General features: G+C 32.4%; 14 protein-coding genes and 2 non-coding genes across 19 annotated transcripts; 10 read left to right on the top strand and 6 right to left on the bottom strand.

The window, feature by feature from the left end:
* The first annotated feature begins 10,548 nt into the window (after positions 1-10,548).
* LOC7486341 (probable WRKY transcription factor 51) lies at positions 10,549-13,254 on the top strand. Its single transcript, XM_024601099.2, has 3 exons — positions 10,549-10,828; positions 11,003-11,149; positions 12,870-13,254. Exons 1-3 carry the CDS (start codon positions 10,566-10,568, stop codon positions 13,078-13,080), a joined length of 621 nt encoding a protein of 206 aa, XP_024456867.1. The 5' UTR covers positions 10,549-10,565; the 3' UTR covers positions 13,081-13,254.
* A 787-nt stretch (positions 13,255-14,041) lies between these two features.
* Positions 14,042-14,122, top strand: TRNAL-AAG (transfer RNA leucine (anticodon AAG)). The gene has a single exon. It is a non-coding gene; the product is annotated as a tRNA-Leu (tRNA).
* A 2,336-nt stretch (positions 14,123-16,458) lies between these two features.
* LOC7477132 (small GTPase LIP1) lies at positions 16,459-22,169 on the top strand. 2 transcript variants are annotated; one of them, XM_002307097.4, is made up of 7 exons: positions 16,459-17,104; positions 18,324-18,415; positions 18,513-18,654; positions 19,307-19,611; positions 20,693-20,746; positions 20,856-20,986; positions 21,579-22,169. In XM_002307097.4, the coding sequence occupies exons 1-7, from the start codon at positions 17,014-17,016 to the stop codon at positions 21,772-21,774; spliced, it is 1,011 nt and encodes a 336-aa protein (XP_002307133.2). In that variant the 5' UTR covers positions 16,459-17,013; the 3' UTR covers positions 21,775-22,169. The 2 variants fall into 2 exon arrangements, with proteins under 2 accessions (XP_002307133.2, XP_052309358.1); XM_052453398.1 differs by having other exon boundaries at positions 16,528-17,104; positions 20,693-20,728.
* Positions 22,170-23,295: 1,126 nt separating this feature from the next.
* On the bottom strand, positions 23,296-24,193 carry LOC7486340 (uncharacterized). The gene is made up of 2 exons (XM_006382868.3): positions 23,792-24,193; positions 23,296-23,662 (listed from the first exon to the last, which is right to left on the bottom strand). Exons 1-2 carry the CDS (start codon positions 24,034-24,036, stop codon positions 23,437-23,439), a joined length of 471 nt encoding a protein of 156 aa, XP_006382930.3. The 5' UTR covers positions 24,037-24,193; the 3' UTR covers positions 23,296-23,436.
* Positions 24,194-27,760: 3,567 nt separating this feature from the next.
* Positions 27,761-30,386, top strand: LOC7477131 (DNA-directed RNA polymerase II subunit 4). Its single transcript, XM_024600845.2, has 7 exons — positions 27,761-27,915; positions 28,149-28,198; positions 28,284-28,392; positions 29,043-29,120; positions 29,396-29,429; positions 29,515-29,583; positions 30,018-30,386. The coding sequence occupies exons 2-7, from the start codon at positions 28,150-28,152 to the stop codon at positions 30,093-30,095; spliced, it is 417 nt and encodes a 138-aa protein (XP_024456613.1). The 5' UTR covers positions 27,761-27,915; position 28,149; the 3' UTR covers positions 30,096-30,386.
* A 1,573-nt stretch (positions 30,387-31,959) lies between these two features.
* On the bottom strand, positions 31,960-38,105 carry LOC7486339 (ABC transporter F family member 5). The gene is made up of 9 exons (XM_024602255.2): positions 37,048-38,105; positions 36,249-36,590; positions 35,368-35,508; positions 35,084-35,263; positions 34,805-34,960; positions 32,992-33,093; positions 32,768-32,896; positions 32,313-32,417; positions 31,960-32,228 (listed from the first exon to the last, which is right to left on the bottom strand). The coding sequence occupies exons 1-9, from the start codon at positions 37,906-37,908 to the stop codon at positions 32,133-32,135; spliced, it is 2,112 nt and encodes a 703-aa protein (XP_024458023.1). The 5' UTR covers positions 37,909-38,105; the 3' UTR covers positions 31,960-32,132.
* A 7,980-nt stretch (positions 38,106-46,085) lies between these two features.
* LOC7486338 (uncharacterized) lies at positions 46,086-49,243 on the top strand. Its single transcript, XM_002307095.4, has 3 exons — positions 46,086-46,375; positions 47,713-47,955; positions 49,024-49,243. Exons 1-3 carry the CDS (start codon positions 46,355-46,357, stop codon positions 49,069-49,071), a joined length of 312 nt encoding a protein of 103 aa, XP_002307131.1. The 5' UTR covers positions 46,086-46,354; the 3' UTR covers positions 49,072-49,243.
* A 7,752-nt stretch (positions 49,244-56,995) lies between these two features.
* Positions 56,996-60,411, top strand: LOC7486337 (shikimate kinase 1, chloroplastic). The gene is made up of 10 exons (XM_002307094.4): positions 56,996-57,438; positions 57,928-57,989; positions 58,176-58,230; positions 58,319-58,391; positions 58,740-58,827; positions 59,134-59,216; positions 59,333-59,462; positions 59,544-59,622; positions 59,745-59,809; positions 60,006-60,411. Exons 1-10 carry the CDS (start codon positions 57,219-57,221, stop codon positions 60,033-60,035), a joined length of 885 nt encoding a protein of 294 aa, XP_002307130.3. The 5' UTR covers positions 56,996-57,218; the 3' UTR covers positions 60,036-60,411.
* Positions 60,412-65,405: 4,994 nt separating this feature from the next.
* On the top strand, positions 65,406-67,479 carry LOC7486336 (cytochrome P450 78A7). The gene is made up of 2 exons (XM_002307093.3): positions 65,406-66,541; positions 66,638-67,479. The coding sequence occupies exons 1-2, from the start codon at positions 65,552-65,554 to the stop codon at positions 67,247-67,249; spliced, it is 1,602 nt and encodes a 533-aa protein (XP_002307129.1). The 5' UTR covers positions 65,406-65,551; the 3' UTR covers positions 67,250-67,479.
* Positions 67,480-83,855: 16,376 nt separating this feature from the next.
* On the top strand, positions 83,856-83,936 carry TRNAL-AAG (transfer RNA leucine (anticodon AAG)). The gene has a single exon. It is a non-coding gene; the product is annotated as a tRNA-Leu (tRNA).
* A 130-nt stretch (positions 83,937-84,066) lies between these two features.
* Positions 84,067-86,996, top strand: LOC7477130 (uncharacterized). Of its 2 annotated transcripts, none has more exons than XM_002307092.4 (10): positions 84,067-84,285; positions 84,601-84,696; positions 84,866-84,940; positions 85,292-85,360; positions 85,527-85,603; positions 85,777-85,865; positions 85,955-86,084; positions 86,266-86,356; positions 86,448-86,513; positions 86,766-86,996. In XM_002307092.4, the coding sequence occupies exons 1-10, from the start codon at positions 84,133-84,135 to the stop codon at positions 86,883-86,885; spliced, it is 966 nt and encodes a 321-aa protein (XP_002307128.3). In that variant the 5' UTR covers positions 84,067-84,132; the 3' UTR covers positions 86,886-86,996. The 2 variants fall into 2 exon arrangements, with proteins under 2 accessions (XP_002307128.3, XP_024456870.2); XM_024601102.2 differs by having other exon boundaries at positions 84,068-84,285; positions 84,601-84,713.
* A 3,046-nt stretch (positions 86,997-90,042) lies between these two features.
* On the bottom strand, positions 90,043-91,766 carry LOC7477128 (stress enhanced protein 2, chloroplastic). The gene is made up of 2 exons (XM_002306315.4): positions 91,340-91,766; positions 90,043-90,610 (listed from the first exon to the last, which is right to left on the bottom strand). The coding sequence occupies exons 1-2, from the start codon at positions 91,676-91,678 to the stop codon at positions 90,341-90,343; spliced, it is 609 nt and encodes a 202-aa protein (XP_002306351.2). The 5' UTR covers positions 91,679-91,766; the 3' UTR covers positions 90,043-90,340.
* A 917-nt stretch (positions 91,767-92,683) lies between these two features.
* Positions 92,684-93,499, bottom strand: LOC18099067 (uncharacterized). The gene is made up of 3 exons (XM_006382866.3): positions 93,283-93,499; positions 93,149-93,189; positions 92,684-93,033 (listed from the first exon to the last, which is right to left on the bottom strand). The coding sequence occupies exons 1-3, from the start codon at positions 93,476-93,478 to the stop codon at positions 92,941-92,943; spliced, it is 330 nt and encodes a 109-aa protein (XP_006382928.1). The 5' UTR covers positions 93,479-93,499; the 3' UTR covers positions 92,684-92,940.
* A 2,530-nt stretch (positions 93,500-96,029) lies between these two features.
* On the bottom strand, positions 96,030-97,064 carry LOC7486335 (protein MIZU-KUSSEI 1). Its single transcript, XM_002306314.4, has one exon. The coding sequence runs from the start codon at positions 96,979-96,981 to the stop codon at positions 96,220-96,222; it is 762 nt and encodes a 253-aa protein (XP_002306350.2). The 5' UTR covers positions 96,982-97,064; the 3' UTR covers positions 96,030-96,219.
* A 2,796-nt stretch (positions 97,065-99,860) lies between these two features.
* Positions 99,861-102,711, top strand: LOC7477127 (uncharacterized). Its single transcript, XM_002307091.4, has 2 exons — positions 99,861-100,391; positions 102,074-102,711. The coding sequence occupies exons 1-2, from the start codon at positions 100,122-100,124 to the stop codon at positions 102,281-102,283; spliced, it is 480 nt and encodes a 159-aa protein (XP_002307127.3). The 5' UTR covers positions 99,861-100,121; the 3' UTR covers positions 102,284-102,711.
* Positions 102,712-104,701: 1,990 nt separating this feature from the next.
* LOC7486334 (E3 ubiquitin-protein ligase RKP) lies at positions 104,702-116,813 on the bottom strand. 2 transcript variants are annotated; one of them, XM_024600589.2, is made up of 11 exons: positions 116,483-116,813; positions 114,497-116,158; positions 112,904-113,728; positions 111,560-111,720; positions 110,401-110,539; positions 109,701-109,784; positions 107,903-108,187; positions 107,669-107,800; positions 107,101-107,300; positions 106,389-106,593; positions 104,702-105,336 (listed from the first exon to the last, which is right to left on the bottom strand). In XM_024600589.2, the coding sequence occupies exons 2-11, from the start codon at positions 115,997-115,999 to the stop codon at positions 105,034-105,036; spliced, it is 3,837 nt and encodes a 1,278-aa protein (XP_024456357.1). In that variant the 5' UTR covers positions 116,000-116,158; positions 116,483-116,813; the 3' UTR covers positions 104,702-105,033. The 2 variants fall into 2 exon arrangements, with proteins under 2 accessions (XP_024456357.1, XP_024456356.1); XM_024600588.2 differs by having other exon boundaries at positions 114,497-116,152.
* Positions 116,814-120,838: the final 4,025 nt, after the last annotated feature.

The raw sequence follows: 120,838 nt of genomic DNA, 5'->3' as shown, positions 1-120,838 counted from the left end.
CTTTAGAGTCACACATTAGTGTTTTTTATATATTTTTATGATAACAATAAAATGTAAAATTAACTAATAATATACTTGGTTAAAAATTAACTTTAAACATGTTTTATATGAAGAGCACATCAACAAGCATGATAAATTTCATGAAGAAATTAATTAGGAAGTTCAAAGAAGAAAGCAAAGTGAAGACTTATAATAAGTGTTCATTTTAGTGCTTCATTGTAAATCTTTATATCTTACTTAGTAGCACAATTAAAATGAACTCACACACTTCACTTTACATGCATTAAAGGATTGATAAAAACGAAATAAAATCTAAGTTTGACGATTCTAAGAATTCACCTAAGTTAAACTGTTAAATCTAGAATTCTACATGAACCAGTCGACCATTTAGGGTTACCAAATGAACCGGTCGACAACTTATTCATTAATGATAAACACCTGGAAATTTTGCAGGAATTGGTTGACCGATTGGCTTGACCAATCTAAACCAGTTGACCGTTTTAGCTATTAGAGAAGCAATACCCACTTATATCCAATGAGTTTTATCCTTTCAAGTGGATCAATCAAGGTCTATATTTGGTTGGTGTACATGAAATCCATCTTATATTTCATGACCTCAACTCATTTCTTAGAATCAATATCGAATATTAGTTTCATATAATTTACATGCTCATCAAGTATGAGCAACTCATCATTTTTTGCTTTCATGAGAAGTCCATATCTCATTGGTGCGTGACATGTCCTACAAAATCTATGAAGTTCTTATGTTTCTTGAGCTTTATGCTAAAAATCCAATGTTATAACCTTAACCGCATGTTCTATTTGGATATAAATTTGTTGTTCTTGAACCTTTTCAAAAATACCTCATGAGTTGAGTTAGTGGTATATTGATAAAAATACCTCTTTTTGAAGTAGGAGGGACATTCAGAGCTAGATCTTCAGCAGATGGAGCTCATTTGATAGGAGTAGATATGTGCTTGTCACCTTGCTTTATTTATTTATTTATTTATTTATTTATTGTAATGTTAATATGAGTTTTTGTTTATATGTGAAATGAATTTTAGAAAGAAAAAAAAAAGAATTAGTGTTTAAAATGTTTTAAGCTGACTGCATGATCGGACCTATTGATTTAAAAAATTAAGTTGGCTATATGAACAGAACCACATTGAAAAAACAAATAATAATTGTTATGCTTATCAAAAAAAAACTTTTATAAAATGAATATTCATGCAATGGAAGGGTTGCATCATAAATAAAAATAAAAATAAAAATGATTAAAGATGCAATTAAATTTTCGTGCTGTTATACAAAACCTTTTTCATTTTAGAAGTGATTTTATGGTGTTTAAAAAGTAAATAATGATTACTATATAGGACACATTTAAAAAGAAAAAAAAAAGATATGAGTAGGAGAGAGAAATCCTAAGTTATCTATATAAATAAAAATCTTAAATCTCAATTATTGGGAATATCCCTATTGAGAGATCCAACTCTCATTTTTAATAGTAGGAATATTATTTTATTAGCACGTGTAACAAATGTTTGAATTATGCCAGAAAAGCAATTGAAAATAACGAAATGACGTAAGTTGTCTACATGCATGTATCTGCAAGAAATTTTGTCGAAGCCAACTAATTGCTCTCAGAATATGGTCTCCTGGTGACCCTGATCTTGAATTTTATTAATTCATGTAGTCTTATTAAATTAGAAGAAACTAAAAGGGCAGAGAAAACACTGTACCACTAAATGTGATAGTTATAGATTTATCTGCACGGCAGATTAAAACAGTAAAATAATGATTTTGTCATTATTAATCAATACAAATGGTCTGGCTATTGATCGAAATGTATTCTTTATATATATATATATATATATATATATATATATATATATATATATATATATATATTTTGCATGATAATATGACTAACATACTATTAAAAGAAAAAATTATTAAATTGATCTCCAGAGGTTGTTGGACTTTTTATTTTTTAAAGTATAGTAAATTACTATAAAAATCAAAATTTTAACTGATATTCATGGGTTTTTTTTCATATTTTCACCAATCTAGTATTATATGTACATATAGCATATATTGTACCCTTTTAATATGTAAACACGATATAATTTTCTTTTTTTCTATTATTGTTTTTACGGTATTTTGCTTATTAACTCACTTTAAAAAAATATTTGGCCAAATAATATAGGTGCAAAAGTATTGGAGAAATAATATAATTTCATATTTTTCATGGTTCCCATATGCGACATTTGATAGATGTCACGATGAAGAACCACGACATCTACCAAACCCCAAATTACCCTAGTTTCCGTAGTTATTTTTAAAATTCAACGCCAATTATAATTGATCAAAATTCAACTTAATTCATGTTATTTTTATGTTTAATTGCATGAAATCAACACTAATTGCAATAACTAAATTCCCTGAATGTCGGCGGTAATTGTTTTTCAACTTCATGGAACTCTCCGAGGAGCTTAGTCCGTCGGTGATTTCGTCTAAAATATTAGTGGCAAAGCCATAAATTTTTTTCCAATTCTTTGGAACTCTCCGAGGGGCTTAGTCCTTCGGTGATTCCGTTTTAAATGTCGGTGACAGAGCCATGTGTTTTTTTTAACTCCCTCAAACTCTTCAAGGTCTTAGTCAATCAATGATTTTGTCAGTATTTATAGTTCATCGGTAATTTCATCGGTGTAAAATAATTTTTAATTACTAGTGTTTTTATTTTTAACGTGATACAATATGCAGAAGTTTGGACACATGTTTTAGCCAATTATCTGGTTATGACTTAAAAACTACCGACGGGTTCACTGGCAGATAGTAATTAACGATGAGTTAATTTAGTCGGTAATACCTATAACAAAGGGATATAGCAAGGAAATATTTTGTCAGTAAATATCACTGTAATTTACCGACCTTAAAAAATTCTTTCAGTATTTCAGTGTGTGTTCGCTAATTTTCTAACAGTGATACATAAAATTGTACGGTAATAAACTAAACATTAATTTCATGTTAACCGGTAATAATCTTTCAAAAACCCCATGCTTTTGATTTGTAAAACCATTCTTTTATTTTGTTCTAACTAGTGATTTGTTTTTCATGCCAGCTGAATCACAAGCTCTGATGAGAGGAAATTATACCGATCCTGCAGCCACGCATTATTGGGTTTCCAGGAACCTATCCATGCACTGATGAAAATATTGAAATGCCAGGAAAGTGCTTCCTTGGGAGGAGGCGTGATTAAATTCCATCATCTATAGGAGGACCGTCTTTGATTGCAACCTCACACATATAAATGCAGTGATGACCTTCCTTCTGTCTTCCTTCTCCTTTAATTTTAATTGAGTGTCAAGCAAGTCAATTCTATCTAGTCTATATCAATCTCTTCTCTTTAGTATTTCAGAGCTTTCGCTATTCAATGCAACATGGTATTTCATGAAAATTAAATTTTTTTAATTAAATTTTTTTTTTGTTTTTAAATTTTTTTTGCTGTGTTAATCTTAAAAATATTATGCTGATATATTTTTAAATGAAAAAACACTTAAAAAAATAAATAAATATTAATATTATTATAAATGGGAAATAGCCCTACCAAGGCTTTTACCAAATGAAAGACCATACATTCACTAATAGTGAGTCGTAGTAAATGAAAGGTCAAATGATGAGAAAAATTCTTAGTTGGCCATTGCTGTCATATGCAACTTCTTCTTTGTTTCCAGCTCTGATATAATATGAAGACAAATTATCAATGGTTGAAATTAATTTAGTCACGATCAAAGATTTTTTTATTTTTTTGTCAAAAGAAAACAGGTGATAGTTTTGATCGAAGACACATTTCCTTGCAGTTTCTCACATCAGCACTCCAACTTCGAAACAAAAAGTGGTGGATAATTTAAGTCTAGCTTGACATGTTTGGAAACGTGGTGTAAATTATATTTTTAAAAAAATTAATTTTTTTTTGTTAAAATTTAATATGGTTTGTATATTTTGGATCGTTTTGATGTGCTGATGTCAAAAATAATTTTTAAAAAATAAAAAAAAATCATGTGAAAACTATATAGTTAAATACTTTACACTCAGAATACGTTAGCAGTGTCTATTCTTTTTTTTACACTCAGAAAAGACTGATTTGGCCCACAGTAAAGCATGTGAAAACTATATAGTTAAATACTAAAAAAAAAAACTTGTAACGTCACTTTTAAACATGCTAACATCTTAGATGAGAAGAGACTTTTGTTTTCATTTCAAAAAATAGGGAATGATATGAACATTTAATCCAGTTAATATATCGTTGTCAACAATTGAAAAGTAAGTAATTTAATTATTATTTTTCTCCTTTTTTTTATCTTCTCTACTTATTAGTCTAATGATTATATGGGAAACAACCATGAATCCTCTCTTTGGAGGTGTTTGTTTATGTAGTTACTTATGTGTTTGGTAAAATGACAAATATTATTTATTGTGTGTGGGATCCATCACAATTTAAATTTCAAACGCAGGTTAGCCGAAAGCAACATCAATCTGCTTCTCCTTTCCTGCCGCGTCTGTGCAGAGTGAATTAATTCACTCTGTACAGACGCGGCAGGAAATGAACAGTGCCAAGCGAATTAATTCACGTGGCATTGTTCACGTGAACAGTGTCTTCATTGTTCACGTGAACAGTGTCTTCACTGTTTATTGGACCGCATCCGACCTGGTAAAAAAAATCCATTTTTTTATTGTGTTTTACTCGAAAAACTAGTATTTAATATTATTCAATAACACTATATAAATTAGAAGGAGATCGCATGATGACATAACATTTGTAGAAAATATTTGATATAAAGTATTATTTATTTAATGATGCAATAGTGGTAGTTAAATCTACAATATTTAAATTAAAAACCATCAATATTAATATATATCTTTTTTAGTTATTTTATAACATCACTTTGAAAAGCATGTTTAACCAAACATATTAAACTACTTTTTATTCAGCCTCAATTTCAACCACAGTTTTAACCAAACATATATAAATATCAAACCAACCTCAACCAAAAGTACTTTTCATAAAACAATTTTTTTCAAACCACAACCACAAAAGCTACCACAATACCAAACACATTAGAGTGTGAACGACATTTTACAAGTGACCTGAACGCAAGTAAAATGAAAGCTTTTCACCCAAAGAAAAAGGTTCATACATAATGATACAAGATTATCAAACAAAAAAAAAACTAGTCTTTTTAGACAAAATGGACTTAAAATATCATACAATAAGATGGATCTAAATAAAATAAATTCAAAAAAATCTTTCAAAATAGACCCAACAAAAACATCATTTGGGCTCCGCCTTGATACCTTGAGCCCAAAGTACAACAAAGGGCCTATGAAGAGTAGGCTCGGGCGTGATAGCCCAAGCCTAACTCCCTAGAGGGAATGGATTTGGCCAAGAAGCCCAAACTCATGCTAGGTGTGATGTCACACCTAGCGTGGGCATGAAATGCTCAACACCCTTGGTGAAAAGCAAGCACCCTAACACCCCCCGCATGCTCGGGCTCGGGAGTGCGCCCTGAGCCTAACATGTTTGGGTACATGAAGCATGTCTGAACCCATTTATCACCTATAATTGGCCCGAGCCCAAACACTCGCTTGGGATTTTTCTGAGACCTCATGCGAGTCCCTCAATATTTTATACTGGTCTAATACATATTAAGTAGAATACAACTTAAAATATCACAAAGGTAAAATTACACTTCAACCTTTCCTCTCCACAAAAGGATAAGATTCATATACTATAAATACATCATGAATCCTTCAAGTCAAAGGTTCTCAATCTCTTTATTTTCTATTGCATAAATAATTTTAGAGTATCTATCTCTAAAATATTATTTTACTTTCTCTTTCTATAAAATTATTGACTTTACCATCAGAGAGTCCCCACATCTATCAAAGGTCACCTTTTGCAGATACCATCAATTATCAACCCTCTGAGCTTTTCATATCAAGTTACAATATACCTTGACTATAGAGAATTGATCAAATTGCTTGAACTAACAGCCAATTATTCAACACATCAGCCTTATTTTTAAGCATCTTAGATTTTAGGACTCGTCATAACCCTGTCCAAAATGTATGTCTATTTGGGTGGCCTAAACAAACTGATTATATCCACAACGCCCTAACCTTCCAGAAACTACTATTTGAACCTTTGCCCAGTACCGCAACTGAACAACTAATACACGTTACATTCCAAGAAGTTAGAATAGTGTCGCGCACCATCCGCTAGTGCTCCACAACATCACACTAAAAATTTTAAAAACCCTTTTAGAATTATTATTTTTTAATTTTGCCTGTTATTATGTTAGTAAAATAGTAAATAGTCAACAGTCATAAATGCATTAATTACCCGCGCATTGGAGTTTGCACTCCGTCGTTGATTTCGTTGGTAAACCTATGAAAACGTGTTACTCGGTTAGTAAAAGCATTAAGTGTCAGCGTGTTGGAATTCGAATTATGTCGGTGATTTTATTGGCAATATGAAAACTTTAATTGTCATCACTGACATGTGAAGGGGAACAACGCCCTTTGCCTCTGGAATATACCGATGGAATCATACCATCGATATATTCGTTTGTAATGAATAAATCATCAGTATTTTCATTAGTGTGAAACAATGTCTGACGCTAGGTTGTATTTGTATTTCATATCTATCCATCCTGCAAATACTTAAATTAATAGTTGCACGCACAACACAATAACATGAGTTCACATAATAATAATAAAATAAATACTTCTTTTACAGAATTTTATTAATAAATATTACATCATAGTTTATGGCATTACACTTTTGTGTTTTGTAAATTAGTCAGGATTGTCTTCTTCTTCTTCAATTGACTCGTCATCAGCTCCATTGTAATCTTCTACGTTGATTTTATTGTTATCATCATCTCCATCGACTTGTGTTTGTCCGCTGGAGCTCAGAACAACATTCAACACCGTCAACATCAACAAAAATATTCTCAGTGACGTGAAAATTTGAATTTTCTTCTAAGTCAATCGATAGAGGAACTCGATATGGATCAACTAACTCACTGACTTGAAAGACATCATCTCTCATGTTTGATTCATCGTTCTCTTCTTGAACAACCTTAACACAACTCATGGGTTTGGTTTTCAATATAGATAATCAATCAACTCTTGAATAATCTTTTTTAAAGAAAAGGGTGTGTGTGTAATAAATTTGCTGGCATTGTTTAGCGAAAACAAAGACATTGTCAACATTGCAGAGTTTAGCTTTTGAATTAATTTTGGCTAAACCATGATGGGGGTCTACTCTAATGGTGTCATACCAATAACATTTGAATAAAAATATTTTATTCTGCTCGTTATGATATTACAATTCAATTACCTCTTTTAATTTCTCATAATAGTCAACTTTAAACTCATTAAAAGTCGATCTCTTAACACAAACCTCATTATTATATGTCTTTCTACCTTGCTCATATTCTTCAATATGAAACATGTGTTCATTGATGAAATACTCATTATAGCACTTCACCTTTGTTTTAGGACCCAGACTTAGTAAAGACAATGTAATACTTGCATTCCCTTCTAATTTATAAACTTGGTACATAAAGTACAACCATGAACAGTTAACGAGAAATGTGTAATGAAATTAAATATCTCTATAGATAATGATAATTAAACAGTACTTACATGTGTTTTGAATCACATGGAAAACTATTCATCTTGTAATTGAAAGATTTGAGATTCAATCAGTTGTGAGTTTTGAGACAGTAAATATTGACGATGTTGCCTATGAGGTATTCAATAATTTATTAGTTTGTGATATTATAAGAGATAAATATTTTATTAATAACAATTTACCAGCATAGAAATTTTCTTTCAGCCTATTTCCTTTAGGTAAAATGTTTTTCGTCCATTCAACAATTCTGTCATAACTGACCTCACTCAACTCATGATCTGACTTGATGGTGAACACCTGTGCAACGACCGATAATTTACTGTGATTTGTGCAACCATCTTACAATGGTTTGTCTGAATCTTTCAAAAGATCAAAAAATCTAGCCATATTTGTATTAGGTTCTTTATCTACGATGAGACATTGATTGACATGACTCTGATTTATTCTAATTGCTTCCATAACTATAGTCCTATAAGGATTATTATTATCATCTACAACTCCATGCACGTCACTAGCACTAGAAGTTGACCCAACTATCATTTCTACCATGGTCTCATGAGAAATATATGGTTCTTCGTGTGCATACCAACACAAGTATTGCTCCATGAAACCTTTTTGTAGAAAATACATTGTTATAACATCTGAATTGAGAAACTTTTTATTTTTACATCTCTTGCTTGGAAATCTAATACTGCCTCCATTGATATTTTTTGGATTAGATATTGCGTAATTAATAAAACCCTAACCACATTACAATAATTCATCCTCCGCAATCCTTGGGATAAATCTTGATACATCCATGAACGATCATCCATCACTTCTATCGAACCTATATAAAATAATGATGATAACATTTATTAATTAACTATGTTAACTAAATAAATTTGCAAAAATATTGGTTTAGCTCACGATTATTCAACATATTTTAATACTTCTCTTAATTCATTGTCAATTATCTACGTAGATGCAAATTTGTACACAATTATGGAAATTACAACTTGAAAATGAAATTGACAAAATATAAAACGAAACCGTTAAACAAGTCATTATTTATTTCATCACAAAACATCAAGTCAATAATTCAATATAAGTTTTAACAATTTACAAACAAATACAATTTTATAAAATCTAAAACAAATCATAACATGTACAAATCATAAATCCATACACAAAGTTTGTTTGAAAAAAAATAATAAAACAAGTAAACACCCAAACAAAATACATATACTACAAAAATATTTAAAAAAAATAGTATTTTAAAATTGTGTTCAAATTATATATATATATATATATATATATATATATATATATATATATAGATTTGCTTGCTTAAGGTGGAGAATCCTCAATAAATTTTCAATCAGAACACGGATGCTGACAAACCGAGTGTTGTCATGACTGGAAAAGTTATGGGAGGTTGAGTTGTGTTGAGATTGGGGGGGTTGACTATTTTGTTGCAGAGAAAAAATTTACAAGGAAAAAGTAGAAATGGGGGATAGGAAAAGGAGAGTTGAGCGCTAGCTTATATATTAAATATGACTGATGGATTTACCGACGAAATTATTTTAATGGTGACTCCGTCGGCAATTCTATCGGTATCAATATCATGTTACTGTACGATTTGCCTTTTTTAATCCCATTATAATATTTTCTGTAATGTCGTCGATATATATTGATGGATCAATATATTCACAGATGAATTGTACAATGGTGTAATTCTATTGGTAACTGTGTTTGTAAAAACTTACACATCATTGCACTATTTGGCTTTTTTTACTCTTTCTAGTCTGACTACGATTCTCTTTGTATATATCGACGATATATTTCCGTCGGTGTTTACCAATGGAGTTAGCGATAGAAAATTTTGGTTGGTAAAATCACTGCAATATACTGATGGGAAAAATTTATTGGTATTTGCTAAATTTCTAGTAATGAACTAAAGCTCAGTAACAAAAAAAAAAATTAAAAATCAAACATTATGAAGTGCATGTGGCTAGCTAGTCAGAAGTTTTTTTTAATTTTACAGTGTGAAGTATTTCGAGTTAATTTTTATTTTGTGAAATTAAATTCATCATCTAATCCAGTCAAAAAGTTAAAAATTCATGTGAAGTTTGTGCCTTAGGTTTGAACCAAAAAGTTGAGAACACACCCTTAGTTGTAAGAACAACTTTTTACATAGCTATAATACTCAATATGGATATTTTTTTATATTATTTTTAATTTTTAATTTTTTTTTAAGTTGATCTAGTTAAATCAACTTAAATTTAATTTAATTAGATTAATATCTTTTTTTAATTTAAACTAAAAATCGATTTAGATGAAGTTTTAAAATATAGTTTCTCGTATCAACACGTAGGTGTAGCTGCTATTACTCTTTATGACCAATTGTACGAGTGTAACAATAAATAAATAAATAAATACTCATTTGTGCAATATTCCTCGCAATGTAGGAGAGGGTCCCTGTAATTGATAGATGAAATCCCTGAGATGCGTGCCAAACGAAGACTAAATAATATGGCAACATGAGTAACTCCGCTGTGAGTGGCAACACACAAGACCTCCTCCCGACCAATTACCCTCCATGGCCTTCTCAAAAGCAACGACACGAATTATTACAACCCACATAGGACACTGCCAAGCGGTCCCAAATCCCAAGACATTACAATGACGTCATCATGCTGACTTCAACATGTCTAACCAAATGTTGACACGTGGCACCAGTTAGGCACCTTCATTGTATCTCGCCAGGAAGGTGCCTACGAAGGACAGCAGCTCAAAAGAATGAAAGATGACCATACTTTTGGATTAGGTTTTTTACTTTATTATAAATATATTGGAAGCATGCCCCAGGCATAATTTATTTATGTCCCTCCCTCTCAGTACTACTTGTCAACCCCCCCTCTTGTACGCAATGAACTTCCCTGAGATTAACCCTAACCATGATTTCTCTTATTTCAATGAAGGTTTCGACCCGCCGGCGACTGAGTTTCAGGTGTCAGATTACCTCATGCTTGATGATGGATTTGGTGAAGATAATTCATCCTCACAAAGTATGGCATCATCGGAGCAAGTTCCAAGTGGTTCATCAAGCGGATATAGTGGTGCAACATCGAGAAATAATAGCATGCAAGTGATCATGATGCCCACTTTAGATTATTCTACTGCTACTAGTTCTTTAATTTGTTATTTTCTTAAAAAAAAAGAAAAATAAAGTATTCAAGATTAACTTTTTTCTGTTTCTTGGAGATCAAAATGATAATCTTGTCTGCTCATTAATCTTTAATTTGTATATTTTTATAGAAAATGCAAGAATGGAGTGAAGAAAAATAAGATAGAAGGGGGGCATAGAGTTGCGTTTAGAACAAAATCAGAGCTGGAGGTGATGGATGATGGATTTAAATGGAGGAAGTATGGAAAGAAGTCAGTCAAGAACAGCCCACACCCAAGGTAAGTCTGTTAAAGCACGATTATTCGTCGATTTATTTCAGAAGTTAATTAATCTATTGCCTGTGGATAAACGGACCTGACAGTAATCATCTGACAATGAATTTGATTAAATGGCAGAATGATTGTGCTGATTGATACATGCATTATCCATCTTTACACACCCTTTGATCTCATGTACATAGGTCTATATATATGGCTTTGATAAGGCATTTCTTTACTTAATATCTCTGGACTATCCCACAATTGTTATGCAGAACTATTATGTTAGATAAGAAATATTTATTGCTCAAGGACCCATTTCTTTCAAGTTCTGATTGATGGTTTTAGATATATTAGGCATAACTTCTCTCTAGTTAGCTTATACAGAACCCTTTTTTTATAATTTTATATGGATAGCCTTTATAAAACAATACTAGTTGTAGCCTTTGCAATTGGCACCTGGGCTGGCTCAGGCCACTGCATGCCCATACACTCACAGTAGAGAGAGCGATGGTGGCTAAAGGTAGTTGAAGAGCAAGGGCATCAATATTAATCACATCAACCAAAATACAAAGCCGCCCATGGTTTTATAAATGCACTCACATCTAAGCTAGCTAAAAGACATTTGCTTGCAGCACTGAAGGAGGCTGAAAGGCACTTACTACCACCGATTACGTCATCTACCACACGTATACCCACCTAGCTAGAAGACAGTAAAAAATGCAATATATGGCTATCATATGCTACGTCCACTCCAGTGACTCCACTATATATCGGCCGAGTGTGTGTTGTGTTGACTTTTCCATTGATTCGGCGACAGCCATATGTATAGATATGTCCAACCAGTTAAATCAGACATCTTTTGCAGCCACTGTGCTGAGAATGGTGAAGGGATGTGATGCCTCTAAATGTGTCCATGTATCTCTGTGTGTATATGCATGCATGGGGTCCAGGAGCTTGCTGGGCAACTTGGAGAATCATCATATAATTCACCATTATAGAACAGAACTCTGTTTATGTGCTAAACACACACATTATTATTATTTTTTGTCTTTTAATTCGATCAATTTTTAAATTTATATATATAGACTTAAGTGTATGTTAAGTGTTGAAGTCAAGAATTAGGGTTAATCAATGCTTTTCACTTAACAATACTACTAGTGCTTGCTTGAAGAGCGAATGTTATCCGACTTCGTATATATTGCTTAAGGTTCATGTTTTAGATTCATTTGATGCTTTAACCTTTTGCGTCACGTAAAATTTAAGTTTAGAAATCAACTTCCTCGTTTATTTTATGAATTAAGGTTGATGATCATGATACATTCAAAGAGATATATTTCTCTAATATAATTTTATATCTAAGATTAAGCTAATTTTATCTTTGAACTATCATTTTTATAAGATTTTCAGTTCATTCTATTGGAGTTAACCTTGTGATGCTACTTGCAATCAATTCTGACAAGTGACAACTGCGCCTAAACCACACCACTCCAAGAAACTCTTTAATCACCAAGGATATATTTGATTGTGATGAACTATACAACGTATAATTGATTAATCATTATATTCATATAGTATTTGGTTTTATCAATTTGAAAATTGTAATTAAATGAATGATTAGAGACTATAAAGAGTACTCGTCATATTCTAAATCGTAAATAACATGCTATTATATGATTAAGAAAAATAAATAAAAATGTTGCAAATACTATTGACTGAGTTGAATATTGTAATTGTTCAGGAATTACTACAAATGTTCTAGTGGCGGATGCGATGTAAAGAAGAGAGTAGAGAGGGACGGAGAAGACTCGGCTTATGTGATAACTACATACGATGGAGTGCACAACCATGAAAGCCCTTGCATGGTGTATTATAATAACCAGATTCCTCTCGCGGTCCCTAATGCTTGGACCTTCCAGGATTCTTCTCCTCACTCTTCTTCCTCTTCCTAGTTAAGAATATCCACAGCCTTTTAGTACTTCAATTCACTTCACATCCTCGTTTAGATATTGAGGATCAGCATGCATGCTGTGTATTATGCTGGAGAAATTACCATGTAACTCCTTCTCTTTTTTTGATAACTGAGATTGAAAAGTTACTTAATGTATCAAAAGTAATTAGTGATAGTGATTTGTGTGAGTATTTCCAAGAATAAACACCGGACTTTCCAGTTCGTGGGCTTGGTTAAAACATCCAAAAACATATAAGCCAGAGCAAAACTGAACGTATTGATAGATGGTAGTTCGGGCTAGCTGAATTCTGGGCCTATACATGTGTGTGTTTGCTTGTTTTCTTTTTTTTCTTCTGTGTATTCTTGTCTTCAAATCGTGAATGGGATATCTTCTCGGTCACCAGGAATAAACTATTTGTGCGTCTAAGCATATACGAGGTAGTATTTATTTTTATCAAGAAGCTGAAAAATTATGTTTTCAAGTTTCTTTTACTGTGGAATTTTTGTTTCGAGTGATGAAAAAAATCTATTAAACAGATCAAATGAGAGTATTAATTGGTTATTTTACGCTTATATAATAAAAATGATTATTTTACAACACAAAAAGGATCGCATAAAAGCGTTAACTTAAGATGTTTTTACACAATTAAAGATTGAAATTGCCAGTGAAGGAGCTGCAATTGACATGGACCGAGGAGAGAGTCAATCAAAATCCTTAATTATGCTCACATATTTCTCATTTGTATAGTAAACATGAAAAACATTTCAGAACCGAATACATGGAAACATAAGCTCCCTGAATGACCCAATCTTATTCATAGATTCACTTGCTGGAACTAGACACTGTTCGTTGGTAAGAGGAGAAAGTTCGCTAAGAAAAAGGCTATCATTGTCCAAAAACTATTTTCGTATAATCCTCTTGTGATTATGAAATATATATGTAAGTGAACAAAAATCGACAGGTTGAGATGGCCGAGTTGGTCTAAGGCGCCAGATTAAGGTTCTGGTCCGAAAGGGCGTGGGTTCAAATCCCACTCTCAACACGCATCTATTTTGCTTCTTTCTTTAATCCCAAACTGGCCGATGGTCCCTGCTTGCTTCCTTGCTTGCTTGCATAAATAATATTGATGCATGATTTTAAAGTTAAAAGCATATAAAATCAATAACTTCATTCAGCTTTTTTCATTATAAAATCAAAATTAGATATCTCTCCCTCATCCTCCAAATCCTTTGCATTCTATTCTTTTTTTAAATATTTCAAAGATGAAGTTAAAATGATTTGATTTTAAAATAATTTCAAAATGATTTTTTTTATTAAATATTGAAATGATGATATATTGATTCAACTCAAGTTTTACGGCTTAACTCACAAAATTTACGGCCCATATTATAGACTACATTAAGTTTAAAAATTTGTTTTTAAAACTTTTTATGATACGATAATAAAAATAAATATTTGTAAAAATTGAGCATCAATTAAATATCAAGATATTTGTTTAAGACTGTCATAATTTCATAAAAAAAATTAAAATAAATAATGATAATTAATTTTAAATTAATAAAATATTAAATGATGAAAAGAAAAAAAATAGAAGATAAATTTTTTAAAAAAAATGGAAAAAAGAGTTTAAAATTAAAAAAAAAAATTGAGGAAGTACTATGTTTTCCAAGTTTATTTAAGTAGATGCTTCTACTTCGAACAATCTCTTAGTGTTTTAAAAATGATGATTTTCATGAATTGTGAACTATTAACGTATATTAAAAGTGCTTGTTATTTCATTGTAGTAATTAGCTGTGAAATCCTTTTGTCATTTACAATTTGATTCTCAAGATTTTTTTTTTTAATGTATTGAATTTTATAATATATTTTAATTTATTTTTTATGGAGTTACTTTAGTTTTATAATTCAAGTTTAATAAGTTAACTCGAATTGACTTTGGTTATTTTTTTTGTTCTTTTTTTTTAATTGAATATTTTTCTCTCAGTTGTATCTTTCAACATTGAGTTGATTAAGAATTTGGCTTCGTTATTTTTTTATATATATAAGATTATTACGGTCTCATTATCCACGTCACAAGTTTTGTAGATTAGTCAAGTTAGCTCAGATTTTTTTTATTTTTTTTTATTTTTTTTTTAATTTCATTTTTAAATGTTTGGTTGATTGAGAATTTTATTTCATATTTTTTAAAAATTTTCTTTCTATAGAGTTATTATGATTTTGGTTTGACAAGTTAAATCGAGTTGATTTAAGTTGTTTTTATTTTTTTTAATTGATTTTTTTATTTAATCATTTAACACTAGGTTGATCGGAAATTGTACTTTATAATTTTTTAATTTTTTTATGGAGTTATCACGATCTTATGACTCAAGTCATTAGTTAACTCGATTACCTCAAGTTTTTTTATCCTTTATTTTATTTTTATTTTAAATTTTATCTTTCAATAGTAGGTTAATCAAGAATTAAGCTTCATAATTTATTTTGGTTTGCTTTTTATGAAATTATCTCGACTTTATGATTCGGCTCATGAGTTTGGTCGGTTAACTTGGGTTAACTTAGGTGGGTTTTTTTGTGTTCTCTTTTTAATTGATCTTTTTTAAACTTATCCTTCAACGTTGGGTTGATTGAGAATCGAGTTTTATAATTTGTTTCAATTTTTTTTATATATAATCTTATGACTAAGGTTTGACAAGTTAACCGGGATTGACTCGACTCATTTTTTTAATTAAATTTTGTTTTTAATTTTATCTTTCAATATTTTGTTGACTGGGAATTGAGTTTAATAGTTTTTTTTTATATTTGCTTTCTATATGGTTATCAGAGTTTCATGACCTGAGATGAAAATTTGATAAATTAACTTGAGTTGATCAAAGTAAACCCGAGTTGATCCGAGTAAATCCAATATGTTGTTATCACAATATTTTTTAAAATATTATCTTGATTTTCTTTAGTCAAAATATTTTTTATTAGTTATTTGAGTTGTTTTTAAACTAATATATATATATATATATATATATATATATATATATATATATATTTGCTATAAAACGTACTAGCAATACCTTAATATTTTTTTTTTCTTTGAATGAAAATTTGATCCAACCTGCATGCTACTGCAGGCAATTATCAAGTTATACTAGTAAAAAAAACATCATTAATATCCTCAAATAAATAAATGGTTACTTAGTTGAAAGAATTGTAACTATCTATAATTTTGTCCATTTTTTCTTTTCTTTGTATGCGTAGATAAATGCTAGGACTAGCTTGAATTTAACATTTTTATCCCTCAACTATCACTAAAGAAGAATTGGTTCGAAAACAAAAGAAATTCTTATTCAAATTTGTACATTATGGGGATCTAATTCAAAAGTATTTTCATCTGGTGACCCAGCTGAGGATCAATGACAGTTAAGGGGACAAATATGTTCCTTTCCCTTTATTCATTGTTTATTTTTTTGAACAACTTTATTTATTATATTTTCTGATCTGATGATCTCTCTTTCCCAGTTTTTTATACTTTTCTCCACAGCCACACGAAAAGCTTAATTAGATTCAATTCAAACTCAGAAAACCACTTCTTTATTTATTCCATATCGAATCCGAAGAGAAACCCACTTCTTGATTTTGTTTTTCTTGAAAAATTTGTTGCTAGATCTGTTGCTGTCATTGGGTCTTGAGAGGGATTCACTTTTATAACAGCTTTTTTTTTTCCTTTCCTACTCTTTTGGGTAATTTTAATACGAGAACAACATGAGCTTAGATCATTTCTAGACTGCTTGAAATGTACTACTAATATGGATTTGAATTTGGGGATACCCATTTGGAGAATTTGTTGTTCTTTGTTGAGATTGAGTGTGTTTTATGGGACTTATTTTGCTGGTTCGGTTTTGAAGGAGTGATTTACTTTTGTTTTGGAGAACAAAAAACATTACTACTATGTTTTGGAGGGACCGTGAGAGAGAAAACAAGGACCAAAATGGTGGACCACCTTGTGGTCAGGTTCGAGTTCTGATCGTTGGTGACTCAGGTAAATTTCTCTTCTTTATTTTGCACTCTCTCTTGATCAATTTATTGGTTTTGCAATGCTTTTTTTCTTCCTGTGAAATTTTATGTAAGGGGATCCTGGTGGATTGTGCTTGTGATAAAAACCTTGTTTGGATGGCACATAGATAGTATTAGAGAGTTTATTGAAATGGTAGAAGTGAATATATTTAGTGGACTTTAAGTAGTAAGATATGCAATTTCTGCTGAAATCTATTGGAATCGGATGATATAGATTATGGATAATTTGTTGTATACATGTACACTTTCCAATATGACTAATGGATGGTCCAAATACTCCATGTTGGACGAGGAAAAGGTACGCGATGGGCATTGGGTTAATTGCCCTTTTGATGACATGTCATTGATGATGACTCGATAGTTACAATATGTCATTCATGGTGTAAGATTTGAAGAGGTTGAAGGACACATTGATTTTGTTATAGACTTGCACTTCCAGACTGGTTTATGCCTTCAAATCTCCAGGGATTAAACTTCAACTCTGAACATCAAGACGATTCCTTTTGGTATTATCTTAATAGTAAAGTGAAATGTCAGCTTCTATTATCAACATATTCTGCCAATATGATTTGCAAGTTTAATTCTCAGGAATTCTATTTTGTTATGATTTTAATTGTACTGGAAATCCCGAGCAGAATTCGGATTGAGGTTTGAAGAAGGAAAAAAAAAACTGGAACTTGACCAATATTTATAAATTTATGTAGCTACTTCTGTAGCAGTTTTATGCACAGAAAATTAGCCTTTGTGATGTAGGAATAAGCTCTGGATTCTGTTCAAATAAGGGAAAGTCGAACAATTCCCTTTATGATTGTGTTGGTGTCTTAGCATGGCAGGGGGAAGAGTAGACGTGTAGAGCATGTCATGTGGATGGCAAGAACAGTTCAGACTACTCTAGGTTTATGCATGCATGTGGGGCATGCGGGATGGGCGTAATAGTTGTTCTTAGCCGTTAGAAATAGTATATAATAAAAGGTTAAAACAGTTGCCTGCATATTGATTCTCAAAATAAATTTGCCTTCTTGTGCTCAACTCCACATGCATTGTGACATGTTGGAGGTCCTCGGATTTGCTTGCATGATTTCTGGGTAGCTTGTATGAATTGAAAGTTGTTTTCTCCTCAATGTTCCTGACTATATCCCCCGCTTTGGTAGCTGAGTTCAAAATCTTTTTTTTTATCCTTGTAGGTGTGGGTAAAACCTCACTTGTTCATCTTATTATCAAAAGTTCTTCCATCGCTCGCCCTCCACAAACAATTGGATGCACAGTTGGTGTGAAAGTAAGGTTTATCATGAATTTCTTACTTGACAGTAACTTGGTGGTATATTATTAGAGTTCAAAGTCTTAACTACGTTCTTACCTTCACTCCTTTACAGCATATTACTTATGGTAATTCTGGCAGCTCATCAAGCAGCATCAAAGGTGATTCTGAGAGAGATTTCTTCATTGAACTCTGGGATGTGTCAGGTCATGAGCGATACAAAGATTGCCGGTCTCTATTCTATTCTCAGATTAACGGTGAGTTCCATACTTTCTTAATGCTAGCTGTATTTGCTAAACTTCGACAATACATATTTAGTAATAACTGGCATGTATTTATGGCTGTGCGTACATCAGTTAAAAACATTTTCCTCTCTTTTTAGGCATGCATGCCTGTTTAGCTATGATTACATATTAGATTTTTCAATGTGAAAAGATTTTGATAATTGTAGCATCTCTTTCTTGGAAACTTCTAGTAAGCCTCCTTATTCATTTATATCTTTAGCAGAAGGCATTTGATTAGAATCAGGCATTTGCTATTTTGTGCCAGTCTTGTAGGAAGCAAGTTTGTGTTTACTTCCTAATTCAATGATTATTTTTCATTAATGATGTACTTGAAGGTGCAGTGCAGTAGATTTAGAAAATGGTTTAGAGATTTGTTTCTACTCCTTGTCTGATAAATTGGGTTTTTTGGCGCAAATCTGCTAATTACATGTGGAAATGATATTCCATAAAGCTTGTTAAGATAGCCACAACATCATTTTCATTTTCACTACCTCTTATCCAACAACATTCAGATGGTTCTTTTCTGATTATTCCTGTCATAACCACTGTGGCCCTTCACCTTGTGCAACTTGCAAGATGTGCTGTCTTTGATTCATGCATATGATTCTCGCTTTAAATTCTCCAGGGGTTATTTTCGTTCATGATCTCTCCCAGAGAAGGACCAAAACAAGTTTGCAGAAATGGGCATCAGAGATTGCTGCAACTGGAACATTTTCAGCCCCTCTAAGTTCTGGAGGTCCTGGTGGTCTCCCTGTCCCTTATATTGTTGTCAGTAACAAAGCTGATGTTGCTGCGAAAGAGGGTACTAGAGGAAGTAGTGGCAACCTTGTTGATGCAGCACGTCATTGGGTTGAGAAGCAGGGTTTGCTTCCTTCCAGTGAGGAAATTCCATTGACTGAGAGTTTTCCTGGAAGTGGAGGACTGATTTCAGTAAGCATCTCAACTTAAGCTTTCTGTTGTAAATATTTATTTAATGCCAATAGGAGTCAGTGTTTCTGTGTGTGAATTAATATTTCATGTAAATGTGAAAATTGTATAATATAATAATATTGGAAGAAAACAGCTGTCTCTTTTCTTTTTCTTCTTGTATTTGCTCCTATTCTTCTTTGTGTCTTTCTCTCTCTGTGCAGAAGAACTTACCCTGCTCTTTTATGAGATCTTACCTGTCTATCTGCTTGTCCCCATTATCACGAGACTGGTCTTCATGGGAACCTTTCTCTTGAGTTTCTTTCACGAGCTTTCTTCCTCTTCTTCCACACTCACACTTGCACACTTCCACACAAATGACCACAACTAAAGGGTCATCGTATGATAGCAAACTCAAGAAACACAATCACAAATCTAGGGAAAACATTTTATTATTTATTGATGTTGCATGTCTAAGATAAGTGGCAAGTTGGTATAGCATTTCTTGTTTGTGCAACAACCATGCAGTTCTGTTGTTAGTTTTCTCAATGATTGGCATTTGGTGGTAGGGATATTTCAGACTTATAAAAGTGATACTCCATAGAGTGCCTTTGTAGCTGGTTATGTGTATTTCTCAGGGTGTAGAATTTTAGGCATGATATTTTCTATTGTAGATCCCTTGTAGCTGGAATCTTGTGCTTTCCATCTCTACCTCTCTCTTTTCTTTCTTGTTCTTTTTTTTTCTTAGTCTGAAAGTGTACTTTGAAAAAGAATTTATGCATTGAACTTTTGAGTGACAGAGAGTTCTAATCCAGGTGGTGAGTTTTTCTAAGCTTGTTTTTTCTATCTTGAAATTATTGGTAGTCAATGTAGTAGCTTGGCTAAAATTTAGGTAGTTGGTCTAATCAGATGACTTATCCTTAGTTTACAGTTGGTACTTCTAGCATAGGATGTATGAATAAATGTGAAAGACAATTTTTTTTGAGTAAGAACTATCTCAAATATATTGTGCATGCTAGCCAAAATCATGGTCAGTCAATGTAATCCCATCCTCTTCATATCTGATATGAACTCTGCATAATGGTGTCTTTGTTAACATGGGCAGGCTGCCAAAGAAGCAAGGTATGACAAAGAAGCCATGGTAAGATTTTTTCGAATGGTAAGTATTCAGCTCTTATATCTTCAGCTTTTAGTGTTTCTGTGTAGTGTATTTATTTATTTGTTCTTCATACTGGACATTTTCCAACTTTTGGATCACTTCTTTTCAGTTGATCAGGAGAAGATATTTTTCTGATGAACTACCCGCACCAAGTCCATGGTCTGCTTCTCCAGTTCAGAGATCTGTCCAGCGTTTAGATGAAAATATAAGTGATGAGGATCCATTTTACAAGGCTACAAGGTAACCAGTAGTGATGATATTTCTTTATTTGTTTGCTGTGCAAGATATTCATGTATTCTATCTGTGTTCCACTAAACAAAAAGGTCACTGTTGTATAGATTAAGATGAAAGCTGCATTTCACAGTAAAGAGGAGGTCAAAAATAGAATTTCCTCATCACCAAGATACCCTCGGGGTTACTTTTTCTCAATGCTGAGAAGCTGCGTTGTGCTTGCATTGAAAATGCATTTTTGAACAGATCCTAAGATCATGTTTATTATGCACTTTGCTTTGTTGATATTTTTGCCTCCCATAATCTTATTTGGATCTTTTCTTGGGGGGTATTGGGGGAGTGAGTGGTTGGTGGCCTACATTGATATGTTCTGCTTAAGAATGAGAGAAGAATTGTTGAAATTGTTACCTGATATTTGATTAATGTTTTTTTTTTTTTTTGGCTTGGTGAACGTTGATACAACTTAGAAGTTTGGTTTGGGTGTTGCTATGTTCAGATTCTATTTTTATCATTTGTTATATTGCAGTGCATCATCTACTCGTCTTCTTCTTACTTTGATTTGTGTTCAATTGGGTACATGACTAGACTTCTGCTATTGCAGCTTAGCAGGCGACTCTTACAAATACAATATGCTCCCTCCCCTGCCAGCTCAACGAAATCTTACACCACCTCCAACACTTTACCCACAGCAGCCGGTTTCCGTCAGAGAGAGTTATGGCATTCCAAGATTTCCTCTGAGTGGTTCCCAAGAAATAAGCAACACTGCAAGATCAAAGCGCATGGATATTAACGTTTGATGATCTTTGGCTATGGCTTTGCCGGGCATAGGATGCACTCTTCCATGGGGCTGAACTTCTGCTTGTTAAAATGGAATTCTTCCTGTTCTGCTTGTAAACCGTTGAATTGATTCTTTTTCATGGCCTACACCGCTGCGAGTTTTAGAGTTACAGTGGTCACAATTTACATGTATATTGATTGATTGGTCACCCTGAAGTAAAGGCAATTATTCTCCACGGAACTTGTCTTTCAATCTGTGTTTGCTTTTGAAGAAGGAAAATATACTCTTGAACTGTTGTATCCTAGAAATTCTGCTACTGGTATCTTCGAAAGGATTCATTGTTGAAGTATACTGGCTTTCAATTTTCAATCCCTTTCCTCAATTCCGAAAGGGAAGGTTTAAACTGGCTTTCAATCTCTCTGTATCTGTATTGGGCAGTATAGAATTTAAGAGCTTCTTTGAGATTATGATAGCGATTACGGTTTAAAGTGTTTTTTATTTAAAAATATATCAAGATAATATTTATTTATTATTTAAAAATTATTTTTAATACTAACGTATCAAAACGATTTAAAAACACAAAAAAAAAAAATTTTAAATAAAAAATCAAACACAATCAAGTTTTTATTTTATTTTCAAACAAAAGATATCACAATCTCAGTAATTAAATATATTATCAACAATCACATTTAAAAGAAAACATCCCAGAATTGGTATATCAATGAAATGCCGAAGATTCAAAGGCTATTCAATAACAATTTAGCATGTCACGTCGAGAGTTTAGGATTGCCCGTGATGAGCTATTTTCTAATTAAAATATTGATTTAATGTAATTTGTCTTTATCATATGATCTTCAATACTTAAAGTTAGTTAAGATGTTGATTTCTCACTAATTTTCCCTCAAATCAGATTAGTAAAAAGAGTTATTTAGGTGTTTGGCACAAGCGAATCTCTAACTCTCTCTCTCAAGACATTTTGAATCTCCCCTGATATTAGAACTGGAAAACTCAGAACTCTTGGACTCTTGTTACACGCTTGCATTAAAAGATTGTAGCATGTATTTTTTTCTACTGCAGAGCCGAGATCTCTATAATTGATGATATATAAAAAAACTATACACTGGTTTTATATAATTTATACATCTATATAAATATTTTTATAAATATACTAGATATTTACATTAAATATCTTATAACTTAAATATATACTAGATATTCTTAGATATTTCTTAAGATATTAATCTTGAGCATGAAAAATTAGAAAGCTCATTTCTTTAATCAACATGAGTTAACACAACATAAATCCAATACAAAATTTAAATCAAATTTAAAATATATTTAAGTGTAAAAAATGATATTTATTTTCCCCGTCATATATATTCAAATATTATACTCACATAAACATTAAATTGTTTTTTTTACGGGTGTAGTTTTTCAAATCCAGTTTTATCAGCCAATAAAAATCACCTTAATCTTTCTCCTCGTACTTTTTTCAAGTCTCATCCATGATACTCAGCTAGTAGTTTACACACACACACACTGCTGGTTAATAATATATATCATATTACTGAGCTTCGTGAGCAGCAGTACTAGAAATCTGTTTAAACAACAAAAATAAAAAAAATAAAATAAAACAATGACAAATAATTAGTTAAAAAGGCGATTAACTAGCTAGGTTTGCTTAAAGTTCATCATGACTGCTCTCCTGCTCATCTGAATTGGATTGCCTATTCTTCACCTTTTCTGCCGCTTTATGCATTGCTTGTAGCATCACTTCTGCAGCCGATTCAGCTGATATTTCAGCTGTCCTTTTGCTTGTCCTGATACATTTCTCCACGACCTTCTTCATCATTTCACCCCCACCATTTTCACTCCTAGTACTCTCTTCTTGATCAGCGCTTCTAAAACTGAGCCAAGAAATATGAAAAACAAAAGAACATTAAGAAAACCAAACCTCAAATTACTAATTAGAAAGTAATGGTCGTTTCAAGGGAAAAAAAAAAAAACAACTCAGATGGTATTTTTTTTTATCTTACTCTAAATTTGGAGGATAAAACTGTATTTGCAAATCACGGATGATGATTTTGACTTTGTCCCAAGAATTACCACAGGATCTCTTCAACAACGATATCTGATCTGTTACTATCCTAGTAAGATATGGTGGCTCTTCTTGCATCTCTCGGGAAACATGATCTCCATCTCCAGCCACTGAAGGGATCTGAGAAGAGAGAATAATGAACAAGAGAACAAACGATATGGTGATTCTTTCACATGTATCCATTAGGATCGCTTAATAATTTGGAGGATTAAAAAGCAGAAGGGTTTTCTATCACAGTAGAACTGATCATTCTGTGTAAGTGGGGAGGTTATTTTGAAATGTTATGCGCGTTCCAATCCCATACAGGGAGTGACGTGAGGGTAGCATAATTCCGTGCAGATAGACTCGTAGTTATTTTAAGGGTTTTTTATTTAAAAATATATTAAAATAATATTTTTTTTATTTTTTTAAAATTATTTTTAATATTAACGTATTCAAATAATTTAAAAATACTTAAAAAATACTGATTTGAAATTAAAAAAATTAAAATTAAAATTAAAATTTTTAAAAAAAACTTTTTAAATGTAAAAATAAACAGTGTTTTAAAAACGTTGTTGGGAGATGATCTGATACAAGCCAGGTGCAAAATTGCAAGATCTGCCTCCTATTACTAGGCCAGCAAAATTATAGCACAGGAGGAGTGACCAATGAATAGGCGTGAATAGATTTGAATATGGTAAAAATGAGATGAGCCCCATCATAGTGTACCTATAGTCTCATCAAATATATATATATTTCTAACATATAAATCTGTATCCTTTTTAAACTATTACTTTTAACCCAGAGTCTAAGACGGTGTAATCGTTACCCCTCATAAATTATTTTAATTATATAAATATTTTAAAATGGTTATTTGATGGAGATAAAAACAAAAAAAAAAAGTACAGCGACCTGTCTATTCGGGCCTTGCCCCAAACGACAACTTTGCTGCTGTCCGCTAACAACTCGCCGACAGCTTGGTTGTCCACGAAGTTGTTTGGGTCTTGGCTGAACAACAAACCGTGGACAACTAGGTTGCTTATGCCTTGGTCTAAAAACAAACAGCGGATAGTCAAACTACTAGGAGCCTGTTTGGCTCTGCGGTTGAGCCTGCGTTTGACCAAATTTTAAATTTTTTTTTTGCTAAAATTGAGTGCGGTTTGTATTTTTTGGATCATTTTGATGTGCTGATGTCAAAAATGATTTTTAAAAAATGAAAAAACATCATTGACATGTATTTCGGCACGAAAAGCTGTTTGAAAAGCAATCACTGCCACACTGTCAAACACCCTCTAGATAGGTTGTCCTTACGGGTTATTTTAAAAAATATATGTTGCTTTTAATTGTAAAAAATTTAATTTTTTAAAAAAAAATATGCAACCAAGGAGTGTAACATTAAAAGAAGATATATGATTTAACTTTTATAAAAAACTTATTTAAACTATCTCAAATATTATATAAAAATCAAATTGTAAAAATCTCATTTTCAATCTAAAACACCTAGAAAACAATCTAAAGACATTGTTAAACCAATTCATGGTCACCAAAAAACCGCTCAAAAACCCGAAATCCACTCGGAACAAAAATTCTTCTAGAGCTCGAATATATTATTTTAGGTGTTTTCAAGGTAAAAAAAAAATACCTAAATGTAACCTCCTTCATCATATGAAATCTTTTGACACAAAAATCAACCATTTTGGTGGTCAGAATCTTCCCCAACGACTATTTTCTCTCTCTATGTCGAAATCTGGCGAATCCCTCTCTCTCCTTCCAATAGAAAAGGACTAAAAAAATGAAAATAAAGTTAGGTACCAAAATGTATTGTCTTGAAATTCAAGGGATCGGTCGCCTTATACCTAAAAATATGGGGGATTAAAATGAATGTTACAACAAAATATTCAACCCGCCCCTAATGTTACCCGAGATTTTCACTTCAGTCCCTTAGCTTTCAATTCAATCCTCCCTCCTAAAAAAATATGCAATTAGGAGCTAATTTGGGCTCCAAATAGCCAAATCGCGCAAAATAAAATTCAAGAACCAAGTTGAAAATTTTCAAAAAATGAACTGCTTTAATCCACTATAAATTGTGAAAGAGTGCATAATAATCTTAAAGGCTGATGCCTTTTAACTTTATATAATTTGCTATGTTATTTGAGCCTCGTTACTCGGGTTGGATGTTGATCCAAACCTAACTATCCCAGGTTGTGATGAAATCATAAAAACTTTGAATTGAATCTAGGTCTTTCATGATTACTTGATGAGCCATGTCAGAACTTGATCATTGTGTTATGATAGGATAAAGTGATTGGACTTGGTCACTGCTTGATGAGTTGAAAATGTGGCCAAACTTGGTCATTCTTGTTTGTTTTTGTGTTTTGCTATGCTATTGGTAAAAAAGTTGGCGCTTGCGAGTAATTGATGAGAAACGTTGGTGCCCACTAAAAAATAAGTTGACGGGAGATAGCCATTGACAAGAAAGGTTGGATTGTACTGACAGCTCGTGCATAAACACATAAGATCGAGCAACCATGTGAATTTCTTGGAAGTCGTCATTATGCATTATGGTGTATGCCAATATTAGATTCCAATAGGTTAAGCTAAAAAAATACATAGCAAAACATGTTGTCCTAAAATAGATAGCTTTTTATCCTTATAATGAACATGGTCAGTTTGTTCGGGCATGGCTTGCAAGCATGGCCTTCTTCTTCATAGGCTAGGCACATGAGCCCATCTAGATTCATACACCTAGTTTTTTATATATAGATTTTAAATTTAGATCTATTAAAATTGATTAATTAAAAATAAGTTTTTTCTCATTTCAATCGCTTAATAAAACGACCACAATATACTTGGAAATTTTAAAAAAAAATTGGCATCAAAGGGTATTTTTGTATTTTCACAATGATTTTCCGTTATTATAATGTCAGTTGAGGGGCAATTTGATATTTTATTAAATATAAAAATAATAAAAAATTAAAAAGCATGGTGAAACAACTAAAATACCCTTAAAAACAAAAATTTTAAAATTAAGTCAAGGGACCTTTTCATCTTTTATATATATATATATATATATATATATATATGGTGGCGGACGTGTGGTGCACTCTCTGGTGCATGGGATATGCCCGCGCCCTTTAAGCAGTGCCTATCTGCATCCAAAAATTATATTTTTTCATGTTATTGAAAGTGTTGTTGCGTTCTTTTCCTGGTGGAGCAGTGCATGTCGGCGGCGACAATTTAGTTTATAATTGACGGACCTTTTTTTTCCTTCAAAGAGGTTAAAGTTGAATAAAGACTAAAGGGTTAGGAATAAAAATTAAAAATAAAAAGAATAATGACTAAAGTTGAATTACCAACAACATAGATGACAAAACTATAATTTTCAAGGGATGAGAGAAAAAAAAAAGGAAAAAAAAAAAGGATCATTGGTGACAAATCGAACCATCAAAGCTGACACACGCCGCTCTACATGGAAGAGGACACGACATTACTTCCAACGACTTGACTATTTTTGGATGTCGTGATACACCGCACATGTTGTCCAAAGTTCTCAGGCTCCTCCTATGCACCTGTTCTTTTTATTTTAGGTAAATATCAAATTATCCCCGAGCTTATTTAATAGTAACAATAAAATCATTGTAAAAAGATGAAAAACTCCATTGATTTTATTTTTAAAATTCTTATTTTTAAAGATATTTTAGTTATTTTATCAATAAAAAAATTATTTATCTCTGATTAATTTTATCATTCCTAATAAGCTAGGTGAAAAAAACTTTAAAGAGTTACAAGTTAGTATTAATTTTTTCAACTGTTATTACACCGTGGAGTGTAAATGAGATATAGTGTTTTTCAAAGGGCAAGTAGTTCTTTTTAATTATTCAAAAAATATATTTAATGCTAATTTTTTTTAAAAAAAATACATTAATTAATTAACGTAAGCTCAATTTCTTTGAGACCTGGAAGCGTTGCCGTAATAAGAAAAATTCATTCTCGAACCAAATAAAAAATTAAAAACCCACCCCTCTCAAACGAAAAACCTTAAAAAGGAAACGAAAAGAAAAAATAAATTCTTAAATATTGAAGGTAATCTTTGAAAGCTAGTTTAGTTATCTACTCTGGTTCGATTCCTTAACATCACCAAACTGCTTTTGTTGTCTGAAACTTTAGAAATCAAGTTCTACTTTAGGTTTTGTCATTAGGGTTCTTGATGAAGTTCGAAAAATATTGAGCTTTAATAAGAAATTTGTTCTTCCTCCTCCTCTTCTTCTTCTTCTTCTTGTTAATTTGACCTTGTTTGATTTATTTGTGAGCCACAGTATGTCAGGAGAAGAGGAAGAGAATGCGGCCGAGCTCAAAATCGGAGATGGTAATACTCTACCTTTGAGTCTTGATATCAGTTTTACGTGCGATTTAGCAGATTTTTTTGATGATGGGTTTTGTTTTCTTTTTAGATTTTTTGAAAGCCAAGTGCTTAATGAATTGTGAAGTTGCTTTAATTCTTGAGCATAAGTATGAGCAGCTTCAACAGATGTCTGATGATCCTATGAATCAAGTATCCCAGTAAGTAATACAGCTATATTGTTCTGAAATTACTGTGCTGTGCATCTTTCAAGTCTGCGTTGCCGTACTTGTGTGTTTGTGTTCGTGTGTGTGATATGTGGCTGTATTGGTTGAGTAGCTTTTGACTTGTTTTGAGTTTAGCATATTCACAGACGGGCTTTCTGGTTTCTGTTTAGTTGGGTGGCATAAATTGATTCTAGAGGGGAGATGATACAAAAATCATGCAAAGCGTCTTCTTCTTTTCTTTTTTTTTGTTTGATTAAGCTAATTGAGCATAGATTTTTCAATCTCTTCTTCTCGTGTTGAGGTTGTCTAAATCATCTTAATGACAGTGAGAAGCTTATGGTCACACAGCTGCTAATCCCATCTTTCCTCTTTCCCCAATTATGATGTGTCTGTTGATTACTTTGATAAATAGGTTTAGTTTAAATCATGAATGTAGGAACTGGGAGGTCTTTGATGCAATGTTTTGGAGGTAACTTCATTGTAAAAATTAAATGATACCAATAAAGTTTTCCCCTGCTGGGGAAAAAAAATCTGCCCCTAATGGTTTGTCAAACAAGGGTGAAAACTGACGAGGTTTTGCATGCCTTAAATATACGTTTTCTCTTTTCAAATGTGCTTAAGTATTGTTTGTCACTGCATTGCAGAGTATTTGAGAAATCACTGCAGTATGTGAAACGCTTTAGTCGCTATAAAAATCCCGATGCTGTCAGACAAGTTCGAGAGTATCCTTGAACTTTAAAGAAATTCTAGAGTATTTGATAATGTTGAGGGTTTCCTTTTAATTATTCTGTCGTGTTTAGTTACCATGGATTCAAGTTTCTAGGATCTCACTTACTTTTATTGAGCGGCTGATCAAAGGACCATGGCAATTATTTTTCATCAGTAAAAGATGGGGGTGATTTGTTAGTTATAGGATGATGCACGTAATTGGTTTATAGTTTGTGTTCAAATTTCTAGTATCTTGCAGAATCTTTGTGAAAACTTAACCAGCATCCAGAATTCTTAGCCGATACCAATTGGCTGAATTTGAGGTAAATTACAGTTACACGATGAATTGAGATTTATGTTTCTACTCATGATACAGAATATCTTAACTTGCAACTATCTATTTTGTAGCTTTGTGTTCTTGGCAACCTTTGCCCGGAAACAGTCGAGGAAGCTATTGCCATGGTACCTTCTATCAAGGTTAGTCCTTTAAGACATTTGGTTTGGCCCTTCTATTTAAGACTACTTCTCGTTAGATCAATATACAGTGATAATGAAATCAACAGTGGAGACAAACAAATAAATTGATGCATGCTACCAATCCAGGCACTTTTCTCCCTCTCTAGTTCTTTTTTTTTTTAAATAAAAAATAAAACCAAGAACTTATGTTATGCTGACCATTTTGTTGGGGTTTTATTGGACAATGAATGTAGCCATTTTTCATGGTATTACTAGGCACTGTTATATTATGCGATTCTCATCATTCAAAGAACCTTTATGAACCAAATGTATTTTTTAATGTACATGAAAGCCGGACTCACAATGATGAAGCAATTGAGAAAATGTTGAATGAACTGTAATTGATGAATAAATCTGATTTGAACGCTAATTAACCAAATGTCTTTGTTATGTAGACCAAAGGCCGAGCTCACGATGATGAAGCAATTGAGAAAATGTTGAATGACCTGTCATTGATCAAGAAATTCGAATAGGGGCTACTATATCCCCTTCCTTTTCAATCTGGATGGTTGTCATCTGAATGTTAAAGGCTTTTTTGCTTCTACAAGAATGAGAGTGGTTTAAGCTGTTGATGGCTATCAGTATCGTTCTAAATTTCATCTGAGCCAAATGGTTTATACATCAGTCCTTATGGCCATGTACTGTGATACTGCTCTCACGTGACATTTGGTAATACTTGCACTTGATATCAACTGCCTATTCGAATGTTACAGTTCAGTCTTTGTTTTGACCCGTTTATAAATAGCTATATGATTTAAGACAAACTGAACCTAGAATTTACTAACTGCTGCATATTTTAAGTTAGCTATTTAGTTTGATGGAAGATATTTTAAGTTAGCCATTTTCGTTTCATGATTGTTTGAGAAACTCAACCAGGCGTCCACGAGAAATTTTTTTAAAAAATAATAGCCTTTTCTAGTAAATGGATTGGAATATTTTGCTTTTAAAAAGACTCAGATTGATAAAATTCTGAGCCATTAGATTTCAGATTCTCTTGAATTAACATGTTGAACTGTCGTAACGCCTGATTGATTGCTCAATTTCTTTATTTCTTCACTCTATCTGTCCTGGGGTGTTTCTCGACAAGTACTTCACATGAGTTCTGACTTGTTCCATGTTCAGAGGACCTTTCACTTGCAAAAAATTAAAAACCCTTGCTGTCTTGGAGGAGAGAAACGAGGAAAATTCCGACCATGACAACTTCAATGTGAACACAAACGTGTAACCAAGAGTTACCAGCTTAGAAGAGCTTGAACAACTTGACAGTACCTAGCAATGTCTGGTCTTCATTCCCAGCACCCAAACTTTCCCCAGCCTTTTGCTGTACAAAATGATTCTACACATTAACTATTATCAATACCACAGAAACCGAGAACAACAAAATACAGATCACTGTTACTAATCAATCGCAAAAAAAAAAAAAAAACTGTATCTTGGATCTCTACTCTTCAATCCAGCAGTATTGTCACACATCACGAGAAATAGCCATGGTGAGTTGACTCATGCAGGGTTTTCCCAAATTGTACCAAAACAGCTTCCTCTGCCACAATCCAGCCATTGGTTTTGGATTTTTCTTTATCAAATGAGTTCGAACAACCCTGAATAAACATAGAACATAAGAATTTTAAACTCAATCGGGTAGTGAATGCATGAGAATCCCGTTCAATTTAAAAGTTCAATGGATCTGACTTTTCCTTTTCTTGTGATTTTTTTTGCTTCGAGTATGAGAGCATTAGCAATTAAAGCACAACCATGTTTTTGAACTTTCTTGAAATTTTATTTTAGAATTCAATTATTTTTTATATTTTTTTAAATTGCTCAGCTATGTTTTTGAAATTTCTTGAAATTTCATTTTAGAATCAATTTTTTTATAATATTTTTAAATTATTTTAATGTGTTGATATTAAAAATAAATTTTTTTATATATATATATTTTAAATCAACCTCAATATTTTATTTTGTTAAGTATTTATTAATTCATTTAAATCCCACAATTTAAGGAAAAAAGCCACGTTTACAAATAAACCATCGAATTGTGAGTTGAATACACGCATACATTATGACAGGATAAGCTTGAAAAGAGAAATTGCAACACCGATTTTTCTTCTCAAAATTTCGGAGGAACCTTGACATGATGCGACCGCGCGTTTCCTCGACTCCGTTTCATCCACACCACATTTTTCATTTTCCATGGCAACAATTATATTCTCCAGCAAGCCCCAAGTTAATTTTCAGGACGTTATTTGAAAAGGAGCAGCCTGTGTTAGGGAGTTTAACACACACTGCCTGCTATCCTGCCCTATACAGATCATAACACGATCAAACCAGAAGCAAAACTTGGATCACAAGATTTCCCATCCCAGACTTTAACCAAGACCTGTATTTCTATTGCTATTATTTACAAAGGTCGAGTTCCTGGCACAAAATAGGCCACATCACTTCCTAAGATCTTTACAAGATAAAATTAGTTTAACAAAGTGTGATGATCAATCTATAGTGTATAGCAGCTCTCAATTCCATCTCTTTGAATTCTTCAACCCTTTTGACTTTTGTTTGGCAGCCTGAAAGGTCTGCATTTTTTGTTTCTTCCGAGCTTCCTTCTCAGCCTGTTATAAAAGACAACAAAACTTTGGCTCAAATCACCACCATTGTTTACTTTGTAACTGGTATAAACAAGTGGCAGAACTCACCTTCGACATCTTGGATTTGGCCTTTACTTTGGGAGCCTTGTCCTCAAGCTCCGCTTCGCGTTCAAGCTCTCTCACCCTTGCGTCCAGATTTTTCTCCAGATAATACTGTGAATCACAAAAATTTGGAGCCAACCAACCATTAACATCCTACATTTAAGATTAAAATGAACCCAGACTTCTACTTGTGCCATACGTGCAGGATTAGTAAGAAACTTTGATTTCTTAATCTTCAATGTATCAAGCAGTGATTCAATGTATCAAGAAAAATGTGGCCTCACAATATGATCACCCAAGTTCCATAATAAAAAAATTTACATGAAACAGGCATGAAAATATATGGCCCCCTATCTTAGAAATAAATATTGTGACTTTACTACTATCACTCTAGGTGAATAGTATGCCAGAAGATGCATAGTTGTAAGATGAAAGAAGAGAGAAGCAAAAGGAGGACTTACATTGTAATCGCCTGCATAATCCTGTAACTTGCCGTCTTTAACTTCCACTACTCTATTAACTATTTGCTTTATGAAATACCGGTCATGAGAAACTGTGATGACTGTACCTTTGTATTCTGATATGGCCTCCTGATGTCACAATAAGTCACATATCGACCATAATGTCTAAAGCAAAATAAAATGTAAAAGAAATGGAAACAAAACAAATGTGTAAAAGACCAAACCTCAAGCATCTCTTTTGAAGGTATATCCAAGTGATTAGTTGGTTCATCCAGAACTAATAAAGTTGAAGGTTTAACCATGAATTTGCAAAATGCTAGGCGTGCCTGAAGGAAACAGAAATACAACACTCAAGACTTCAAGCTTCATTAAAAGAAAAGAGAATAAAAAGGGAAGACAGCAAAATTAAAAGAATTAGTATAGAAAAACATGTGGTATAGTGTGTTCCATTAATACAAAACTATAATAACGAACCCACTCAACCAATAACAACAATCTAGTCATCAAGTATCAAAAGTCCAAAAGCATATTGAATTTGTCCATGCGATATATAGAAGTGCAAATATGTTAAAACTTTGGTGAGATTTATTATTTTTTGTGGATAAAATATACTTGCAAATTATTACAATCAGTGAATATTCAGAGTACAGCCACTAATAGGAATCATGTTCAGTTTAAAATATTTCCATTTCGGAATATCTCCAAAGTGTAATATTTGTGATTTTATTAGTTGTGAACTCTACTTCTAATAAGTTTAATATTCGTAAGTAAATGAGCAAAAGGGAAGTAAATTAAAAGCAAAATGACCAACTAAATTCTAGGAAGACCAACACAATTAGATGATTTTATTAGCTTTAATCAAAACCAACCACTAAAAAGATATAATAATGGTTTATTAGCATATCTAAAGCTTTGATAATTGTACTCTGTCATCTTTAGAGTGATTTCTTGCTAATGATATCAACATAATAATATATTCACTTCCTTTTCACTATAGATAGTATTCTTAGGTTCAACACGGGTACATGCTAACTAGTTAGTTCGTGGATATTTAAGAGATGACGCCAAATCTATAAAAAATGAGCAAGCAATTTAGAGAGATCTAACGTGACTTTCAAAACCTAAAGCTATTCATCAAAAATAAAAGGAAGATCTATCATGACAGGTGAGGATAGGAGACAATGTATAGGGGAGCCAGGAGAGTTCATACAAGGCAGATACAATGGATAGGAAACAATGTAAATCGGAACTGTATTTGTTGGTGTAAAATGAAACCCTTAATTGAGAAATAAGTGTATTTATAGCATAGAAGAGGTGGCCTTCACCCATAAGAAAGTTCTTGCAGTGAAAAAATAGTTGATGAAGAGGAACTAGAGTTTGATATATGTCACAGTGACATGTGATTTGATATTGAGTATCTATGAGTACAGAAAGGAAAAGGTGGCCATGCCAAATCCCCTAAACTCAAACCTTAAATTCCTTCTGCAAATATCTCAAGAATCCTATTCATCATGTCTAAAGAAAATAATACAAACGGATAGAGAAGAGGAATTATTTATGTGTCACATGCCCTGTGCTTAGAACAGAGTGCAAACTATGATATGCATTATACCTAGGAGAATATAACCTAACTTCATCTAGCTATATCTTGTGGATAGGGTAATCACACCGTGCTTGTATTGTCTTGTTGAACTAAACAGCATGTATCAAGAAGCATCAACAATCATAAATCGCATTGAAACAAACCCAGGTATCCATCTGCTTAAAAAGGACTACAAAACTATTGACCATGAGAGCTAATGAAGGAAATATTGTTTCTCATCTCATCCAGTTTTTCAGTTTATAATGAATGTTAAACACGTGTTGTATCATGAGCTCCATACAAATTAATATCTACTACAGAATAGAAGAATTTTTCAACAAATGGACGGGAAAAGCAAGACAAATTTCTGTCAAACAACCAATAGAGCATAGAGTGTGCAAAAGAATAAAGATGTGAGATTGAAGATTTTATAAGAGAATCTCAATTTAGTTTACCTTCTCTCCACCACTCAAAAGTGAAACCTTTCTATCAAGCATATCCACTTTGAAGTTACAACGACCAAGGAGTCCCTTTATATCATCAAGTCTCCAGTCCTCCGCAACTTCTTCCACTGTTTGAAGTACTGTTTTATCTAAATCAAGTGCCTCAGCCTATTAAGTGAATAGATTATACTCAGTTGATCTGTTTAACAATTAAAATTAGCAAGAAAACATGAAGGACAAGAAAGCCCATGATTAAAAGGAAATGGCATCTGATTGAGGAGTGTAATGCACCTGGTTCTGCTCAAAATAATTTGGTAGTACATTATGTTCCCCAAGCACAATTTCACCTCTACTTGGCTTCTCTAAACCCATGATCAGTTTCAGTAAAGTACTCTTCCCACATCCATTTGGACCAAGAATAGCAATTTTTTCTCCTCTTTCTATCATGAGATTTGTCTTATTAAAAAGCACCTGGAACAAAAGCAACCTATAACCATCAATAACATGTCTAGAAGATCAAAGGGAAAAACAGAACTCAGTATTTCAAAAATCATCTGCCCTGTAACATGGCTTACCTTATCCTCATAACCAAATTCCAAATTCCTAATTGCAACAACAGATCTTCCACTTCTCCCACGCTCTGGGAACCTGATCTTCATTTGTTTGCGTTGAAATGGCTTCTCTATTTGATCCTCTTCTTGAAGTCTCTCCAGTTTCTATGATGATGAAAAAAAAAATGTTTAAGAAATGTTAGGTGAAACTGAAGCAGCCAGGCAGGTTGTAGAGATTAGATGACCACAGTTGGTAGGGAAAGACCACTCTAGATATATATAAAAAAAATAGGATAGCTTTAAGTTTTTTTAACTGGGTTACCAGTCAATCCTACTTCCTTAAAATGATCTAGTTACAGAGACATAATAACAAGGAATAGTTATAGATTTGGTAAAGCACAGCAAAATTTCATGTGTTGGGTGTGGTAGCTTATATACAAAACACACGTAGTGGTAAACACCACCAAACACAAGTAGTAGGTTAATTTAAAAGAGAAGGAGACTATATCAGTCTAAACCACTAAAGAATCCTGATCACATTTGATTTTCTGAATTCCACTTGTCTTTTATTTTGAGCGGGATGCAGATATGAAAGGCATTACACCACTAAGATGTTCAGATTTTTAATAAAATTAGCACAAGAACCATCTCCAGAAGTTATACTACTCCACAAATGCATTGCAATTTTAAATATTGTAATTGCAACATTTAGATAACAGTAAGAAATGCAAGAATTGGTCTAATGGAAGGGAACATGCTAATATACCAGAGCATAGATTGAATATTTCTGGACAGTAGCTCATTAGATATCAAGAAGGTATTTGAAAAATAACCAAGAATAGAATATTTCAAAATGAAGTTTGATAAAAGAAAAAAAAAATGGAGCTCTTTGAACCTCACTGTACCTTCTCAGCAGAAGAAGCACGGCCAGAGTTTGCTCCTGAACCTAGCCTACTTATTAAATCTCTCGTGTGCTCAATTTCCCTTTGATGCTTCTCCCAAGCAGCAAGCTGAGCTTCAACCCATTCTGCTTTTGATATGATGTATTGAGAATAATTTCCCTCAAATGTCCTAGACACACCCATATCAGTTTCCACAATTTTTGTACACAATTGATCAAGAAAGGCTCTGTCATGAGATATGATGACCATCGGCACATCTTGCTTCTGGAGATAACCTTCAAGCCACTCAATAGTGTCAAGGTCAAGGTGATTTGTGGGTTCATCCAAAAGCAACAAATCTGGGTCCTGCAAATTTACAAGTTAAAATTTAAGTCAACTACCAACCATTTATTCCAAAGATCACGAAACATTTTTAGATGTAAATGAGCAACCGTTTTTTGTTGCTTCACAGCTCAAGTTAAGTTACTTTACATCATAAAGTGATAGAAATAGAAAAAAGTAGCCCGATTTTCAGTTATAACCAAGCTGCATCCACTAGCCATCAATTCTTCCAAAAGAATACAAGCATGTTCAGCAAATTCCGATATTTCCAAATAAAAAAAGTAACAGTTTCAACTACAACACTAATGCCAATCTATTTCCTGCAAGCAAAAATAAAAAATCACCGCACCATTCTCTTGGCAATAAATCAGTGTCAAGTAAAAGCATCATACTTGAACATTCTAGACACAATGAACTCAAACTTATCATTGAATCTTATACGCCTGTATTTTACCAAAGAAAAACCAAAACCACATTATACCTGCAGCAAAATCTTCCCAAGCGACATCCTCATCTGCCACCCACTACTGAAAGCAGCCACCAACCTATCCGAATCCTCAGGGGAAAAACCGAGCTGAGGCATCAACTTACTAATCTTTGCATCAACTTCATCCAAGTCCACAGCTTGTGCTCTTCTCTGCAACAAATCAAACTCATCCAATAACCTCCCCATCAACTCCAAATCCTCCACAGATCCCTCTATAGCCTTTTGCACCTTCTCCAATCTCTTAGCGATCTCCATTTCCTCTTTAAAAGCACTCATAAACTCTTCCTTCACAGTCCTACTCATAGAAACTTCAAACTCTTGACTCAAGAACGCAATCTTCATATTAGCTTTGGCTTTAATCACATTTCCTGAATCAGGCTCCTCTAGCCCAGTCATAATTCTCAACTGGGTCGTTTTGCCTGCTCCATTTACACCAACTAATCCAACTTTCTCACCCTTTTTCACTTCCCAAGTCACGTCTTTCAAAACAGTAACACCTTTATAACTCTTGCTTATATTTTCTAGCTTAATACCTGAAGATATCCCTGAAGCCCCACGGTTTGATTGCTTTCTTAAGCGGTTCTTGTCGAAATCAACATCCGAATTGCTAGAAAACAATGACTCTATGTCGGTTTCGGGTTCGGCAACAGATGTTTCTACCGTGGCCGTTGATAAGCGTGCTTTGATTTTAGAATTCGGTCTTCTGGTAGGGAAGTTGAATGAATTAGTGTTGTTTATAGTGAATTTAGTGGATAAGAGAGATGGGTTCGGTTTAAGAAGTGAGGTTTTTTGTTGAGGATTGAAAAGGGTTGCGCCGGTGAAGAAGGTAGAGTGGAATTTAGTGGACAAGTCCATGTTTGGTTGTGAGAAATTTGAGGGGAGATGATGGGTTTGGGCGGGAGAGTGTTCCTCAGGGCGGGCAGCGGTCTGTGTCCGTGTCCGTGTCTGTGTCTGTGTCTGTGGAGAGAAGAGGACCACTCAGGCCATGAAAGAGATACTGTTGCGTTGTGTAGTGTTGTGTGTGATGGTTTTGAAGCTGTTGATGGTATTGATTGATGTTAATTGCCAAGGGAAGATTGAAAAGAATTTTCCCCTTTGTTTTTCTGTCTTTTCTTTTCTATTTTTCTTTTTCCTTTTCTTCGGGGAGATGGTATTATTTTCAGTCTTGCCACTCTGTAGCTTAATATTAAAAAAGATTTACCACCCACTTTAACTTAAGGGTAAAAAAAATCAATTTTTCAAGAGTTTTGTGTATCCATTTTTTAAGTTATTTAATTTAAAATATATTAAATACACGATTTCATTATTCATGCCTCATAAAATTTGGATCAAGCACCGAGAAATAAAAGAAAGGATGGATTATTCATGCCTCATAAAAAAAATGCATGTCTGAGATTTTCACTGTTGGAAAATTTTGTGGCCATGGAAACAGATAACGCTCGTGCCAAAATAAAGTTCCGTGGCCCAAATTCTACTGACCGAGCTCGGGCTTCTTCTTTACTCTGTCATCTGTTGACACGTGTTATTTCAATGGAAACCTCGTCCCACGTGTTCAAACTGTAAACTAAGACAGAACAGATAGAATCATGTTTTCTTATCTTTTTCTTACATAGCGAAAGGTATGCAATCTAGAACCCACGGATTTCTTTTCGATCGGGCCCAATATTTTATTGAAATAATTACAAAAATTCTTCTAGTTTTATTTTTTTATATACTTTTATAAATTATATTTTTCATAATATAATTTATATATATTTAATTATAGTTTAAATCCTCAATAATATATTTTAGTTAAATTTTTTGTTTGATCCAAGATATAAAATGCAATTTATAAAAGTATATAAAAAAATTCAGATTAAATTATAAAAGATTTTTTGTAATTATCCCTATTTTATTTCTTTTTGTGATGTTCTTTTTAAATCCGGCTTTCATGTAAATTTTTGTTATTTCAAAGCGTTGAGCCCTTTCCGGCATTTGGGAGGAAAAGGTAAGGAAATATATATATATATACACACACACACACACACATTTTTAGAAACATAAGGATTTACATTGAAGATTTTGAAACTATCAAAATCGAAATGAAGAAGTGGAACATTGTTAGATCTATTAAATTTAAAATATATTTTACTCTCAAGAATTCGCTTTTTCATGAGTGAAATTAAAATAACCTATAACAACAAAAGAGTGGATGAATAAATGATTGAAAATGATTTATATATAACTTATATTATTATTATAAAAAAATAATTAAGAGGAATTAGTAAAACACCGTGATAAGTAAAAGATTTCACAGTGAATCTTTTTTTTATCCTTTAATTTTTTTTATCTGTTCTTTTAAAATTGTGTTGATTATTTGATTTTTATGTCTGCATATGAAGATCTCATAATATCAAGAAAATATTATATCGCTTGGTTTGAAAAAATAAAATTTAATTTTATTGATGTAAAAGAATTAGAGTTTTGAAGATCGAATTTGAAACTTATATTAGCTTTATGGCTAAAATAATGATTTAATTATATGTTTTGATGACAATATAAATACTAAATATAATAAAATATTATTTTGATATAGTTTTGATATATGCATATCACATAATTAATATCATAATATATTCTATACTTAATTTTTGGTGATGTTTTCTATTTTTTTTTAAACTTTGACTCTTTTTTTTCTTGGTTTTTTATCTGTTAGAATAGCATTTGATTGTCTAATAACCCAAATAGGCTAGCATGTGATTCATTTTTTTATTGTTTTTTTTTTTGAATTTATTTATTGTTGTTGTTTTTTTGTATTATTTAAATTATCTTTTTAACCAATTACTTGTGATTTTAATTTTTTTTTGACCTATCACTTTTCTACACCAGAAAAAAGATCGGCCGTGGCAAAGCATGTCCAACACATTTAATACATACTAGGATGCCTTGGTATTTTAATGTAGTAATGAACAGTGAAATACTAAGGGTTTTTTTTACTTTGGTCCTCAAAAGTTTTAAGAACATTTTATTTTAAAAAAAATCAAACTTAGTTTTTTTTTTTTTTCAATTTGATCTTCCAATATTGGATTTACCAGATATTGGACTTTATAATTTGTTTCATTTTACTTTCTATAGAGTTATATTTATCTCATTACTCGAATCATGATTTTTGTGGGTTAGCCATACTAGCTTGGTTTATTTATTTATATTTTTTTAATTAATTTTTTTTCTAACTTCATAATTTGTTTCATAATATATATATATATATATATATATATATGAGAGAGAGGGGGGAATTATGATTATTTTATTAATTATCATGATAATTTTTCTTAAAAATAGTTAGATGTCATGTCACAATAATGCCAATCAAGCACTTAATAATTTCGATAGGATATAATTAAATAATCTAAGCTCATTGTTGATAATTGAAATATTTGTGATATGTTTTCTTCCATGTGTCGTTTCATAAAAGATTTAAACCTTTCTTTATCCTAAAAACCTCAGCTGCAGCGTTTTGTGATTTCACTTTCAGCATCTTCTAATTTATATACGACAAATAAGAAGAGTTCCTCGCGAGGAGGACCGGTACAGGATACAGCATAAATTATAAAAAGAAATCCTAACAAAAAAAAAATATCCTTCAATTTATTGTGAGAAATCGAGCTAAATTACAAGGTTTTTTTCAACAAGGACCAAGCTGGATGCTTCGAGGAATATCAAGGACTAAATTATAGAAAAAAACCAACAGATCACGAGAAAAAAATATATTTTCAGTTGTATTTTATTGTTTGGGAAAAAATATTTTTATCATAAAATTTATATTCTTATTTAAGTATTATTCCAGTTTAGTCTGGCTTTGTTTTTTACTACAAGTATTATTCCAGTTGTCCATCAAGTGTTTTTATGTACAATCCCACTTATGCTTTTTCACTAGCTTTTTCATGTTTAACTCTACACTTCTATTGTATTTTTGTTTTTTCACTTTTCTAAGTATTTTCCAATCATTATTTAATTGATTGAAAATTAAATTTTGTAATTTTTTATATAAAGTGATTCTAGTCTAACATATCAAATTATAAATTTGAAAAGTTAACGAGAATTGACATTATTTTTTTATTTATTTTCTTCTTAACTTTGTAATTTTTTATCTTTTATTTTTTACTGAGTTATCCCGATTTCATGACTTGAGTTACAATTTTGATGAGTTAACTCTGATTGACTCATCCTTTATTTATGAACTTAAAGGTTTGTCATGCCAACTCGAATTAAATTGAGCTGATTTTTTTATCATTTCTTTTATTCAATTTCATCCTTTTATGTTTTATGGGATGAAAATTGAGCGATGTTGTTTGTCTTCTTTTACAAAAATATTTTTTTCATGTTTCCATCATTATTTTTTTTAATTTGGTCTATTTATTATTATTACTTATTTTTTTATCATCTAATTAAAATAAAATAAAAAAACTTATTTCACCAAGTTTGGTCAATGACTCGAGTCACATCATTTTAAAAAAAAAAAAAGCATTTGCACTATCTGAATATTGTTTTTGACGCAAAAAAAACATTGTGATGTAGCGCAGCCACATAGCTAGTTGGTTCTATTTTAAAGTATTTTTTTCCTTTAAATTTTTTTGAAAATATTAGCTATTACCAGAAACTTGGAAAATGAAATTGTGTTATACAGCCAGAACAGTGTTAAAGAAAAAAAAAAGGAAAACTAAAGTTATTAGCAGAGTTTTTTTCTTCAAAGTAGCACAATATTTTTTTTTTTGTTTAGAGAAATAAACACTTGAAAATTTATCTGGGAAAATGGTATAGTTTGGAGGGTCGCATGTGTTCTATATGTCTTTAAAGTCTCATATGTCATATGCAAATTCTTAAAAAATATGGAAGAGGCAATTTTATTAAATATTTACAAAAGCTATTTTCAATTTTGAATTCAAAAAATAAATAAACATTATTTTTTAGCATAACAATGATAAAGATAATATTTATTTAAATTTCAAAACTATTTTAAATTTTAAAAAATAAATCAATCTAGAACTTATTATCAATTAACATGGAACTCAGTATGTGTTAAAAAAATAGAATATAATTTATTCTCAAAGAAAAATAACCAACACTATGTGTTATAAATATTTTTTTATTATAGGGCCTGATTGATATTGTAATTAATATTTTTTTAACAAAAATGGAGAAAAACAATAACTGATTAAATAGAAAAAATATATAAATAAGTTGGAGTATTTCGGTGGAACTTAAATTACCACGTAACATATTACTATTATATTGAAACCTATCAACTCGGCTTTTTTTCTAACTTGAGTTTCAAATTTAACTATATGGGAGCTGATTCGAAATGAATTAGTTAATTTAATGGGTCAAAAAATAACTTGGATAATCGGTAAAAACATGACATAACTTAAAAAAAAACTTTAAAATGACAATTTTTTTATATTAAGACGATGCCAGGTTGGATCGATTTCGGTCACCCTGCGACTTGGGTCATGGGTTTCAATGAGTTTAATAACTTTTTTATTTTTGTAAATTATTTTTATTTAATTTTATGATAACATTAGATGTTTTCAAAATCGAGCTTCAACTGTGAAAAATACATTTGTTTAAAATTGTAATAACCCTATAAAAAAATAGAAAAAAATAAACCATAAACTCTATTTCTCAACCAATCCAATATTGAATAAGAATGAAATAAAAAAATAATTAGAAAAATTTAAGGACCAGAAACTAAAAAAAAAACATATTAGGTTTGATGGGTAAAGCCACTAAACCCGTGGATTGGGTAACTTAGGTCAACACGTCAAACCCGCAAACCGAATAATAGACATCATTGAGATTAATAACTTATTTTTTTTACTATTGTTTATTTAACTGTATAATAATAAAAATGATCGATTGCAAAAGCGAATATCAAACCAATGCTGAGACTTTTTTTAAAAACAATGATAACCTCATATAAAATAAAATGAAACAAATTATGAAACTCAATTCTTAATCAATTTAGTATCAAACAATAAAATTGAAAAAAATGAATTTACGAAAAAAGTTAAGTTAAGTTAAACTCACCATACATGTTAACAGGTCTATGAACTTTCTAAAATTTCATAACATGTTTTTTAAAAACTATTTTTTTAATTATATGTTAAAAAAATCACATAATCGAGTTTAATTAAAAAAAAAACCCGCTAAACCCGCAATCAGGAGCAACCAGAGTTATCTAGTCAAACTTGCAAATCAAGTTATTAACTCCATAAAGTTTAATAACTTAGTTTTTTTTTGAAATTATTTTTTATTTAATTAAATTGTATTAAAAATAAACCATACCGTGATGTTAAGATATTTTTATAATACCAATCCAATGCCCAAATATTTTTTCAATACTGCAATAATCATATAAAAACAAATTAAAATAAATTATTTACTCTAAATTCCCATAAATATACTATATAAAAACTAAATTAAAAAATCAATAACTAAAAAGAAAAAAAAAGTCAAAATGAAAAAAAAAACACATACTATAGATTGCTACTAGTTACATGACCCGCGCAATGCTGCAGGTTAATTTTTTTTGCATAAAAAATATCAACAAAGCTAAAATTTAAAAGTGTTAGGTTTTTCTATAAAACTATACCCAAGAGTCTTGGGTTTGACTGCAACGCCTGACCTAAGAGTAATATGTATAATATTAATAATAACATTAAACTTGCATGACCCAAGTTTAAGTGGGTTTGGCTGCAATACCAGACCCAAGAGCATTAGACATGGGTCTGGCTATAAGGTCGTGCCCTAAAAGTGTGATAATTAAATAGATTAATTAAAAAGAAAAAAACCAAAGAAAAAAACCAATAGGAAGAAAAAAACTAATGAAGAAAAAGAAAAAAATCTGAATTAACTGGGTTAACCCTTCAAACCAGGTTAACCTGTCAAACCTGGGATCCGCGTCATGAAAGTTTGATAACTAAATAGAAAAAAATTGACGGGTTTACCCAGAATTAACTGGGTTAACCCGTCAAATCAAGTTAACCCGTCAAGCCCGGGATACGTGTCGTGAAAATCTGATAATGAAATATAAAGAAATTTAACATTAACAAACTAAACAAAAAAAATTAATTAAAAAGAAAAACAATTCCGGGTTAACTCGTCAAATCAGGTTAACTCATCAAACCCGGGATCCGTATCATGAAAGTCTGATAACTAAATAAAAAAAATTTAATATTAACAAACTAAATTAAAAAAAAATTCATTAGAAGAAAAATAACAAAAAAAATAAAAACAAAAAAAAGACAGCTACAATACTTTTTAGGATATGCTATAATATAATAGAATAATATAATATAATAGTAATAATAATAATATAATTATAATAATGGGGAAAGTTAAAAGGCGTGGGGAAAGTAAGAGAAAAAAACCTATATGAAGAAAAAAAATAATGGAAAAAAAAATCTGAATCACCTGAGTCAACCCATCAAACCTAGGATCCGTGTCATGAAAGCCTGATAATTAAACATAAAAAATTTAATATTAAGAAACTATAGACAAAAAATAAATTAAATGCATAAGCTTTTTTATTGTGGATTGCACCGTGCAGTCCACAGTAAAAGGCTTAAAAAGAAAAGAAAAAAACAAAGGCATACGTCACAAGTTAATTTTTTTTCTTGCATAAAAAATATCAAAAAAGGCTAAAATATAAGAGTGTTAGGTCTTTCTGAAAGGATATACCCAAAAGCATTGGGTCTAGATGCAATGCTTGACCCAAGAGTAATATTATAATATTAATAATAGTATTAAACTTACATGACTTAAGTTTAAGTGAGTCTGGCTGCAACACCGGATCCAAGAGCATTGGATGTGGGTCTGACTATAAGGTCGTGTCATAAAAATGTGATAATTAAATAGATTAATTAAAAAGAAAAAAACAAAGAAAAAAACCAATAGGAAGAAAAAAAACTAATGAAGAAAAAGAAAAAAAAATCTGAATTAATTGGGTTAACCTTTCAAATCAGGTTAACTCGTCAAACCTGAGATTCGCGTCAAGAAAGTTTGATAACTAAATAGAAGAAAAAAATTGACGGATTAACTCTGAATTAACAGGGTTAACCTGTCAAGCCCGGGATACGTGTCATGAAAGTCTAATAATTAAATAGAAAGAAATCTAACATTAACAAACTAAACTAAATGAAAAAATTAATTAAAAAGAAAAAAAATTTGGGTTAATTTGTCAAACCAGGTTAAGCCGTCAAACCGGGAATCCGTGTCATGAAAGTCTGATAACTAAATAAAAAAAATTTAACATTAAAAAACTAAATTAAACAAAATAAAATTCATTAAAAGAAAAATAGGAAAAAAAAATTATGTTATAATTATAATATAATAATACTAATTATAATAATATAATATATTAATAATAAGAAAAGTTTAAAAGGTATGGGAAAGCTACAGTGGCCCTAATAATGATATAAAGTATAAACTGTCCATTTATTCATGGGTGTGGTCTGGCGCAATCAAACTCTGCCTAGGCAACACTGCCCTGGGCAGGCTAACAGACTTTATTACGTTGTTCCTTTGACCATGAATCTTATATTATTATTTTTTTTTAAATTCAAAATGGTTTTTAAATGGAAAATAAATTGTATTTTTATCAAATATTTAAAAATAATTTTTTTTACGGTGACCAGAAAGTATTTTTATCCTATTAATTTTTTCTTCTAATTATATCTATTTATTTTTAAATACTATTATTTCTCGCTGTGATACTTTGAAAAAAGTCGCCAGCAAGTAGCAACTATCCACTCATAAATAATGAAACGCCATCGTACAGAAACCTAACCGTGTTGCAGTTGAAGAGCGATTCTTTTCCTCACAAAACAGCTAGCAAATGCAAAAGTGCAAACTTGACAGAACAGAAACGCAAGTAAAGCGTGTACAAAACCAGTGGCATATAAAGTAATAACAATAGAAACAGAAACCCATTTCTGTAAACAGAAAAATAAAAATAAAAATAAAAATTCGAGTCCTATATATATATAGATTAGATCATATGACTAGCCAAGGTAGCCACTACATCTAAAAAGAGAAGAAAAGAAGCAAGAATCTCGCTGTCATTGTGCTGTCCTGCTCTCCTCAGTTTCTTTCTTCTTCACACAGTTTGCCTTCTTTCCCTTCTGCCTCCAAAAGCCTCTCTTCTCCGCTCAACTTGCAGCACTAAAACAGCCTCTCTCTCTCTCTTTCTTTCACCATCTCACTCTCTTTGGTGCTACTATATTATCCATTTTAATAGTTCATTGATTATTTAGAAGATCTCATGGAGGATCGTAAAGATCAGGTACTCTCCTTCTCCTTTTTGTTTTGTTTATGGACGTAAAGAATCCAGGAGGAGCAGAGCAAGTCAGATTTCCTTCTCCTTTTTCTTTTCTTTTCACCAGCTTCATCGTTGGCTAAGTTTTCTTCTGCTTAATTACATGTAAATGAATTTAAAAAACCTTGAGATCTAATCATTTAGTTTTCAATAATTAGACGGTTTCTTGCATGGTTGAGCAACTGAGTTTTACCTCTTACCTTTTCTTTTTACCCTCTTCATATTCGTGTTTGTGTCGTTTTTGGTCTTAAAAGTTATTACTTGAGTGCTTATTTCGTTACCTCCATGAAACATTCAAACGAAGTAATCATTCACTTTTTTCAAAGCCAAGAACGAGGAAACAGTCAAAGATCATACTTGATTATTTTTACACCTTTTTATTTTTTCAACAGTTGCCCCTGTCAATTTTTTCTCACTGTTTATTTCTTCGCCATATTTTTTTATTTTTTATTTTTGGATGATAGACGTGTTGAATTGAAATTGCCAACCAAGACTTGAATGTTAATGTTAATATTTGACCCTTGATATTATTTTAAATTACGTGTTTCAACTTTCGACAGCATTTTCAATTTTCTTCTTGTTTTTAACGGTGAGAGTATCCCAGGATATCGAAATTAAGTTATGTGGTTGCGTCTCAAGTAGGCGGTCCACACCCAAACTAGTAGTATATACACGTGAAAATGTTATCGTAAAATAAATGGAAACCAACTTACCATATCTCTATCAATAATTTAGACTTAGAGTTTATAATAAATTAATATTTCTTGGAATCAATAAGTTGAGGAAATTAATGGATTGTTATATATATATATATAATGCATTGAATCAAACCACGGGCTTTTGTGTGGAATATTTTTCTTTTTTAAGAAATGACCGTATATAATTACACAATGAGATGAGTCTTCAATTTATTAGGAGGAATAATTTTCAAAACACAAGAACATACGAGTCATTTATCTTATTTAGAGTAAAGAGTGATTTTCATAAGATAAAAATATGATTTTTCTGTAATTTGGATGAAGAAATAGATGGAATAATATATTAGAGAGATGATTTATTTAAGGATTAAATTGATATAATTAAAGATATAAAGATAAATAAAAAATTTAAGAATAAATTGATTTATTTCACTGTTTTTTTTCTTGGAATGTTAATAATGTTGCTGTTAATGATTCTTTTGATATGTAATCGAACATGAATTAATTATATATATATTTTTGGAATGTTAAAAAGGTTGTCATTAATGATTCTTTTGATATATAATCAAATATTAATTAGTTACATTAAATATTTTTTTCGTGAAGAAAAATGCTCCATGGCTATCAGTGCCACAGTTTGGGGACTGGGACCAGAAGGGTGAATTGCCAGACTACTCCGTAGATTTCTCAAAAATAAGGGAAATGAGGAAACAGAACAAGAGGGATGCCTCAAGAGCCAGTCTTGGCAAAGAAGAAGAGCTAATCAACCCAACAGCAACTACTGCTAAAACCGCTCAAACTCATGATCACCGCCACCATTACCATCAGGACCACCACGACTCTCCAGCAGTAAGATTCTCTCAATAGCTTTATTTGGAAAGCATTATTAAACATAATGTGCCAAGTACTGCTACATCTATGCTAGTAGTAGCTCGTAATTATGAATTAGAAATAAATAATTTATGATGATAGTGGCCTCCTTGTGGCTGTGAGAAATTGTTTGGAATTGTTGGTTGTGCTATTAAACTTGGTGGGTCAATGTTGCGACTCGGCAGGTACCAACATATAATCCATTAATAAAAAGCTCAGTCCACTTTGTCGTGGCATCATCGTCCCATTGACCCATCTAACAAAAAAAAAGAGAAGAAGACGAAGAAGTAGAGTGAGATGGGGAAAAAACTTTGGGTGGTTGGTAGTCGTACGTGGGACGGCAGACCAGGTTGATTAACCGGATATGATGTATTAAATTCATACGATAAGAATGTAGTGCTTTAAATTAATCTTCTTTTGTGGTTTTGAAATCTATAGCTGAATATACCGAGTATTTTTCTCAAATCTATATTATTTCAAATTGAACAGGTATGTTTCTCTAGGTTTACATTTTCTTTCATAAAAATTACATGCATGCTTGTATTGCCATGCTTTTATGCTGAAGAAATGTCAATGTCATGTGTGTTGCAGACATGCCAGATTTTATTTCAAACTTGTGCTAAAAGGCGATAAGATTTGTAATCATGACAAGAATGCCTGCCACATTGATTTGTTAATTTGATAGGCACATGGCATTCATTTACGCCATAGAAATGGAATGTTTCAGTACTGTTTCCATCACCTTCTTAGACTCTGGTTGCTGTAAGTCCCTTTTGCCAGATGATCGCTTCTGACTGTTAAGAACAATCAGGAACATGATACATACATTGCATGGTGCTGGTTTTATCTCTTGCAACATGGCAAATGCTTTATCAAGCAAGTGTTCAGTTAATATGGAAATATAAACGCTTCTTGAAATGGTTTAAAACTCCAACCAATGGAATTGATTCTTTGAGCTCCTGCTATTTCTCCTTTATGTAGAAACCGTACTCTGATTGATTTTAACGATACAGATTCTGATTTATTCACTACTGGTTTTCCTTGCAGACAAGGAGGAGCATTTTTAGCTATTTCAACTGCTGTGTGAAAGCCTGAGGTTGGAGGACGAATTTATTGTTCCAGGCCACGTGTAATGATAATGCATCTGGGAGAACATTTTGTGTTTAGCCTTTCTTATGGTTTTAGTTTTCCAACTGGAATCGTTTTCGTTCTTCATCAACGTTATTTCCAGATCGAAACCATGATGTTTAGTGAATTGGTTGACGTTTCTCTGCTCCCTCGCTCTTTAATTAATGCTTGATTATCAGATCAGCCTGAAAAATGCATCTGTTTTGCAAAAAAGTGGGAAAAATTCTTAAGCTGAATGAAGTCATGATCCAATCCTTGTCATGTTCATTGAAACATGGGAGGATACCAATCCAGGTGATCTTTGGACATGGTAGGAATTTTTAAGTGCTATGACGTGGTTTGTTTGATAGACATCATGGGCCCTGATTCCACGGTGGAACTATCTTCCCTGTCATGAAAAAACACAATAAAATGGCAGTGTGCCTCTGACACATTCGGAGTGACGGATAACAGATGTTGACAGAAGCTAAGGATAAGGAGCTTTTTTTACAGGTTAAAATTCTAAAAGACAAAATATATTACGAGGAGATTTTTAAAATATTTATCTTTTATTTATTTTTTGTTTTACTTGCTATTACAGTTCTTTATATAAAAATAACTAGAATGTGTCAGAGGCATAATCATACAAGATAAAAATAGAAAAAAAAAACCTAAAAAAATATTATTTTTTCAAAAAAAACGTTAAAATCTTAGGCACAAATTATTATCTATCAAGAACATTATTTTATATATTGGTCATTTTATTGTGGGTTTCTAACATTTTTATAGGGATATTTTTATCATTGTTTCTATAACAACACCTTTGGAAGTTGCTCATTGTAGATCCTTAAAACAATATTTTTATGTGGGACATCTTTTCGAGAATCCAACCATCAAGATTTTCAATAACAATAACTGACTCAATACTACATAACAACTAATTGCCACGAATCATTAAGCTTTGATACACATCATCGACAACTTCCAACCAAAATCACAGGAATTGTTGGGCTATATGCATGTCATCTATGATCTCCAACCAAAAAACCAATTGACGTAGACAAACTTGTAGATAATAAGTTTTTTACAAGTTGAAACCCTTGATTACCAAGAATATCATAACTACGGGAAGAATTTTAGAATACTTAATTTTTATTCATCTTTGTCTCACCTGTCAAAATATTATTACAACTCTTTATATAGAAAAAAATCTGGAAAAACCTAGTAATATTGAATTTTTTTAAAAAAAACTAGAAAAGTATCGTAATACACTATAAGAAAAATACAATTAACGATGAAAAATATATATATTTTTAAAAAAGGCTCCTACATCAATAATGAGGTTTGTTACAAGTTAAAACCCTCGAATATTAAAAAAACCATAATTATAGAAAAAATTTCAAAATATTTAATTTTATCCATCTATGCCTCACTTGTCAAAAAACTATTATAACTCTTTATATAGAAAAATCTAGAAATATACTAGTGATATCAAATAGGAAAATTATTCCCTTTAAATAGGAAAAAATTTATAAAAGCATAATAATACATAACAAGAAAATAAAAATAGAAAAAATAAAATTAACTATAAAAAATATTTATTTTTTAAAAAAAGCTTTTGCATCAGTCTTTCCAAGTTAGAAAGAACCCGTTCTCAATTTCAAACCAAGTTAAAAACCTTCCTCTATTATAGACATCCATTTATATATGAGTTATCTCATCATAAATCTCTAACATTTTTTTGTGATTCACTCCATCACAGGTTCTTAACACAATAATTTTATGTGAGACACGTCATTATAGATTCCTAACACATCACATTTGTATTAGCCGTCTCATCGTGGGCCTCACATACCATGATTTCCAAAAACATCAATTGATGCAAAAAGAAACAACACACTAATTTTTAGATGTTTTTTTTTTAATGAGATAATCTTCTCATTCTTTCTAAACAAGCATGCCCTATTTAGTGATCTCTTTTGGTTATGGTTATTCAACAACATATAATAATTAACCATAAAAAATCATTAACATAGACAGGAGCGAAGATTAATAAAATTTGTTACTATTCAAAATTACATGTTATTTTTGTGTTTAGCCTTTTCAATTTTATCATTTAATCCAAATTTGTTATATGTTATTTTTCTTAGTTTGGTCTTTATTTTTTTTTATTTGATTTTTTTTGTTCAATTGATTTTTCCTTTCAATATCACCCTTCAAATAAAAAAATATTAGTTATCTTTTAATTTATTTTTTTTTTTCAATTTTGATCTTCATTCTTTTAACTGCTAGTTTTTTCTATCATTTTATAATTGATTTTTTTTTTTAATTTTGTCCTTCAAGATTTAACTGGTTGAAAATTGGATTTCATGGTTTTTCTAGATAGGTTTTTGATCTAATGACCCAGGTCATATGTTTTAATTAAAATGAGTTTACATCTTTTTTTTCTCTTGTTTTTTAGTTTTTTTTTATGTCATGATTCGACAATGATTTGTTTTAAATGAGCTTTGTGATTTTCTTCACTTTTATTTCTATCGAGTTATATTGATCTCATAACTAATGACATAGATTTGACGAATTAACTCATGTTGTCCTTCAAAATTTGATTGGTTGAAAATTGAATTTCATGGTTTTTTTGAATGGGGTGTTTTTGGTCTAATGACCCAGGTCACATGTTTTAAAAGTTTAAACGGGTTTACGTATTTTCTCTCTCGTTTTTTAGACATTTTCTTTTTTGATGTCATCATTTGACAATGATTTGTTTTAAATGAGTTATGTAATTTTCTTTATTTTTATTTCTATCGGGTTATCTTGATCTCATAATCAATGTTATAGATTTGGCGAATTAACCCATACTGACTTGAGCCTTTTTATGGGGGGTTGTTTTTTTTTAAAAAAATAAATTTTCTTTTTTCAAAATTTCCTTCAAACTTTGGTTCTTTTTTAAATTAATCCTCATTGTTTTTTTAATTTTAACTTTTTTTTGTTATCCCATTAGCATTATCGAGGTCGCGGGGTTTGATCGTCTTGCTTGGTTTTCATTTATTTATTTTAGATCATTTTGTTAGTTGATTTATTTTTGTTTCATCATTCTACTTTCGATTTTCTCAATTTGTTTTCTATTGAATTATCCTACTCTTATTACTCAAATTACATGTTTGTCATGCCAACTTGAGTTAACTCGGGTCGGTTTGTTTGTCTTTTTTAACCTAATTTTATCCTTCAGTATTCATGTAACTAAGAATTGAGCTACATTAATTTTATTTTTTTATACTAAAATAAAGAAATGATTCGGCCCGGCATAGATCTAGTATATAAACTATACCAAGTTGCTGGGTGAATAACTTTATTCTAGACTCACATTTTCTATTCAATATCTATGTCTGTTATCATTTTAATTTTGGCCTGCCCGAGCTTTAATACCACCTTAGCTATGATACATCATTGGTGCATACTATTCTTTGATGTAAAAAAAATATCTGAACATTGTTAATGTTTTTTCTGGTAAAAAAATAATCATAACATCCATATGCATTTTCATAACCCCATCTGAAAAAAACAAACAACTCAACATCCATCTGTCCAAGGATTTATTTGAATGGGAGAGAAGCCGACCATGAAATGGCTCAGGCGAAGGTTCGAGTGAAAAAAACACGCCAAGAAGACCAAGCCAACCAAATAAAGAAAAAACAGAGAGCCATGAAAAAAAAGAAAAGGACATGAACAGAAGAAGCCCGCCCAAGGCAGCGAGCCCAGAAAGGAAAGAAACCCAGCCGAGAGAAGTAGCTCCCAAACATAGTCCACAAAGCATCCAGCCATAAAAAAAAGACTGCAAAACCTCTCACCATGAGCCGCCACCCAAACCAATCCAAGAAGCCACCACCTCCAAGCCCAAATAACAAAAACCCATCCACAAAGAAGGCTCAAGCCAACCCAAGCCCACCACCGAGGCAGCCAAGATAACCCAACAAATCGAAGCCACCCAAAATACCAAATGCTTCGTGAACTAAAATTAAGAGGTAATTGGAGCTTTTACTCTTTAAACACGAAAGAGAGAGTGATGATGATCAAAGAATAAGAGAGAAGAGATGGGAAGATGTCTAGCCAAGAATAAATGTAATTGATTCCAGGAAGCAAATATACTTCACATTAACAAATGAGGGCGTGGTAGCTGGATTTAAGCTGGTAGCTAATTGGTAGGTAAATGGCTTATCGTTTTGGTTGTGATGCAGTCATTGCATGTTATTATATTTTTTTTTATTAATATAATTATTGGAATCAGTTTGCTACTAATTTGTAAATACTTTATACCTTTATTTTTTATTTATATATATATATATACACACACACACACACAAACACACACACAAGACACACACTAGAGTTAGAGATTAAGCTAAATAAATATTCATATTTTATTGAAAAATAAAACAAATTATATGAACTCATAGGCATCTTATCTAGGTATTAAAAAAATGATACGGAAATAGAATATTATGGAGCTTAGTTGAAAGCAAAACGTTGGAGTGTTAAAAATAAAAATAAATTTAATTTAACTTGATAAAAATATCCTAATATTGGGTATTTAAACAAATATTCAAAAGAAGAACGGATCAATACTAGTTTTAAAATGAAAGAAAAAGATTAAAAAAAAAAACTTTTCTCCTCTCATGATTTACTTATTCCTTCCCTTACAATTTTAACATTAAACAAGGGATTAAATATAACCCACCCTAAAAATTTTCTTATACCTCGCAAATTGAATTAAGCAATGCTTACAATTATAATTTGAAAAAATAAATTTAAAAAAGCTAATTTTTTTTTCTAAACTGTAAATGCTGAGATGTGTAACGTAGATGCGTGGGCGAGCAGACAAAAGAGTGGGGCCCGGGGGGTAGGTACAGCAGTTGTTTTGGACGCTGCTCCTCTTCTAACCTTCTCGCACAGAAAGCTTGCCAACTCGTCCTTCAGCGTGACATGACAGGCTGCCACGCAGCAATAGGAAGTACAAGGCACTTGCGGTTCACTGCCTGTGATACATCCTGGACAAATCTCAAATTAGCTCCAGAACTATATAGCTTTGTAAAACTTAAGGAGCTCCATTGAGACAAAACTAGTCGAGGTTTACAAAACCTGGGACTGTGTGGGAGTGGTAGTCACAGACAAATATTATTGATTTAGACATTTGTTATGTACATCGCACGATCACGTCTACTATTCAAAACCACCGTACCGCCTCTCAGGTAATGCTAGGTTTATTGATTTATTAGAATGTCGATCGATTTATTCTAATCACTTCCTTTTCTATGTTATAAATTGGGTAATTAGTATACAAAATTTTAAAAAATCAACGAATTAACATAGGAGTAAGAAATTTTGACAAGATAACGTGGTTTAATCATGTTGTGCTTTTAAAGAGTATGTTTTTGAAGAGCAACATGGTTAAAGCATGTTATTTCTTGTTCAACCAGTTAATTTATTCATAATATTCATTAAAATTGGTTGATTAATTGTGAAAATAATAAGAAAAATCTTAAAATTATCAAAACCAGGAGGCTCCGGCAAAATTTTTTATATCTAAAAATTTAATGGTCCGCATAGCGACACATATGCATCTATGGGAAAAAAGATCTTCAGAAACTCTTGTAAAAATTTAAACGTAATCCAACTTTCAGATAAAAAATCATGATATTTTTTGAGCTATTATTCTGGTATGACCAGACCTTCTCTTGGACCTAGATCTTTCATACCAATCCATAAACATATATGTTATGTCATCCACGTAATATATTTTAGGCAGATCATCATTTAGTTATGGTAGACTTACACATGACTAATAAGAAAAACTTCATAAAATTACAGTTCTTGTATGAAATGATCGACCGATTAATATAATTAGATTCAACCTGTTAAGATAAAAGATTGGTGTTTGATTGTACCACTTTTGAGAAACATAATATTTATTAAATTTCATTATTTAATTAATGTATTTTTAAATAGTATTGTTATGCCAAATTTTTATGTTTATTGTGGTAATTTAAAAAGAAATCTCAAAACAGGTCAGTGACTACGAAACCATGCAAAAAATAATATTATTATTTTACAATCTGTGGGAGGAAATTATTTATTTATTTCTGGTCAGAGTCGGGGAGGATGACTTGCTGGGTCATAACTACCCATTGGATGTAGCCTCGAAGTTTGAACTTGGACTGACCATATGATAAAAAAATATAAGAGGATTGGATTGAGAGAGAGAGAGAGAGAGGCAATGAATGGCGAGAGTAAAGACGTTAAAACGGGCCAGTAACATAAGGTCAAATGACTCGTGTCATATATCACTTGAAACGTCTTCAAAATAGGAAAAAAAAAAAAAAAAACCCACCTACCTGACCCACGTAGTTGGTAGGATAAATTTTATTTTTAATATAAAAATTAATTTACAATGTAGTGTTTAACATAAGAAATTCTAACAATTAAATTAAAAAGCTAATACATATAATTAATTAAATTAATTAATAATTATTTATACAGTTCCTTAAATTAATTCGAGTCAGTATACACTGAGTTATGATTAAATTGTGCTATTGTTTTAGTTAAAAACTCATTTATTTACAATGTAGTGTTTAACATAAGAAATTCTAACAATTAAATTAAAAAGCTAATACATATAATTAATTAAATTAATTAATAATTATTTATACAGTTCCTTAAATTAATTCGAGTCAGTATACACTGAGTTATGATTAAATTGTGCTATTGTTTTTAGTTAAAAACTCATTTATTTTTGTATTTTAAAAATATTTTTAAAAACATTTGAAAATTTTTTATATTATTTTTTATTTTAAAATATTTTTTTATATTTTTAAATTATTTTAATATATTTTTAAATAAAAATTACTTGAAAAAATTATACTGGACGACCTACCTACTGCATTAAAAGAGCAATTTCAAAATTGGCCTCCTCATTAGCCACCCGTCACACAATTTCATGCTTACCAACCCGAAAACTGACGACGGATTTATTTATTTTTATTTTTTTGGATCGGGGGCCCAATTGGTTGGTGACAAAAGATGATGGTGTCACCGTGCCACTCAAGCTTATACCTACCCTATATTCGGTATTTTTCCCTTCCAAATTCCAATACAGGAAACGACTTAGTTTTGAGCATCCCCAAACCACTAACCTAATCTCATCTCCTCAATTCAATTCAACAGTACTGAGATCAAAAAATACCCTTTCTTCCAGCCGGTCCATCTAATTTCAGTCCGCCACGCACAACTTAAGTGCATGCATCCACCTTCACGATAAGGCAATGTTTGGGATTTCAGCTCGAAAAAAATTGAATATTTTAGTTTTAAATTATTTTTTTTTATTTTTGAATATTTTAATGTATTGATATTAAAAATAAAATTAAAAAAATAAAAAAATATTATTTTAATATATTTTTAAGAAAAAACATTTTAGAAAGATAACTACAATTATCAATTAATCGTCAAAAAAAAGCTGACTAACATGTCCAACTTCTAACTATCTTATATTTATATTATGTAATATACTTATTATATTACATATAAATATCACCATTTAGTTTTAGTCTGTGAGAATAACCCAACTACCGTTGTTGCATTAAGAAATAACAAGATCAAGGGAGGGCAACCCTTTCCCCAATCACTTGAAATAAGAGTAATCACCTGAATTAAGAAGGTGTGTGTGGATAATGGAGAAATTATTTTTAAAATGTTTTTTATTTAAGAAATATTTAAGAAATATATTTTATATTATTATATTAAAAATAATCTAAAAATATTAAAAATTCAATTTAAAAAAAAAAATATTTCAACTTTTAACAAAAAAAAAAAAGAAAACAGGATTAAACTTACTTCCAAACACCCCCTCGCACCATGACTGACGTGTCCGACTTCTAACTTCCTAGTATCTTCATTCTGTCCTCCCCTCTGCTTTGGTCTCCTGATATTAGTTGGTGACTTCAAATCTCTGCTTCTTCATTTTTATTTTTATTTTGCCTCCTCCTCATTGAATTTTAAAATGTCTTACTAATTTTTCACATTTTTTTTAGTAATCAAATACATAACAGATAGATTCATTGAAGTTTTTGATTGATAAATCAGCCAAAATGGAGGCAAATTTTGCACAAAGAATGCAAATTTCGACAACATGGATTGATACAGGCAATCTTGCAAGAAAACCAACTGGTTTTCTACGGTTTTCGGGGAGATTAAAGGAACAGAAGAGACTCCAAGTGTTTGTTTCTGCTCAGTTTCGACCTGTAAGAGATGAAAATCGACATAGATTGGCTTCTTTTGAGGTTTCTCGCTCTTATAACAATTCTCGAGGTACAACTTCTAAGTCCTTTTCATTGCATCACTTGGATTTGTGAGATTTGTCTTGGTTGGAGATTTTTAGATTTTTATAAGTTATTACAACTTCTAAGGCTATTTATTGTTAGATTTTCTTTTTCAATTCTCTTCTCTTCTTTTGTTTTTTTTTTTTTTTGGATTTATGGCACCTGGGTTTTGTTTTTGTTTTTTTTTAAGAGCCTATCTGAATGTGCAGTTGGAGCTGCTTTTTGCGTTTTTTCTATAATGTTACTGGGTTCATTTGTGATCTTTGTTATTCCTTTTAGCTGATAAGTGAAAATGGTTTCGAAACATTTTTGGGGTCTGTATCAGTTGATGGCTTTAATCAATGGAACTTAACAGTGCTTTGAGAACAGATTCTGGTTAAATAATGTAAAAGGATTATGAGGTTATTGTTTCGGCATAAGTTTTAACTTCCTTTCTATTTTCCTTTTGGATTTTGAAAGATCCTTTTTACTTTTGTAGTTTCGACGTTGGAATCTGAGAGTCTCCAGGATTTGCTTGACGATGAAGCTTTGATTTTGAAGGTATGAAATGCTTCTATACTCACTTGTTTCGAATGAGATATCTGATAACATGGTGCATTTTATTTTGCTCCGTGATCTTTTGGCATCCGCTTTACTTTAAAATCTGTGAACATAGGCCTTGATGATCCAAAACCTAGCACAGATTTTTTTGGGCATGTAACTTACAGACGTTAACAAAATTTGCAGAATAAGTCGCAGGAGATTGAGCCCTATTTAAACGGACGCTGTATATATCTTGTTGGTCAGTTTCTTTGTCTGAGTCTTATGCATTCTGTTAGCAATTGATTTGGTTACCCTGATAGCAAACTAAATGAATGTGAAAAGTGTAGGAATGATGGGCTCTGGAAAAACAACAGTGGGAAAGATTCTCTCGCAAGCAATTCATTATTCATTCTGTGACAGGTTAGTGCATATGATTGCTTATCATTTGGGGTTCTAGGAAAGATTTTAGTGTGCCTCTCCGATCTTAGATAGAACAAGGAAGAGGAAAAAACGGAATGCTTCATAATGCAACATAGTAGAAATCTCTCTTTTGTTGTTTTTACTGTTCCTGAGGTACATCCAGTCATTGGTTGGGGGCTCCCCATCTCAAGAGATCTGATATTGAAATGTTATGTAGAAGTTTTGAACACTGGACGTGCTATTACTTTGTCTACATCTTTCTAACATCATGCAGGTTATCCACTTAACTAGTAAGGTTTTTTATGTTAAATAATAATTATTTTGTTCTACATTTTCATGGATTTCCAGTGACACATTGGTGGAGAAGGATGTTGGTGTGACTTCTGTAGCTGAAATATTTCAAATATATGGAGAGGATTTCTTCAGAGATAAAGAGGTGCTTTAGGAAGATTGCATTTTGAATCTCCCCATTGCAAATTTTACTCAATACACATTGCATTGGATTTTATTTAGTTAATAGCATTGCAATATATGTCTTTCTGAAAAGAGAACTGATGATAAGTTAAATTAGTGGCTGCTCATTTAGTAGTTGTGCTTGTTGTTCTATCCAGCTGGTTCTATCTATTTGCTAAACTAAATGTGAAGTCAATCTAAAAACACTTGTGCAAAGTCAAATGCTTGTATATTTATCATTTTTGCTCGTGGCCCCAAATGTTAATGATTGTAATTTTGTGCCTTTCAGACTGAGGCATTAGAAAAGCTATCACTAGAGCACCGATATGTCGTTTCTACTGGTGGAGGTGCTGTGATACAGGATGAAAACTGGTATAATAGTGGACATAACATATCAAATTTAAAGTCTTTACCTTCTGTTTATTTGTTTGTTTCCTTTATGCGTGTTGATTTGGAATGTCAGCACTACTCTCTGTTTTGTTCATCAGGACGTACATGAGGAAGGGGATTAGTGTCTGGTTAGATGTGCCTTTGGAAGAATTGGCACAGAGGATTGCGGCTGTAGGAACCAAGACTCGCCCCCTTTTGGATAGAGAACCAGGAGATGCATACACCAAGGTAGGTTCTTGATTATCTGAACATGTTTCTTTTTGAAATATCACATCTTATCTTGTGTCTTGACACTTACGCTTACTTCAGGCGTTCAGGCGTCTGTCTGCTCTGTTTGAACAGAGATATAAAGCTTATGAAAATGCTAATGCAAGGGTTTCTCTGGAAAGTACGTGTGCTTGAACCTATGTCAACTTACAGTTATGATGTATTTTCCTTTTGCTTTGTGATTGCTAATATTTTACACATCAGTTAATTGAAAATTCTGAAGATAAGTGCTCCCATGTGCAGATATTGCAGCCAAATTAGGATATAAAGATGTATCCAATATCACACCACCTATGATTGCGATTGAGGTTTTTCAGTCTCTCTATGTTTTCTTCTTTATTTACTTGCGCAAGACTAGGGCAATAGTTTTCTTAACATATTTGTAGAACTTCAACGAAAAAGTTGCGCGTTGGTTAGGTGTTCTTTTCTTTCTTTTTTGTTACATGCCACATAATTATCATGCTTATCTGGTGGATTGACTGGTTGGAGTTGACCATTTTGCAGGCAATTGAACAAATTGGAAATATCCTGTAGGACATAAGTGGCATGTCTGCAATGGGATTCTATTTTAACAACCTCTAATTATGGCACTTCATGATTTTCTTCGTGGTTGGATTGCTTCTCATGCCATGTTTCTATTTCTTGAGTTGTAGAACATGGCTTGGGTGATGCATTACGCAGCAGGTTTCCGTCTATTACCAGTGTAAGAGAGGTTTTGCAAAGTTGAATTGTGCATATGGTAGGCGCCACTTGATCATATATATGCCATGTGATCAGATAAAGGTTAGAGATTAAGCATATGCTGTTGATTTTTGTTTTACCTGGCCCATGTATCCAAGGATTTTCTTGCAAGTGAACTGATGATTATATTTTCCAGTATATATATACTTCATTGCTGGACGTTTCTATAGATGCCCTAGATTCTAGTTTGAGAAAGAGGGCAACAGTTTGAGAAAGAGGCCCTTAATCCAAGCGAGTTCTATATGCGAACTGGTCCCGTTAGCAGAGTGATTTCCGCGAATCTCAAAACCTGAAAAAAAAAAATTGAATCCAAATCTGGCGTGGCTATAAAGATAAACTCTCTCCCTCCGTTACTCTTCAATTGTTTCCACAGCCCTTGAATTTGATATTTTAGTAGCCCTGATGGTTTAAAATGTTTTTATATTTAAAAATTTATTAAATTTTTTTTTAATTTTTTAAAAATTATTTTTAACATCCGCACATCAAAATAATATTAAAATATATAAAAAATTATTTAAAACAAAAAAAATCAAAAATTTTAAAAATATTTTTACCATGTTTCCATACACACCTTTCATTGCTGTCACTACACCCTTCAAAACTGTTGCCTCTCCTACCATAGCTGTTGCTCCCACCCTCCCCCACTATAGTCACCTTATCCTCTTCAATTTTCAGCTCAACCTAAACGCTCAATATCCAGTTGAAGAATGAGATATATTAAATTAATTTAATTAAAAAAAACTCTTTTTAAAAAGGCAAGATCTAACAAATACCACAAAAATACCCGAGGTAATACCAAGCAAATTAATTTAATCTAATTAAAACAACATCCTTTTAAAAAAGCTAGACCTATCAAAAAGGAAAAAAAAAAAAAACATGAGACAACTCATGTTACTCCTAAAACGTTTGAAAAGTTTCGTACAAAGCAGAAAAAAATACCAAAAAATAATATTAAAAAAAAAAATAAACAAACTTGAATGAACCTTCTAATCCTGAATTAACAACTCAAACTTGTAATTCATTAAGCACTTAGATTCAGGATCAATCAAGAAAAGTAATGGCTGATTTCATGATAAAATAAAAGATGGTAGACAATAATAATAATAAAAAAAAAAATTGATTATGGATTTTATTATTTTATTCATTCCAAAACTTAAATTAATACACAAAAAGTAATACAAAAACCAAATCATCCTTTGACATTGTTTACTAATGGCTGATTTCACCTTATCACGGAGGAAGAATCAGCGTCATTGCCAGCTGTGGTACTTAGGGCATCGATGTCTTGCCCGCCTTCATAGTACTTTCCAAGCATAGGAGTTTTCGTATTTATTTCCGGAGGCAGGTTTCCCATTCTCTCTTGTCCTCCGCCCTCAAATATTAATTTAATACAGACGTTCCTAGTTGACAGAGTTTGCATGGCCAATCGTTTCTCTCCTTAAATATCTAATTTCATCAGCACCAGCTATCTGAAACAGATCCAACGGTCTAAAGCTCCTGCTGAAGATGCGGCTGGTGGGCTAAGCTACATGGTGCGTGTTTTGTGATATGATGATTCTAAAAATCTTTTTCAATTGAGGATAGGGTAGAATAATATTTTTTTTGTACTTTTAATATTAATATTATTAAAAAAAATCTAAAAATATAAATTTAATGTTTTTTAAATAAAAAATAATTTAATTTTTTTTTGAAAAACAAAAACTTCTACGGTGACAATCAAGCATTTATACTCTCTTCTCTCGTATTTTTTTTTATTTAAAAAATCAACTTAGTTCTCCGTATATTCTACTCTCAGAGTAAAATTTAATAATAACCTATGAGTATTGTGCCTATTGCCCTGTTTTTTTTAAAAGATAAAAGAAAAAAAACCCTCTCCTTTTGATTCGTAGTTTCCTCTCCGGTAAAATTCTTTATTTTTCAATAATTGAATACATTTTATGGATACAGAACTAACAAGACATGTGTGTCAAATACATGATATTTAACTTCTTCGAATGAATCACAATTTAGCTAGTGACTAGAGGGTGCATGCGCTTTGCAGCGCGTCCAAACTAATTTTTTCATAAAATATCTAAACGATGAAATTGCGTTTTAAATAAATAAAGAATAAAACTCTAATAACCCAGTTTATAATCTTGACTAATCAATTAGCTACTGGCTATGGAAAAACCTAATTACAATCCATTAATATTTTTTTTTTTTCAAAAAGAACAATGTCATTCTTATATTTTATATAAATCTAATAACCAGGTTAATCCAAGTCGACCAACCTAACTTGTGACTCAAGACTTGCTACGAGTTGATCCTCGTGTTTGACTTGAAAATTATACGAGAGATAAGTTTTAAAACCTGTAACACATGTCATTGAAACAAAAGCACCATACATGGAAAAATAGAGAAGCATAATTTTTAAAAAATCAAATGGTGAAAAATAAAATTGAAAAGGAAAACCAGTCATACGAAAGGATCTAAAAAAACAATTAAAAGAACAAGTGTGAAAAATAAAATAAAAAATAAATTATATATACATTACAACAATAATCTCGAAAAAAACCCTCAGGAAACATGTAAGTGGTAAAATCGAGACAAAAAAACCCGACTCGAGCAAAACTGGTGTTGTGTGATAGATATGTAAGGGGCGAACAAACTTGGGTTAACCCTTAAAACCTGTGGATTTGGTAATAAGATTGAGATAACCTAATAGATGACCTGACCCGACAATTTAACTTGTGATCCAGGTGATATAAGGCCTAGATCAAGCCGAGTTCCAATGAAAATAGAGGGAGGATTGACCTGGTATGATCTGGTAAAAAAATAGGGTTGACTCATAACTTGATCAACCATGGACAAACCACCTACTAAAAACTTTTTTTTTTTAAATGATGTTATTTTTATATGTTCATATAAAAAAGGTTGACTCGGGTTAATCAACCTAACTCAGGTTAATCCATTTGACTCGTGACCCGTGTTTTGCCCCAGATTGACCCCCTGATCGGGTTTGAAAGTCATGATACATATAACTTTAAAAAATCATGACACGAGTCATCACATTATAAGCACCATGCATGAGAAAACTGAGAAGTCAAACCTTTTATAAATCAAATGTCGAATGATGAAATCAAGAAAAAACATCAATTAAATAAAAAGATTTAAAATAAAATATAACAACTAATAGAATGAGGATGAAAAAAAAATAGAAGGCAAGAACAATTATTTGATCGAATGGTCAAATTTAGCACAATGTTTTTTACAAAATGAAAAAAAAAATTAAAAGTATGAGGACCAAATTAGAAAAAACAACAAATTTAGATTGAAGGATGAAATTGAAAACCACCAAAATCTTGACAAAGGGAAAAATAAAAAAAAAGAAATTAAAAGAAGAAGAGCCAAATTAAAAAATATTATACATTACAAATTAAAATTGATAACTAAATTGAAAATTAAAAAACTTTCATAAAAGAGCCAAGAAAAAAACTCAGAAATCAAAACAATAAGGAATAAATGGAAAAAAATAAAATATGCCAAAATTGAAAATGAAGGACTAAATTAAAAACAAATAAAATTTATATAAAAAGATCAAAAAGAAAAAATCATAAATCAAAAGAATAAAAAATAGGACAAACTTGTAATTTTTTGGGAAGAGAGAGAAAGGAATAATAATAAAAAAGGTCAACCGATAATAAACTGTCACACCTATGATCACAAGCCCCACACCTAGTGGAAGTGAATACGACGACGCATCCAATGAGACAATGAGAGGGCTTGTTCGGTCACTGGAGACACCACATATGTCATTTAAAGAGTGTGACGTTTCTTACGCGTTGACTCGTGATTATCACGCATTGCCATCTTTATTGAAAAAAAAGAGAATATTTTGAGATAAAAAGATGAAATTACTCCGTGTATTTGGTCAACAATTCATCTCTCCTCGAAATACAAGGGTAAAGATTGTTTTTGCTGTACAAAGAAAAAGGAAAAGAAAAAAAACCCTTAGACAATTGTTTTAATTTCATTTGAAATTAGAGATGATTAAGTAATTTAATTATTTAAAAACTATAAAAAATATCAATACCCCGTACAATTATTAATTGACCAAAAGACCGTATGTAAAAACCAAAATACCTCTCCAAAATCAAGGTTTATTATTTTTATTTCAAGCATAAATGCATCATTTCATTATAGTGCTAGATAGACAGTGAATTTCCTTTGCGTTTTAGTTTTTTTTTTTTTTTTGGTCACTGACATACACTATCGTATCCCCCACCGCCACACCTACCTTTTCATCCTCCAAATGAGTCCAAAATAACCATAGCCATTTTTCTAATGGGAGACAACCACCACCAGTCGGGAACATCCTTGAGGGAGGTGCATGCACAAAGAAGATGGCAGGCAACAGGTTCAACGCTTCTATGGCGGCTAATAACAAGGAGTCATTAGTCAATTGGCTATATACAAATAACAAGAAAATGCTCTTTTTTTTGTTTTTGCAGTCTTAGATCAATAATATGAGCACCAATCTACTCTGCAGTCCTTCTCACCTTCTCCTTGCGCACAATAAATTCAAGCCATCACAGTTCTCAATGCCTTCCTTCAACAGCAAGTATTTACCTCCACTTTTCTTTCCCATTTCGCTCATCGTTTATAAATAAATCTATGGTCCATCTGTTTAAAAAAAAAGAAAAAGAAAAAAAGAAACTATGGTCCATTAAATGCCCCTCTCTCTCAAACAATAACTCACCCTCTCCCCACCCCATGCTCTTGCCATTGCTTGCTGCAAGCCACTATCCCCTCTCTCTCTTTCACTCCACGTGAATCCAGCCCCGTCCTCTTATTTCCTTTTTATTACTAAATATTAAATATATACACATACATGTGAAAAGAAAAAAAAATGATAAAGAAATAAAAGATACGAGTTTGATTGTTTTTAAAGTAATTTTTATTTAGAAATATTTTAAAATAATATATTTTTATTTTTTAAAAATTATTTTAAAATTAATATATTAATTATCTAAAAATATTAAAAATATATAATTTTAAAAAAATTAATTTAAAATGCAAAAATGAATATTAAATAAAATATTATTTTATTAAAAATAAAAAAAAACAAAGCACTTAGTCCCATCAAATTCTTCATCTCTATAACCCAACCACCTCTTCCTCTATTTATACCTTCTCCACACTCCTGCCTCCCGCATCCTTCCCTGAGACTTCCCCATTGCTTCCCCGTAGGTACCTAAGAATCTCCCACTTGATTTCGGTTGGAAACCCATTTTCTTCCGTTCTTAGATTCTAGATCTCTTGTTTACAAAATGGAAATCGATTTGGCGACTAAAGACACGAGTTGGTGGGTGTACACCCTTCCAGCATTTCTAGGTTCCGAAATTCTGATAGATGGATATGTTTTGTTCTCTCTTGTGATGGCCTTTGTGACCCTAGGTATTCTTACATGGGCTTTCGCTGTTGGTGGTGTTGCATGGAAAAATGGCAGAAACCGAAGAGGTCACCGCCTCATTCCTGGACCTCGAGGCTTACCCGTCTTTGGTAGCCTTCTCACCTTGTGCCGGGGCCTTGCTCACCGCACCCTGGCTTCCATGGCTTGTAGCCGAGACAACACTCAGCTCATGGCTTTTAGCCTCGGCTCCACCCCTGTTGTTGTGGCGTCTGACCCTCATACTGCCCGAGAAATCTTGACCTCCATCCACTTTGCTGACCGGCCAATTAAACTGTCGGCTAAGAGCCTCATGTTTAGCCGGGCCATAGGCTTTGCGCCGAGTGGCACTTACTGGCGGCTTCTAAGGAGAATAGCTTCCGGTCACTTGTTTTCTCCGCGGCGTATTTCAGCCCATGAATCCCTCCGACAGCTAGAATGCTCAACTATGTTGCGTGACATGACCAACGAACAAGAACTTAACGGTTTTGTTTCTCTAAGAAAACACTTACAGTTTGCCTCCTTGAACAACATCATGGGAAGTGTTTTTGGAAAGAGGTACGACATGGTGCACGATAGCCAAGACCTTGAGGAGCTAAGAGGCATGGTTCGAGAAGGGTTTGAGCTGTTGGGTGCATTCAATTGGTGTGACTATCTGCCATGGCTCAGCTACTTTTATGACCCATTTCGTATAAATGAACGTTGCTTGAAACTCGTTCCTAGAGTTAGGAAACTCGTCAAGGGCATCATTGAAGAGCACAGAATCAGTAAGTCCAGAAATGTTGGTGACAGTTGTGATTTTGTTGATGTTTTACTGTCTTTAGATGGTGAAGAGAAGCTCCAAGACGATGACATGGTCGCGGTCTTATGGGTACGAGTCTTTTTTTTTTATTCATTTACAACTATATACCATCCCATTTTCTCAATCTTATGGAAACTAAACGACTCGTTGAATTTGGTCTTGCAGGAAATGATTTTTAGAGGGACAGATACAACTGCTCTGTTAACTGAGTGGGTTATGGCAGAGTTGGTCTTGCACCCAGAGATTCAAGAAAAGCTTCATAGTGAGCTAGACATGGCCGTGAAAGACGGAAGCTTGGCTGCCTTGACAGATGCTGACGTAGAAAAATTGCCTTATTTGCAGGCAGTGGTGAAGGAGACTCTGAGGGTCCACCCACCGGGTCCGCTATTGTCCTGGGCCAGGCTGTCCACGTCAGACGTCCAGCTCAACAATGGAATGGTCATCCCTGCCAACACTACTGCCATGGTCAACATGTGGGCCATCACTCATGACCCTAACGTGTGGGAAGACCCGCTGGAGTTCAAGCCAGAGAGATTCATAGAAGCTGACGTGGATGTGAGGGGTAATGATCTGAGGCTTGCACCCTTTGGGGCTGGCCGGAGGGTGTGCCCTGGCAAGAAGTTAGGGTTAGTGACTGTGACACTTTGGGTGGCCAAGTTAGTGCACTGTTTCAAGTGGAATCGAGATGTGGATCACCCAGTTGACCTAAGTGAAGTCCTGAAGCTGTCTTGTGAGATGAAGTACCCCCTCCACGCCGTGGCTGTGGGAAGGAAATAAGCCAAGGTCTGTAGGGTTTTTATTGGTTATAGGGTCTGTGGTCTTGTTGCTTTTCCTATACTAATTTTCCTTTTCATCTACCATATATCCTCCGCAATATGGCTGGTTTGGTATTTGATAGCGCCATTGGAAGGGCTCCAATTTTGTGATGTCTGTAGAACTAGGAGTCTTTCTTGTTCGTGTATCATTATGGTATTTACTACCCGCTTAATTTGGTGTTTCTTGTATAATCACTCCCCAACTGTTTGAATGACAAGGGCTCCGAACGTCCGATGCTTAGATCGATACATAATTACCGGGGAACATCTTTAATGAGGCCAACTTAATAGGGTTGCCCTGAAGAAACTTTTTGACTTGCCCTAACACGCGTTGGGGATGTTGTGTCTCACGCCTACGCTTACCTTCGTATACATGTCAGGTAGTGTAAACAAGTTGCCTGAGTTACTCCATGGATAGATCATCAAGGGTAGAGTTAAAAAAAAAATATAAAGATGATCAAGTTGGATGGAATGCAAAGTTAAATATATATATATATATATATATTGTTTTCGTAGAGATCTTCTTGGTATGTATGATGAATTAAATTATATGGGAATGAAAGCAAATTGTTTCTGTTCATGCTGCTCGCAAAAAATTATCTCGCGCCTTAGCAAACTTTCATGTTTGGCAGGTGTAATCACTGTTTGAACGACATGGGTTGATCCTAGGGTTTTATGCAAATTAACCGTAACAAAGCCATCTGATGACATAAATTGTAGATTGTCCATTGCAATTCTTCGAGATAGCTTCTGTAGACCATGTAGTTTTGGCGTATTTAGGAAGATAGTTCGTGTCCTCTAAACTTTCATGATAAGGATATACTAGAGCGAAATTCAACCTGGAATCGTCGATCTCTACTGAATTTGTTAATTACAGAAAGACGATTGGTTATTTCTCTCCTTTCGTACCTCGCTTACCAATTTCGTCTCTATTAGTTTACAAGATTGAATGGCCAATTCTCCTCCGATTCGATTGTCTTCCAAGAATGTCACGCCTTGGATATTACAGTGAAAACTCAACAAGGTTTCAAAAAATCTGGAACCGTCGATCTACTGAATTTGTTAAATACAGAGAATATTTCTCTGTGAGGGGCGTCGTGTGAAACATGTTTCAATTTGAATGTCCTTAACCTAGGGGACCCAATAGAGTTGTCTGGCCACAGATTTGAGTTTATTTTTGTGTTAAAAAAGTAATGAATTTTTTTCATTTTAATTTAATTTTTTTTATAATATTAATCTATATATTTGAAAAATGTTTTTGAAAATTATAGTTTATTTTTGAAAATATTTTTTTATATAATTTTAGATTAATAAACTTGTGTTAAAAATAAATTCAAAAAAAATAAAAAATATTCTAATTAGATATATTTATAAAAAAACATTTTAAAAATCAATAGATAAACATGGAATCATGCAACCGCGTTTGTCCGGGACTAGAAAACAAGCTTTTCTAGTGCTCGAAAAGCTTGAAAAGAGGTGGTTAAACCACCTATGCAAGGAAAGACTCGAGGGGGGGTGTTTATCATCAGTGTTTACCCAACATTTAAATTTTTTATGTTATTGTTAAACTAATAAGTGCCCCACACATAATATTTTAGCATAAAAGAACCCTCATTGAATTAATATTTGGAATCCATGTTGGAATATATTTCTTTAAGCTGAAGCGTTATGTCTTTAGAATTTCAAGTATATGGGATATCAATGAATAAGAGAAGGAAGGTTCCGATACTTTGTGTGTTTTAGTTTTAATAATTATATCAGAACTTGGAAGAAAAAGAAGAGGTAAGTGAATAATTGTAAGAAATTGAAAAGAAACCATGTCCCCTTTGGTGCAAGAGTTTTGGCCTGGGGAATATAGGAAGGATGGATTTACTTGGTTTAAATTGATATAAAAATTGTGCTTGGTTATGTTTTATGGTGTATTTAATGAATGAGCATGAGGTCCCTTGCTTGAGAAATTGAAGAAAAAAATCCATGTTGTCCTTGATAGGAAGTTTGGCCTATGTTTAAGGAAATGGGGATAGATTTATAGTATTGTTGTGTTATTTGTGTTTAAATTGTGTTGTTGATATGTTTAAATATTGGCCTTCGAACTAATTTCATGAAAATTATGGCAGGAATTTATGTTTTTTTTTTTATATAGGAATTTGCCAAAACTAAGTATAAGAAGGAATGGAATGATTGCTTTGGATTAATGTGGTATTTGTGTTATTTTAGAAAGTGTTGTCATGTTGCATTAATAATAACACTTGAATTATGTTTAAAAATGTATAAGAATATAACTTTGAATGATGTTGCAATGAATGAAAAACATGTTGTAATATTGAAATTATATGATTTTTTTTATAAATGCTAGAGTTTAATATCTTTAACTTTTCAAAAAAATAAACTACGCTTAAAACTGAATTTTACAATTCCAGTTATAATTAAAATATAAAACAGTATTGTGTATTGGTTTAGACTAATCCAACTAAAATTTGCAAATTTTTAATTTTTGGAATTGTTGTTAATTGATGGTCTTACATTTGAAAATATAAAAATGAAAAAAAAAGAGAAAATGTACATGTGTATGAAATTTCAAGGATTTTATTTATTATATATTGAAATAATGGATGAATGAGAATTAAAATGAAATGTTGATTATGGCTATATTTTTTATAATGATTGTATTCCTAGGTATACAGAGGAGGCTGCAAAGATATGGCAATAGTAGTAGCAACAACACGTGTACAGGCTCAAGGTAAGTGCTTAATACCCTGTAATACTTTTAAAGTTTGGTGTACTTTGCAACTGTAAATTTTTTAAATTTATTATTAGATATTTAATGATGGCAGTAAAATACAAGAAAAAAAATGACGAGTGTCATGGAATAATATTGACATCCTTGTGTAGATGGTTGAGTTTATTGGCATCCTAGTGAGGGATGACTGAATTTATTGGCATTCCTGCGAGGGATGGTCGAGTTTATTGGCTCCCATGAAAAATGGTTGAATTTATTAGCCTCCCTTTTGAGGGATGATCATATTTATTAGCATCCTTGTGTGGAATGGCCAGAGATTGTAAGCATCTATACGGGATGGCCGAGAATGATTTGATCTTAAAGATGATGATCAAGTTGAATAAATCGTTGAGCTAAAGAATCTGATAGAATTGTTCATAGAAGAGATAATATATTGTTTGTTTTTCAGTGCATGTGTTGACGATTGCATATTTGCAGCAGTTGGAGAAGTGTGTGAGAGTCATTGACTATGGAAAGCTCATATGATAGGTTGTAAGGACGACGATTTACAAGTTGGAGATGAGGAAATAAATGTAAATGGATATTGGGTATCCAACGGAAACTATTGGACTATTATGAAAAATAAATTGGTGGACCGGATGTGTTCTATGGTAAAGTAACGAGTGGCTGTATTGATGACCAAACTAGAATATAAAGGGTGGCTGTAGGACAATACGTATCTTGGGTGAATGATTGTTGTCCTAAGGATTTACGTATGGGATAAAAATTATGTTTATATATATATATATATTAGTTTAATATGGGTGTCCGGGTCAGCTTACGCGTACCTCGACTAATCCCACGGGCTCTAAAGTTAACGACCAACTAAACCTCCAGTAGTCATCATATAAGCAATCATAGGGCTTGAACCCGAGACCACAAAAAAAACAAATCTCTTGATTCTAAGCTTTTATTACTCAATCACCATGTTTATATATTTTATATGTGGCGTTAATGGTGAGAGAATAGTGGCTTAAAGATGATGATATGGTTAGGGCTGAGCATTTTCGGTTCGGTCCGGTTTTGGGCAAAAAAAACAATCAAACCGAAATTATTTTTTTTCAAGTTTTTGAACCGAACCTAACCGAAAACCGGTTCGAACCGACCATGTTCGGTTCGGTTCGGTTTTTTCCCCTTCCAAACCAATTTAAACCGAAAATTATTTCTGGATTTTTTCATTGTTCATATTTTTTCAAGGATCTTATTTTTGTTTTATTTTTAATTTCACAGATCTGTGCTTTGTGTGCTTATTTTCTGAGAAATCTTGGCTTTCTCAACAAGTATGACTCTTTTTTTAACTGGTTGGGCATGCATGATATCCAGAAATTTAATCCCGATTTTCTTTTTGTTAGATCTTTGCCCAAGAATTAAACTTAGCAAAAAGATACACAAAACAAAAGAAAAGAACAGAAGTAATTTGACTGGAGAAAAACAAACAAAGAAAAGATCAAAAGATATCTGTAATAAAAATGTAAAACCATCAAAACATTATTATTTGAACAAGAGGAAACAAATCAAAGAGGAAGGGCCAAACCCTTACACGCTAGTTAAAAAAATCCTCTTTTTTTACTCTCTAATCTTCCCTCCACTTCGTTTTGGAGCCGCCACCACACACCTGTAAAGAAAAAACCCTAAACTCGCTCTCAATGGCGACTGATCCAACTCTGTTGCACCAACTCAGTCTCCTTCTCCAATCAAAAAGGAAAGATGCAAAGAGAAAAGGAGGGGAGATATGCAGAGAGAAGGGGAAGGGGAAGGGAGAGATGCATAGAGAAGGGGGGAGGGGCGGCTACTTTTTTGTTTAGGGAATGCAGAGAGCAAAGTTGGCTTAGGGTTAGAAAAAGCATCCTATTTATAGTTGTTTTTTTTTTAAGTGCTGGTCTGGTTGAACCGGTTCGGTTCAATCGGTTTCAGACTTTGGAAACCGAAACCGAACCGAACCGGAATTTTTTTGTGATTTTTTAATCAGTTAATTCGGTTTTTTTTTTCGGTTCGGTTTTTTCGGTTATTTTTTTTCCAGTTTTATCGGTTTAATCAGTTTATCGGTTTTTTTGCTCACCCCTATGGTTAATAGTAAAGAAAATACGATGTTAATATAAGTTGTCATGATGAACAAATCACATTTTGTCTGTAGACTGTTAGGATAGCCCAAATCGTAGAATGAAAGAGAGTTGTGATGTCCCAAAAATGAAGGGTAATGGATTATTAAGACAACCCCAGATGTTTTATTTTTATTTTTATTATTAATTTGAGTATCCAGATTAAATTACATTTATTTTGATTAATTTTATAGGTTATAAAGTTTATAATTATGTAAACTCTAGTCTAAAAAGATTCAATAAAAGTAAATTTAAAAATTGAGTAGTTAAGCTTTTATCAATTGGTTTCTTAACAATCGGGAGTGGTGGGTGCCCACGGGAGACCTATTCCCACTTATTATAACTGAAAGGAAATATGTTATAAGATTGAAAAATAGAAGCCAGAAACCTTTGGAAGATGCACCGTGTTTCTTGAAAATTTAATTTTTTTAATTAAAAATTAAATTTTTTTATGTGTTTTGAATCGTTTTAATATGCTGATCTCAAAAATAATTTTTAAAAAATAAAAAATATTATTTTAATGTATTTCGGGTTTAAAAATTCTTTGAAAAACAACTACAGCAAACAATAAAAAGACTATCTAAGATTTTTTATTACACCACAGTTTGATGCCATCAAAAAATCTTAAGAGTTAGGTCATTTCCTGTATAAGTGAAGTTTGAATCCTAAACATACAATCAAATAACAACCCAATAAAATATAATAAAAAAACAATCAAACAAATTTATAATTTCCAATCAAATACCCCAAATACTACTAAATACTACTACAAATTAGTTTCCAAGGGAATACATTATTTTATATGGGATCATTCTGAACTCATCCTGCCATATCATCATCTGTTATTTTATTTTATTTATTTTTATTTCTTTTACCCCTCTCCCCCCAATTCTTTGCACCATGATTTGTTTTCCCCCTTTTGTGTCCATAGTCAACATGCTTTTATCTTACATTTATCAGCCTTTCCAGTGGAGTTCCCTCATGTTTCTTGCCTGCCCTAATCAACTTTATTGTCGTCGTCTCTGCGCTGCAGGACTAGTTTTTCCTTTCATGCCTAGCTAGTTGCTTTTTACAGGTTTCTAGCAGATGAGTGGCCTTTTTTTTACGATGCTTGCGAGTTGCGAATCTAAACTTATTACTTCATCAACCACCATTTCGGCACCATCTTTCCGATGAACTCCTCTTGACATCTCCCTTTTTTTTCCAAGCTATTTAATGTTTAGACTTGCCAAAGCAGCATCATTTATGTTTATATACTGCTACTGTTGCTTCTGGACACCACGATTGCTTTGTCTTTTAAAACTTGTGTATTTTTTTTTATTTTTGATTTCTCATCTCTTGAGTTCGAATTACTAAAAATAAATAAATCAGGGACACCTGCAGCTTCGTTGCGTTGATAGCTAGGACTAAACTAACATTAACTTTATATTATTATAAAATATACTAAAAAAAAGAAAGATAAAACACTGTAAAAAAAGCAATTTTATAATTCTTTTCAATCTTTTTTACGTTGACATTATTTTTTCAATAATAGGTACTGTAGAGGTAGTAAAATTATAGTTTTTTTAATTCTTTTACTATAATGGTAAAACATTTATAACTTCTTTTATTTCTTTGAAATTTTTTTGCGTTAGATTTGGTGTATTTATCGTTTTATATTTAGTCTATTTATTATTATATTCTTTGTTCTTATTTTTATTTTATTGTGATTCTTTCAATTTTTTTAAGTTTTTTTTTTAGAAATATTATTTTTTATTTTCAATACTTAAAATATTTATCATTTTATCCTTGTCGGCCGTGTGCATTGATTTATATATATATATATATATATATATATATATATATATATATATATATATAGTTTAATGTGGGTGTCCGGGCCAGCTTGCGTGCATCTCGACTAATATCACGGGCTCTGAAGTTAACGACCATGTAATCCTCCAGTGACCATCATATGAGCAACTACAGGGCTCGAACCTGAAACTATAAAAAAAATAAATCTTTTGATCTCAATCTTTTATTACTGGACAAGTTATTTTTATTTTTTTATTTATTAACAGGATGTACGACACTCTGTACACGAGCTTGGATCCTTATTTTCTTTATTAACGGAGGCAGATTGCATATCATCCGCTGCTTTACAAATTAGGTCAGATTGTGGACCCGACTTGGCAGTTAAAGTGGTATTTGATTATTTTTTTAATTGATATATTTTTTAATATGTATTTTTTAAAATATATTTTTTAAATTAATATTAATATTGGTATCTTCTGTTTTTTTAGATTGTTTAAATAGCAATTATTTTTTAACAAGTATGTATTTAATGTTTTGAATAAATTATTTTAATTAATCAATGATATTTTTATGTTTTATATCAATACAAAATATTTATTATCGGTAATAAACAATGACCTTTATGATAAAAAAAAAAAACTTATGGCTATTAAAGGAAAACATTAGGGTTAAATATCATGGTTTAAATATCCTACATAACTATCTCTTATTTTTATAAAAAAAATTATTTTTTTATTTTAGAATTTCATTACTTGATATATTTTAAGATCCATTCTGTTTTGTGTAAATAGCATTGTTACTTTTCCTGATATAATAAACATATTTCTAATATTATCTTGTTTTTCTATAATTTTTCAATTCATAATTATATTTTTCATTATGTTAAAAGATATGTATATTTATTTTTTTATGACTAACCACAAGTAGAGTTAAATAAATACATTAATATTTTTTATTAATATAAATATTTTTTTATTTATTAAATTAAATATATACTTCAGATTTTATGATTTATAATTAGATTCTTTTAGTCAAAAGATTTATTGAAAAAAGATATATATCATTTCTGCAGAAAATTTATTTTATCAGTTCACAGTAAAGCACAGTTTAAACAGCTAGGACAATAACTATACTAGAGAGGAATGGTGGTAGGATATAGGTGCGCTGTCAATCAGAAGCCCAAATTAAAATATTTTTTCACGTTTTTTTAATTAATTTTTTAATTTTAATTTTGCTGATATCAAAAAATAAAATTTTTTTAAAAATATATATTATTTCAATATATTTTTAAATAAAAAAACTTTAAAAATTAATCATTATCATTATACTAATAATATAATTTTGTTTATATTTTCTTATTATGATATTTTTCGATTAGAGACTCGTCGTCATCCTAAATCTATGCGGTGAATCTAAAGTCTAAAAAAAATATCTTTCTGAATATTATCAATGCATGGTATGATCAATTCGGTAAAGAAGAAGTCAAGAAGCAAATCCTAGAGGGTACGAAGGTCGGTAGGGCACCACCTAGCGCTCAACTCGCAGTCCTACCCCGTAAAGGTAATGTTCTCCTACTGCCGCTGCTTGGGGAAATGACACTTGTATATATTTACTATGTTTATTCATATATATTTCTTATTTAAACTGATAATAAAGTCACATGATTCACATACTATATATATTCGGATATAAAAAATTGTCATTTCCTCGAATATTTTCATACAGATATACTTCAGTCAGCAGCATTAGAACGCAGCTGGTGTAGTTGAAATCGAACCAGGCGAAACCAAATAGGCTCCAGCTTGCTAGCAGAGGTCAGCACAACATTAATGAGTGGTTTGAAATCGAACTACTTTGTTGGCTGGCTCGCTCTCCAAGTAAAAAGATCTTTACCCTACGTACACATAATCGTCAGTACATAAAAGAATCAAAGATTCGTCAACAGTGGCCGTACGATCTCATCAGTACTCTTTCCATGAAAATATCGTAGTTGATGCAGGCGTATCTGTGCTAAGAGAAAACCTGGGTGAAAAGCCTAGACGGCATGCAAAACACAGGAGCTAGTAGTAGAGGACGTACGTTTATATGAGGGCTCAGAGACAGCAAGCTCAGGGATCAAGAAGGAGCAAAACCACGTGAAAATGGCAATTATTTACTGAACCCATTTATATCTATCTAGTCATGATAACTGCTGTATCTCTCTTTCGTACATGTTTTCGTTCTGAAATCAAGCAAAAATTTTGCACGTCATATCCTTCGGATTTGTCACAGATTGGGAGTGGTAGTAGCTGTGTCGCATTGCCATTTAAGCAGTAAGTAGTTATTGGTTTGTAGATTTTACGCGTGGTTCTTGATGGGGGCTTGTCTACACTTTCTACAGCAAGATACCCATTGCAATGTCAGCTAGTGCAATCATACTCTGCCACTTTTGACTGGAGACAGTTCTAAGCACTCGAGGATGACCACTAATTGATGGCGAGATGAAGTGTGTGCCCAAAGGTTGGGTTTTCCTGTGCATGCTTGCATTTCTTGATTGGTCAAACGTGTGGCAGGACATTGCAGCGGGTCGCGGTTTGTGTTTTCCATGGAAGAGCGAGGAAGCAGTAATATGATGATGAACCGTGCTTCGTAAATTTCACACGAGTTGGGTGCGAATGATTTCCCGTATTCGACACTCCTCGGTCCTGACTCCTGAAAGCGAAACGACACCGGAATGACAACGTTCCTTGGGTGCTTTCCTTCGGTGGTATGTGATGGTGAGCCGACCTATAAGCCAGGTTCCGTTTGGGTATGGGTTCTACCTCTTTTTTAAATTATTTTATAATTGAAAATATATTGTATTAATATAATATAATTTTTTAATAATTTTGATGTATTAATATTAAAATTATTATTTTAATATATTATTGTTAAAAAAATAAAAAATGACAATTAGAATAAAACTTAAAATAGAAATTCATATTTTTTATATATATTTTTCAATTTTAGAATATAAGACAAGAATAAAAGTTAAAATAGAAAGAATATTACGAGATCAAGATAAAATTATAGAGCTTAATTTCTAATCAATTCATTGTTGAATGATAAAACTAAAAAAAATAAATTAAAAAAATAAAAAACACTTAAATCAACCTTAGTTATCTTACTAAATCCACAAGATTAGAATAACCCTATAACAAATAAATTGAAACAAATTATAAAATTTAATTTCCAATCAACCTAATGTTAAAGAATAAAATTAAAAAAAATCAATTAAAAAAACACAAAAAATAACTTGAGTTAACTTGTTAAACTTATAATTCATGTCATGTAATCGAGATAATCTTGTAGAAACCAGATAAAAAAAATAACTTGGTTCAACTTAGGTTTCCTTACTAAACCTGTGATTTGGGTTTTAAAATTATGATAATCCTATATAAAACAAATCATAAAGTATAATTCTTGATTAATCCATTATTTTAGAATAAAATTTGAAAAGAAAATTCAACAAAAAAAAATGGACCCAACATAACGATTCAGGTTAACCTATAAAACTCATGATCCGAGTTATGAGACCGAGACATAATAAAAAGTAAATTAAAATAAATTATGAAGTTTAATTTCTAATCAATCCATGTTGAATGATAAAATTAAAAAAAAAACGAGGCAACCAGATTAACCGGTAACACGGGTTATGAGACTGAGATAACCATATAGAAAATAAACTGCAACAAATCATAAGAATTAACATCTAATAAATCAAGTATTGAACGATAAAAAATTATTTAAAAAAAAAAATATTATTATGAGTCAATTGGATTAATTTACTAAACTTGTAATATAAATTATGAGATAAATAATTATATAAAAAATAAACCATAACAAATCAATAAAAATTAACATCTAATAAATTAAATGTTAGGAATAAAATAAAAAAAATATAGATATAAAAAACCACAAAAAAAAATGTACATAAAAGTGTTTTGTGAGGTGAATTAAAGTAAAACATATTTTCTTTTAATTTTTTAAAAATTTTATCACTTGTATATAAAGAAAAAAAGAAAAGCAAGAGACTTGGCTACGCATACGACTTAATTATTATTCTGCAAGCAGCATTTCTTTCCTGTCTGTACGACACTTTGCAAACTTGATCGGTGAGATTTTGAGTAGATTGTTTTTTCTGTGTAAAACTGTTTTAAAAAAATATTTTTTTGTATTTAAAAAAATATTTTTGTTATATTGTAATATTATTTTGATGTTTTAATTTAAAAATAAAAAATATTTTAATATATTTTTAATAAGTATTATTTTAAAAAAGAAACACTACCATAATAATAAAATAACAAAATTTGGTACGTATCACGTTTTCAACAATATTTTTTTAAAATATTGTTGTTAGAAGAGGTGACGTGTTTAAGATGACCGTAACATTTGAACATTTATAATCATATGATGGGGCTCTTTTCGCATGTTCATACATGCAAACGTGTAATGCAAGCATGTAAAGGACAAAATAAGGTGGGGGCTTGTATGCACAGGTTTTACGGTGTACACGAGTTTTTCTGTATAACAACATCGTTTGAAAAAAAAGGTTACTAATTGAAAAATTATTTTTTATACGCCTATACATCTACACGTGAAGCGTAGGCCCTGTTTATTTGTTTTTTTTAAGTATTTTTCTGAAAAATAAATTATTTTTTTATATTTGATAGTGCTAATTAAAAATAAGTTGAAAAATATTTTATAGTGTTCGACCTTGTCATGAAAAGTAAGATGAAAAATAAATTATTAATGTTTTTTTTCTCAAGTTTATTAAAAGAATGAGGAACAAATCTTTTAAATTAAAAAGTTGGATGGGAATGAAATTAAAAAAAAATCTAATTTCATAGATTATCTCAAATAAAATAAATAATAATTAAAATAATAAAAGTCAAATTTGACAGATAAACAAGTTGAAAGATAGACGAAATAAAAATAATAATTACAATTTCATAAATTATTTTAAATAAAATAAATAGCAATAAAAAGAATTAGCATCAAATATGATAGATAAAAAATATTTTAATTAAAAAAAGATAAGAGAAAAACAAGACCAAATTTTATATAAAAATCAAATTCTAATAGATAAATTGAAAAAAAAAATTCAAAACAAAATATATATCAATCAAAAGTTAAGAATCAAATTTGATATAATTAACAAATAACATGATATTTTTAAATTTCACAACTTCTAGAAAGCTTTTTTCGATCAAAATAAAAAAAACACTTTTCTAAAAACGAGGTCAAGTTTTTCTTTGATTAAAAAAAAACACAAAAAAATAAAGGAAGCGATTTTTAGAAAATCACTTTCATGAAATAAAGAGAGCTTAAGATAAATATATAACAGTAATAATTGTATTATAACACCATTAGAGTCCATGAAATATAATAATAGTAATAATAACTGCATAAAACTAAATTACATTATATCATTAAAAATAATTCAAATCATATTCTATTATTTTATCATAGTATAGTCGAGTTGGATAAACAAAAGCCTAACCAAGTAAATGTTACTAAGTTGTTTTGTCATTAAAGTGGTAGTTTAATTATTTTTAAAGTAAAAATATGTATTATAGATTGCATTGTCGGTCTTGTAATGGGTATTTTGGACTCTTTATTTTGAGGATATTTTGATAGTTGCTTCACTAATTCGCACAATGGACAATGATACAAGCAATGCGCTGTCTGCCATTAGTCACTAAGGTAAAAATGGTGATTATAATTGGTTGACCCGCCACCAAAATTATATGTCACGAACATTGAGATCATTTAAAAATGAATAACATGTTACTGATATATTCTCTCTAAATTGATTATAATTTGAAGTTTTTTTATTTTAAATTAATATTTATTTTGATATTTTTGAATTATTTTGATCTATGATATCAAAAATAATTTTTAAAAAATAAAAAAAATATTATTTTGATACATTTTCGAATAAAAAATACTTTAAAAAGCAACCACAACCATAATTTTTCTAACAAATTAGCAGGAGCATGTTCCTTTAATGGGTTTTTCTAATTTTTCACTACCACGTTTTTATCTAAAGAATTATTTTGAAGGATTTAAACAAACTCCTATTTGTGTATTTTATTTTCGGTGATTGGTTTCGATTATTAGCTCCATTTCAATGATTTGAACGGGTGATCATTGAAGTTTTATAAGCTAGAAACAGACAAATTGCAATTTTTCTCTCTTGTGATTTTCTATCTATTTCACTCTCTTTGTTAGAGGTAAATAAAACATGTTTCTCTCAATTTTCTTTCAATTTCATAAAACTGAACTAAACTTTAAATTTAAACCCTAATTTACTTACGATTTTGGTTTAATTGATTGGGGATATGAAAGGTTTTTTTTTTTGGGTTTGTGGCTCAAAGTCTAGTTATCATTTTCTAGTAGAGAAGGTATTGATCTCTTTCTCTTTAAGAATCTTTTTCTCTATTTATTTTCTATCATTTTATTCTAGATGACTGCTGAGATGAAAGGCATGTGAAGAAGTAAATACAGTGGTCTGGCAAGTTCGCTCAACTCAGTCAATCAATCAATAAATCAACTTCTTGTGCTTTGCGTCTCTTTACTCTCTGTTGGGTCAATAAAGAGCATGATTCGTCAGACTATTTTCTGTTTATTTACTATAAAATAATTTTAGTATTTTTTTTTAAAAAATAAATTTTAAAAAAGTAAATTTTAAAAAAATATTTTTTAATATTTGGTAGTGTAATGAAAAATAAGTTAGAAAATACTTTCCAGTGTTTGGTTATGTCATGGAAAATAAGCTGGAAAATAATTTATTAATGTTTTATTTTTCTCAAGTTTATTAAAATAATGAGGAACAAATCTTATAAATTAAAAAGTTGAATGAGAATGAAATTGAAAAAAAATATAATTTCATAAATTATCTCAAATAATATAAATAATAGAAATCAAATCTAAAAAATTAAAAAAAATAAAAGGTGAATAAATTAAAATAATAATAATTAACATTTCATAAATTATTTCAAATAAAATAAGTAACAATAAAAAAAATAAGAATCAAATTTGATAGATAAAAAATTTCAATAAAAAAATGATAAGAAAAAAGCAAATAACAATTATAAAAATAAGGACCAAAATTAATATAAAAATTAAATTTTAAGAGATGGAATTGAAAAATAAATATTCAAAACAAATTATATATAGCAATCAAAAGTTTGAGGATCAAATTTGATATAATCAGTAAATAATGACATTTCTAAATTTTTCACAACTTCCGGAAAGTGTTTTCAGCAAATTATATATAGCAATCAAAAGTTTGAGGATCAAATTTGATATAATCAGCAAATAATGACATTTCTAAATTTTTCACAACTTCCGAAAAGTGTTTTCCGTCCAAATTTTCCAGGAAAACACTTTCCTGAAAACCAAGCCAAATTTCCCTTTGACTGGAAAGTGTTTTCTGTTGACCAACTTTTCTAATGGCAAACAAACACAGGAAAGTTTGGAAAGTGGTTTCCCGGAAACCAATTTTCGGAAAACAAACACAGATAAAAGGGAAAACATTTTTCTGGAAACCAAACCAAATTTTTCTTTGACTGGAAAGTGTTTTCCGTTGACCGGAAAGTATTTCCGTTGACGGGAAAGTGTTTTCCGTTAACCAACTTTTCTAATGGCAAACAAACATAGGAAAGTTTGGAAAGTGGTTTTTCGAAAAGTGAATTCCGGGAAACAAACATGGCCTTACTCTCATTGCTCTCTACTCTCTATAAAATCCGGTCATGCGGGTTAATCCAGAACCGAAACTGGCCTGGTTCAAGAAAAATATAGGAAGGTAAAAACTCAGGTGATCCAATTGAAAATCAAGTTGCAAACTATTAATTATTTATTTTAATAAAAATGATGTTATTTTATTTTATAAAAAAGTAAAAATTGAGATCGATGGAGGATAACTTAGTGACCCAGTTAAAACCTCTAATGTGTCGGGTTAAACAACAGTCTGGTTTAAAAACTATATGACCTCGTGTAGTTTGCTCTGTTGTTCCATATGACACTATTTTCCTTGCATCCACTTGAATGATCTGATTACACAGTGACCCAAAATGTTTATATATATATTGATCATGTCAGCTTACCTTTAAAGAGAGTGGTGAAATAATGAAGAACACTTACAGATACTTCTTCTTGTTTAGTGAATAAAAATGAGTTATTAATAGCTATATTTTTTATTTGCGGAAAGGTTGATGCTCACCATTATTGTGATAATTCATATTAGTGATTAGCGTGTCATTTGAGGTGACTTGTGATCATACATTGTTATCTGTGAAGAAAGTTGATGGCTTTGATATAATTTTTATAAATCTTAAAATTTAATAATCAGATAAATATTAATATTAATAATCATAATATAAATCAATCATCTAATAAAAGATAGAGATTTACTTTATTATAGGGAGTGCTCAAACCTCTTAAAGCCCATCAGTTTCTTTCATAACAATAAGTTCGTACAAGTTAAATGCAATGTGAAATTTTCCTTTAATTATACCTATAATCATTTTCCATTCTAAGTCAATAATCTCATGATTCTTTAGTTTTGTCAGACATTTAACGAAAACAAACGATAAAATAAACCTAAAATAACTTGGCTAGATTTCAAACGAGAAATCCAAAACGATCTAAGATCATGTATGATATGAAATTTATTTTATTTTATTTTATTTTTTAAAATGGTACAAGGTATAACGACTATTCTAGCCGGAAGATAATGAAATTGAAAATCTTAATCCTAAGAACATACAATTTTTTTTTTTGAATTTGCTGCTCTATCAATTATCTTATTTTTGGAACCTCTGTATGGTCAATATTCGTTACAAAACGATATGTTTTTGTTTTTCTGGGAAACGCTTCCTTATGTTCTGGTTCTATAGAAAATTGTCAAATTTAAACATGGATTTAATTTGCGAAAAGAAAAGGTTTATGTGTTTTAAATGGCCGAGACCATTTTTAACCAACCTCAAGTCAAGGAGACCTGTTCGCAAGCTGGGTTTGTTATGGCCTGGCTCAATCCGGGCCCAACTTTTGTTTTCCTAGATATGGGCTGGGCCGATCTATTTTAACTGCTATTTAGGCTCTTGCCAGGCCGTAAATTGTCTTGGGCTTTTTGACTAGGTTTTGAGCCGCTATAAATATAACATAATCTTAGATGCTTATCTAAGGAAGGAGCTCTTCTTCTGTTCCAAGTGCAGGAAGCTATTGGGAATATGATTGGCCACGTGTTTTTAAAGATTTTATTTTTTTTATTTAAAATATATTTTTTTAAATTTCTAGATTATTTTGATGTGTTGATATTAAAAATAAATTTTAAAAAATAAAAAAAATATTATTTATATGCTTTTCTAAGGAAAAAAAACACTTTAAAAAACAACCGCTATCATAATATCAAGATAAATAGTAGTTTGAAAAATAATTTAATCCAAAATTGGGCTCTCCTTCTATCATTTGGCTGAATCCAAAATCATTGGTTTCAAAATTCAGAAATTAAGTTTACATTTGTACAAGTTAGTGGGGGTGGACATTTTCTTTTCTATGAATGAAGTTAAATTTTATATTTTAAGAATATGATGCATTATATTACTAGTAATTAGAGCATAGAAAAATCCTTTAATCCTATAAAAGAACTATGAGCAATGTTTAATTAAGAGATATTGTTATGATTGAACCTAATAGGTTTCCCCCATTAAAATAGACAATAATTTCATGATATTATATGAAAAGGTTGTAACTTCACTTGAATTTAATAATACACAGCTTCTCTGTTCTAAGTAGCCGGTGGCCTAGTAAAAAAAAGGTGATTGATTCAATAAAACATAGATATAAATAAATTATGACGGTAGGCAACATGTGTTGAGATGGCCGAGTTGGTCTAAGGCGCCAGATTAAGGTTCTGGTCCGAAAGGGCGTGGGTTCAAATCCCACTCTCAACATGATTAAAATGTTTTTGTGTTTTTCAAATTTTTAAGTCTTAGCCTGAAATTCGTGACGTGTCCGAAACTGATCCGCGTGCGCCAAGCCTAATCAACCTTATCTTCAGTTTTCGAATTTTATCTTCAAGAACACCAACGGCTTGCTTAGGTTCTGCAACTTTAATAATAATAATAATAAGAGCCAAAAAAATAAAAAATGCTAACTTCAATGGTTTCTCTGTCAAATACTACTGCATCAACATACACTGCATTTCAGTGCTGTAATCATCACCACAAGCTGCTGCAAATAAGAGCTTCTTCTGCTGCACCTGGTGTTGACCTCAAGACCCTTGAGTCTGCACTTGCTAAGGTTCTATCGATAAGATTTTCATCTAGTTAAAGTAACGAAACTAGGTGCTTCTATTATTTTTGTGAATTTTCAATTATATGTTTACACTATTTTTTAATAACCATGACAAATTTAGTTCAGGCAATTGATCACCAGTAATCATATTATAGGAGATGAAGATGAATGTCGTTGTCACTCTAATCTAGCAACTATGAACCAACCCCTTCAGCTTTCAAGAACAAATCCCAATTGACGTACCATAATGGATTCCAGCTTTATTACACGCCTCTTTCCTGTTGCTATATTGGAGCATTGACAAATATGTGTTTGCTGCAGAAAGACAGCAATGCTGTTAAAGAGGCACTTGATCAACTAAGGGAGGTTGGTTGGGCTAAGAGATGGAGCTCTCAGCCATATGTCTCTCGCCGTACGGTCAGTCTCCATCACAAGTATGAAGTTCTGGGATTGTGCTGCTCAAAATATTAGCAAACACTTGCAAAACCATTCATACATGTACATGAATCATGTATATGTTTTCCTGAATACTGTGTCTTTTTTGTCTTCATGGAACAAATTTCTTGACTGGTCAACCCTGTGCCAGACATCTCTGCGGGAGCTGACGACTCTTGGAATTAAGAATGCAGAGAACCTGGCAATTCCAAGTGTTAGAAATGATGTAAGTGTTAATAATTGTTATGCTGCTACACTAGATGGATTTACTTGGAGGGAGAAAGCATTAACATAGGCACTGTGCGCTAGCATTAATTACAGCACATCTGCTAAAATCGAATTGAACGAAAACAGGTTGAGAAACTTATAGTGCGACTTGCTTTAAAATTGGGCTTCCTCAGCTTCAACTTAATCATCTGAACCCCTCCTAACTAATTAAATTGCAGTCTATATACTGCTGGAATTTGATTACTATTTTTTTTTTAATACTATTTTTGTTACAAATCTCACCTTCTGCACAGCGTAAAAATGAGGTTCAAACCACCATTCATGTAGTTAATATCTTTCAGCAATACAGGCAGCTTTTCTTTTCACAGTGGTGGGAACAACAGGCTTTTTGGGAGTCCTTGCTGGCCAGCTTCCTGGGGTAAATTCTAAACGTTTCTCGGTGTTATTTTGTGTGATTTGCATGCAAAAGCATATGTTAGGCAGTGTTTGTGTGTCTTCCTGCAGTCTTATGAACAGTCTTTTGTGCGTGTAACACACAAGAAAAAATTTAGTCTTGCTTCTGATGATATTTATATTTTCTGTAGGATTGGGGTTTCTTTGTGCCATACTTGATTGGGAGCATTTCTCTAGTTGTCCTGGCTGTGGGGAGTATTTCTCCTGGGTAAGATCTTGCTATACAGATATAACTTCACAAGTCACCTAGAATCTTCTAAAGTGCTTTTCTGATGCACCGATATGGCAACGAGTCTAATTTCCTTTTTCTTTGGAAGAGATTTGACAGAGAACTCATGGATGCATATGTTATGGCTGATACTTTTTATCTGTTAATTGTAGACTTCTTCAAGCTGCTATTAGTGGTTTCTCTGCAGTTTTTCCTGACTATCAGGAGAGGATAGCTAGACATGAAGCAGCTCATTTTTTAAGTACTCTCTCTATTTTATACATCTACCAAATGAATTGAAATGCCTGATTCAGTAGCTGATTGATGAAATAATGATCTTTTGTATTTCAGTTGGATACTTGATTGGCCTTCCTATCCTGGACTACTCATTAGATATCGGGAAAGAGCATGTCAATCTCATTGATGAAAAGCTGGAAAAGCTGATATATAGTGGGCAGCTTGATGCTAAGGAGCTAGATAGGTATCTGCTTTAAAGCATCGACTCCCGAAAACATAAACAATAAATTGTTCAATATGTTTTCCTGATATTGTGCTAATCTATGTTGCTGCTGGAATATATGGGAAGTTAATTCGGTGTAAGATACTTCAAAAATACATAATGTTCCACCATACACTGATAAAACTGAACCATGTTTTATCAGGTTGGCGGTTGTAGCAATGGCTGGACTTGCCGCAGAGGGTCTGCAATATGACAAAGTGGTTGGCCAATCTGCTGACCTTTTCACTCTTCAGGTTTGCTATCGCATAGTGCTTGCGCTAATGTGTTTTAGAAACGTTGCAGTAAACTGAAAGTCAAAGAGGATTTTCTTTCCATTTAATGCAGAGATTTATAAATAGAAGCAAACCACAGATCAGCAAAGACCAGCAACAGAATCTTACTAGATGGGCTGTAAGTAATTATCAACTGACTTGCATGGTCCTTTCATTTCCTTTCCATACGTACTTGTGTATAAATACATGTACGTGTATATATTTGGAATATATCGGTTAGATCACTAATAAATTATAAAAGCTACACAACTGGGACTTTCTGTAGTTTCATTATGGAGTGATACATGACTAAGGTAGGAAACATTGAAGCAATAAAACAACTGTGAAGTCTTTTAATGGTGTATACTGATTCTGGGAGAAAGTAATGCAGGTTTTATTTGGCGGATCTCTTATTAAAAATAACAAGTCACTCCATGAAGCCCTAATGACAGCAATGTCGAATAAGGCGACTGTATTAGAATGCATTCAAGCGATCGAGAAAGCTGCATAATTCTATCGCCTGTACCTTCTTAGACCATCGTATTTACTTCCAACTTTGCTGTTTATTCTCCCTTTTCTTCTTTTCCATGCAAATTCTTAATGAAAGATGATTTTTGAGCAATTCTAGTTCAACTACCGAGCCATGAATCATTGGTTCAGGGAACTAGATTTGTAGAATATCTTGTGTTTGTATCGCATCGTACACGATTCATTTCCCAGAGCAAAGGACAAAAGTTTAGAAAGAGGAACTTAATCATAGAGAGTTCTACAAGCAAACTGGTCCCTTCAGCAGATGGTGGTGATGAATTATGAAGCCAAAACATGTCATTTGCAATGGACGTGGAAAAACAGAATGTGCAGAAACCTTTTTATTCGTTTGAAATTAAATTAACTCTGCATCCGACTTCGAGACAGACTTGTCTCTGCAACCAATGTGTAGATTCCATTTGTTCATTTGGATCAGAATATTTCATCCTGCAAAATGAACCTCCGATCTTCAAGTGTAGCCTCTATTTAATCCGTATCAGAAAAAAATCGTACAACAGACTGAATCACTCATCTATGACTTAGGTCTAGCCTCCCTCAAGAGAAAGATCTTATCTCTCCCATGTACAGTCGACCATACATTGAAAGCAAATCCTGGAGACTTGTCACTCCATTCTCCAAGTGATCAGAGCTCACGCAGCTAGGTATCCAGTTTCCTAACTGTACACAGCAATTGGAAAGGTATTAACAGAAACGGCCAGCTTATAGAAATCTTTCTTGAATACCTTCTGACACATGTTGTCTGCAGCGACTGACCTAAAACCAATACCTTCATCACCAAATATTACAGCATCATCCCACACTCGGCCCAACAAATTCCATGACAACATCCAGCCCAACCCCACAACTTCCTCTTCACCAAGTAACACCATCTCGTCACCGCTTTTTATGTAACTACCACCTCCTGAAGCCATAATCGACACACTCATGTCATCAACAGTAATTACTTCATATGTAGTTCCATGATGTAGTCAATGAACACCACCCACTGCCACACCTCTAAATTACCACTACTTCAACGCCATCATGCTTCCCCCCGGTTCATCGTCTTCTAGTCGTAGTGCTCATCACCTTTTATCTAATTTTGTTTTTTTTATGATCTTTTTATCTTCATCTCACTATTGTTTTATCATTAGTCTATCTCCTCATAGCAAACCAAAATTCTTTGCACAGATTGATTCCGATCCAAGATGGAGGGAGCTTATGCAGGCAAAATTGACAGCTTTTGAACAAAACAAAACATGGACTTTAAGCTCCTTACCACTAGAAAAACGAGTCATTAAAAAAGTAAATGAGTATATAAAATTAAATACCGCTTCTGATGGCACAATTAAAAGATACAAAGCTTATCTTCTCGCCGAGAGTTATACATAAATGGAAGGTCTTTTATACATAAATGGAAGGTCTTGAGTATACCAAAACCTTTTCACCCATAGCCAAATTAGACTCTCAAATACTTACTTCTTGTTGATGTTGTTTGACATTTATTTTTGTATCAACTCAATGTTTAAAATGCCTTCCTCCATAATGATTTGGACGAAAAGGTTTATGTATGGTTTTTTTTCTGGTCTTCATCATTAGGAAGCAAATATCATGTGTCGACTTCAGAATTTACTATATAATTTAAAACAAGCATCACGCGATTGGTTTTCAAAATTCTCAACAACCATCAAACAAGTTGAATCTTAACAATCTAAAGCAGATGATTCCTTGTTTATCAAGATACGAGGTGCATTTTTCACAATAATATTACTTTATGTTAGTGATATGATCATCGCAGGAAACAATAACATCATAATTAAAGAGCTTAAGAGATTTTAACACAATATTTTTTGGATCAAAGACTTGAGTCATCTCAGGTACTTCCTTAGAGTTGTGGTTGCTTACTTAAAGCAAAGTATTGCTATTTTTATAAATACACACTCTAGATATACTTTAGAAAGCAAGTATGATTAGGAAAAAACCAACTAATTTTCCAATAACAAAATAAAAGGCTCACATCTTAGATGATGAACTACTCAAAAACCCATCACAATATAGATGCCAACAATTAGATGATCTGTTACTAGATTTCATGTCTTTCTTGGAGGAGCACCCATATCTTGAAAAAGAAAGAAACAATCAATCAATCATGACATGCTCCTCGGCAAAAATAAGAACACAAATTCATGACATCTCTTACTTATTAGTGAATGAGCATGACTCAAATATCTTTTGTCGGATTTGCAATTATCACACTACACATTACAGCCAACCACGTGTTCCATGAAAGCACAAAATATATTGAAATTAATTGTCACACCATGTGAGAAAATACAATCAGGTTTAGTCAAGACGACTTATGTTTCTTCACCTCAATAAATAGCAGATATATTCTATAAAACACATGACAGCATATTATTTCATACTCTCCTTTGCAAGCTAGAACTTTGGACATTCATATTCCAGCTTGAGAGTGCGTGTTGGAAATCACAGTCAACATCAATCAAAGCTTTATTTGTGGGTCGAATCTCAATGAATCCTTCAGTTTACCTCTTTTAGACTAGACGTATTTTTTTTATTATCAAAGTGCACGAGTGGTACAGATACACAAGAAAACATAGAGAAACCTATCTCGTTCTTTTCTGCATTATCAATTTTTTTAATTACAAGCAGCGACGACTTGTTCTATACTTCGTCTCATGAAGAGCCGCAAGGGACAAACGCGAGATCTGTTGTCTGTCCATGGCAAGTAACCCCGATATTAGTTTTTTACTTTCAGTAACTCAACACCACACAAATCAATAGAAAGATATTTGTTTCTTTGATTGACTATCAATAAATGCCATATTTTTTCTACGGATTTGACATTCTTGGGTGTCATCACATTGTCACATCCTTCTTGTTGATGGGAGCCATATATTTATACCATCATCCAAAAACAAGGCAGGTAAAAGCTAAAATTCATAAGAAAAACAGAAATTTGCTGACAATCGTTGAGGACAATAAGCAATAAGGACCAAACTAAGGTTATTAGATGCAGTATATGCTCATACCCCTGCTACATAGTATATAATTCCAAGTCGTAAAATGGACATGGTAATGAAAATAATAAGACAGTTGCATGGGAAATTCAATCCCAGTAAACACAAAAGAAAAGAAAGAATTTCATTTTACGTGCAGGACAGACGACTTTACGGAAGACTTAAGCACGTGTTTATGTGGAGTATACACTGAAAGTTACTATAGGTATCATTGTAATCGAGGATAAACCACGATCAACTCTTCGTGTACTTGTCAAAGAAAATACAACATGATGAAAATCAAAATCCATAATTTTACAGAGATTCCTGAGATATGTATACACCAATCTGCAAAATAGAAGCACAATTTCCTTAGATACTCAACTTCTTCTGCATAATGCACTTACACTTCGTATGCTTAAATCTCATCAGACCAGTCACTGGGTTCAGTATCATAGAAAAGGCCATCGACAATCTCATCTATCAGTGAATCAATAAACGTGTTGCAGCCAATCGTGAAGATACGGCCTACTCTGTTGCGAGCGCTAGAGAACCAAGCAAAAATTGCAGCACAAGTAACAGCTCCCAAACATACTCCTACTGCTTCTTCAATCCCTACTAGATCCATCTTTCTAAACACAGTATTCCCAGTAACCACCTCTGTTGTTACTGTTGCTGCAAACACAATCTGCAGGAAACATTCATTCCATGAAAAAAGTGATTCTTAGTGAAAGGCTTACAAATTTGCATCAATTGTTCTTATTGCACTAAGGTGACAAGGATCAAACTGAGTGAACAGATTGAGTTTATGTTCTATAAGTTTCTCTCTGTCTTGGGTGGAATAGGAAAACTGGGGATTTTAAGGTTTTGATCAAAGAAGAGAGGAGCTGGATAGTGTTTTTTTCTAGCAGGTGATTTGTTCGGCTATATATGGAGACTCTTCAAACTCAAAATCGCAATAATTTGCACTATAAATAAGAAAACGCAACACTTATTACCATTTAGAATAAGAAAACATCTTAAGGGAGAAGATCAATCTTCCTAAGTTGAATGATCGATATGCTTTATATCTTCAACTCTAGCTAGAAAAAAAAAAATGGAAGAGATTAAATCAAGTTGACAAATATTGATTTTGTGAAGGGATTCCTAACTACTGATCCAATATCCAATTACAGGAGGTTAAATCCGAGCACAGATTAATTCATGGGATCGATTTGTTTTTTCTCAAGTAACTTGATTCTTTTAAATTACTTCCTTAAATTATGGGGATATGGCTACAAATCATATCTTAAATTTCTTTTATTGTTGATTATTATTAGTACTATTAAAGGTTATCATAATCACTCATCAAACAAAATAAAAGGGGTTAATAACTGCGTTAAAAATCAGAGAGACGTATTGAGATGAATTGACTTACCATAGCAAGTCGACCAGAAATGATCTCGAAATCTCGACTTTTCTTAGAGCTTTCAATATACTCAGATAAAGTTTCAAAAAACGGAGACACCACCTGATCATCATGATCTCCACTGTCCTTTCTTGAACTAGTCTTCACTACCCCAAATCCATCCTGGCCGTACGACCTCAGTGTGCACAGCCTTGGTTGCAACACTATCTTCCCATTCTCGGCTATATTAGCCTTGATTTTTGGAACCGGAACCTGAACTGGAACAGCTGCACCAGCTTCTCTGCTGAAAACATCTGGTTTTTTATCTACGAGCTGACAGTTGATAGCACGCGCTGCCACCCATGCCATATTAGAGAGACAAGAGCAGGGTTGGTCTACTGATTCCTGGAACCTTGGGGTTACTGTGCTTTTTGAGGCTGCCTTGGTGGTGGTAGCTTATGTAGACACGTCAGGACTTTTCTTTGTGAAGCCAGCGATGACGTGGTGAGCTTTTGGTTCAGTGACGTCGTTTTCAAATGGTAGAAGTGGGTGGGCGGGCTAGTGTAAAGACGACATGTAGTTTCGTTATTAAAAAAGAAAATGGAATATATGACAGGCTGCTTTATGGTTTACGTGTCAAAATGAGCGAAGCATGCCTCTAGGCTTTCATTAATGTCAAGTGACCGAGCGGTGGCTAGTGAATAGCCTGTCCAAAACAAGAACCACGTGTCATCCTAATTGAAATGATAAAAATGAGCAGCGTCCGTACTCCGTATATTAAGAATGAGGGAGAGGTTATTTTTTAAAAAAATATATTAAAATAATATTTTTTTTATTTTTAATAAATTATTTTTAATATAAAAAAATAAAAAAAATATAATTGGAAGGAAATAAAAATATAAAAAATAATTTATTTTTTTAAAAAAATATTTTTTAAACATAAAAATAAATAGCCAGAAATCTTTCTCCACTTTTAAATGACTTTTCAGAAATGAAGTGTCCAGAAAAGATTATTTTCTGGGAACTTATTCAAGTAGATATCAGAAAAGAGGTTCTGAACTTGTTTTTATCATTTGCAAGCTGTTTGTGCAGCAATATAGAATTTGACCCCTGTTGTGTACAGCTCGGATGGTACCACCCAGGGGCGCTGGCAGGGCCGGGCCCTGCAAAGATTTGACTCTGGCTCCGCCCCTAGCACCACCAGCGCCCCTTACAGCAGGAAGACTTCAAAGCGGTGGCCATCCACACTGAACAAGCTAGCTAGCTCAAGGTGCAAACCTGCCTTCCTACTTGTTCAACTTTCCTATTCATTATGATTTCTATTTCGTTAACTTGCTGTATTGAATTTATATGATGACTGATAGTGACAATAACTTTATATCATGATGACATGCCGTGGGATTTAAGAGTTTTTCACGTGTAGCAAGAAATCGGCCATAATACATAATTGTACCCATGATCTTATGAAGACATTTCCTACAGGGCTAAAACAAAGAGGAGAAGATGAATCCCACCAAATCAAATACAAGTGAACATGGATGATTGATTACAGCACAAGTAACCTCAAAGAAATTATTTAGAGCAGAAATCAAGATCGGGTACAAGGCTTGTGAATTTGAGTAGCAGACTCTTCAAGCATTCTTAGGGGGTGGACCTTTGGGCACCCCTGGGCGTTTTGGACCCCTGGCTGTGACTTTGACGCCTCTGTCTTGTACAGTTACTTCCTGCAGATGAACAATATTGGCAAATCTCTACTTCAAAAGTCTCTTGACAGTATTCTACTCCTAATGACAGATCAGATGATTTCAAGAACAAAAGAAAACGAAAGAAAAAGTAAACCTCCACTGATTCTGACGTGGCTTCATCCCCGTTTTCATTTCCTGAAAACAGAAAAGAAATGGGATTTACTGGATTTTGCCATGAAAATGCAGTACTGCTGTTTTCAATTAATTGATATTAGATGATGGGCTTACCTTGAGAGGTTCTGCTACCTCTGATAGCTTCAAATAGATTGAGGAATCCTCTCTTCAGATCTTGTGCAAGTTTCTCCATTACACGCACTTTCTTGGTTTCAGCAGTCAAAGATGACCCATAGGAGCTTTTATATATAGCTTGTGCCTGCAAACTTTCTGCAGTCCCTAGACGAGTCAATGGATGATCCAGCACCATTCCATGTGCTTTGGTTATAATTTGACTGATAATTGTATTTTATTGCATGCCATTTCATTGTTTTTGGCTGGAAGGTTCCCAGTAATCAGTACTACTTCTTAGAAAATTGATGGATATGGGCTAACACATCATTCACAATCATTGCGAATTTTAGTACTCGACTTCTTGATGGTGTTAACTTGGTAAAAGTCATTTGAGTGACTTGCAATCTGTCAATAAATTCATAATTCAATCAATAATTATGTTCTTTGAGAAATCTAAAATTTAAATCTATTTTCTTAACGAAAAAAAGAGACATCATGTTCCTTAAGAAATCTAAAATTTAAATCTCCTTTCTTAACAAAAAAAAAAAAAAAAAAGACTTGAAATCTAAAGATGAAAATTAAATCGAAGTAAAATCTAAATTGTGCGGACATTGGACATTTCCCTGTAGATGTATTATTGTGTTTGTTGATAATATAATGCAATGTTATTTTTTTAAATGATTTTTCATTGAAAATATTTTTAAATTATATTTTTTTATATTTAACATCCGCATATCAAAACAATAAAAAAAACACCTTAAAAAAAATCAATTTAATAATTTTTTAGGTTAAAAAAATTTAAAAAATAAAATTTACCACAATATCAAATTGACATGAAGCAAGACATATGGATTCATATAGTGTTTCTGTTTATTTAATTTTTTTTGTCATTTAAATTTTTTTGCACTTTAGTTATTAAAGAATTTGTTTTTTTTAATTTAATTCTTTTATAATGATCGCTAATTTGAGATTTGAGTTTGATGATGATTTGTTTTTATGGGATTATATATGTAACAAAAGAAGCCCCAGCCTTAAGTTAACTTTTAATTTTGAAAAATAGAATTTAATTCTTTTGTGTAAAAATATTAAGGCCTGAGAGATCAAATATGACAATGAGCAACAAAGCAAGTATTTTTTTTTCAAGACTTTTTAGTTTTTATTCCATCCCTTTTTAAAGCTTTAGGCCCATGGAGTTTTTTTATCATTTAGAACAACCAGGCTTGAGTTTTTTTTTCAAGTTGATTTTAGGGTTTTTTTTCCAAATTAAAGTTTGTATTGGGGTTATATATATGTTTATTTAAGTTTGTGGAGTGTTTATTTTGTGCTTTTAAGTGAAAATAGATTAAAAATTAATTTTTTAGGTAAAAAAATACCCCTGCCTCAACTTTTCAACTACTTTCCTGTAATTAAAAACTAAATTAGTAGACAACAGGTTATCATCTGTTTTTTTAATTATATTTTTACCTAAAAAATATAATAAAGTCTACTAAATTAGTATACAACAGCTGCAAATAAAATATCATCTGTTTTTTAAATAAATAAAAAAGTGGACAATGCATCTTCTATCCTTTATCATAGAGAAAACAAACAAAAAAAGGCCTAGCATGCTGGCCGATCAATGTGTCTAGCTTTTTTTTATTATATTTTTAATGTAGATTAATTATAAATTAATTTGATATTTTTTTATTGAATACAATTAAATTTTGACTTTTTTTTACTAAGATATAGCCCTTTTCAATTATATTAGCAGGTTTGCAACACCCTTCAATTAAATATATATATATATATATGATGTGGTCGCTGAATTTATTTTATATTATTTGATTAAATATCATTTAATTTTTTATTTATTTTAAAATAAAGTGATAGAAAAAACTTTATAACATTTGCAAGTGTTTTTTTTTTTGTGCATCCCTTCAAGATGATTTTTTTCTTAAATTTTAATTGTTTGTTTTTCTATGCATGTTAATTTTTATTATCGTATAATTAAATAAAAATTAAATTACAAAAAAAATATTAAACCCAACCTGGATCATGATCCACATAGTAGGTTTGACAGGTTAAACCGAGTCAATCCAAAACATTATCGTCTCAATATATAAAAAGAAATGAATAAAACGATGTCATTTTGAAATAAATCAGGTTTTAATTGGATCTTATTAGAAACCGTTACATCACTGGGTCATAACAGGTCATCTCATTCCAAATTCAATTTAAAATTCAAAATAGATAAGGAAATAGGTCGATGAGTTTTTTCATTGACCCGCCAAGTTTGGAGACACAACAAAAAAGCTTCCCCTAGCAACATATACTCAGTGTATTGTTCTTATATTTTTCAATGCAATTGTGTCAAAATTATTAGAAATTATCTAAGAAAATGTATTCTTGAAAAAGAAAAGAAAAGAAATTTGTTGTTACAAAACACTTGGCAACGATGGCACATTCTTTTCTTATGTTAAGTTTGTTTTATCCGATCTAAGGTGTAGTGTGGGGGCAATTAGCCAGTGACTGGTTTCTTAGAAAAGAGCATTCTAAGCTTTAAATTTGGCTTTCATACTCCTTTTTTTTTCCCACCAAGTTCAAGCTATTACTAGTAGACTCTAAGAGTCCAATCCATGGACAGATTATGAATCCCATCTAATTAAAAAAAAAAAAAGGGTAAAAAACAAAGTGAACGAGTGCATGATCACCTTTCAATCTGATCCAAAAATACACAAGAAAGGGGTAAATGAGCACAAAACAGAACATCATGGCAATTGCTATAAGGTGTTGTTAGAGGTTTTAGTCTTTTTCCTGGAGGAGACTTTACATTTGTACAAATAAAAGATAATGAAAAAATAACTAGAAACGAAGAAGATTTCGCCAGTCATCTCTTTCGTTAGCAAGAAAACGTCAGTTCATAAAAAGAACAGCAAAACCCCGTTTCAGTAATCTTACTCAAACCCTCACGAAGAATATACTAAGTTCAGGCCCAGTATCACCTTCTGGGCTTATCATGTATAGTGTCTCGGAATCCTTTGAGCCCACAACACGTTCAAAATGGGCTCTCATGTAGGCCAACTCCCCATCTGGGCCCTCAACCACAGAATTCCCTGGAAGTACCCCAGCCCCCATGGATACTGCCTTGAGAAGCTCCATGACATTCAAATCCTCCTCTGAGGCATCTCTTTTAACCCCATAGCCACCCTTTCTGCCATTGCAAAACATTGTCCACAATGGCTCATCTAACACCCTAATCTTATCTTTATCAGATCTCTTTTCACATTCTAGGGCAATCCTTAACATCCCTGTGCTCATTTCTTTCTGTAACACGCTGGTTTGCATTGATAACTCAACAACTAATGAAGGGAGGCACCTGGGGTTTTCTTGCACGGACAAGCTTACCCTACCTTTACGATACCCAAATAAAGTCCCTGTAACTTTACTTCCCGAAATCCCCCGAGCACTCTCTAACAATCCCCCCGAGAGGACAGGAATCTTGCATGCTGGGGACGTTATAATGGGGAAAGTTCGAAAAACCGAGCGTAAGATACGAAAAACTTTGGGTTTGTGTTTCTTTTTTTGGGGTGGTTGGACAAGAGATAATTGTTGGTGCTGTGTTTGGGGAAGTGGTGGTGATGGTGGTGGTTTTGGTGTTTTAGGTGTTTCTGGCAAGTCATCTATGGACGCAGAGCTGCCTCGAGGAAATAACTCCCCCATGAATGGACTTCGATGTTCCAGAAAGGGGAGATTGCCATCAGAGAGACAGAGAGAGATTGATGTACGTTTTGTTAGATGCTGGTTTGTGGTAGGGGATAAAGTTGGGAGCCTTGGATATGGTCAACGATCCTATGTTTCTGGGGATTTCGTTGGCTTTTTTGTCCTTAATTTAACACCAGATCATTAGGTTAAAAATGGATTGCTTGTATTTAAGTTCCTTCTCTAATTTGTTAATCTCTGTATATCCCATGCTAGCTAATTAACTAATATAAAAATGTATTGCATTTTTTCCCTCCCGTTGAGGTAAAATTTATCCAGCTATACTACTACAGCTAAAATAAAAATAAAAATAAAAAAGCCTTTCTTTTATTCTTGATTGAAGGTTACCATTAATTAGCATAAAATTGATAAAATCAAAATGATTAAGACTCAATTAATAATAGAACAATATATTAATTAGTGGCTAAACAGAGGTTTTTGTGGTATCGTTATCATGAATTGTATTTTCGTTGTATCATGCTATATTGCAAATTTGAAGTGGAATTAGTAAAAATAGTGTTCGGTAATATACTTTAGAAAAATTATATTTTTACTTTAGAATAATATACTTTAGGAGTTTGATATATGTTACAAAATATATAACACTTGATATTGATGACTCGGTTCGCAAATCGAGAAGATTTACAAGTAATCTAGTATAGATTATATTATACTAGTTACCTAACGGTACTTGAAGGGTATAGTGATATCACTTAAATATCTAACACTGTGGATTAAAAATCCATTAGATATGTCTTTATATTTGGTGGAGTGGCTATGTCATGAGAATCATCTAAACAAATATGTGTTGCAAGATCCACGATAAAATTAGAGTTTATTACTTTTGATGAAACTGGAGAGGAAGCCTAATGGCTTCAGAATTTTCTAAAGTATATTTCATACTGGACAAAACCAATGCTAGCTATTTGTGTCCATTGTGATGGTCAATCAGCAATTTGAATGACACAAAGTAGTATGTATAATGGTAAATCTAGACATATATCGTAGACATAATACTATTAAACACTTGCTCTCAAATAGAATTATTTTCATTGACTATGTAAAGTCAAGGAAAAATATTTTGAATTCGCTAACCAAAGATTTATCAAAAGAATTAACTTGTATATAATTCATTGAAAGGAATAAGCTTAAAGCCTTTTAAAAATAAAAAAGTGTAATGATAGTAATCATACCTAGTTGATTGAAGATCTCAAGATCTAAGTTCAAAAGAAAAACTAAGTCATAAAACATTCTCACGGAAATTATCATTTCTTGTTTATTCCTATGATAAAATAAGTGTTAGTTGCAGCGTGATAAATAATAAGTTGTGCTCTTAATAATTATATATATTGATACTCCAAGTGGAATATAGAAAAATACTTTAAAGATCACTTGTATGAGTGAATAATGTGGTCGTTTCTTTGAGAATCCTAATAAAAATTGAATTCTTTAAAGCATTTATTAATCTCAAGACTAAAATAAGCACAACAATGAGAACTAAAAGAAATTTGTAGGTAAATAACTATATGAATATTATTTTTTTAGTTTCTTTAAAAGTTAAATAGTTTAAGATATCATATAAATAGCATTTCACCATAGAATATTTAAAGTTAAAAGATATATCTTGATATAATGGTCAACAAAATAAAATATCTCTGCAGATCTTGATGTTAATTATTTTTGGAAATTTTTTGAGCATCAAGCAGTTCATCCAGTTTTTTTCATCAGTAGCAGAAAGGTTATTTTATTGACCTAACAGACTTCTCAATCAGGTTCAATGGTTACCTAGCAGCAAGGCATTCCTTCTTCTTTGGCAACTGTCTCACCGAAGTTTCCATAAACTTAACTCAGATGGCATAAAACGTGTTTTGTTTTAAAAACACATCAATATCAGGCTATTGATTGATCTGATGGATAAATTATTCTATTCCCAACGTTATTATTGCAAGTTGTTGGAGTTTTACGAGGAAATTATATGTATAAAAAATAATTAGTTTTATAAGTTCCGGTACAAATGTACGAGGGAATTTAATTTGATTTTTTTACAAGTTAAAATTTAAATAATTTTATTTTTATTTAAAAAAAAACTTAAAATGACATGATAAATTTTATATCATTGCATATTGTAGTGGCTCCCGAGAACAGCAGCCCTCGTGCTGTTGCCAAAATAGGTAGAAAGAAACACAACACGTATTTCCATAAATAAGATAAATTTTATTTTTATTTTTTTAAATAAATTTAAAAAAAAATCCTTGAAATAACACAATTTATATATATTATAGTTAAAAAACATGGCATTCATAGTTTATTTATCGGTTATAAAATAACAATATAAAAAAAATGAAATAGATTAAAAAAAGAAAAAATAAATAAATAAACATTAAAAACATATTAAATTTTCTATTACAACACTACTTGTGCCATATAAAAAAATCTCTCAACATAATAAATCTAGCAATATTAAAAATAATAATAATAATTCACGTAAATTATGTTATTTTATCAGGAAGTGTTATTAAGCAAAAGTATCCAGGTATATGCACGTCGGTGTGCGAAAATGATTGGGCAATCAATAAAACTCGGCGGATTCCATTGTTTTAGTTGCCACGTCAACCAGTCGTGGCTTTTATTTTCCATCAGTCACCACCACATGGACCTGCTTTTAAGTGTACCCGGTCTTTTCATAAATAATTGGCACCCAGCCAATTAAATAAAGAGGATAAAAATAAATTTATTAATTGTTATTTTTTAAGTACTGTGGTTATTTTTTAAAAATAACCCGAATTTTAGGATTTTCAAGCGTTAGAAAACACAGCCACGCGAAACCAAGAGGGTAGTTTGTACTTGTTTCAGACAAGTAATAGAATCTTATTTCAGACATATCAACAGCAGCTGTCATTGTGCAAAGACGACTTTCATGGCTAGCAAATCCAGAAATATAATATTCAATTTTTTATTCTTTTCTATGCTTTCCACCCCTTGACCTCCTCCTAGCTTAGCTCCTCCCCTTCCCTACATCTCGTCCTGCCCCCCGGTTCTCTCTCTCTCTCTCTCTCTCTCTCAGGCAGCCGCTTCCACACCGACCTTCTCTTCTTCTACCCATGTTTGATCTTGGCGACGAGCTTACAGTAGAAGGCTATAGAATTCCCTGGCTGATATGGATCCAAATATTGATCTTGGTCCTCCTCGTCATTCTCCTTTTCTGTTTCAGTTTCTTTCCTTCAGATCTCTCGGACACCACCACCTCTTCTTCCTCAGCTGCGCCATCTGCTGTTGGTGTCTTCATGCCTCTAAATTCCCATTTAGACAAGCAAACACTCGAGCATAATGATCACACAACAACTGCCACAGACTGCTTGCAACACAGCCAGGTATGAAGCTAGCTCCTTGTCCGTTTTACTTTTCTCTTATCTCATGTTTTCTTTGCTCTGGCCTTAAAAAGAATTTTTAAACCCCTTTAGGTAAAGTTTTTTTTTTTTTACTTGGGAACAACTCGTTTCTACTTTTATTGTGGGTTTTTGTCTATTTCTTACTGATTTTTTCTTGCTATTTGCTTGCTTGTTTTCAAACCTTTTTATAAGATTTCACATATTTACCCTTGTTTTTTACCCCCTTTTTCACAAATTCCAGCTGAACGGTAAAATACTGTTATTGATATTTTAATATTAAAAATAAAATTTAAAAATTAAATAGAAAATATTGTAATATATTTATATATATATATATAAAAAAAACACTTTTGCATTACCCCCATCGTCACTGTCATATATTCTCTAGTCATGAGAATTGCAGGATTGAGGATTGGTTCTTGTTGCTGCAATTAAGCCGTTCGGCCTTCAAGTTGATATTTAAAGAATTGCTGTAATTCTCATTGTAATTACTTCAACATTGTAAATGAATCCGGAAAACAAACATGGATCTAGGCCTCTAATAACAATTCAGTGACTTAATCACCTAATTAAGCTTCTTGAGCTAATAATAATAATAATAATAATAATAGAAAGAAATTGTAATTGTTAGAACCGATTTCTATTTTTTGCAATCAACCCTTCCTCATAAGTGCTTTCTTGGGTGACCTAAAATTTTAAAATTTGAACAAAACCAACCCCTTGACTTCGATAACATTTTGTTAGTGGATAAAAAGAGAGAGTCTTGTATTTTTTTTTTTTGAAAATACACAAATGCATTCTATTTTTTTTCAGATTTATTTTATTTTTTATTTTTTTCAACCAAATATTTATCTATTTTTTTTATATTTGTGATTTTTTTTAAAAAAATAACACAATTTCAACACAATCACAATTTTAAATATTAGTTTTATAATAACCGATATTGAGAATGGCGATTATTTACTTAGAAATCAAATTTACATCTCTTATATAAATTAATTAACATGTAAACATAAAAATTTAAAACAATTTTGATGAAATAATTCTAACCACACCATGAAAAACCACCAAAAGAGAAAAGAAAAACAAGCTCATGTGTAATGAGAGAGAAATAAGAGAAGAAAAATGAGGGAAAGAAATAATAGGTCACCATGGACACATCGGAACTCTATTTTTTACACACCTGGTATTTTTAGAAAAATCTCGATGAGATAATTTTAACTACATTATAAAAGATTATCTAAAAAGTTTGTAATTAGTTAACGGTTTTGTTTTGAGTTAATTTTAGGTTAAGGTACTTAAGAGATTTTTTTCTTTCTCTTATGAGTAGTGCATTATAGTTTTAACAGTCTTCTTATTTTAACTTAAATTGGATATGTTTTGCATTTTAAAAAATGGATTTATGATTGTAATTAAAGAAAAAAAAGGATTTATGATTCAAATACTTGGTCTAAATTGTTTTTTACCTACTTCTAGTTTAGGATGTGATAAATTTGAAGGTTGCCAAAATCTACAAGTGTTTTAAAAACTCTGAATTTGCGCACTTCTTGGGCCCTAGAAAGTTAGCATTAAGCAGCACATGGAGAACTTGTAAGAGGAATGAAGTTCATGTATGTAATATAGATTGCATTGTGAGATATCTAACTGTTTTAAGATTTTCGCAGGTACATCAGAACAAAAGTATAAAGGGAGAGATAACAACAAACACAGGCAGAAGAATAGTAAGTGAAGACAACTTCGGAAATTCTGCAAACTTCATCGATTTCCATCCCTGCAACTATTTTAGGCTTGCTAAACTTGCATTTCTTAAGTGTTTTGGCTTGGACTCCATGTCTGATAATTCCTTAAACTCGGAGCAGAAAAAAGAAAGATAATATATGTTATCGTGCTACTCTTTAACTGATCACTTTGAGTTCATCTATCTAGCTTTTCTGAAGTTGTTGTACAGGAGACGAACCTCTCCAGAGAAAAATCTGTACAGGAAATTTGCTGCCATTTGCTTAAGAGGAGGTCGATTTTGACGAGAACCACTGATCCCAGGGAATAGAAATCAGGTTGCAGCTTGTTTCAGGTGTATGCTGCTAAAATCATGCAAGGTGTGACCGTTATGGTTTTCAATCAGAGTAGAGGCTGAAAATGTTGATTGGAGCAAAGTTGGTTTCCCATGAATTTCCCATGTATTTTGACACAGATCATGGGATTGTGTGCTAAGCATAAATTGCTTTCTTTGACTCAAAAATAAACTCTGCGGCATATTTCTTTTAGAGTAGAATGATCAAGCTCTTTGGCATTTGCGTTCCCATCTCTCTCTTTCAAATTTAGAACGCTTTTTTGTGTTCACTACGATGTACTTCTTGCTAGTTGCAACGAAGGCTAATAAGCAGATGCTAATTTTGCCGAGGCATTGAATTTAACATAGTTGCATGTAGCAAGATATGCAGAAGCTTTTGATCTAAAGATCTGCATGATGATATCGAGCTGGTATTGAACGAGCAAATGCCCATGCCTGTTCGAAAGAAAAGACATTTCTGTGCTGGCATTTCTATTTTAGTACTTAACGTAGGCGAGGGCCGAAAACGCTGGCTGCGTCTATTTATTTATTTTGGCTCCGTCATAAAAGACCAATCTTTTGTTTAGTTACACTAGTTTGATTGCTGGGTTATGCTGCAGATGGAGCTCTTTTTTTCCGACGCGTTAACGTTTTGTTTACTATTAAGAAAAGTTTAAATGTGTATTTAATAAAATAAATGGAGAATTATATATATTAATAATTAACAATAAATTTGTTGATATTAAGTCGGGTTTATTTCAATTTGAGCCTTTTTTTCCCATGCTTTTCCTGGAGGTTTGGAGAAAGCTGCCATCCATTGATATATCCTATAATGACAGGGACATTTTCTTTCCTTGTTCACCCGTATTTTTTGTTCCATGGAAATTAAAGAATAAAGAGTCTTTATCATAGAAAGATCAACTCTTGGAATAAAAGTATCTGTCAATAACATTGATAAATTAGATGAAGGAGTGAAAAGACATAGTTAAGCCGTCAAATGCGACAATCTTTGTGGAGCAGCCAAAGAGATATAAAATCCAAAACGTGAAAGTCCACGCGACAATCTTTACTGAGAGGCCACCTGGTTTACTGTTGTCTGAACAGTGCAGAAACTTCAAGTTTCTTAATGTTTTTGTTAGTATATCATGTACAGTTAAACTCATTGACAATCAAGCAAATCAAGGCTTAAGGAGGTATGTTGCAGAAAAATTGTCTGTAATTGAACCCAAACCCAGATTTATATTATACTAGCAGCTGCAGGTTCAGTATCTCTCATGTATTAAATACGATCGGCAGGAGTCTCTATAAGGGCACTCGAATAACAAGGTGTCAAGTTGGTGAATTAAAACCACCGTAACCACCACTCTGATCAGGCAGAGGCAGAGAAGAAAGGAAACGACAATCAAAGAACATGGAAACTTCAACAGAGAAGAAGAGGAAGAAACCCCCTGTCAAGACAGCCCTTGCTATTTCTGCCAAAAAGTTATCTGGGTCTTCCTGAAGTGCTTGGGTTGTGACTCAGCAGCTACTTATCCTCCTCCTTGGGAAGCAGAAAGAGAATGGAAATTTTTTCAAGGCTTTCAGATTTAATCCCTTTTGTCTTTTTTATAAAATCTACTATACATCTCCATCAGAGTTCAGTTATTTTTATAACATCAGTACAATTTGATTTGCGACATGGAAAGCCTTAAAAAAAATCTCTCATTGGAAAAAATAGAAATAAAAATAAAAATGATACATGATTGATTGAATAACCACAAAGTCCAAAAGCCCATTGGCGTGATTAGCCCAATAGAATGATAAAATGATCACTGAATACAATTTCAGATATTTTATGTAAAATTAAGAAAACATGTTTATTTAGCAGTGGATTTTTCTAGTTTATTATGATATTATTTTACACCTGTGCTCTATTGCTCCCACTCATATAAAAAAATGTAACAAGTCTAAATACTTGTGTTTATAATTATTTTTTTAGTATTTATTTTTTTAAATATACCTTTAGAGCTGTAGTTATACTATAATTAATATTAATAATTATGGGATGATTAGTTAAGTTAATAACTGGTAAAATAGGTTATTACAACATAATAAATAAAAAGCTCATTGAGAGCAAGAAAGGGCTTGCTTCAGAGTTGGATTTGTATTATATAAATTCCCTAAGAGTCCCCTCGCCATCATCAGATGACAGCTCTATGCCAAAACCAAACTGATGTGGAGTGAATATAAAAGCTGGGGGAAAGAGAGAAGGAGAAGAGATTTTCATTGCCATTTACATCTCATATTTACAGAATAATGCCCTCAGATTTCCACTACAAAATTCTTCATCAACCCATTGAGAATTGTTTCTTTTCAATCCCCATCCACCTAACCTTGCAACCCATAATAGACACTTGGTCATAATTCAAACTGCAGCATCTCTAATTAAACTACCACCTATTTTCATTTCTAATTTCTTTCTGCCTTGGACAAATCTAGGATTCAAAAGCCCTTGCGGAAACCAACAATCAGTCCATGACTGGGTTAAGATTCCATGAGTCTGGGCAACAATACGACTATTGAGGGGAATAAGGCTTAAGCTCTGTTTTCACCAATCTTAATAACCTCCAAGACTGTTGCATTGCAAAAGAAACATCTTGGGCAATTTAAGAGATGCCTGGTTATGCAACCATAGCAGGACTTATGTGAACAAGGGACAAACTGGGCATCTGATTCACAAGTATAACAAATGCAGCAGGTGTTGTCATCGGCTTCTGTTTCTTCCCCATATTTCATCCTTTCAATTTGTTGCAACTCAATCCTGCTAATAAGAAGGTTCAAGAAACTCTCAAGCTGCCGAAGTTTCCCACTATAAGCATCCCCTCTCGAGGATCCAGCCTAGCACAATACAACAGAGTAGATTGCAAAGCTTAATAAATGAGATGGAAAAAAGATGATAAACAGTACACACACTGATTTCGAAAGGAAACCTCATTTCAATCTTTCTGTTAATGGTGGTTCGAGCACTTCCAGATCATATTAAGAGAACTATACACCACTGAAAACCAAGCGTGCCAGCACCCAATAAATAATTTATGTACAAGAGAAAAAAACTATCAGGTACATTTAGAAATTTTCCATTTCTTTGCTATTGGATATATTGTTTACGTACGCTATATTGTGAATTAAGTAGGTTTTTGTTTGATTTTGTTTTTATCAAGATTGGTAGAGTTCTTGCCTTTGGGGGAAAAGAACATTACTTGACAGCTCTATTTATTAGGGTTTTTCTTCTTTTCCTATTTTGTTATAATGATGATTAGTCGAGTTTTTTTCCTCAAAAAATAACAATAACTAGTTCAGAGTTCTATCTTGTTAGACTTTTTCTTCTTTTCCTATTTCGGTTATGACTCGCAAGGCTTTAGTGTGCTGATATAGATACACATATTGCGTATTTTGGAAGGCCATTTGATAAATATTTTTTTTATTTTTGGAATTTCTCTGTTTCTGTGGATTTCAGAAATCCTAGATTTTGATGGATTCAAGAAGCATCTTTCTAGATTTCAAAGGTTTAGCTTAGTTGGTTCTAGGTGTTCAATACTTTTTCCTTGTACCCTTCTTTTTCTACATCAGTCATCTCTAGGCAACATCATACACCTATTTCATTTCTTCCTCTTGTAGCCCCTTTTTTTTAGAATTCTTGTAGCCCATTAAAATTACATGAATTGCAGAACCTTGTTCCTCCATGGAATCGCATACAAGTAGATGCAAACAAAAATTCAGCCACAAGTACAACCCCCACCCCCTCCCTCTATTGCCAACCATAAGCATGAACCTTCTAATCATGATGTTCATAAGCACAGTGGAATAATGAATGAGGTTGTTGTCCACGAGATAGAGAAGTTTAAACATGCATATGAAGAGAGATGGGGCTTAAAGTAGACAAAACTAACCCAGTTGTACTCCAAGAGATACTGGAATCCACAATGCACAGTATCAGGGCAGTCCATGCTTGCAAAAACACCCACAACATCATTCCGCTCTCCACATTCCATCTCCACACTTGCATCCAATAAATTCAAGAGGATCCCTACAAGAGGTGCTAATATCATGCCTCGATTTACTTTCTCCAGAGACTGACCATGTCTTCTGAGAGACCTGCAAAGACAGTGGCATAAGTATATGAACGACTGTTGAGGAAGCATAGAGGTTGCAATATGAACTTCGAAACAATTCGCAGTCCTTTCTTTAATTAAGCATGTATTTTATGCACCAGTGAAGCCTTTATTCTTAATATTAGAAATCCCAAAAGCATCGCCAAAAAACCACCTAAAAATGCCCAAAGACACGATAAGGGTGATACATCCACCATCTACAAGTACTTACGAAACATACATAATTACAAAAATCTGAAAATATCAAGCACAATATTGGATGGTTGTCATAACATAAGCAAACCAACCAAGGATATCCTAAATGTCTACTTGCTATCATCATCGATTCCCTTATATGCTTCTTCAAGGAAAGCAAGACAAATTGAAGCTCAAATGGCAGAGTGCATTTACACCATGTATTGAAAAACTTATTACATTTAGAAAGGGGAAATGACAAAAAGAGGGAAAAGAATGAGAAACATGATTCCGATTCACCAGCATGGAAACTCACAAATCAAAAAACTCAGCATCCACAGCTGAAGTAATGTGGTTGAGAATAAAGACTATCAATTCAGTTAGCCTCCGAAGGTTCGTATCAGCTCCAGATAGGAATGCTTGAGGGATCTCACGAGTACAGAACTCTAAAACCTTTGCAAGGTTGCATGAGAGATCAAATATGACGCAGCATTTTCTTTGCTGAAACTCCAAAACCTAAAAAGATGTTTAAAATTGTAAGAAAATATTTGAAGCAAACTGCAAATAGAAAATAACAGAAAACTCCATACAGCTAAGCTATTACTGACTTAAAAGATAAACCAACACAATTGGCATTACTACATGATAGTAATACAACGACCCAAACAAGTGATCCACTTAAGTCAGTAAGGCAAATGTTATAGAAATGTAAAGTAAACCAAGAAAAATAACTCCCCAGGATATAGATACATAAGCATGTGCGAACACACACCCATGTGTGTGAATGGTAGGGGTGGCTATTTACACTGTGTAAAGTATAAACTCTAATCTTTTGAAAGCCATTGAACAGCTGTCATAAAATTCTTGCTATCAGTAAATTATACCTGGTATTTTTCTTGCATTTCCCGAATGGAAACAGAGAACTCAGTCATTGTCCAGCTGAGTGTATTAAATAGTCGATTCAGAAAAGCTGAGAACAACTCTTCATCGTCGATGCAAGCTTCACGCAGCAAATTCTACATGGATTAAGTCAAAAAGGAGAATAAATCCATGCCCACAAATTGTTCAGTGAAAAAAAAAAGAAAAAAAAATCAAAAGCAAAGATTGATCGTTTTTACTTGGAAAACAATTGACGACGACGACGATGATTCCCCATGCTTTGAAGAACCAAAACGAGAACCCTTGCACAACCGCAAAAGAATGTTGGTCACTGGGATCCAAGATCTGTTGTCAAATGCTGACAATAGAGCTTTTGGCATTCTTTGCGTGGCTGCTTCATTGCTCTCAAAAGCTGCCAAATACTCCTTATACTGTACCAGAACTGAAATAGATTGGAGGAGAAGATCCCTAAGATCGGCACTCAATATCCTCGGATCATTGAAGTGGGAAACGACAAAAGTTACCTGATGAACAGGAGAAATCAATCAATTCTCTGAAGTCCATTGACTTCATGCAGTGAAAATATTCAACTTTCAGATTGAAGCATACTTTAAATTGAGAGGAAATCACCAGATTGCATGAAGTGATACATGCCACAAATATTGAAGTACAGAAAAGAAAAGAAAAGGTCTGTTGGTGTCAATTGGTGCAGTGCAAATTACAGCACAGTAGTAGTCAAAATGTCAAATATAAGAACCCAGCTGGTCCCTGGAAATGAATCAACTGTCAGCAATTAATTGCCTCTTGTTTGGAAAATTGGATGGTAAGATTTTGTGATATTTGTAAAAAAAAAAATGTGCAAAATAATTCATTCTGCTTCTCTCAATCATATGTGGCACAAATTAAATTGGATTGGAACACCACGTTGTGGATCATCAAAATCTTAATCCATCCATAAAGTTGAACCATTTATCATCAACACTGAGGAGTCAAGTAGTATCATGGTTCTACATTTTCTAACTGAAAACAATCAAACTATTCTTAAATACACATGCTTATAGCTTGTACCACAGCAAAAGAGAGATTAGCACAAAGCAGATAGGAGGTAAGTTTTTTGGCTTATATTAATATAAAACACATACTACAGTATTAGGATCTCTAGTCTTCTTTTATCCAGGACCTCTTGATAACACCAAGAAAAATTAGAGACTTATGTTGACCGCTAGAAAAGGAAAGTTTGAGAGATGGAAAATTCATAGTAAATTCAGTAGTATTAGTTGAAAATGTGCCAACCAGCAAAAAATAATAACCAAAGGATTGGGGAGGAAGAAGAATTGTTGTAATACCCAGAATAGTGATTTAAGCATGTGGTTGTAGGCATGAGAATTCTGGAATGTAGAGACTCATTCAATTGTGCTTCAGAGTGAGAGAAACAATCAAACATTCGATGGGTTTAACTTTCTGTGAATCAATTGAAGTTGGTCTTTTCAAGATCATTGTTCCACGAAGTAACAACCCTACCAAGATCTTACTAATCATCCAAATTTTCAAAAATGTGTTTAAGACAATAATTCCCTTCCTGTTAGTATGTTTCTAAGATGCCAAACATGTGTTGCAATGGTGGCAGCTGTAGCTCCCCCTGTTCCATACCTCCTCAATCAAGGGCTGCCAAGAAACTTATCAACCACATGGCAGGACACATTTTTCTTGCTTTGATACAAAAGTGGGGTCACACTTGGCAATACCCCACCTCTCATATGTAACAAATTGATGGCGCTATCAAAGAAATAATCGTGCTAGAGCTGCAATAATTCATGCATCTTAAGGGCCACAATCAATTTCAACGATTACAATTTGAAATTATCATTAAGACACACTTTCCTGATCTACAGATCTACAGACAAAATGGGAAAACAAGTTGCCAAGATTTATTGACAACTTTAAACCCGCCAAAAACCAAACAGCAGATGACTCAAAAATCAACAAAATAAACTTACGCTCAAGAAGACAAAATAATGTGTAGTATGAGAGACTTACGAATGAAGCAAGTCCTTGCTTGATAAATATTGCAGGGGGTACGAATGGGGGATCACTCTTGCGCAGCACATGGAAGCAATCAACCTGTAATGGCAATAGAACAGCAGCATGTAGCAGCTAGGTATACGAGTTCACATTGTGAACCACAGCAATGACACATTATACAAGCAAAGCACTTAATTTAAAAATACAGGTAAATGATATTTAGATCACATTTGAAACAAAAGGAAACTGGCACTTAACCAACCAAAAATCTTCACAAATAGGAATTTCGCTAGAATGGGATGTTAATAACACATGATTAGCATTGATATTTTAAAGATGATAAGGGGAAAAATGAAAGCTTTCATGATAGATTTAAATCTAAAGTTGCAGCTCTATCAAGCAATACCATGAGGTCCTGATGAACTCCCAAAACAAGACCCTAAAAAGCACATTAATATACTGCATGAAGTAGCTCAACTTCTACAAGTGATGTGATAATATATTTTTAAGTGAACAATGGGTGTAAGCATGACTGTAATAATCCCAAAGAGATGCAGAGTGTTCTGAAGAGATACCGACCTTGACATACAACAAAACCCTAAAGACAAAGGTAATATTTTGTTAAAAACTGTGATAAACACTATTTCAGACAGACAACAGTTGATAAATACACCCAGTATCATCTTGCAGAGATTAAAGGAAAATACTCATTTACCAGGGTTTCAAGATAAAATTCAGGAATATAAATAAATAAGGAATCCACTCTGCTAAGAACCAGAAGTAGTTGGACTATCCATATGCATGTTGCATACATCGCTCGTTGCTTCCACCGCGAGAAAAGAGAGATGCGATACCTGTTCACATGAGAAAAAGGCCAGCAAAAAATCAGAAGATGCACTGAGCTAGCATAAAGTATGTAATACATGTAGCTGATGTTATAACCCCATAAACTTCATCTATATTTAACCAGAAAATACAGCTAGTAAGTTGTTCGGTATCAATAACCAGCACCAATCAAAGAGTGGCAAAACTAAGGGTATGAGGTGAAAAATTTGGATATGAAATATCAAGCGTGTAAAAATAAAGGGTGAAGTGTTAAAGGTGTAAAAAAAAACTTCCAAGAGGTGAAGTGTTAAGGGTGTTGAAAAATTATAGTGCTATTAGTGGGCCCACAATAGATCAAATCAAATTTGGTTTAGGGTTTAGGTAATTATAACAATATTCAATATTTATATTTGTGGGTCCAAGATAAGTGGTGGAAGAAAAAAGTAGAGAAATGGATGTTCAATTTCAACAAAAAAAATAAAGAGGAGGAAATGCAGTCCAGTATCCTTTACCCCTCAACACACGAGGTTAACATTTCACCCCATTTTTATATGGTTGAGACCAATATAAATAAATAAACTACTATAGAAGAAACATATCCAGCAGTTAGAACTACAAGATAGTAAAAAAAAATTATTTTAAAGATTTGGGAAAATTGACTTCCCACTTTCCCAATTTCTACCAGAAAATCAAAGAAATTTCTTCTTATCACAGAAGAATCTGGTATATTTCCAGAGGCTTTGAAGTAGGAAACCAAATTTGGGCAACTAGGCAATGATCAAAATTTGCAGGTGCTTAGAGTTCAGATTACCTGGAGATTAAGGACACAGCAAGGAAGAACTACAAACATAGAAATATCATAAAAAGAATTTAAACAGTTCTAGGCGTTGCAGAGTGCATAGTGACAAATGGAATATCGATTTCTCATTCTAATCATGGAAAATGGAAGGGAAAACAGCTTCAAATATTCATTCAATGTTTCATATGGTTGAGACCTAGATAAATAATTTTCCAAAAACTAAGATAAATGTAGTTCAGGGACATCATACCATGCACAATGTCTGACACAATCAATTATGTCTTCACGATAATCATTTCGAGCTTCTTTCAGCTGTCTTAATTTCTCACTACAAACACGTTCTTTTATTTGTTTATCGGTTTCTTCCAGGAGTGATATTGATTGTGCCTGATGAGACATGTAGTGTGATGCCTGCAATCAAAGATTGAAATGTTAAGACCTTCACAAAACAAAATGCAGCAAGAAAGCATGTCATTGGTGAGCAGAAAACGATGTTCATCCATTAAACAAAACATCACAAGAGAACAGAAAAACAATACGGTAGTGGTGTAATCCCAGAAAAAATTAAATGTGAACAAGTTTTCCAAGAAAGGTTGTTCCCTTTGGACAACAGTCAACAAGTTAGAGCCTGTTTGTTTTTGGGTTTAAAAAGCGTTTTTGAAAAAATTTGAAAGTTACAAGAAAATAACATAATGCAAAATTGTTTTAAATACAGCATGTAACTTTCTCACTTTTTATCAAATTCTCCTTCGGGTATCTTGAACAATGATTGAAAAAATAAGTGTTTAATATCATATGACAAATTATATAGCTTCAACAGGCATCTTAGCTTACATTGGTGTAAATAATAAAAAGATACCATATGTTGTGATCAAACTGACAAATTGACATTCGAGCGTAACATCTGGTAATGGTTACCTGCCTCGGACCCTTAGGAGAAAATAGACACAAACACATAGAGATTAACAGGCACTTGCCTAGGCAAATTCAATTTCCAACCAAGGAACTACTCATAAATTATTCCTTGTTGCATAATTTTTTTATCACCAATCATTTCTTATTTCAACAGAAAGGCACATTAAAGTGTGCCGTGGTGATTTAACCTCAACTTCATCATTTCTATGCTTTATCCCAAGTTACTGTCTTTTGGAGGAACCAAGAACAACTATTGGAATTCAGAGGTTTTGCATGATCATTTGTCTTTGGTTTTACTCTACAGATTCCACAAGGGATCCTTCAAAACTTAAAAAGGTTTCTCCAGCTCCACTACAAATTTCATCAATTTTTCAGGCTTCAAGAAATGCATTCATTTATCATAGTTAATCTAGCTGCCAGTAGTTAATATCTTAACTCAATAATCATGTTCATCCAGGATAGGGAAAAAACATTGTTAACTTCACTTCCTAATACCTTTCCATGTTTGCTGCAAACTTCATTTTCTATTGTAATTCTAAGGGAAAAGGGAGTAAATGCATTTCAGGCAGCACAAAGCCCTTCACCAATAAGATCAAAACAGATACCAAGTACACCTGATTGCAGTAAAGTGAAATTAATAAAAAGAAAAAAGCAAATTTCATCCAGAAAATTCTCTTACCTGCTTAAAGTTTGGTGCGACACCTATGTGATACAACAATAGCAATGTATCTAGCAGTTCTTCTTCTCTCAGTGTAGCTGAAGACACATCACTCTCCCTTTGTACAATCCTAATATCCCGCATTGGACGGTAACCAAAATCAGGTTCAGATTGATCACTCGTACTAGGTTTGTCGGCTATCTCATCATTCAAACTTCCTTCACTGCATTCTGCAGCAACATGAGCAGACCTGTCTGGAATAGGACCACAATGGACACGAGAACCTTTAGCATTGTATCTAATTTGATGCTTTGAGATTTTTGACAATTCAATGTCATGACTTGAACAGCAACATGGTTTCTGTGTGGTTTTATGTGTTACTCTGGTTTCTTCATCATCCATACAACCTTCCTCCCACCGGATTACTTCTGCTTCTTGATCATATACAGGATGAGATTTTGAAAGATGACTAAATGATCCCCCAAGTCTAGAAATGTCAGTTCGATGAGGATCATTTTTGAGAAATAAATCTACAGGGAAACTTTGTTCACCACCTCTGTGGAGAAATCCAACATCATGACCACAGGGTTCACACCTCTTCAACCAGCCACAAATGTCTCTCATGGCAAAGCCTTCAGATAAAAAATGAAGTATAACTGTGTACAAAGAAACAAGAACAGAATTGCTTGAAACTCCAGGAGGTGGCACACTGCGATCTGCTCCTCTATTCTTCAATAGAATATTTTGTAAAAATGTCCTAAACACTGAGCCAGGTAATTGAGCAGGTGCTGTAGGTGGTACAAATTGCATGACCAAGAGACATAGGTCCCTATGCTTCTCCTCTATCTACAAAACATCAGTATTTTTAGGGTAAGAATTAATATTAAATTGCATAAAGCCAGCTAAATAAATTCATATAATGCTGCAAAACAGAGAGAATTACAGAATCACAAAATGTATTTTATCAACAAATATTGGTGTACCACAATGTCAGTCTTCTCACTCATGAACAGCCAATCTACACTCACCCATGATCTCCCCATAGTCATCCATGACCTCATCATATAAGTACATGTGCATGCTCCATAAATATAAGATATGTTAATATTCAAGTAAACAGTCGCTTGATCCAGCCAATCATCTTTTACTCATTGTGCATGAATTAAATAAAAAAGCAAATGGGAGGTCAAACTCATGATATTCAATTCAACTGAAAGAATTCTTCTCTTTCTTTCTTTCTTTCTTTCTTTCTTTTTGTTTTTTGGAGCTTTTATTTGAATAATCTTTTTCTTGATTAACTGTGAATGATCAAATCTTCACAAATTGCTTTTTATAAGTGAAATTAATGAGGACAAATTGAGCATACGGGGAGAGAAGTTATCGAATAGAGAGGTAACAACAACAGAGGAAGTCTGCTTGGCCACTTGAATTTGATAGTATTTCACTATCTATGCATCATTCTGGTTACAAGTAATTACATATGGAAAAATGATCTTGAGGGCTTTTCATTTATTTTTTCACCTCATCATACTAATACCTATGGATCTACAACAGTATAGGACTCAGATTCTACAAATTTAATGTGAATTATCAGGGATCCACGATAGGATATACCTTATTGATAGCTTCAGATAAAGCTGTAGTTGTCAGCACCATGCTTCTTCCATCATTATACATATCCTCACCTGAACTAGGCCACCAAACAGAAGGCACCATGCATTGAAGGTCCTGCTTGTTTGGAATCTTTTGCGATAGAAAACCTTCAAACAATAATTCAAAATCAGCCAACTTCCACCAAAGAACCATCAATTCTTTCCGTCGTAAGATATGGCATACCATTGCAAGATAAGAATAAGATCCGGAGTATGGGCATTCAGTTAAAACCAAAGATGCTGTTTTGCAGCAACTTGAAAGGGCATTGATAATATGCTCAAACATCAGGCATGATTCTTGAAACTCTAGAAATACATCAATAAACCTATCCAAAACTGAATAGTCATGTGGTGCTTGCACTCTGAAGACCTCCATCATGAATGAAAGAAGTGGACCCCATGCCACATACTCAGTGCTCCCGGAATATCCCTCAAGTACAGAGAAGAATTCCTCGCATATCCCATGACAGACAGGATAAAATACTTCTTCGAGTGACACAAACCTCTTCAATCTCCTCAGTTTACCAACTAAAGAACTCTCAGCCCGCTCCACGCCTAGCGTATCTGACAGCCTTGATAAGCACTGAAGCAACTGCACAGCCAAAAGATTTGCAGGAGGAGGCGCTTTAAGGGGAAGAAACCCCTGAATGGGGTACTTGAAGGGACGCGCCCCAAAATTTAATTCGCAGCGTTCACCTTGAGAAAGAGAGATCGCTGGGTAATACCCGGATCCAGGTCCCATCTTGCGGATACCACGAAAGGCTGCTCCAAGGGATACGCCATTTCTATAGAACAATATCTCATCATGATCCAGATCAATGCAACATCCAATGACATCACCAACAACCCATGGCTGACCGTATGGCTCAGCATCCTTATTCCACTTGCTAACCCTTTTCCCGTCAAATGCATATGAATCATCTGCATCACCTACACCCTTGTGATCAGTAAAAGGACAAGAACGAGTTGCCCATCCAAGCTGCTGTACACCAGAAGTTTCCAATAGAACTTCATACATCCATTTCCCTTTCCAAACATAAGCATTGGACCTAGCACTACTGAACATTGCTAAGCTTTCTACAAGCAAAGGGGGTTTAATGATTCTAATATCACCACAGATGCTCAATTCTTCAAGCCCAACCAGCTGAGATTCACAGCCATCCTTACTAATATGAACCCCATCTCTGTTATCAACCAAATCACCAGATTTGACACAAAATTTTGAAAACTCATTCTTTATAATAGAGCTAACTAATTTAGCATCAACTGGACCGGTCAATTGACCAAGTGATCTGTTTGGGAGACCAAAGATATATTCAAGAGCTCGCTCCACAGGCTGATTACCAAAATCATCACAAGATGAAACAAGTCGGGTTTTCGACAAATTCTCCTTTCTATCTTCACCATTCAATAATACAGCCAAGCCAGAAGAAATCCCTCCAACCCGTTTTCCCTCTTCTGCCATTTGTAATCAAAAGAAAAGGACACTATCCAAATGATTTAGCAGGATACCAACTAAACACTTTTCAAATGCAAGATCACTCCTCCAAAGTCAAACTTCGATTTCCCCTCTTGAAACACCGATCCATTCACAACAAACCCTAGCCATCTCCCATCCCTGTAACTTCAACAAAATTTGCAAAACTTAAATTTCCGATTCAATAACAACAAACAAAACCATTGAATTCAAAAAAAAATGCAGCAAACAACAACAACTAATTAAAACATCATTTTCCCTCCTTTTTTAAACTTATCATTCACTAATCAAATAACTAACTTAAATTCACCTATCACTAACAAGTCAGCACACAGAAACACTTCAAATTTCACATTGTTGTGCCTCAAATATCTCAAGACCCAAGAATTTTTCCTTAACCGTGATGAATTCCTCGTGCAACAACAAAAATTCACAAGTATCTGTAAATTTCAAGAAATTGAAAGTACTTACAAGGGAGTGGGTACGTGATTGATGATGGAGATGACGAAGACGAAGATACTATGCAGCTGTAACTCGACATAGCAAAGGCGGCGAGCTGAAGTTAGGGTTTTTTAATGCCATTTCTAAAAAAAAAATAGAGAGAGGAACGAAGAGAGAGTTTTGATTTAGTTTGCTGTAGAGAGAGAAAGTATTTTTTATTATTATTATTGGTTGTAGTATTAGCAAGTTGGGAAAAAAATAATTCTGGAGAGTCAGGATGGTGAGGAGATTTTCATTTCCAAATTTTCTTTTTTTGCTAGTTTTTCTTTTTTCTTTTTTCTTTTTTCTTTTTGCCAGATTTTGTGGAAAGCACAAAAGAGGGAGTGAACAGGGAACGCAAGGGATGGGTGAATGATCCGGGACCAGGTGCAGCGCACAACAAATCTAGAGGAGTATAATACTCTTTAGTCCCTGAGAATTGAGCTCGGTTGTTTTTTACTCCTCTTTTTTTAGGATCCTATAATTTAGGGCCCATTCATTATTATTGCTGTTTTAATGTTTTTGTTTTTAAAATTTTAAAATCACTTTTCAAGTAACTAAAATAATAAATAATGTTATAATAGATTTATCAAAAACATATGATTATTAGTGAAAATTTTGTAAATAGTTCTAGAAAAATGACAGCAATACCAAACAGTTAGCAAATCTTTTAATTCTTGTTGATGATATTTTTATTGAAATATTTATTTTTTTTCTCTAAATAATAAATTCAAACACGTCATTTTATGATTTTTTTTATAGAAAAAATAACATGGTGAAAGTTTATACAATAAAAAATGCATAAAACACGCCTTATTCATATTTTGCACACAGAGAAAATGCAACATATTTCATGATATGTCTTGTGTATAACATTTATTTTAAGGGAAAAAAAAACAAAATGTTATAGTAAATAAGACAACTACTAACAAGAGTGAAGGGACGGAATGATAGATTTTTCACAAGTTAACGGACCAGGTTGCAAGTACTTTTAAAACCAAGGGACTCGAGAATAGTCTACCCTATCCGGAATGCAGGGCGAATTTTGTTACTGACACGTGTCGGTACTCTATACGCGATGTCGTGGCGTTGGTGCGGCTCTGGTAGGAAAAACCAAGGACTCGAGAATAGTCTGCCCAATCCGGAATGCAGGGTGAATTTTGTTGCTGACACGTGTCAGTACTATATACGCGATGACGTGGCGTTGGTGCGCCTCTTGTTGGAACCCAGAGTTCAGAAGCGAACCGCCAATTTGAAATGCGCCGTTGTTGGTTGATAGATGACTTTTCCATTTTGTGCAGTGGGTTTCAAATTTTCAATGACTTCGTCAATGATGGGGAGTTTCTAGCGTGTGTTGTTCATACCATAATTACGGTGCAGCAGGTATGAGGTTTTTATTATCTTAATTTCACGGATAAGAATATTCTAGGTTCAGTTTTTTGGATTATATTAATATTTATATTTAATTTATAAGAATTAAATTCATTGTTGACTATGTTAAAATCCAAAATTTGAATTATGATAAGATTAGCGATTTTGTGGAGTTATTATCTTCTATCAATGAAATGGACAGTGAAGAAAAGCTATGGCGAGGACCGTGCTACGAGAGGCGGGTGCTGTGAATTAATATGCCAGCTGCCGTGCCATTTCCTAGATTTTATGGGAACTAATTGAGTACACAGCGATTGATTTCATTGGTCACCATCATGCTACTTTCAACCAAGGCTGTTTGTAATGAATTTGTTGACTAGAGTTATTTAATGAATTGTTGTGCTACTGTCATCGGTATTGTATTTGTGGTGGTTTTAAAAATAAATTTTATTTGAAAAAATATTAAATTAATATATTTTTATGATTTCTAAAATTTTCAACAGAAAAAAAGACAATTAAAAATCCAATCTTGGAATGTAAATCTTAATATGTCACTGTCATTCATGCCCACCAAAAACTTACTTTAAAAATGAGGGTGAAAATGATTTACCCACGCCGACATGTCGTTTTCATGTGACTCCACGAGCTATTGTCTAAGCAAACATCCACACAAACTTTCCTCGCGTGCTGATATTATCATCGAAAAGTATTGCAAATGGTAACACTACAGTTACAACGGGATGCTCATTTCCAGCTTTTTCAAGATTCTCTTTATTTTCTTCCCTCAAAAGGTATTCACGTGCCAGATTTTATATATAAGTTAAATTTCTCTCTTATCCTGTCGAATAATAAAATTATATTTAAAAGTGTCGTTATGTTATTTTTTTAATATTTTTATTTATAAATATATTAAAATAATAATTTTTTATTTTAAAAAAATTATTTTTAATATCAACACATCAAAATATCTGAAAACACCATAAGAATATTAAATAGAAATAAAGAAAAAAGTAAAAAAAAAAATTAATTTTTTTTAAAATACTTTTAAAATGTAAAATCAAAATTTTTTTGCTTTAGTTCTTATATTCATGATAAATTATTTTAATATTTTTTTCTTAAAACTCTGATTAGTTTATTATATCATGGAAAATAAATGAATTTGATAAAGGCCTCGTGGCGAAACTAGGCCATTGATTCCTTGGTTTGGCTCGGCTCGGCTTGCACCCTTTCTGAATCATCTAAAGTGCCGGCGCTAGATGTGGGTGCCCATCTGGGTCTTGTCGCCTACCTCTCGGCCACATGCACAAAAGCGAGTCAAATTTGAACTGTATATAGTCACGGGATAATTCCCAAAATCCAGCAAGAAGCCTTGTTAGTTTCGTACTCGCTTTAAAATTGTGGCACGTAATTCTCATGAGAGCTGTGTTGATAAAGGTTTCCACGAGACACACGTGGGAATTAGGCTCATAATTGGTTATGAATCTATGATTATGGCATGTGGCGCTCGAAAGGACAAGGGGTGCTCGGGACAGCAAAGTTGAAAATAAGCTACACTTATTTTGGACGCGGGTAGATCTATATTGTTAGGCGCGTGGCGAGGCAAAAATCTATAAGGTTAGGTCATAGGTGCGTAATCCCGCCCGGGTGTTGTCACGGTCAAGAGTATTTAAAATTTGATCTTGGTTCTAATAGGAGTTTTATCGGGTTAATTGAAAGTTCGGGTTTAAATTATTTAAAATTTAATTAGGATATTAGGTCATTTAAGTCAGTTTGGTAGATTAAGTCGGGTTTTAAATATATGGTTAGGTGTGTAATCATACAAACTTGTATAAATCAGACTATAAATTAAAATTGTGACAACCAAAGTTTGTGATGGTTTTATTATAGTACAAGATGTCAGCGCATTGAAGACACGTTGCACTCTGGATTGCTATCTAGGTCCTGTTTGTTTGCTGGAAAGTAGTTTCTTTTTGAAAAGTGAATTCCAGGGAAAGTGAATTCCGGGAAAGTATTTTCCGATGTTTGGTAGTGTAATGGAAAATAAGTTGGAAAACACTTTCCAGTGTTTGGTTATGTCATGGAAAATGAGCTGAAAAATAACTTATTAATGTTTTATTTTTCTCAAGTTTATTAAAATAATGAGGAACAAATCTTACAAATTAAAAAGTTGAATGAGAATGAAATTGAAAAAAAATATAATTTCATAAATTATCTCAAATAAAATAAATAATAATCAAAATAATAGAGATCAAATCTAAAAAATTAAAAAAAAATGAAAGGTGAATAAATTAAAATAATAATAATTAACATTTCATAAATTATTTCAAATAAAATAAGTAACAATCAAAAAAATAAGGGTCAAATTTGATAGATAAAAATTTTCAATAAAAAAATAATAAGAAAAAAGCAAATAGCAATTATAAAAATAAGGACCAAAATTAATATAAAAATTAAATTTTAAGAGATGGAATTGAAAAATAAATATTCAAAACAAATTATATATAGCAATCAAAAGTTTGAGGATCAAATTTGATACAATCAACAAATAATGACATTTCTAAATTTTTCATAACTTCCGGGAAGTGTTTTCCGCTCAAATTTTTCAGGAAAACACTTTCCTAGAAACCAAGCCAAATTTTCCTTTGACTGGAAAGTGTTTTCCGTTGACCAACTTTTCTAATGGCAAACAAACACATAAAAGTTTGGAAAGTGGTTTCCCGGAAACCACTTTCTGAAAAACAAACACAGTCAAAAGGGAAAACATTTTCTTGAAAACCAAACCAAATTTTTCTTTGACTGAAAAGTGTTTTTCGTTGACCGGAAAGTGTTTTCCTTTGACCAACTTTCCTAATGGCAAACAAACACAGGAAAGTTTGGAAAATGGTTTCTCATAAAGTGAATTCCGGGAAACAAACATGGCCAGCAATGATGTATTTGGCTTTCATTACATCAAGTAAATGGCCTTTTAATATGGTA

The sequence above is a fragment of the Populus trichocarpa genome, chromosome 5, assembly GCF_000002775.5.
Source record: "Populus trichocarpa isolate Nisqually-1 chromosome 5, P.trichocarpa_v4.1, whole genome shotgun sequence".
NCBI classification, from domain to species: Eukaryota; Viridiplantae; Streptophyta; class Magnoliopsida; order Malpighiales; family Salicaceae; genus Populus; species Populus trichocarpa.
The sequence above is the reverse complement of the archived record's forward strand: the minus strand, read 5'-3'. Positions and strand labels throughout refer to the sequence as shown.

What these genes read in the sequence shown, in the direction of transcription:
- LOC7486340 (XM_006382868.3), bottom strand. Translation starts at nt 24,036, where the DNA reads ATGGATACATGTGAAAGAATCACCATATCGTTTGTTCTCTTGTTCATT. An exon ending in TTTTATCCTCCAAATTTAGA is followed by an intron (nt 23,663 to 23,791) that starts GTAAGATAAAAA and finishes TTCTTGGCTCAG; the next exon opens with TTTTAGAAGCGCTGATCAAG.
- LOC7486336 (XM_002307093.3), top strand. Translation starts at nt 65,552, where the DNA reads ATGGAAATCGATTTGGCGACTAAAGACACGAGTTGGTGGGTGTACACC. An exon ending in ACATGGTCGCGGTCTTATGG is followed by an intron (nt 66,542 to 66,637) that starts GTACGAGTCTTT and finishes TTGGTCTTGCAG; the next exon opens with GAAATGATTTTTAGAGGGAC.
- LOC18099067 (XM_006382866.3), bottom strand. Translation starts at nt 93,478, where the DNA reads ATGGTGCTGGATCATCCATTGACTCGTCTAGGGACTGCAGAAAGTTTG. An exon ending in AGGTAGCAGAACCTCTCAAG is followed by an intron (nt 93,190 to 93,282) that starts GTAAGCCCATCA and finishes TTCTGTTTTCAG; the next exon opens with GAAATGAAAACGGGGATGAA. An exon ending in CCACGTCAGAATCAGTGGAG is followed by an intron (nt 93,034 to 93,148) that starts GTTTACTTTTTC and finishes GTTCATCTGCAG; the next exon opens with GAAGTAACTGTACAAGACAG.
- LOC7477132 (XM_002307097.4), top strand. Translation starts at nt 17,014, where the DNA reads ATGTTTTGGAGGGACCGTGAGAGAGAAAACAAGGACCAAAATGGTGGA. An exon ending in TCTGATCGTTGGTGACTCAG is followed by an intron (nt 17,105 to 18,323) that starts GTAAATTTCTCT and finishes TTATCCTTGTAG; the next exon opens with GTGTGGGTAAAACCTCACTT. An exon ending in TGGTAAGATTTTTTCGAATG is followed by an intron (nt 20,747 to 20,855) that starts GTAAGTATTCAG and finishes ACTTCTTTTCAG; the next exon opens with TTGATCAGGAGAAGATATTT.
- LOC7486341 (XM_024601099.2), top strand. Translation starts at nt 10,566, where the DNA reads ATGTCCCTCCCTCTCAGTACTACTTGTCAACCCCCCCTCTTGTACGCA. An exon ending in ACATCGAGAAATAATAGCAT is followed by an intron (nt 10,829 to 11,002) that starts GCAAGTGATCAT and finishes ATATTTTTATAG; the next exon opens with AAAATGCAAGAATGGAGTGA. An exon ending in AAGAACAGCCCACACCCAAG is followed by an intron (nt 11,150 to 12,869) that starts GTAAGTCTGTTA and finishes GTAATTGTTCAG; the next exon opens with GAATTACTACAAATGTTCTA.
- LOC7486334 (XM_024600589.2), bottom strand. Translation starts at nt 115,999, where the DNA reads ATGGCAGAAGAGGGAAAACGGGTTGGAGGGATTTCTTCTGGCTTGGCT. An exon ending in TATCTGAAGCTATCAATAAG is followed by an intron (nt 113,729 to 114,496) that starts GTATATCCTATC and finishes GATGTTTTGTAG; the next exon opens with ATAGAGGAGAAGCATAGGGA. An exon ending in AGCAAGGACTTGCTTCATTC is followed by an intron (nt 108,188 to 109,700) that starts GTAAGTCTCTCA and finishes CCTGTTCATCAG; the next exon opens with GTAACTTTTGTCGTTTCCCA.
- LOC7486335 (XM_002306314.4), bottom strand. Translation starts at nt 96,981, where the DNA reads ATGGGGGAGTTATTTCCTCGAGGCAGCTCTGCGTCCATAGATGACTTG.
- LOC7486339 (XM_024602255.2), bottom strand. Translation starts at nt 37,908, where the DNA reads ATGGACTTGTCCACTAAATTCCACTCTACCTTCTTCACCGGCGCAACC. An exon ending in TTTTGAGTGGTGGAGAGAAG is followed by an intron (nt 33,094 to 34,804) that starts GTAAACTAAATT and finishes TGTTTCCTTCAG; the next exon opens with GCACGCCTAGCATTTTGCAA. An exon ending in ATTATGCAGGCGATTACAAT is followed by an intron (nt 32,418 to 32,767) that starts GTAAGTCCTCCT and finishes TGTGATTCACAG; the next exon opens with TATTATCTGGAGAAAAATCT.
- LOC7477130 (XM_002307092.4), top strand. Translation starts at nt 84,133, where the DNA reads ATGCTAACTTCAATGGTTTCTCTGTCAAATACTACTGCATCAACATAC. An exon ending in GATGCTAAGGAGCTAGATAG is followed by an intron (nt 86,085 to 86,265) that starts GTATCTGCTTTA and finishes ATGTTTTATCAG; the next exon opens with GTTGGCGGTTGTAGCAATGG. An exon ending in AGAATCTTACTAGATGGGCT is followed by an intron (nt 86,514 to 86,765) that starts GTAAGTAATTAT and finishes AAAGTAATGCAG; the next exon opens with GTTTTATTTGGCGGATCTCT.
- LOC7486337 (XM_002307094.4), top strand. Translation starts at nt 57,219, where the DNA reads ATGGAGGCAAATTTTGCACAAAGAATGCAAATTTCGACAACATGGATT. An exon ending in CTCTTATAACAATTCTCGAG is followed by an intron (nt 57,439 to 57,927) that starts GTACAACTTCTA and finishes TTACTTTTGTAG; the next exon opens with TTTCGACGTTGGAATCTGAG. An exon ending in ATGAAGCTTTGATTTTGAAG is followed by an intron (nt 57,990 to 58,175) that starts GTATGAAATGCT and finishes CAAAATTTGCAG; the next exon opens with AATAAGTCGCAGGAGATTGA.
- LOC7477131 (XM_024600845.2), top strand. Translation starts at nt 28,150, where the DNA reads ATGTCAGGAGAAGAGGAAGAGAATGCGGCCGAGCTCAAAATCGGAGAT. An exon ending in ACCAATTGGCTGAATTTGAG is followed by an intron (nt 29,430 to 29,514) that starts GTAAATTACAGT and finishes TCTATTTTGTAG; the next exon opens with CTTTGTGTTCTTGGCAACCT. An exon ending in CCATGGTACCTTCTATCAAG is followed by an intron (nt 29,584 to 30,017) that starts GTTAGTCCTTTA and finishes TTTGTTATGTAG; the next exon opens with ACCAAAGGCCGAGCTCACGA.
- LOC7477128 (XM_002306315.4), bottom strand. Translation starts at nt 91,678, where the DNA reads ATGGCATGGGTGGCAGCGCGTGCTATCAACTGTCAGCTCGTAGATAAA. An exon ending in TTTCTGGTCGACTTGCTATG is followed by an intron (nt 90,611 to 91,339) that starts GTAAGTCAATTC and finishes TGTTTCCTGCAG; the next exon opens with ATTGTGTTTGCAGCAACAGT.
- LOC7477127 (XM_002307091.4), top strand. Translation starts at nt 100,122, where the DNA reads ATGTTTGATCTTGGCGACGAGCTTACAGTAGAAGGCTATAGAATTCCC. An exon ending in ACTGCTTGCAACACAGCCAG is followed by an intron (nt 100,392 to 102,073) that starts GTATGAAGCTAG and finishes AGATTTTCGCAG; the next exon opens with GTACATCAGAACAAAAGTAT.
- LOC7486338 (XM_002307095.4), top strand. Translation starts at nt 46,355, where the DNA reads ATGGAGGATCGTAAAGATCAG. An exon ending in TGGAGGATCGTAAAGATCAG is followed by an intron (nt 46,376 to 47,712) that starts GTACTCTCCTTC and finishes TTTTTCGTGAAG; the next exon opens with AAAAATGCTCCATGGCTATC. An exon ending in ACCACCACGACTCTCCAGCA is followed by an intron (nt 47,956 to 49,023) that starts GTAAGATTCTCT and finishes TTTTCCTTGCAG; the next exon opens with ACAAGGAGGAGCATTTTTAG.